Source organism: Odontesthes bonariensis, chromosome 23, assembly GCF_027942865.1.
Source record: "Odontesthes bonariensis isolate fOdoBon6 chromosome 23, fOdoBon6.hap1, whole genome shotgun sequence".
Lineage (NCBI taxonomy): Eukaryota > Metazoa > Chordata > Actinopteri > Atheriniformes > Atherinopsidae > Odontesthes > Odontesthes bonariensis.
In genome coordinates, this window is record NC_134528.1 from 12829338 (window position 1) to 12967317 (window position 137980).

Below are 137980 nucleotides of genomic sequence, written 5' to 3' on the forward strand. Positions count from 1 at the left end.
AAAGGAATACACCTAATAATGAACATATTGTCTAGGGCACTTTAAGAAATTTGTTAAAAATAAACTTCTTATCCCATGCAGTAAAGCAAAAATTGCTCAATGTTAAAAGTCAAGACTTAGCTTAGATACAAGCCTTTTGAGCATTAACCTAGAGAGACTGTGTGAGTGGATTAGGAACTACATGAAAAATACAGCAGTGTGAGGTAGGGGCACATCTGCTCAGTATGTCACACAAGCACATGCACATATAGTGTACATGTAGAAAGATGACTCAAAGTGCAGGAGCATTTAGGGGAAAAAACGTGTTTTATTGAACTAAGAGCACGTGTCTTGCTTTACTGACATCTAAAAAGGAGAAGAAAGTCACTTGCACCTCAGCATTGTTTTGTGAATATTCTCCTACTACCAACAAGTAAATAAGGCCCAGTTAGTTGAACAGAAGCGGATGAGTATATAAACTCATAAACCTTCAGGGGGCCTCAGTTTTTTTTTTTTTTTTTCCATTTTCACCTTCTCATTCTCTGCTTTGTGTTAAAAAGTCAATTTTCTCAATCACTGATCTAAATTATTGCACAGATTAATTTGCCAACCTAATTTGTTTCACAGTAATTTAATAAATCCCCCAAAATTTCATCAGTGTTTCATTCACCTCTGAGAAAAACCTCTAATTAGAAACGCTAATGCGTGATTATTCTTTTATTTCCGGCTTGACGTAGCCAGCACGAACAAAATGCAACAAGGGAACAAGGGGATGACAGCAGATTTCAGCTTTAGAAAATTAATTTCTTATCGGTATGATTACATGAATATGAGCGTGTAATTTGTTTTTTCCTTGCTTGCATCGAGGCACCCTTTCTGGCTCGCATGAGACTGCAATTAACCTCTGGTGTTTCCTCTCAAACATGCAACACACTCTGATGTAACTATTTCTGACACATATGACGGATGGAAACCTGATCTGAACCCTGAGGGATGAGCTTTTTCAAGTCTCTGAGGGAATGCAAGGAAGCCTGTAAACGTTACACAAACACATACTGGAGCTCTATTACCTGTTAATATGAAGCCATGTTATTTATAGGAACCTCCTTTGCAGGTTAGTGATTTCTGTTGGCCAGACTGCAAAACAAAAGATGTGGCTCCTCTGTTTGTTTAGGTGGGTGGCTTATAAAAGAGATTATCATGGAAGTTCATTGTTATGATGACAGAAGCTGTGCATTCGTGCCATCTAGTGAAATCCTGCAGTATAACACACAAACTCGAGGCCATCAGCAGCAAAATTTAATCAGTAGTTCCTCCTTGTGGAAAATAAAGGTCAGTGCTGCTTTTTTGTGTGTTATTTTTCATGATTTTTTTCCCTGCCTTGATGAGCACCATTTGTAAATTTCTTGTCCCTCTTCACACACATGTATGAATCCTTTAACATATTTAAAAAATAAGCCAAAGGGGACCTTGGAGATTTAGCAATCAGCCAAGAGGCTATTTGACAAGCTGAATCAGCCTTACCAAGTTATTCTCTTCGTAGTATAATATTATTAAGTTCACAAGACAGTTTTCTGTCCAAAGATTTGCACTTACATGAAACACAAATTCCTTTATAGTACTGTCATCCAAAGAAGCCGCTTATGATAAAAAGTTATTTCAAGGAGAGTAGCAGTCCTCATTTTATGCACAAAAATAATGGAGAGTGAAATTAAGCAGGCTGCTGGAGCCTGTTTTAATGTCAGAGGTCGAAATGAAGGGCCCAAGACTAAACTCCATCTAATTTCTGCAGCGCTTTCGAAGCATTGCGCTGCTCCTGCAGCTGCGACAAAGCCACTCCACTCCTTGTTGAGATTAATAGCAGGCGCACACAGGAGGCGCACACAGGGGCCATTAATGTTCAAAAGCCACTGCCCCACCTCTTTCCCAGTAGCTACTACCCTGGGAGCCACAACTTCCATAATAGCTCCATTCTCCGAACTAATGGTGCTCACCGGCCACATGAAAAAAAACAACTTCATTTTAATTATAGGCCTTACAAGAGAGAAGAAGTGAAAGAGGGCAGCAAGGAGGCCTTTTGTGTCTTCAGGGGCAGCAAAGCACCGCTAATTCATGTCTGTGGGTGCCATTCAAGGGGGCAAGGTGTATTACAAACACATAAAATAATCAAATGCGATTAATATGTCTCAATTTGATTTGTTTTTCACTGATAAGATAATTATTGTCCTCATTCTTGAATTCTTAAGAGGTTATAAATCTGAACAAAAGTAACTGAATTCAATTGTCATCAAAAAGACATAACCTGAATTACCCCTGCATAGAAATATTAAGGTGGCCTTGAAATATGTAATAATAAGAGCAACAATACAATAACAAAATAAAAAACACAGCAATATAAAAAAGCAGCATCTCAGAAAACAACAGAATACATAGTACTGGACAAGCAACACATCATTTAACAAAGCATTTTCCAAAATGCAATGAAAAACTTCAAGAAATGTTTTTTGTTTGTTTGTTTGTTTTCCTTGTATTTTGTGTTTTTGCTGTATGTTGCCATGGTGTAACCGTACTTCATCCACTAGTGACACGTAGAAGATCATTTTAAATAAAATCTGTAATTCTAATTTTGTCATTGCTTAAGATGAACATGTTTGATTTCTTTCTGACATAAAAGGCAAAAGGACAGTTTCATCCAAAAAAACCCAGATTCAAATTTTTTTGTTGTTGTAAAACTTACTTGTTTGTTGCTATACGTCCGACTCTACTGACAGACTGCTGCTGTAGACCCCCAAGCCTGCCTCAGGAGTTGCATCGGCCTGTTCTGTAACAGAATCTGAGCAGAGATAGACGGCTAGAGTCAGCACCAACAATAGACCTCCATGATCAATTGTCAGCTGTCAGCAGATAATCTTTTTTTTTACTTTGAAGCGCTGGAAATAACAATTCAGCTCAACTTTAAACAAACCATCATTCACGTGATGATTCAAACAGCAGAGATATCTGACTACTGAGATGCTGGTACTCCTTAAACTGTACTGAACTATACGTACGATATTGTTGATAGTGATTTGCCTCAACCTTACTGATATTTGTCTTTCTTTTGGTCATTTGGTGACTGGACGAATCAGCTTGAATGCAGATTAGATGGACAAATAATAACTCATACTATATATAGTGGTAACAAACTGAAAGGTAAATAGAAAATAAATGTATCAAATTAAAAGCACACCTATAGCACTACTGCTTAAAATTTTTGTGCCATCTGACACCTACAGAGGGCTAGTTGAGACAGTTAGACCACTGAGCATCCCTTAAACCTGAAACCGGAGAAGCACCTCTTAAAGAGAGTCACTTGCAATCAAAACGCCTCCATTTAATTACAACACACAGGAAATTACCGAGTGAATGGGTCAGGTGCTGATAAGAGGCTGAGCCCCGGGGCTGATGGCTCCTGAAACCCGAGGAGCCCCAATCTCAAAGCTGAATTATCACAAAAGGCCAAGTCTGGAAGTCTGACAATCTGATTGTACTGTCATCCAGATTCATAATTAATATATTTATCGAATTAATCGCTGAAAAGAACCCTGGCCTCCTTAACAGTAGGCAGATTCATTTGCCCATGGCTCGGCTTACCCCTAATAACAGTGTTGTCAGTGAAATAGGCCCAGAAAGAGCCAATGCCCCAGACCTCATGACAGACAAATTGCTCATCTGTGTAGAGATGATATGAGGAATTCAGGGAGTAGAGTAAAGAAAAATGTCATTGTTTGGTGACAACCACAATTGTACCCTTGTTTCAGATTGTGAGCCCCAAGTTGGAGGGACATGAAAGAGGCAATAACTGTTTTGGAGAGGGCTTAAAAATACCCAGTGTTATAGCTCTGGTTTAACAAATCACTCGTCAAAGGGGCTGTAGCTGTCACATGTTGTTCAAGAGAAGAAGATTGTTCACAGTGTGGTGTTTGGCTACCTAAATGAAAATGCACCAGTATTATATACAGTGAATTGTAACAAGAAAATATATTCACCTCCACAGGCTTTAAAATCTACAAAACAAATCTTTTAGTAATAAATAAAATGTTTATTATCATTATTATTATTAGTTTATTATTATTGTTTATTATCATTATTCACCTGGATCCATGAGCTGACACAGATATGTATCTTGCAGCGAGTGAGAAAATATAGGGTTGTGTTTGATCCTGGAGAAAATGTTCTTTATTATCTCTTCCTTTGTATGTGTGGTTATTTCGTGTAGGTCTCCTAAAAAGTTAAATAATCTGAAATAATTTGTGCCTACTTGTTAAAACATTACACCAAATATTCTTTAAAGAAAACTGTTCAAATACTTTGATGGTAGTATATTTTGAATTGAAACCACATTCTTGTCTCGACCACATTTCACTTAGTGATACAAAAATTGCTTTGACATTCAAAACTTCTACATTTTGGATCAGTCTTTGTTTTATGATGTGCTGTTTTTCTTCTGAGGTTATTTTTGCCTTGTTCTAAGAGTTGAAGAAGACCAGATGATTTTTTTTCTTTTTCTTTTTATATTAATTTATTATTTCCTTTTAACAATGTCCAGACACATGACTGTAAACATTTTTTTTGTGGGGTCTCATAAAACAACAAATTGCTGGTGGCACAGATGTTTGTTTGTGTATTTTTGCAACTGCTAACAGTCTGCAGTGTACTGTGAATGTTAAAATGGAATGTCCTAAAATCATTCTACAGAACATTGGTTCTGTTCTCATTCATGCACCTGCTCAGTTCCAGAACCATGGACCTGTTATTAACTGATGCATTTCAGCAATTCCACCAGTTCCCCCATTCCAGTCGTACAAGTTGCTTGCATCAAATTGTTACTTTGAATACTTATAATTCAAAGTAATCAGCAGGTAAGTATAAAAATACTTACTCTCATAACTCATTCTTACCTGAAAAAGAAAGATGTATAAAAGTTTATTGTATATTACAGGGTTCAGGTTATTAAAAGCCTTTTTATATTCGCAGGCCAGACTGACAAAAGTGTCTTAGACCTCATAGGATAAAATATACAGTACCTATTTTAAAAAAAATCTCTGAGATCAGGTTGGCTGAAGGCAGTAGCTCCCAAATAATTAAAGTTTGTAGTTTTAACCACAACAAAAGCTATTACCAAACCATTTTGGGGAACAATACATTATTTTCCATGTACTCAACCATCGCTTCTCTTCCTCCTTTTACTGTATTAAGCCTGCTCAACTTTGTTGAACCCAAACTTAAACCTAGCTGTTGTGTCAGGTTTTGAGGGTTCCGAGGCTCCTACAAACTCAAGAGGTGTTGTAAGACTATGACCCACTAAGGGCTTATGCTGCACAACTGTTTACCTGTAATGGCTGACCTTTTCATCATCAGGCCTTCTCTTATTGGTCCAGTTATAATGGAACCCAATCTGAACATTTTTTTGTGTTACATTCTACTTCATCCACAATTACTTATTCATGGCATCATGATTACAGTATTACTGTTTTCAAAAATTTTTGTTATATATTATTTAGTTTTAGATATGAACAAGTCACATCAAAAGTCATTTTGTATGTTTTCATATTCATTGAATATTGATGTTTTAATTTAACAACATATTTTGACTAAATTTGACTAAACAAATCCATTTGTCATTGACTGTCCAATCACTTTTTTGCAAGAGTTTAATTTGCTGTAGCTCAGAATGCTCTCTTTGATGTCATCGTATAGTGATGTCACCAAGAAGTGATGTCACCAAGAAGTGATGTCACCAAGAAGTGATGTCATCCAAAATTATGTCAGTAGCTTTATGATGTCATCAAAGAGAATTCTAGGTTCTGTAAGTAAAGCCATTTGTTAGCCTAGAAATCTAGATTTGGCTTTGGCAGCGACTCTAGAAAATTTAGATATACAGTTTTCTTTGCGAGACAAACAGATAACTGCACTTAAGTTTTTTCCTATTATAACCACATTTTGGATTTATTGATGACAAGAAAGTATACAGTAGATATACCAAACTACTCGCGAGGAAGATTATAATTCACATTATATACAACACAAACAAACACTTTTGCTAGTTAGTAGAGTTATATTGTATCCACAATGACTCAACAACCAAAGAAGCGTACTGCCCCCATCACACTCTCTAGTGTCTGGTTTGAGAACAGGGGCCTTCGAAAAGAGATGGATGCTCTCAACAACAGCAAAAGTTGTACTGAGAAAGAAAACAATGACCTTAAAAAGACAATTGTGGACCTTCACGGACAAATTGAGAAATTAGGTAAAAAGAAAGTTCAGATACAAAACAAGGTGCTGTCAAGCGAGATTGAGGTCCTTAACCATGACCTTGAGTTTCTGCAAAATAAAAATCAAGCCCAGTCCAAAGACATTGAGACCTTCAACTTCATGACCAAACAATCTCTGAGGAAATACAAAGAATTGGAAAATGAGAAAATGACCCTGGAACAACACCTAAGACAAGTGATCCTGACAAGCAAGGCAGAGAAAGAGGCAATGCATCGTCAGAATGAAGCTCTGCAAAGGCAAGTGATCCAGCCTAACGAAAACCTACAAGATCAAAAAATATTTCTTGATACCTACAATGAAGTTCAACAGAAAAACCGGGATTTAAAACAGTCCATGAGTAAGCTAGAGGTTAAGTTTAAAGAAGAAAAAGACTTCATGACGCAGCAAATTGAAACTCTGCAAAACGACTTTGATCACACAAACAAGATCCTGCAAGAGTTCAAAGTACTTGAGCAGAACTATCATGAAATTAAGCAGGAAAATGTGAAGCTAAAGTTAAAGTTGGATGATGAAGAAAGAAAAGTGAGAGAACAGAACAAAGCTCTGGAAGAACAAGCACAAAAACTACAAAATGCTTCAGGAAAATCCAGGGACTTGGAAAACGAACATACTATTATGATTAAAAAATATGAGTCGTTGCACCAACAAAAAGACTCCCTGTGTGAACAACTTGACCAGGTCAACAAGCAACTATGTGACAGCAGAGAAGACATTGCCAAACAAGATGAACTCCTTCAACAATTTCACAATGGCAATAAACAGTTGCCTGATAGGAAAGGAGACATTGGTAAAAAACATGAACTCATTGAAAACAAAGCTCAAGATCTTGAAAAAGTTTTGAAAGAGAAAGAGAAAGAAAACAATGACCTTAAAAAGACAATTGTGGACCTTCACGGACAAATTGAGAAATTGAGTAAAAAGAAAGTTCAGATACAAAACAAGGTGCTGTCAAGCGAGAATGAGGTCCTTAACCATGACCTTGAGGTCCTTAACCATGACCTTGAGGTCCTTAACCATGACCTTGAGTTTCTGCAAAATAAAAATCAAGCCCAGTCCAAAGACATTGAGACCTTCAACTTCATGACCAAACAATCTCTGAGGAAATACAAAGAATTGGAAAATGAGAAAATGACCCTGGAACAACACCTAAGACAAGTGATCCTGACAAGCGAGGCAGAGAAAGAGGCAATGCATCGTCAGAATGAAGCTCTGCAAAGGCAAGTGATCCAGCTTAACGAAAACCTTCAAGATCAAAAAAAATTTCTTGATACCTACAATGAAGTTCAACAGAAAAACCGGGATTTAAAACAGTCCATGAGTAAGCTAGAGGTTAAGTTTAAAGAAGAAAAAGACTTCATGACGCAGCAAATTGAAACTCTGCAAAACGACTTTGATCACACAAACAAGATCCTGCAAGAGCTCAAAGTACTTGAGCAGAACTATCATGAAATTAAGCAGGAAAATGTGAAGCTAAAGTTAAAGTTGGATGATGAAGAAAGAAAAGTGAGAGAACAGAACAAAGCTCTGGAAGAACAAGCACAAAAACTACAAAATGCTTCAGGAAAATCCAGGGACTTGGAAAACGAACATATTATTATGACTAAAGAATATGAGTCGTTGCACCAACAAAAAAACTCCCTGTGTGAACAACTTGACCAGGTCAACAAGCAACTATGTGACAGCAGAGAAGACATTGCCAAACAAGATGAACTCCTTCAACAATTTCACAATGGCAATAAACAGTTGCCTGATAGGAAAAGAGACATTGGTAAAAAACATGAACTCATTGAAAACAAAGCTGAAGATCTTGAAAAAGTTTTGAAAGAGATGAAAGCACTGGAGGATAAATACGGTATGATATATATAAAAAACAAGTCACTGCAACAAGAAATTCTGAGCCTGGAGATTCAAAGCAAAGAAGCCATTGCGAAAAAAGACGAGCTTCTTCAACACAAAGCTCAAGAGCTCCAGCGTATTTCAGAAAATTTGAAAAGCTTTGAAGATAAATATGGTATGGTGAATTTAAAAAACGAGTCTCTGAACCACCAAATTGAGTTCCTTGAGAAAAAATCGGACATTCAGCTGCGAGCCAGTGAAATGGCCATGAGAGAAAAGGCTGAGGCCCTGAAGGAAAGAAGTCAAAGGCTCCAGTGTGTTTTGGTGGAGCTAAAAGACATTCAGCAAGTTCGGACATCCTTGGAACAACAAATCAAAGTCTTGGAGCAAGATAAACAGGGGCTCAGCAAAAATTTGGATGAAGCCCTGACCACCATTAAAAATACTGATGAGGCCCACCAACAAGCAATACTGAAGCTCCAAGTTTTTAATACCAAGCTCGAAAGCACTGGACAAAACAACGATGAAGTGCAAAGTGAAAAGGAGTCTTTGCAACAGCAAAATAGAGCATTACAAAGCCAGCTTGAAGAGGTAAACGAAAGGTTGCTCATCTTCGAAGAAGCTAAGGAAAGAAAGAAGAATTCACTACCAAAGCGGATTAGAAGATTTTTCAAGGTCTAACATCAATGATATTAAAGGCCAAGACAAAAAAAGGAACAAATTTAAACCAATGCACATTGTAAAAATTTTTAAATAAAAATATTAAACTCAAAACTATATTCTATTCCTGTTTTTGTTTATCTATAATCTGTCTTCATGTTTTTTCAAGGTCTAACATCAATGATATTACAGGCCAAGACAAAAAAAGGAACAAGTTTAAACCAATGCACATTGTAAAAAAATTTAAATAAAAATATTAAACTCAAAACTATATTCTATTCATGTTTTTGTTTACCTATAATCTGTCTTCATGTTTTTTCAAGGTCTAACATCAATGATATTACAGGCCAAGACAAAAAAAGGAACAAATTTAAACCAATGCACATTGTAAAAAAATTTAAATAAAAATATTAAACTCAAAACTATATTCTATTCATGTTTTTGTTTATCTATAATCTGTCTTCATGTTTTTTCAAGGTCTAACATCAATGATATTACAGGCCAAGGCAAAAAAAGGAACAAATTTAAACCAATGCACATTGTAAACATTTTTAAATAAAAATATTAAACTCAAAACTATATTCTATTCATGTTTTTGTTTATCTATAATCTGTCTTCATGTTTTATATATAATCGTCTTCAATGTTTGGCTGTAGATCATTTAGAAAGAGAAAAAACAACCATGTACCCTTTAGTGGCTGTGGCTCAGTGGTGAGAGTAGGTCTACCAATAACCTAAAGTTTGGTGGTTCAATTCCCAATCTCAACAGTCAAAGATTGGTGAACTGACATCTGGAGGGGTGGCGGTTCACCATATCCTCCTTGCCATGGCCAAGATGCCCATGAGCAAGGCACTATATCCCCCCAACATCTGCTCCCCGGGCTGTGAATGGCTGCCCACCGCTCCAGTGAATATGACATCTGTCTCCATGAGTGTGTGACATGTGCGTGTTCAACAGGGTGAAATGCAAAGGAGTAATTTCATGTATCTCTCGACATGACAACAAAGTTTTAACTTACAACTTAAAGATCAGTGAATTTGGTTATTACTGAAGCATTTCCAGCCTTTAACTTGCAAGCAAAGTTGTTTGGACGAATGACATAATGACGAGAAGGGACAAAAGCTTTGCACGAGTTGGATCTTTACATTTCTGGAACACTTAATATTTTGTACATCATGTCGATAAGGATTATCCCAGAACCTGAGTCTAGACAGATACCAAATGACTGATTACTTGTGGCCAGATCTATTCTTTTCTCTGAAAATGAGTGGATAACTGATTTGTAGAAAATTCAACAAGCTTTAGTGAGACTGAGCAATGCAATTGTCCTTTGAATGAGCAAAATAGGTTTAAACAAAAAATCCTTGCTGAGGACAGAACCTTGCCACGTAAGTCCAAAATACAATAGATTTCCAGAAATAATTATAGTTCTATCTGGAAATTTGCCTGTTAAAGCACTTTTAGCTCCACTCATAGCGGGCTCTAAAAAGGTTAAAAATGTGTATCTCAAAAACATAAAACACAAACACACACATATTATTAGTTCTGTTATGGGTATATGAGAGCATATGGAAACCGAGATCCTAACCAGGTTTGGGATTTAACTATCTACAATGAATTTCATATGACACACTGAAAACCTAAACTACATAGCTATACTACACAAAGGAGACTGTCCTTCTTTCAAATCCAGCCCCATAGGTCATGGCCAAAAATACCTATATTTATGTTACAAAAATATCTGAGATCTTGTGGTTGTGAGAGCTGCTGCATGGGAATTGTAAGAATGACGTATATGAAGGAAATGGTTGTGTTGTAAAATGCATTTTTTCAACCCTAAACACAACTAGACTTAACCAAAAGATGTTATTGCCAAAATCCAACCGAGTAGTGACAAAAGAGTTTCAATGAAGTGTTGTTGTGTTTTTGACTGAACGTAACTCAGAGGGGAAAAAATATTTGTCATAATACTGGTCTTCAATGCACTTATTGAACACATGAGTGGTTAACAGCCTGCTTGCAGGTCTATTCATCTCTTTCATTTATTATTTTAATGAAGACAGCTTTTTTGCTCTCCGATTGTATGAGCTGAAATGAGAGAAATAAATAAAACTCAAACCTGTTCACATCCTTATTTTAAAATTCCAAAATGACTGATTTTGTGTTAGAAGAATAGAATATTTTTAATAGACTAGGCGTCTATATACATTGTGTTGCTGCATGTTCTGTAGGAACCAATAACAAATTGGACACATGGCAATTGGGGCCCCTTTTGTTTCAAGTATTCCCATCTGGGCCCCTGAAAAACATTAAAAAAGGACATAATAATTCGTCAACAGCTTGAGTCATTCAAAAATGACTGGGGAGCTGTAATCATACAATAAATGTCTAAGACATTTACAGGGCAAACACATTCATTGTTTATATTGCAAACTGATCAAATGCAGCTCCGTGTCTTATAAGTCAAATCTAGTCTCTCTTTAACCCCCACTTACCTAAGGGATATACCAAATATCACACATATAATTCTGGAAAGAGCCCATTTATCTGTACAGATCTAAATCCTAAAGAAGAGCTGATAGATGCATTTTAGGTTAACACCACTTTCCTCACAACACATTTAGTCTCTACAATGAAAGGTAGATGCAGGATCCTGAACATCAAACATACATCGCAAAGGTTCTTCTCATGGGCAAACTGAAGTACCTTGGTAAAACATCAAACAGGGAGCCACAACAGTTTCTACTGGAGATTAAACAGTCCAATAGCACTTTGCTAGATTCGTAACATAAACCCAGCAAATGAACATGCTTCAAAATGAAATTAAGTCTTCTTTTACTGGGATTGTGGTGTACACACAAGTTTTTGACACAAAATTTCCAGCTTTGAGTGATGTTTAGGACACAGCTTGTTCTAATTTTGCATCCAGTTAAAGACTTCCACGTGTTTGTGGAGAGACGGACACAGTCCAGGTCATTCATGACCATAAATAAATTCAAACAAAAACACCAGCAGAACAGGTAAAGAATGATGGACCAATGGAGTTGACTAATTACAGCAGAGTGGACATTTTGTGTGTGTGTGTGTGCGTGTGTGTGTCCCTTGATTCTGTTTTTAAAGGATAAAAATAAACATAATGCAATAAATAGCATTTTGTTAGCTGTTTTATAGGGACTTTAATAGGTAAAAGGTCTTGTGTCTATTTAGTAGCTGTGATATAGCAGTTTGTGTTTTTTAGCCAATTACTACTTTCAATTTTTTTGGCCTAGTTAGAAATCAGTAATACTCCCCAAACTTGGCACAAGATACACTAATAGTCATGAAAATAAAAGCTGCATTCCTGATGGAACTCGCAAAGTCCAGAATGCTGTAGAAAAGATTTTATTTGAAACCGAATCAGTTTGGATTCATTTCATCCTGTAAGGCCCGAGGAAACAAGTGTGAGCAGTTTCTCTTCAGTCCTCTCTTGTTTATTCTGTGATAATGTTGTTTTAACATGTTGTCCTCAGTACCACTTATGGAGTTGGTATTTATGCTGTCCATCAGCAGAGAGTTGAGGTACTTTTCCACAACAAGAGTCTGGCTGGTTTAGCTCGGCACGCTAAATGGACTTACTCCTCAGTGCAAACAACTGCACCAGGTAGGTGGCACGTTTCAGTAAAGCTTCCCTGCATCAATTAACTTCCATAGAGGGCTCTTTCTATAATTGCGAGCTATTAAAATATGCAGCACGAGGGGTTCGATGCTATTTTCAAACATGATGAAATGGCAGCAAGGTCTCCTCTCACATCCAGTGATAATTGAACAATTAAACTTTAGCGGTCTAACTACCCCTTCATATGGCAAAACTAATTACAGAAGCAGACCAGTCACAAAAATGGCTGATGGGGTCAATCCCAGAACTGTTTTTCCAGAACATAACACATATATTTGTCTATTTTTAGCACAGATTTAATCTGGTTTATTCTATTAGGGAAATTACTAATTGTCTGCATTGTAAGTCATTTTGCTTGCAGCACTCCAGCAAAAAAAGAAAAAAACACTTTCAAATGGGTTATTTCACCTCATCCACACATGTAAATTTTGAAAGGATATTTTTAGTTCCCACAACTTTTCAGGTGAAACTGTCCTAATTATACAGCCTATGAATATTTTCAGACAATTTAAATCAGGTCATCAAGTTGAAACCCTCATTTATCATCTTGATTAGACAAGTTTTAAATCACTCCGTTTGATTGGGGCAGTTAAGCTCTTTATACTCTTCACTGTAAAATGCTCATTTTCTCTGAAAGGAATGGGCATGAATCCTCAGAGAGCATATGGAGAATCTCTCATATTAATAATTCAGAGGAAATGAGCAAAAATTAGTGAGCAGAGCATCAGTGATGTCATGTGGCCATTACTTCTGCAGATGAGTTATTTGATTTGATAGATTAAAAATGCAAATATCATTGGCATGAATATTCTTCTTTTTTACAGTATCATCTACTGGTACATGGCAGCATAATTATGACAAAGAAATTCATATTTCCATCATTCTCCAGTTCATGGGGTTTTTCTCTTTGTATGCTGTGAATGACCCATGCAATAAGCCCCCAAGTATGAACTCTGATGTCTAATTACACTTAAGAGGTGACCTGACCACACTCCTCACACTCTCTGGAGCTCTTCAGGTGCATTAGGTGAAAATGACATTAACTCAGACAATGGACACAAGGCTTCAGGGGCCACTTGAAGGATACAGTAGATGTGAAGAGGGTTCAGATTTTAGCCCATAACAAATGACTGAAGATAACAGCATGTGTTTTCTGGCAATATGCATAATAACTGTAATCAAAGGCCAATTTTTGTGCAAAATACTTTGGTATTTGGTGTGACAAATTCTTAAAGGAACATTAAATATGAAAGGGAAAGGTTTGTGCAAGACTGACGATCCTCGCATGGCAGTGTTTGACACCATAAGCTCCTCCTTTGGACAGTCAGAGATGAGATAGATCATGAATTTGATATCAATACTGACTGAAAACCAAATTATTGGAGCACAGAGCACATCTAATATATAAACATGGCTGCTCACACACATAAGTCATTTGCAAGTTCCAATACAAGTTGATTATATGTGTTGATACATCAAGGCAAGATGAAAATGATTGGAAATGTATCACGAGGTGGTGATTGTAGACAATATTAAACTGCACAAAGACACTTTTGTTCTCAAATTCCTGCTGCAGTTCAGCCAGTATTGCCTCTGCTTTAATTTAATATCTACTTATTTTACTCCATTGTGTGGGTTTTATTGAGGTTGTGCCTGCTTTATCACCCCAATCTAAACCAGAAGTGAAGGTCAGGACAAGCAGAGTGCCTTTGTTTATTGGCTTCCATTGAGCCCATATGAGCTGATTTGGATATCTGCTCTTGATACTAAGCTCTTTCATAGTATTTTGTGCTGTCCGGATATTGTTTATCACCACACGGAGATATTCACCGTGTATTTACTGCTACATTAAATATTCTTCATCATTTTTGTAATATCCTCTTAGTAGGCTCATGCAGGATGTGAGAATCCTGTAAGATGTGCCAGAAAACCCTTTATGACTATCTGTGAGTTTGGATCAAAAACACACACCACAGTACATAACTCATCTCCATCCTCTCACATGCTAGAGCAAGTAAAATATATTTTTTAAAAAGTTACATTTCGAAAAAGATTTAACTCTATGTATAGATAAAAACAGAATGCAATTTGAAAATCTTATAAAAACAATTAAAAAAAAGTTTTTTTTAAAATTTAACATTTTGCTATTTCATGACCATATGAGCTAATCTTGAATTTGATGACAGCAGCACCTCCCAAAAAAAAGGTGGGATGGGGGCAATGAAAGGACTAAAAAGTAACAGTTATGTTACATAAATATGTTTCCACTATTTATGTTAATTGTCACCAGATGAGTAACAGGCAAAGTCCCTGAAGTATAGATGGGCCGAGGATCAGCGATCTGCAAAAAAACTGCATCTAACAATTGTGGCGCAGTCAGAACATTGCTCCTCAATGTACAATTGCACACTCTGAATATTCAATCTTTCATGATACATAATATCATCAATAGACTCTGCAAGGGACAGCAAAAAGTCAATACTGAAACCCCAGCCATAGTCTTCAGGCCTTCAGATGACAAGTGTGCAGCACTTGTTTTCTGTCTCTGGGTTACATATTTCACCCAAATTATATTGGTAATCCTTTAACTGCATTACTTCTTATATTCTAAATGTTGCTGAATGCAGTTGAATCTTTGATTTATTTTTTTAATGTGACTCATAATGCCTGTGTGGCTCATTTTAGGTAATATTTGCTATTATTCGGGTTGTTTACACATGTAACCTGCATGAACTCCATGAAACTGTGAGGTACCAGTATCCATTGTTGGCTTGTTATTTTCCATACAAAGAAGATTTTGCAGCTAAAAATTCTAAGCTGTTATGAATTTCAAAATCAATGTTCTGCTTTTTCTGGAGCTTTTCATCACACCACACAATATTAATGTGCAATTCTAGATCTCAAAATTGACATTCATTTTTTTTCCAAGGATTATTTTACAACTCAACAACTGGACCAAGGTCGTGTGATACAAGATTTTTATGATGTAGAAAAACTAGACTCTTCAATCATTTCAGACTGTACCACATTTCACTGAAAACAGGCCTACTTGTTTACATAAAATACAAATGACAACCTGCTTGTGCCAACTCTGTGTTTGTCCTCACAGTTGCTGCGTTTAAAGCATTTGCTTCAGCACATTGTCAGGCAGATAAAAAGCATCGCCCTAACAAAACTTGAAAATCCAGTAAATCGTTCCCTAAATGTATAACTGCGTGACTGACTGACGTCTTCATACGTCACGTCTCCGTGGGAGAAATATGATGCTGCTTATGATGCACGTGGTCTGTTGTTTACTTCTTCTAGTAACGTTGGAGGTGCAGCCGGACAGAAGGGGGGCGCTGAAATTGTGAAACAGCTTTCCTAGATAGAGTTACTCAGCCCTTGGAACAAGACCCCCCCTAGACCGACATAAACACAGGGAAATGTCGAACTGAAATTTTTTCCCTCTTCTAAACCTCTTTTGCTCCCACGAGACCTGAACAGTATGTACAGTTTTTTTTTTTTTTGACAGCTCCTGCGAGTCCAGCGCGCGATCTTGTTCTTGCTCTTTGTTCTCTTCGCAGGAGTCGAGTTCGAGTCTTCTAGTATCGTCAACAAGGCTGTTAACCCTGCAATTTGTAGTGAGCATAGTTTTCGAAGGACAACAACAATGGTTAAACTAAAAAAAAAACTAACATGGGACTCATCTGGAAAATTAGCGTTATATTTTGTTCATAGCTCACTTGGAAATGTTGGAGAAGACATGCTTAAAGTGGCTTATGTCTTTTGCTCTAGTTTTTGACTGCTGGTTCCTCTATTTGCATTGCCTTGACAGCACATGCTATATGTAGCTGGAATGCAAAGCTGGCGTAGTTTATTTTTTCTCTTTTGTTTTCCAGATAAATGCTGCAATGATTCAGCTTGGGAACCTGTTCACCCACTTTCACCTGAGCTCCAAAGCCTCAGAAAGCGCACAAAGCCAGAGCAAAAGGCAAATGGCCACACTGCCTGGCTTTTTACAACATGTCATGTAAGTGTTGGTTTGAAAGAAACAATCACTTTGTAAAATCTGTTTTTCAGTTGAGCTGACTTGAATGCCTGTGACTACAGGGGTTACAGGTTGGATAATTAAACTGAAACAAGGGCTCACTATGACACTATGTCTTAAAAATTCCCCGTCAGAGAAAGGCTTGTTGTGTCTAGCGAGCTTAGCCCACTCTGTACCAATTCATGGATGGTTGACTGTTCTATTTGAAATTTAAAAAATGTTTTTTTTGTTTTTTTTCCAGTTAATGACAAGGTTGTAGCATAGTTTGCATGCATAGTCAAAAAAAAATCCCTTCATGGTGTAATCTTTGAATTCTGTAATATTCTCTTGGCATATCAAATGTTCTGCCTTTGCGTTGACACTTGTGACTAAAAATTTCTAAAATTTAGAAAAATTTAGAAATTTATTCTGATTCTGCTGTGACAGCAGCAGATTTTAATATTTCATTTTTGTGGAAATATTTTTTAGCTTGTTGCTAGCTGGATAGAGATGGTTCACGGGCCAGAAAATGAAAAATAAGTTCCAGGCAATCTGGGAGATATTCATAGGAAAATACAGGACTTAATTCTTAAAATACAAATGTGTCATAAGTTGTGCATATTACTGAAGGCTCGTGGTTTTTTCTCATTGTTTTGTTTCACACTCTGCTCACAACCTGCCCATCATAATAAACTCTATGACTACGGTGGTGTGTTAAGTAGCTAAAGAGACAGATATTTTCCTTTATTGGAGCAAGCTAAAATATGGCTGAAAGTAGTGAATGCTACAGCGGGCAGCATACATAGTAGCTTTATGAACTGATAATCCATCACCTTCAGGTTTGATGCTTATTCAACTGCTATGGCCAAAAATAAATAGCTAATGCAAGTTTTAAATTAGGATTTTACCCATACAATTTACATTTTGAAAAAAATGTGCATTGTTATGTTGTTTCTATTTCATTCTTCTATGCATTTTCACTGTAGGAAACTCACTGGTCTGAGGAAGGAAGACGTTTACTGCAGTCTTCGTATCCCTGACCAGTTTCAGACAGCCAGGAATGACATCGACATTGTTATCCTTGCAGGTTTGAATACACAATGAAATGACATTGCGGTATAATGTGGATTGCAGTCAAAAAGATCCAAGACGCTGTCTGTAAGAAACCATTAAACAAAGCCGATTTAGATTTGGATATATTCCCTATGAATTAGTAACCTTGTGTTCTCCTGCCATGCTTGAAGAGTCTTTCAGAGTAATGTTCTGACCACCGCATGGGTGTGTTTGAGATTTCTCCTCAAACTTGTGCAGATTCAAATTGGCCCAACAAGAGGCCTTGGGAGTACAACCAAGAGTCTAAACTACAGTCAGTATCTAAGGAAAAACATTTGGCACAAACAACCTGAGCTGAGGCATGTCATTGTCCCAACATCCACCTGCATACAGTGACAAAAACATTATTTTTCTTGTTGTACACCACAAATGCTACTTGCCAGGTTTGTCTCTCTGGGACTTCTTCCCAGCTATCAAAATTCAAGTTGATGGGTTACTGTTTTTGCTCAGTGATGGGATTCAACATGAGTCATGAGTGTGCAGCGGTCAGAGTAGGTCGTTCAGGGAGTTTTACCATTTTTGGCAGCTTTGTTTTTTGTTTATAGATAAGTCTGAATTTTTGATCATCCCTTTTGATCTAGTATTAACCTTCTGCAGATGTTTAAGGCCATGTACTGTTGGGTCAGCAGGGAGTTTTCTGAAAGGGCGTTTTTTTTAGGGCAGAGCCTAACAACAGTGAAAGAATTATGCACACTTATGTTTAATGCTGTCTTTTTCCTAAGGCCAAGGGATCTTCTGCATAGATGTAAAACCCTGGAGAGGGACAGTGTCCGCTCACAACAAAAACTGGCATGTGCAAGTGAAAGAAGAGGACCAAAACTTTGTCAACACCTGTATTGAGCAGATTGAAGATCCCCTTAAAGCTATCATGGTAAGAAGACTCAATTAGCTGATGATATTGTGGAAAAAAAATCCTAAAAATGTCAAACTGTCTGGCACACTTTAGTTCAAGGTCTAACCAATTGTCCAGTTCAGTTTCCATACAAACTGCAGCACGGTTAAGAGACTCTGAGTCACTGTAACAATTTATATGTAAATTTCAAACACTACAGCAGGGCTTCCTAAACTTCACAAGTGGGCACTCCAGTAATTATATTTATGGGGCGAATGGATGAGGTTGAAAGCAGACAGGTGCCTAAAAACAGCTGTCACCCTATGTCCCTGAGTTTGTTGGTCATTCATTTCCATTTCTATAGGTACTTCATTTGAGCCTGAAGCTTGACAGAGGAGAATAACGATAAAAACAAGCTGCACTATTGAAATAGCTGAAATAGATCTATTAACTTCATTAACTACACACAGCATATGAAGCTCAACTCTTTGTGCTAATTTGAGGGTACATCATTTTTAAACATTGGTTCCTATGTCATTGAGGTCATCATGTAATAAGAACGCAACCCATAATACCACCTTGCTTGGTTGAACTAATATTGAAACAGTTAGTAGGTTCCTCTATTATCAGACAGCTGCTGGAAAACAATTAAATGTTTTCACTTTTATATATTTTGCATAAATTAGTGGGATTAAACTTATGTCTTAAAGTCCATCAAAAGTGTCATTTTAAAATATAACAAACTAATCAAAAGTTTTCATATGTTTAAAATTTTCCAAATGAAGCCGCCATACAACAACTTTACCCCCCAAGAATATTAGTTACATTCTGGAAAATTTATCAAAAAGAAAAATGTAACCATAATAGATGTTCTATTACGGCATTCAGTGTTTTTTTTTGTTTTTTTTTTGATGGTGCAGACACCAAAGATATTGATAAATACACTATAGAAATTTACTGTCTCCACTAGACCAAAACAGCCAACTTATGTAGCCATTTGAAGAGGAGTGGAGTGCCTGTGCGCCACAGTCTCTTCTTCCCCAGAGTCGTCTTCCTCTCCCCAGACTGCAAACTGGATGATGAGCTGATGAAGAGGAAAGAGCTCGTCTCCCACAGCCAGATAGATGACTTCCTCAGATCTTTCAAGGAGGGCTATATGGCCTGGATATCAGATGCTTTTACTCCCTCCTGGGTCTCAGGTGAGTGGATCCCAAGAAGATGTACTTAAAATTGAACTGATATTCTTATACTGCAAAGATCTTTAAAAAAAAAAAAAAAAAAAAAGATCCATATTATTGTGTTTTTGTTTTCCAGTGTAATGCATTCCAGTGGCGGTTAGGATTAAATGAAAGCGGCTTCTGACAGGAACACTACCAGCTCAGCTTGTGTATTCTGTCCTGCAGGTCATCTGTCGTACAGGCAGATGGAGTCAGTGCGGGAGGTCCTTAGGAGGGTGGGAACGTGGGATCTGGTGCGGCTGCACTGTGGCGAGCAGCTGAAAGGAGACTTTCAGGGCTGCCAGTACATCGCGCCCAACCGCCAGGACACGGATACACTGGAGTTTTCCAGAGTCAAGACCCTGTCTGCTGACTCGCTGTGGGCTCTGCTGGGACATGCTCCTCAGGTTAGTCTTCCAACCTTGCTCTGACAACTGTAAGTGCCGTCTGTAGCTGAATGTGATGTCAGTGGCTCTGGTTCATGTTCAGCATAAAACCCAACATGAACCAGCAGGTGGCAGTAGTACTGTATGATTGCCTCATTCAACTTGCAGTTGTAATCCTCCTAATAGAGTCAAAGGGAAAAACACACATTTTATTTGTACTAAAGGCAACTGAACATGACACCAATTTAATGTTTGTTTGATTACATTTTGAATAAATTCTTTTAGAATTTAAGAATCCTGCTTGAACATAAGGTTTGGTGCCATTTAGAGTAATTTAGATAAATAAAATTTCAGGCTTCAGGCTGTGTTCAACTAATATATTTATAAATGTAGTAAGTAACCTATTTTCTTAAGAGATGTTTGTTTCATCGTAAACAAAAAGCTGAATTTGGCTTTTTTTAAAATCTGTTTACCTTCTCCCACTTTAATGGTCACTCAGGTCATTTCTGTTAACACTCCAAGTGTTGATAAGTACCTCAACTCTTCAGTGTCTCATTGTTTCGTTAATTAATTCTGCCCACCTGCAAGCTGCTCAGTACTGTAGCTGTCTTGATTCAGTAGGGAAAAAACAAGATATTTACTCACTGAAATCATTTCAGTATATCCACATTCCCGGATCAGTTTATGTTTTCATGATTATTAATCCAATTGCATTGCGTGGGAATGAATAGATCTGGAACTGAGTTGGTTATAAGTTAACACTTTCAGATGACCTCGTATTGTCAAGTGTGACCACGGCGGATAATGTCAAGGTTGCTCATGTTGTAGTTTGATTTCACTGTTTGGAAAAATAAACAGATAACTATGGCATGTTTGTAAACATTTATGCCTGGAAATCTTTCCCAAAAAACTTAATTTGGTTGACTGCCGATGGTCCCACTTGTCAGTTAATTTGCTGAACAAAGTAAATGTTACCTCTTCAAGACCAAGGAGTATGACCTCGGCTCAGCATCCATTACCGATTCACACCCGCCCTCAGCACCCAAACACTCATCCTTGGCTTCCCGTACAAGCCCACTCAGGCTTCAGTTTGCCCACCCCCCAACACCCAGACTGTATGCACTTTCCCCACTCGCCTCCAGCTGCTGTGTATTTGATACATGACCCAGCAGTCATTAGACAGTCTCCAGCGGGCTCTTTTCTAGCCTAAGGGGACACGCACACAGCGACGGCAAAATATATTATTTTCAAAGAAATATTTGTAGACGGAGGCACTGCAGGGAGAACTCTCAAAACATGTGGCTTTGAGAGTATCTGTTAAATAAGCAGCTAATGAGTCGGTTTTACAAAACCAAGTGTCGCGCTCCATTCATTTCAGTGCTGAGACCACAGAAAAAGTAGATATTTGTCCAGTAAACTGAAACAATTTAATCTCAATGGCTGTGTTACCTACTCTCTCCGTAGAGAAGAATGCACTTTACTCATGTGCAGCAGCTGCAAGGGGAAGCTGGGGGGTGACAGAGAAACCTAATAGCTCCCCCAGGCATATTTTCAGGGCTAAGAAATAATGCATGCTTTTGATTTGTTACTTGTAAACACACTGGCAAGAAGATCTGCGATATGACCTACGGTTTCACTCGAGCATCTGTTTGCTTGTAAGAAGTGGCATCAAATGCATTCACAAAGCCGCTGTTTGTGAGGTGCGTGGTGTGTGTTCTGTGAACTCTGACAATTACTCTGCAGCGAATGGGATGTCTACATGCCCCAAAGTGGAGAATGATTGAGTAGAGTGCCTGTAATTTATTAATTATGGTCTATATTCTTAGACCACGGCTCTGGCTTTATTCAGTTTGTATGGATTGAGGGGTAATTACAGTGTGTGTGTGTGTGTGTGTGTCTCTGTGTGTGTGTTAAGGAGACATAGAAGGTCTATTCATGTCACGATTTTGCAGGTTACTTATGTTGTTCATCTTCATGTCATCTCCTATTCGGATATTTGACTGTTTCTCGAGGCCTGGTGTCAGTTAATATAATCCAGTTTAAGGAGCACCTGAATTTCAAAAAGTTCCTAATTGCAGAGCTGAGAAGAATTAAGTTCCTTTAATTGTAACCGTGTCAGATGATTGATGGAAGCAAAGCTACCAGGTGAAAAGCTAGAAAGTCCCAAAAATATCTCATCTGAGCTAATAGAGAATGGTAAAATAAATCCAATCTCCGTTGCCAGAGCTACACCTTGTTTCCCTGACAGGCTGCAGATTCCACATAATTGTAGCTTGTTAATTTAACTCCACCCTGACATTCCTGTCCTTTTGGCCATCTCCCAGGCTGCACGTGTCACAGGCCTGTAATGGACAGCCTGGTGCGTGTCGCGCTTAGCACAAAAAAGCCAGAGAGGAGAGGGGAGACATCAACTGCTTTGTGGTGATAATGAATGGAGGCACACAAAAGGCCAGGGGCAGGCCATTTACAAAGTCTGTGAATTCTGCTGGCCTAATAGATCTTATCAGCCGCCACTGTGGCTTTTTGGTCTTTTTTTTTTATGAAGGGAAAAAAAACCAAAACATTATTAAACCATTTCAAGTAAATTCATGCAGTGTTACTCTTTACTTATAAATAATTTCTTATAATCATTCCCAAATACGTCCATCTCATATGTATATATGTACCTCAATCAAAAGAATCTGTATGAACATGTATGTGTAATCTTTCAGAGCACATGCAAAAAAAAAAAAAAAGATATAATCTCATGAAAAGGGTACTTTAAAGTCATGGCACTGATCTTGCATTTTGATTGCTAATTTCAGGTCATCACTCCCACAAAGTTCACTGTTCACTGCCTTCATCAAGTGCTCAACCGAACCTCATGGAAGGATAATTTCTGTGCTAAAGTTTCGCAGAAAAGTTTTCTGCGTGCCCCAGAAAGAAAGCGCTTTCAACGGCATTTTACAACACAGATGAAAATTCTGTGGAAAATTAGTACCAGGATGTTCGTGTAATTGCAGGATCGCTCTTGAAAGAAGACTGGAATTGGAAATAATTTGCACCAGAGTGTGTGTAGGAAGCTACAGAGGAAAACTAAGCATGCAATTACACAAGAGAAGAGTGGTGCTGTATCATAAGTGTCTATTATGAACTAGTGAAGACACGAGCACTCATACAGTGGAAGGCAATGATAAAAGCGCCTTGTAATAGCGTGTGATTAAACTTGGTAAAATCAATTTCTTTTACTCCAGCACTGAGCCACAGTGAAGAGTCCCATGGAGAGATTCTGCATCTGTCAGTCTGAAGATGACTCGATGTGTTTTCTCCAAATTCCTCTCCCAGCATGCAATACCAGTCATTCTGGAGGGTCCTTCAAGTACTCTTTTGTTAATTTAGTTATACATCAAACACTAGAGTTCATGTTTTACACATTCCTACTTAACTCAGGTGGAGCTCGAGTTTTAGTTAATTTGAATACATGTTTAAAACAAGGCTTCTAAACATTACTATTCATCAGAAAATAATTTCACTGAATGTGAAATGAGCTGGGTTCACAAGACAGAAGTTGTTTCAAGCCGTTTATCTTTGTGGCAAGAATGTCTACAAAGTGCAAAAACTAAAATATAACAGTAAAAATGCACCAGCAGGGTGTGTGACGTAGTTAAGATAGATATTATTTATTTTGAGAAATATCCATTGAGTATAAAAATGAAAGGAAACATAAGATCATCATTGAATTGAATGAATGTGACACTTTAAATCAGACTGCTCAGAAATTAAAAGAAACAAACTTAGCAATCAGGTCATTTTTCATTTCCCTTGCTTTAAATAGCTCATTTTGTCAAGAGATGTTTTTTAATGAACATATTTTATGTTGCCACTGAAACAATTACTATATCGACAGAAAATCAAGCTGCAACTCTTTATACCTGAAAAATACCACGTTTTTTTCAGTTTCTTGGGAGAAACAAATTATTTCTTTGTTAGACGTGATAATGCGTGTTTTGAAATGTTAGACACATCAAACAAGCCATTCTGTCACTTAAGTTTGGGCTCTGAAACACTACTGTTCACAATTCTTTACCATATTATAGACAAAACGGTCAAAATGGAAAATCCAGGCTGATAGTGAAAATACTAATAGTTGCAGGCTTATTGATAACATCATACAATTGCAATTGAAAGGCAATGCTCTATGCTATATTATATTTATTAAGATTCAGGATTTTTTGTAGTTAATGACTCTCTGCCATCATCAAATGTGACATTAAACGGTGGCTTTGGTATCTGACTGGAACCTTTGCTTGGTCAGTGGCCAAGATTTTAATTTAATCTCTGCAAGCTCAGTTACTTGTTTTGTGGATTCAGGATATTACAGTGATCCCCACAGTACAGGCTCTAAGATATGATCAATAGGGATTCATGAATAATGAAGAGGACCGCGTGGAGCAGAGGCACTTAATTACAGCTTCAAAAGCCATTCTCGTTAATTGAGGGGAATAAAGGTGGTGAAGAGGAATGAGCAGCGACTTTCGGTTTTTTGTTTAATCGGACTTTCTTTTTTTACAACAGCTAAACCTGACATCAAGAGCCCACTGCCTGAGGTCACCATCTTCTCAAACCGGTGCAGTTCGATTTGACATATGATAACAAAGTTTGCTTTGTGTGCCGTACTTTCCCCTTGACCACATTGTGAGCAGACTATCGTTCATTTAATGTAAAGGCTAATATGCTGCATAACCAGACGGTGTGTAGCTGCTGTGTGCAACAGATACAGTATATAATTGACAGCCCTGCCATCTGTTACAGTTATGCGAAATTATGGATAAACTAGTTAACAGACACTTTGGCCCATTGTCTGTTGTTTTGATAATCACCCTTAATAACGGACGGCATCAATATGGTCTTTAAACCTGATTTGGGGGTTAATGGAGTCAGATGGGGACAGTCAGTGTATGCTCTGGGGGTAATTTTGTTAGAGATGTTCGTAAAGAGCAAATTAAATCAGTCATAGATTGTGCCCTCTCAAGTCAGCCAGACAACCAGACCCATTGAGGAAAAAAGGAGGGGATTCATATTTTAACCTCTCACAGAAAATGCACTTATGTGGATGGAAATAAAGTCAGACCTGGGTGACTGGATGTAAATGGTTATTGCCGAGAGTCTAATGGCTTCCTGTTACCTCAGACTGGCTGTTTGGAAGCATGTATTCAGAATTTAACCATCAATTTATTTTTGCATTCATGGCTTTAGACAAATGCAATTATTGACATGGGCGGTAATCATCACCAAATCAGAGTTTAGGCATCTTAATGGATGGCCTATATATATATAGAGCAAGCAAGTTCTGATATTTGAGTATTTCATTTAGGAAGTATTGAAGAGATGCTTCTGACATGTTGTTGGACCTCTGTAGTCCTGAGACAATTCTAACATTACTTGATTAGGAAATCCTTTTATTTTTCCAGTTTTACTCACATCTTAATATCAGTGAATTATTTTTATTCTATTATTGCTAAACAGTCATTAGATCCAGATTCTCAAACTTTGGAAATTACAGGTTTTCACCGACTTGTGTTGTAGCAGATATTATATCTGTAAGTTTCATTTACTTGATCGATCAAAATTTGCTATCTGAAGACGTCAAATTTGTCTTAGAAAAAATTGTTGTTTTTTGTTTTTTTTTAATTAATTATTTTTTTATGTTAATGTATGACTTTTAAGTTGCAATGTGTAAATTTAGAGATGTCTACTGGCAGAAACACAAAATAGAATTTATATATATGTGTCCATTGGAGTGAAATATCATAGAAATCGAAAAACAGCTGTGAATTTATTACCTTAGGCATTTTGAATTCATAGAGAAGCCAAAGGCTCTCCTCCTTTTATTCAGTCGTGTTTATATAGTTGCATAGAGCAGACAAACCACACACAGGCCTTTTGCTTTTTTCATGTACAATGTAGATTCTACTCCATGCTTGGAGACAGAAGATGAGGCAGGAGGTATTTAGTTGGTTGCGATGTATGACTTTGCCACTATCGCATTGAGTTCATTGAGCTCTTTAATAATTCGTCCTCTAAAAGCATGAGACGGCAGTGGAGAAGAATTCTTGCTTTAAACAGCAAGAAACCTAAAGGAGAATCAAACTCTGGAAGACCGGCCATCTGCTTTGACCACTTGGGATCGAGAGGACAGGAAAGAGGGATCCAAAGACACCATAAGAGCAGGTCAGGGATACTTGCTGAAAAGCGAAAAAAGAGAAACACAAGTTAATGAGAACAATAATTTCATATTATATACATGGAGATTAAAGAAAGCAGAGTAAGGAAAGGTGTTTCCTGTATCAGCAGATGGGCAGTATGGGTCTACAGCAGCAGAACTAAGGAATGATTCGGAGTCACCTGAGCCATTCCTAACTATAACCTTTATCAAAATGGAACATTTTTAGCCTAATCTTAAAACTAGAGAGGGTGTCTGCTACCCAAACCCATAATGGCAGCTTCTTCCACAAGAGACGGGCCTGATAACTGAAGGCTCTGCCTCCCATTTTACTTTTAGAAACTCTAGAAACCACAAGTAAACCAGCAGTCTGACAACAGAGGGATCTTTAGGAAAAAAACAAACTGTGAGATAACGCTAAGATGTAATGGAGCTTGGCCAATAAGAGCTTTGTATGTGAGGAGAAGTTTCAATTCTGTTCATCATTTAAAGGGGATAAAGATAAAGATCCCCTTCTCTGCAAGTTCTCATCAGAACTGGTTCTGCAGCAATTTCAGAGTAGCTGGAGGCTTTTCAGAGACTTCTTGAGCCAGCCCAATGATCAGGAATTACAGAAGTCCAATGCAGAAGTGACAAATGCACGGACTAGTTTTTCTGCACCACTCTGAGACAGGATGTTCCTAATTTCAGTGAGATTTGTTGGTAAAAGGAGGCAGTCCTAAAAGGTGGTTCCTCAGAATACTACAAAGCCAGACAGTGTCTTCTTCTCGGGGCAAAACGTCAATTTGAGTTTTGTCTGAATGCAGAGGCAGAAAATTCAGTTGTCCCGGCACAGAACCCTGTGGAACTCTATAACTCACTCTGGTGTGTGAGGAAGATTCTTTGTTTGTATGAACAAACTGAAATCTATCAATTGAATACGATTTAAAGATTTAATTAAAGCAACCTTAAAAGTATGTGGTACATAGCCTGTCAACAAAGTAAGACCGATCAAAACCAATACAGAAGTGTTAATTGTATATATGTGTAAGATGTATGGAATTGCCCTACTGCAGTCATACTAATGGCTATTTTCCACAAGTTTTTAAAGAAATGCATCGGGTAATTTAGGAAATACTGTAGAGAATCAGATTGTAAAAAAAAAAAAATCATTATTTCAGCAGGTGGGGATGCAGAGACTTATTCTCAAAAATGATGAGAAATAATTCAATATGTCTGCTAAATGTAATTATTGAACCAAATTGCTCCAGTTAAAAAAACCACAGTGTTTACCTAATTGCCTCGCAAAACCATTTTAGGTATATCTCCCTAATATTTTGTCTCTTCAACAAAGATGCTTGGTGCGCCCTATTTGTGTTACTCAGTGTTCCTCCCCACCTGTGTCTGGTGAAACGCGGCGTTCAACAAAGAGTCCGTCGTCTGAAGCTGGTGTGGCGTTACGCTCACTCAGAGTTCAGCTGAAACACGGCACCAATGGCTCCAGGTAAAATTGCCCCGCTGACTGATTCCCCGCTGGGATTCTTTGACTTTATCAGGGGAAGAATCTGAACTTCGTGAATGGCAATACATGCAGGTGGTGACGCATCCCTACCCAATTACACAGTTCTTCTCATTAATCACATTCATGGAAGTTGTCAGGGCCATAATTGACAATGATTCCTTTTAAAAACAAACAGGTAGGTCTAAAATGTGTTGTCACAATAAAAAATCCACAATGTGTGTTTGCTTTATTTTATTATTATAAGAAGTAATTTCTTAAACTGTCATTCCACTAACTGGCTCTGAATCTGTGCCATAAACAGGCCAACAGGGGATCATTGGCAGCTTTTTGAAAGGAGATGTTTCTTTTTGGATGCAAAATGAGCTGTCGTCTTGTGTTTAAGAGGGTAAAAGGTGAACAGTGAACCAGAGGCAGGGTTTCTGACTATTAGCAGATGGTAAATAAGAAGAGGGAGTTTGTCTTGCTGAAACGTGAGGAGTGATGTCATTCACATGACTCCCTCAACACTGAAAGTGAGAGGCAGATCAGCGCAGACACCTTTAGGTGAGCTCTCAGCCCTTTGTGTGACACCCAGCCTTAGCCCCAAGGGTCCTGTCCTCAACATGAAGTGTTACATGCGCACACAATCGCACCAACACTGAGGCCTGTTAGTGCTTGAAATAGTACTGATTCTCGTGTACTTGTGGACAGTTCACAGGAAGAGGTGATATATTATTTTAGTAGCTATTGATCTGTCCATCTTATCTTGTTGGAGATAGTGAAGCTGTGAGAAACTGCATTTCATTTGAAGGATAGCATTGCTGTCTGGAAATGTTTTGATTGGGTGTAACTGCCTCTTTTTGACCTGTGATGAATTATGAAATGTCAGATGTTTCCTTAGTTTTGACATTCATATTTCTCATGTAGCTATGATTTATTCTTTACACATGTGTCCTGAATTTGTGTGTATCACCATATGTCTACTGTTGGTTATCTATTGCTGTTTTAGCCACTGCTTGTCTTGGCCGGAACACTCTTGCAAAATTAAATCTCAAGAGTTGTGTTTGAATTGAGATTAAAATAGAAATTGAATAAGCTTTAGATTGATATTACTCTTTGATGACCTCTTCTGTGTCAGCAATTCATTTACACTTGGTTCTTCTGCTTAGTTAGGTACACTATTGTCTTGTTGTCTTGTCTTCAAGCACTCGCCTGAAGTGGCTGAGAGGGTGACGTGCATTGACAGTTCCTTTATGTGATATACTCTCTCTGCTGAGGAACACCTGGCAGACATTATCCAGGCTGCACAGAAATCCTCTTTTTGAGTTCATGTCAAAGATGGCAGCATTCTTCCTTTGTTTTTTTTTGTTTTTTTTAAATACAACATATTTAAGTGTTTTTAATAAATCTAGATCATAAAAACGCTGCTGTGTACCTTATCTGCTTGATAAATGTAATTAGCAGTGAAAGAACATAAACTTTCTCAAACTGGATTTAGGTCATTTAAGCATAAAAAAAAACTGCGGCCTTCCAGCAGCCAATAAGCATGACTGTTGCTATTTATCATTAACGCAACATTGTGAGGATTCTGAAGCCTTGATGGCACCATGTGTGTTTCACAACCTCTCATTCTGTTTGAACTAAATGAAACAAGTAGTTTTTGTCCTTCTGGTCAGGTTTTAAAGATCCAACAGAAGCTGTATTGTGTCTGTCTCTTCGCAGTGTCACAGAGATAGAAGTACTCAACTTCAGTTCCATTAAATTAGTTAATTGCTGATTACCAGTGATTACGCTTGCCTGTAATTTGTTAGAATAATTCCTCTCTGATGTTTTTGTCTTGATTTATATGCTTCTGAGCAACCAGCTGTCATGAAGCAATTTTTTTCATGCATCCCAAATTAATAGACACTCACTGACACTGAAGTGTCTGATGCCATTGTAGTACAAGGCATGTGGCATTCGGCCAAGGCTGCAATATAAGACAACAATTGTTTAGTTTCCCCACCCCCATCTTTCTCTCCCTTTTAATGCACACTAATAAGTAAGTAAATGGTAGAAAGATGTGTGTCTGAAATCGCAGTGGCCTTTGTTGTAGATAATTAGGTTAGCAGCAAGAGCGTGCAGGTGCTGAGTGTGTGCTGTGTGCTTGTGATGTGTTATCGACTTGCTCGTATTCGTAGGCTGTCAGGGGTGTCGCACTTCCCATCAGCCCCTAGCTCAGCAACCTCTTCACTATTAAAATGATCACTTTCAATAGCAGACAAAGGAAAGAGGGAACATATCTAGTGCAGGGTATTTTCCCCACCTCTAATGCTTATCTGCCTTTTGATGTTGGCGTAATAAAAGGCCTATTGGGCTTCCACAATGACCTGCAAAATGGACAAGGGCCGATATACTGGGCTCTGACTGTCACTAGCATTAACTAAAAGGCCCAGACATTATGGAGAGCCTGGGATGAAAGTACATAAAAAAAAAATAATAATTGAAAAATTGCCTAATGCTAAAGTGAAAGAAAATGGAACTGTGAAAAGGCACTGTAATATTCTGTTATCCCCGTAAATGCAGCCAAACAAGAGATGCAGCATGGCATTCTTTTTGAAATGGATGTGGTTCAATTACCTGCATGTCTAAATCTAGTTAAGGCTTCCATTGTCAGACTTGAAACATAACAGGCAGTTTTGATGTAGTGTTAAAGCGTATTATGCCCTACAACCTACATAAAATCCCGAGAGGTATGACTCCATTCAAGATGTGGAAGGGAATTAAAGCTCACGCTGAAAACAAGGTTAATTTAATGTTTATTCTGTTTCAGACTTCTGTTGAATAACTGTTGCGGCACAGATGCTCAATATTTTAGCAAGCTGATGATAAAGGTTACATATTTTAAGTAGTTCCTTGTGAGTCTTAAAGCTTCACTGTGCATTGCAGGGGGACATTGTTTTTTCTTCTACCTGGAACATATCGTACCAGATGAAGGATCACTTTCTTATGCCTCACTGGAATGGACCTCATGAGGAGGCATGAAAATTTGGCAACTATTTTGCTAACTGATTAATTATTATAGACAGTTTAAAAGCAGACATTTTACATTTTGATATTGTCAGATTTTCAACTGTTAGCCAGAAGAAACAAAAGCTTTGAGAAATTTAGGTTACATACAGTGATCAACCACAAGATCACAACCATGAGCCCAACAATGTGGAGAGTCTTCTGGTGCCTCACACGCTGTTCTGATCCGTCAGAGCGTATTCACAGGACGTCCACTGCTGTGCTGTGATGTCTTAATTCAAAATTCTTTGATTCTGGTGCTCAGTGAGAGTTGGCAGCTGTGTGCGTTTTTTATTGCTTTATTGCTAAGAGGCAAAAAAGTCAGTGGGGCTCATTAGCATATTCTTAGAGCCCCACTCGTTGGGTCAGGAAGAAGTTTGAGTCATGACCCATGCAGTATGAAAGGCTTGGAGGATTTTTTTTGTGGAAAAATCTTAAAATTATACAATTTTCAAGACATCAGGTAAGTTGTTGGGGGATATGCTAGAGTCTAGTGCACTTCCTATGCAAGTAGAACAGAGACTTATGTCAAAGAAACATTTAGAAACTATTTTTATTGTAATCTAAATGCCTCCAAAAGCTTTCACATCATCATCAAAAGTAGCTCTATTTTGACTTGGATACCAAATGACGAGAAGGTGCTCTAAAAGATCAAGATTTTTATCGTTTTTCTTTTTAAAGTATGTCTTCCTTTCAACAAGCCAGAATGAGTAGGTTTACTATTGTTGCTCTAACGGCCCTGCAACTAAGCAACAGCTTGGACATGTTGTGGTTAGAGGTGAAAGGCGTGCGCGTTTCCTTGGCTCTAACCAAAGGTCAGGAGGTTGCAGACTGGGTCACGAACCCTGGAAATATCCTTTTTTTTCTGAATTTAATTGTCACCTTTCTCTGTTCTACTCTGCAGGTAACAGTTAAAATGTTTAAGCGTGGCTCTCACGGATGGCTGGGTAAATCCCTGAATGCCACCACAACCATACCTTCAAACACCTTTGTGCTCTTCAGGATCAGCGGCGAGGACGCAGATGCCAAAATCCCAGCGAACACCATTCGCAGCATCACACTCAGCATATGACAGGATGGTGTGGATTACGTAATTGAATGAGTCGTCACACCGTGGCTTTCTGAATAACTAATGTGCAAATTCAAAGTCTTATCTAGCAGCATTTCCTTGTAATGTGTTGAAGTTTTGTTGTTTTGTACTAATGTCTTTGTGAGAAGCTTTCTTGGGAAAAAAAGTCCTATTTGTCTTTTTTTTTGGAATTCTACAGTCCTTGGTGGCGACATTATGCTAATGATGATGATTTCAGACAATTGGTCTGATTAACTTTCTCTTGTTTAGAATTTCCAGGGCTGGCCCACACTCTCTACTAGCCATTAATGAATCATTATGCATCTAAACGTGTCATGTCAGTTCAGGCCACAAGTGTTAAATGTGTTAATTGTGGCAGTTAAAAAGGGGTGGCCTCTGGTGTGACGAGGACTGAGCACGTTACTCCTTCACTGGGTTTAATGGGAAGCTATTTACAGTCTGTTTACAGAGTGTAACTGTAAGATGTTTTATTAATATGCTCCACGGTTTAGAGGAGATGATAACGTATTCAAGAGCACACAGGCGCAGCCACCAGCACCATTCATATCTGCGTCTGAGCCACTTTCCATCAGTTACCAGGCTTACACAGCTGCGCTAACAGCTAGCAATTATATTTACAAGGCCTGGTAGTGGCCAAAATGAAGTTATTTCCATCAAGATATCAGTGCCTTTAGCTAATACGATAAAAGGAGCTCTGTCTGTTGATAGTATCCCTTTGCATGGCATCTCTACCTGAAACATCATTACACTTTACTGAGGCTCTTCAATGTTCGAAATTTCTGTGTACTGTTTTACCTAAAGGAAAGATCAGTGGTGGATAGACAACAGCGCAGACTCACTTCCCTTGGTGCAGGCAGCCTTGTAAGAGGTGTCAACCTTGCTTGAATTTCTAAGCTTTTTTATGAATGTATTATATTTGCATTTTAAAACTAAAGCAGCTCTCAGGAACTTCCCACAGCACTTGACAAATAAAGACACTATCAGATCAAAATGATTTAGATCAAATTAATGTCAATTTAATAAGTGGTGGTTGCATTTGAGTCTTATTTTAATTTCATTAAACCATTATATCGTTTTTCTTTTCTTTTCTTTTCTTTAAACTTAAAGCACTTTCCCGCTTAAAGCCAAAATAAGAAGCATGATTTTTTTGACAACACTCTTTAAGCATGGTCTTGTTTGTTTCTTTGGAGTAATTGTGTGTTTTCATGTTTGTACCATCTGATTGTAAAATAAAAGATTAGATGATTTACACTGCTTGGAATGATGGGGCGTCCGCCATGTTTCTTTCTCTTTATAGTAAAGTCTGGAATTATCTCACAGTCACACGATCCCAATGAATTTGTCTCTTTTTGTCACCACCACAGATGTGAATATAAACAACCAAACATAGATTTTCAGATTTCAGAAATCAGATTTTAACAAAGGTGAAAGAAGCTATTGCATTAACCAGTGTGCAAAGTTGCAGTGTAACATTTGGGGCAATATAGTAAATGTTGCATTAGTGCCTTATTGCGACAAAATACACGTTTTATTTAGCTTACACTAAAGGATTTATATCCAAGGATATACCACTGGGTCCCCACCCTCACCCTCCACTGTGTCGCACCAACATGTAAGGTTTAAGTACTTTGTTTGGAAAGGACTCAGGACAAAGATTGCCTGAAGTTTGGAACCCATAGACATCGCCAAAGAATTGGTTTCCACCATTGTGATGCTTTGCCAGGCCTTTGATACGGGTGTCTTGTGATTTGTTTGTGGGTCTTCACAAAGAGAAATGCTATTCAATCAGGTTGAGAATAACAAAGTTAACACAAAATATTTAATTTTGCTTACCTAAAAAGCTCCTTGGCTGCATTTGCTGAATGCTTTGATTGTTTGCCATCTGTCTTGTAGAGCTCTATCTATATGAAGCTTTGCTGTCTGAGCAGACAGTATATCCCAAGACACTCCAAAAGTCTCCATCATCATTGTGGAGGAATTTCGGCCCACTCTTCTTTACAACGTTACCTCAGTTCTCTGAGGTCTTCGTTTGTGTATGCACAGCTGTTGAGAGATTCCTCCACCGTGCATTTCAATCATGTTGAGGTCTCAACTTTGACTTGACCATTGCAAAACCTTGATTCTTCCCTATTTAATTCAGTTGTAGATTTGCTGCTGTGCTGAAATCATCATCCAGTTTCATCCGAACTATTAGCTATGACTTTGGTATACAGGAGGAGTTCACAGTCGACTCAATAACTGCAAGGTACCCAAATCATCCCTCTTCCATCACCATGCTAGAGGGTTAGTATGAGGTGTTTTTGCTGATATGCACTGTGCATATGGCACTGCGCATTATTGCCAAACATCTCCACTTTGGTCTCATCTGTCCACAGCACTTTGTGCCAGAAGTCTTGTGGTATGTTCAGATTTAACTTTGCCCACTCAAGCCGTGCCACTGTTTTTCTGGGAAACCTTCCAAATAAGTCATACATGTTTAGTCTTTTTCTTGTTGTACTGTCATAAACTTAAACACTAACCCTAACCCCCCAAGATGCTAGCTGACACCTATAGAGTCATGTCGCTCTTTAGTTTTTCAGTTTCTCTGAGCTTTGCCTGTTCTGACCTGAGTCCACTCCTGGGAAGATAACCAAAACGCTCTATGGAATGACCTCCACTTGTACCAAATCATTTTCACTGTCAAATGATGGACTCCAAATTGCTTGAAATGGATTTAAAAACCCTTCCCAAGTTAATTGGCAGCAACATGTGTTTCTCTAAGATCACTGCCGATGTTCTTCCTCCTTGACATTGTGTTATCACAGACCTGAACGCTCCAGACCAGCAAACTGTTAAAACTTCTGCTTGTCTGGAGGTCCTCACACTTAATCAAGTGCTTTTGATTAGCAGCACCTGGCTACTACTTGCCCTTCATATTCCAAGCTGTAAGGGTGGATTTAGTTTGGCATGACATGGTGTAACATACCGTGTATTGTTATTAAATTTAGGTTGTATTTATCCAATTTTAAGATCTGGGTAAGGACCAGATTTTTTTTCTAATCATGTCCTGTTGCATAAATACTTAAAAGTATTGAAAGACATGACTGTATGCATTTGTTAGCAGCCTTATATGGATAGAACTATACATAGTATTTGACTGTTTCCCAAGAGCTATAGATTTCTCCTCGCATCCAAGGAGACCGGTGGAGGATTTGTATTCGTGAACCTCATATACAGTCATTTGTCACTAGTGGGCCACAAGGTTTCTTCAAAGCCTTATTAAGGAGATGGAGGGCATCCATCAACAGCTCACTGTGCTCTTTGAAAGCATGCAGCATGTCTCCAGCATGGTAAAAGACTGGAGATTAAGGATGGATGACTGGCCACAGGGACAAAGAAAACCCTGTACAGCAGCATGGTGGTGACTGGGAGGGGAAGCTGAGCGGAAATGGACATGGAGATCAGACCAGAACACACTGTGACAAGGTAACAAGGTAAACTGATCCAGGCTGCAATTCCTCTGGATACTGAATCAATGAGGGTTCTGTTGAAATGGAAATCCAGCTAGATATCAAGTTGAGGTGAATCCATGGTAGAATAGAATCAGCAGTAAACATACACTTGTCCTCTGCAGAACACACATATATAGTAAGTAACCTAAAGCTGAGGGCTCTTATCATCTGTAAGGTGCATGCTTTGTTGGTAAACAGTATGTCCAGGAAGTAAAGTGAAAAAGACTATCAATTGCAGGAACAACAGGTGTTAAACTCCGACCTCTGGCCATTCAGCACAATCCCCAGCGTTGCCAGGTCAGCTGACTTATTTGACCCTTTCTCTGTAAGAACACAGCACCCTGGCCACAAAGGACAGATCTCTGTCAGATGTCATTTGTAGGAACAGCAACTCATTGCACCACAGCACTGTACGTATGCTTATGCAGAACATGGCCGTTTCCTGTCCAAAATGTTGCAGCTGAAACTCCTTTCAGCTGCTTAAACACAATTATAATTTGTCAGCCAAATTTCAGCATTGAACATGTTCTACAGTTTGACCCCATTATGCAAACACTCCTTCCTTTGTGACTTTGCTGCTTCAACTCGACTAGCTCAAAGGTTGTGACCAGGCTGATGTCAAAACGCTCTTTTTAAGCGTAATATTTTCTGAGATGCAAACCTGTTTCATCTGTAAAGGGCTCTAGAGATGAAATTGTGCTGCACTGAGAGTCTAACCCTACAGGAAAAGCTAAATTTACTGTAAGTGGGGAAAACAGTCAGGAATGACTCTGACTGTGCCCCAGCATGAACACTAAAATGTCTGAAACTACCTGTGATTTTTTATTCAGCCATTAATTCTACACATCCCTCTGCATCTCTTATCTGACTGTAATAACAACCTCTTTCAATTTCACAAATGTGCTTTTCCTGAATAGCTAAGGCTGAACCATAAAAGCCAACATTTTGAAAAAGCTGATTTTCTCACTTAAATGAGATATGTTATCTTTCTTTGCCCAAGTTTTTGAGATATTCACCATAGAGATTTTCATTTTAACCACAAATATAGACTATTTCTGCACTTCTCACATTACTGACAAACACATTTTTTGAGAGTCTACAACCACGCTTGCCATTTAGAAACCGACTTGAGCTGAATGCTACAATGCAGGTTTTTAGCGGGTGTAATGTTTACCATATTCAACACTTCAGTTTAGCATATCAGAATCCTAAAATGTAAATAAGACAAACCCAAAGTACAGTAAAGACGATGGGAATGCTATCATTTTGCTTAAGTATTTGCTCAGAAATCCCAGGACAAACCAGGGAGAATTTTAGAATTCGTCTTTCAAGGGTTGTGAATATCTGTATCAAAGTAAATGGCAGTTCATCCAAAGCTGACAACACGAAAACAAACAACTGTCAAACCTTGTTGTGCTTGAGAGAAGTCAGAGGTCATCACAAGCATAAAGATACATTGTCTGGAAAACATAATTGTCTTGTGGAATAAATATTGAATGAATAGTTAAATACGATTTCCACTTGATACAGAGGACATTTACAGTGTGGTGTACTTGATATTAACTAAAAAAAAAAAATTCAATTATGGGCATTTTTTTATGTAGTTGGTGAGAGTGGAGCCCATTAAAATTGTGTAAAAGATTATCAAAATAATCTCCTATTTTTGATCAACTATATTTTTACAGTGCTTTTCCAAAGAAATCTTTATTTTATCAGGTCCTAATCAGCTAAATTTCAGAGGATTGCTTCCCTCTGAAATTTGGAATGGGAGCAGAAAGTGTCATGAAATGAAAATAACCAAGTGGTTAAAGTTAAACTGATATGTAACTGTACTTAGATCAATTCTATCACTTTATCACATATTATGTGAAGCCACCCAGTAGCTTTTAAACAAATAGTGGAACCCATGAAACCCCGCCGTGAACATTTTTCATTCAGGAAATGCAACTGCTGATTCCACTTCTTAGGGTGAATGGAGTTCTCAAACCATGGGGCCAGGATTCCTTATAGGGTGAAAAGATGATCAGTGAAAAATCTGCAACAGTCCTAAAGAAAAAAAAATACTCATTGATTAAACAGTCTGTCAGAGGAATTTGCATAAAGCAAAAACAGTTGGAAGCTACTGCCATACAACAGTAATACAGCGGTAAAGGCTTAGCTTAGTTTTCATGGTGCAGTCAAAGAAACATAAGAGGAGAAATAATCCTGAATAAAATCTACAGTGGCTGAATTTCAAAAGCAAATAGTAGTTAAACAGCTGTGTTTAACCCATTAAGACCTGATAAAACATATGGGTATACCAGCTCCATTTTCAGAGGACGCCTGAGCTCTTAATGGGTTAATACAGAACTCATGTGTGAGAGGGTTAAGAGGGCTCACAAGAATAATGGACCAATGAAACACAGTCAAAAATCTCTGAATGCATTTTACAATAGGATAAAGTGTAATTGTGGCTAAAATACAACTACACCCTACATTCTGCAGGCTTTTATACAACCACTAGAATGTGATGATGAAAGGAGACAAGCAATCCCTTTTATGCCCACCGACCTCTGTCCTGTCACCACTACAGCGGTGAACGGCCGTAAAGCTCTCAGAGTGTGAAAGCAGCAGAATTAAGATGAGTTAAAATTTTTTCCACCTCATGCAGACGTTCAATATTTAGCATCATCAGAACTCTATTTAATGCTATATCAGTTTTTCATGCGGAAAGAAAGAAAAAATTGTACCATTGTGTAATTAAAATAAAGAAATAGGCAGAATGGCAACTGCAGGCTGCAGAAATTAGCCAGGTTGTGAAGCAACCCTCAAAGGCACTGCACTTGTAAAAACCTACAGACCAACAAAAGATACACAAGGGCGAATGAAATGAAGCTTTCTTGCCAATTACTGTTGGAAACGTGGCCACGGTGGGGCTTTCTGTGCTTCACACAAGCAGTCTTTTCTCCTCTCGTACCCAGCTATTGAGAGGGATACATTAGTCGGGCGGGATGGATGTATAGTGGAGAGGTAGCGGAGCAGAGAGTACGCAGTTATACAGCTCACTTTACGCCTGGTGTTTCAGACCTCTCTCATGATTTTGCTCAGAGTGCATGGACACAGTGTGATTTTTATCATGTAGTTTTGCTTCTTTATTCTTTTAAGATGCCACAAAAATCGAGACAAAAAAAAGAAAAAGAAATCTGCTGTTCTCTGCCAGACATGAAAATGAAACTCGTGTGTGTGGTTAATTTCCTTTTTTTTTTTTTTTTGAAGATTCCAATCTATTTAATTTTAATTTAATCTGAACATATTGTTCTTACTGATTTAAGAAGAATACAGTTACATTAACTATATGTGACAACTAAAGCAACCTGCAAAATGCTCGTTGCGCTGCAACTCTAATATAATGTCACTTGCATGCTTTTGGACCACCTCAAATGAATGGTCAGGTCTTTATTTGTAGAGCAATCCCAGCAGGCTCTGTAGGGGTTGCAGTTATGCGCACATAAATGGCGGGTTAATGCTGGGAATAACAACATCCATCACGCTGTTTCATTAGCACTGTCCTCTGACCTGTTCCACATAATGTTGTGAAATGTGTCAGGTGCCAGATTATTGAGAGGCACGATGATCAATACATAAGTAAAAAGGGTTCTGCGTGTGATGCTGCTGGCAGAGCTGCAGAGTAAAGCTCCATCCAGCATTCTGCTGCCCGTCACAAAACTGAAAAACAAATGGAATTGCCCAAGGCAAGAGCCATCAATAATAATATAATGTGTGGACGATGATGAATTAGTACCGGACTTCTCATTACCCTGCTGCAGTACATACAGAAACATTATTAGATGTGCAAATTGATCTCTGCGTTCACATTAGTTGGCCTAATCTCCATCTGAGTCGATGGGCGAAACACTTTTTCACTTTACCGAATTCAGAATAGTTAATAATGTCCAATAATCAAAAGCTGTTTATGAAAGCACCTCTTTTTTGTGTCATTGATTTGGCTCCATAATGCACCGCAATCACTGATCACTCAGACGGAACGCACTTAGGAAATGTATTTTATATTCAATACCATAGATTTTTCCTTGCTTAGCCACAGGTTGGAGTTCAAGCACATGGTCAAAAAAATACTTTGCCACATCCATAATGAGTGGAGACATTAAATCTGAGCAATCGAAATTGTTATAAAATGAGTTGCTTCTGTTTTACCCAAAAACACTGGTCATATGTACAGTATGTGAGGATGGGATTGTGTCATTGGTTGGTTTTAAATCTAATCACAATAATTTTCCAGCCATACAACCAACCTGATCTTTATAAATGTAGACATATAAATGGTTATTCTCTCAAGCTGTACTTTACTCTGTGATTCTGCTATATCTATATGTCAGTGCATTCTATATTTATTTTTATTCTATGGTATATCTAATTCAAATCAAATAGAAAAATTTGTAATTTGAATGAGATCATTTTTTTTATTTGAATACACTTTAATCGTTTATCAGTTTTTGAATATACCTCTGACGTTACCATTTTCTTCCACTAATGTAAAGGATGAAGTCACTCACTGAGAGTCCCACAGTCCACATTGCAGCCTACATACTTTCTGTAGTTCTCCAACAAAATAATACAGTCAACCTGCATGAACCGTGAATTCATGAGTACAATGCAATATTACTCAACACAAAGAAAGATAAATGGCAGAATACAGCTCAAAGCTGCTTCATTTTAATAGCAGTGTCACTTCAGACTCATGAGATCCCTTTGGCTCACAACTGTTACCACAATAGCTTTGGTGTTAATGTTCCTGTCTGTTGAACACCTCCATGAGTTCATGGTGTCTTGACCCAAATGCCCAGATGTGACAGGGCAAATTACACATGAAAAAAATTACTTAACTTTGATATGACGCAATATGTGAGAATTATTCGAGGAGCAAATACGGACTGACAAAGAAGTGGAAATGAGGCATACTGATCTGGTTATGCAGCTCTTCCATCCATTCTGTTAATAGTCTTGTAGCTGCATAACCCTCGGCTTCATCGCCACGTTGTATGCAAGAGTTTATCCGTCTCCTCTTACTTTCCTAAGAGTAACAGCGTGACACCAACACTTAATTGGGTGATAATAGTTTTCTTGAACCGGTATTCTTCAGGGGATTTTGCCAATAACATCCACTAAGGCAGGTTGAAATAGATACACGCAGTCCGTTAAATCTTGCCCGCAGTCACTCAGAGGTGCAGAGGAAACCTGAGCCTCAAAGATGTGGTGCATTAGTTCTGCTAAGCTAACCGTGAATGCTAATTGCAGGAAGGACAAACTGTAACCCTTGCCCTGTGGCTATGAACCCATTAAACAACACAGGGAGTTTCATAGTCACAGAGAGCGTACACAGAGGCTGGCCTCAAAAAGCCTGCAATCTGATTTCAGTTTAAATAGGGATAACAACATACTGTTTTCCAAAGTACCCCCTGGGATGTGCCCTCCCTTTATTTTTGGACACCTAAAAAAACTGCCTGTCACTCTAAAGCTGACCGCAAAATCGTCCGTACAATGCAACAGGTTCTATGTTTTCAAATGGAGCATGCTTTGTGATGCGCTGAACTTTCTAGAGGATATGGATCAGTTATGCCTAAGTGCTTGTGGTTTCATCCCTTGAGGAAATGAACAACCCAGTCTTGGTCCATGACACCCTATACATGGGAAAGGTGTTCTTCATCAATAGAAACCATCTGTTTTTTGCTGGCAACACCTTAAACACTTAATTGAAACAAAACTTGAAAACTTGAACATCTCAATCGGCGTAACAAAAAACCCAACTTGTGTTCTTTGATGGCCAAACAAAGCTCATAGACATTTTATGTGTATGTTCACCTTTAGATCTGGTAGCTCTGGGCCGTACATTTTCAAACATGACTCGGCTGCCCTGACTGGCCTCGTCTTCTTTATACGTACATTAATCACTTTGACAGGTGACACGAAAGCGCATCTGAGTGTTGCCCTTCTTATCCTCTGAAGCACTAACTTCCACAATTTACCTTTCTGAGTGAGCGATTCATGGTTATCTTGACATGTAACTTTCAGGACAGCGCAGACATAATTAATTGTTGAAGTGCCTTGAAGTTAGTTCAGTTCATCTTGAGGGAGACATGAGTTTCCACATGTAATTTCCCATTAATCAATCCAAAATTGATGAGATATTTCAGTGAAAACCCAAAACACAAACTATATGGTTTCATTCAATAAACAGTAGTACGATTCTTCACCTAGGAACCATGAACAAAATATCATCATAAGCTGTACACTCAGATATTTTCACATGATTTTTTTAAAATATATTTTACTGATGTAATCCAGCATACCACATGTTTCATTGACAGAATGCAGTAAATGATCAAATTTATCTGGTTTAATGATTCTAGAGGCCTGATTTTAAAAACACCAATGCCACGCTTTTCATCTATAGAATGAAAAATCTCCATAAAATGAAACCTCAAACCCAAAAATCCTTGACCCTCTTGTCATGCCTGGAGATTTTCGGATTTGGGAGAGAGCCCCCTTCACCATACAGCCTTGTGCTCTCTGCCTGACGGGCCTGGACAGAGATGGATGTCTGTGAGTGTGACACCTAGCAGTGGGTTTCATGGCCTTGAGCTTCGTCGTCTAATTAGGCTCTAATGTAACTACAAGGCTCTTGTGAAGATATTTTCTTGCCCACCAAAGCTCTTTAAAAGCCTCCCTGGGGCAGGGGCAACTTGGAATGAGGTGCTGTGGAAGGCCACAGCCATGTCCAAGTGACAGGGTCAGATTTATATTCCCCTGCTTGGATTTACTGGAAAAAAAAAAGCATTTAGTGAAGACAAGACCAGGATTTTGGCCCATCTTCATCATGTAACCACCTTAAATGAAAGAAGAACAGAGGTTTGTTCCAAATTATGAGGAAACCACCATTATCTTTGCCTAAAAACCCTTGTGCTATGGAACAAAGGTAATCAAATGTGCAGATGTAGACTTGACGGTTTATAACACAAATGATAAACTTATGGTGGGGCTTCCACTGAGACATTGTTTAGCAGAGATAAAGGCACTCACAGCCTCGGGATCTCCACAACTCAGTAGATGATGTAGACAATAAATCCATAGGTAGAATGTAACATTTCTTCAACTACAGGGCTACAGGTATATTTTCTGTTAACTGTACAGGCATATTTTCTACTGTTTTACTCTACTGTTTCCTAAGTTTCCTTGCAGAGTATCATTATGAAATATAATCAACAAATAGATATTGTGTATTGTTATACCAGGGAAGATTATTTTGTATATTCTATTATTATGTTATACAAACTTTTCAGTGATGTGTGGCATGAATAATCAGCAATAATTAATTCACTAAAAACCAGTTCAACACGGATGTCTGAATTTCTAAGTTCCCAGTGAGGCAACAGAAATCTTGATGAGCTCTCCTGGTCAGATTTCCAATTTGGATAGTTGATACCTCACCAGCCCCCTGCTTCTTTATACTTTATGGAATTATAAATGCATACTGTTAAAGCAAGAAGAAACAGCAATATAGCATTGTGTCAATCATCTGCAGTGAGTTGCAATGAAATAAAAGACAAACCAGAACACGTATCGTTGTCAATTTTTTTCCTGACACATCATGTGATTTCCCCCATTTCTCCGCAGCCCGTAAAGGACGGTATCATCAGCTTCATATAATATTGGACATTAGTCTTGAGAGATAAGGTGTCTGGTTGAAGGTCATCCATGCCCTCTTGAGTGAACATAAGAGCCCTTTGTGGTTGGGTTAAATGCACCTGACAGGCTGTTGCAGCACAATCACCCATTTTAATTGTCATGTAACGGTTTCATGTAGAGCCAAACTGTCTGCAGAGCTTCAGCGGTTGGAAACCAGAGCTCAGTCACACGACCACAGATGTGGTTATCTGGATGTTTTCTTACAGGAGCAAAAAAAAAAAAAAAAAAAAACCCAGAGTTCTTCTGAGACTGGTTTGGAGGAAGATGTGGATACTTCATGCAACACAGTTATCTGCAGCTATTACTTAAATTAATTCATTCTTAATTGTACTAAATAAAAGGAGGCCACACTCGTGGCTCTTTGTAAACTGAATAGAAAATACTAATTGCTCTAATGCACCTGTCAAAGTAGCTCCTTAATTACCTGTTTTTTTTTTTATGAAAAAGCTACACAACAGACAAGAAAAAAACAACAGGTTTAATGCACACTCAAAGAATTCCATAATGAAATTTATTTGAAGACAAAGATGACTCCGAATTCACTCAAGCCCCAGCAACAAACCTCTGGCCATCCCGTCTGCCTCATTGCTAGTAATTATGTTCTAAAATGAATGCCATTTCATATTAACCTCCTGTCAGAGTCCAACTTCAAAGGCAGACTCATTATCAACAATCATGGGAATTAGTTGCATCATTTCACCAAGCTGAACTAATCATTTCCAGGATGCAGCAGAGGCAAATAGACATTAAAGAGTGAGCAGGGGGAGAAAAAAAAACCAAGCTCCTAAACAGAATCGACGTCTGAATCTGTGCTGCTTTGGTTAAAGGGGCATCTGAATGTATAAGTTGCTTCTGAAAATCTGAAAGAGGGGAGTAAAAATGTTTTTGCAAGGCACTATTTTCACTGCTCTCCTACAAATAACGCGGAACACTTGGGCACGCCGAGGTCTGCGTTTCTGTTTAGCCGTCACCAAATTAACAACTTGCTCAACTATGGCAGATAAATTGAGATATTTAAAAAAAAATAAAACCAATAATCCCACTCAAACTTCATCTTAACAAAATGATGGGCTAGTTGTAAATAAATATGAACCTATTACCAGTATATTCAATACATGATGGCTAACCAAACCTAACAGATCTTGGAGTGAGCCTTGAAATGCTTTGTGTGGATCTCTTTGTCTTCTCTGGTCTGCAAAGTGCAGCGAGGTCATACGCTTTACTGGTTTTCTACCAGTTTCCACAGTGAAAAAGCTGGTTTATACCACAGTCCTCGGATGTCTGTCAGCACAGGTCACTGTCTGGGGGCAAGTGGAGCCCTCAGCAAGACCAGTGGATCATCACTTTCCCTCAACACATCAGGGAAACCTCTCCTGCCCTGACACATTCCTTACATTTCTCAAGTTTTCCCTCTCTCGGGTAGCGCATGTGACAAATGGTAGAGAATGAACCAATTTCATGCTACAGGTCAAAATTTGAGAAAACTTTTTTTTTTTTTATTATTCTCAAGTGTCAACTTAAGCAATCTGTCAGTAATAAAAGACTGATCCAAGGACAGCTACGGTGTCAAGTTAGAAAAAAATTACAATAAAAAGACTGAGCCAAAAAGAAAAATAATCAGAAAGACTTATTTAAATGAGCTTTACTCAAGGAAGTACAAGACAATACATGAAACAATGAAATATTTAACAAAAAACAGGAAAAAGAAGGAAAGTTAAAACAAACATCACAAGTAACAACTGGTGTACTGGAATGGAAAGACATGAAACAATATGGTGAAGGAACACTGGATGCCAGCAGATAAACTCGACACGAAGAAGGCATCATGCGCAGAGCGAACTGTTCCACTGCACTTAAGTAGACCTGCAAACCAAGAACACAAGAAGATTCAATCAGTCATTGAATCAATGCCTGGATACGAGTTACATCCCATGTATGGATGACAGTCTCATTATCGTTCTGCTTGAGCAAAAACTAAATAATAAATCATCTTTCTACTTTAAAATTTTTTTTTTTTTTTTATAGAATTGCGTATAAAAATGAAAAAAGGTTTTATTTTTGTTAAAAAAAACAAAATCTACCTTCTCGCCCATACAAATGACATTTTATAGGTTAACCACCAAAGGTTGGTTAGAGGATATTTAAATGTGGCTTTTCAAATGAAAACTGGATGCTGACTAAGTAACATGACAAATACTGGAAATACTACAACTAGGTTAAAAAAAAACAAAAAAAAACAAAAAAAAAAACTGCCTTTCATTAAACTCTTAACTTTTGTATTGACTCTTACCAACGGGCAGAGACGTTTCCACCAACTTACTGGTTTAGAGCCACAGCTGAAGATGGAACCATTTTGTTTCAACTGCCAAAATCACAAGCTCCAAATCAGAAATTCGGTGATCGAGTAGCACCAACTGTTTTCCGTACTAAATCTAAGAAGGATTTAAATTGAGGGCTTTGGGCTGGGATTATGTTGATTAACAAACCAATTAAAATTATTTGACCATGTTTAAGAAAAACAGAGCCAGTGTAGTTCTTAGTCTGCCTAATTCAAAAGAGAATATTTTAGAGCCGAGCTTCGGTGTGGACGTGAGGTTAAACCAGCAGTGGAAGAACATGAGAAAAACCCTTTGGCTGCACATCTAATCCGGAATGTTCTCAATACACAAAAGGTTTCATGACCATAAACAAAGAATTCACCACAAAACGCAAAAACCCGGATAAGCACCAAAGAGTAAAAGAGAAGCTCATAAAAACAAACAGACAAAAAAATAAAAGGCCAGTAGAGCCCTGAAAAAAAATTATAAGTAAATCTATCAAATATAAACTCAGATAGTGGGAGAACAATTAAAGCCTAAATAACCCATATCAAACAACTTTTTCAAGTGTAGCGTTTTAGCTTGTATGACTCTCGGTAGAAGCTGCATCAGGAGCATTTCGTGTCAACACAATTATTGGAGATAATCGTGATCATGGTTCCGTAATCGTCTTCATTGGCTGGCTTGAAACAGATGGGTAAAACTTTGTGGGATTTTTTTCCCACCACTGAATAGTTGACTAAGCAATAACGCACTTTTAACAGTATTCATTCGCTGCATCCTCGTCTTCTGCTGTGGACATGTCATAAGTGCCATTTGCAATTTTTTCATCTAAAGCCGGGAAGATTATTTATGCCCTTTTAAACGCTTAGTGAATTATCAAATGATTTATAGGTTTATAGACAATTAATTTGTGAAATGTTAAGATTTCATAACTGTGATCATCCTATATGCAATCACATGCAAAGTAAATGACCTGATCTTAAGCTAAATTTCACTCCATGAATTCAAGACAAAAGGCAGACAAACATTAAATTTTGGCTGAGGCACAAACACACTGGCGTGTAATTGGTCTACAGTGGGAGGCTGATCCTCATCCCGCTCAGCCCACACAGTTAAAAATGTTTGGGCTGCATGTGCTCGTCCTGATGCAGATGATGAAATTTGTCACAGAAGCTTTGTGTAAAGGCGGACACAGAAAACATGAATTGGCTTTAAGTGAATTGCCAGACTGTTTGTCTGGTCACTGAGTGCAAATTTACAACAACCAAAGACAAACTGGAGGGAGGATTTTCAAGGTCTCATCTGTCCATCTTTCAGCTGTCGGATATTGAAAAGTGGACGGAGAGAGATACAGATCGGACAGCTGGTCGCGCTGTCTGTTTACAGAACTCCTCAGATTCCGGGGGGTAGCAAACTGCCATACTATGCAGTGCTGGGCACAAAAGAGGGGAGGTAGACTCACTTGGGCTTCGTCTCAGCATCTGTGACTTGGCGGATGAAGATGGCGTCCTCCGGGTGGCTTATATCTCCTTTCTCATGCATGTAGGAGGAGGCGATTGCAAGCATGGTGCCATCATTATTGAAAGCCAGGGATGCAATGCTGGTCGGATACCGGTGGAACTGACACAGGCGCTTCTTGTTGAATGGGTCCCAGATGTTCACGAAGCCATCTGAGCCACCTGGCACAAAAAGAGGATTAAGGTCAACCTTGAAATTTTTAAGCTAATTTGTATGAATTGAATTCTCTCAAACCTGAGAGTTCAAAAGCAAAGATCACAGGGTGTTTTAGAAAAGAAAAATATACCTAATCTACAAAGAAACAAATGTCTGCCTTTCTCCAGAACTAACCAGCCAAGTACCTGTGGCAAAGGTGTTGTGAACACTGTGAAATGAGATGGCATTGACAGGGTAGACATGCTCAATTCCATCCTCCTTCAGCCTGTGGCACTTGAAGGCATACTTCTTCTTCTGCACCTCCTGGCTTGGGTCCAAATACTCAACAGCTACACGTCCTTCGATTGAACTCAAGACATATCCCTGAAGTCAAAACAGTAAAAATGAGGTTGATGTCAAGCCTCCTCACATTAACAATCTGTATCTGAAACATGACTCTTTATTAAAATGAAATCATCTGTCAAGCTTTAACACTGTCAGCATCTCTTATATGACTCTTTGTCTACCTGTTTGTTGGGGAAGGCTCTAATGCAACGAGTCTGATACTTGAGACTGGACTCTCTTCTTTGCTGTACATAACCCATGTTTCTCAAATCCCACACCAGGACTCGTCTCCCAGCTGTGCCAACAATCAGCCTATCTCCAGCCACAGACAGGGTATACACCTTTAAAGAAAAAAAAAAAAGGAAAAAATTTGGAAGGTAAGACAAGAGAACAGTTTTATCTCTTGAATGATCACAAAATATGTCTTTACCAACTATTTTTCTCCTGTCAGGAAAGCCTCAAATACACAAGTGAAGTAACCAAAAACTGTAATGTTACTGTGGCCTAAAAATTATTATTATTAGCTATTTTTTAATACCTTTTCAGGCTGCGTAAAGGTGCCAGCGTTGCATGGAGTCCGTGGATCCCACAGCCGAACTGACCTGTCCCAGCTACCCGTTACCATGACATTAACTTCTGGGCAGTATTCCACACAACGAATGGGGGCATCATGTGTTCCAACTATTGTATCTGTTATAAATATATAACACATTAAAATTCTATCTAATACAGATTAAGCTGTTAAGATGGTTTCATCTTTAATTTTGAAATATACCTTGGTCTGTGTTTAAATCATGAGTTTTTAATTGAGCATCCAAACCTCCACTCCATGAATGTGTTGGGTCCTGTAAGTGAAAGGCAACATTATTAGTATGCCCTGAACTTACTAAAGCACAATACGGCAATCGGGCACCTAAACAATCTGTGACGTACATAAAAAGCACAGTCAAGAACTGCGGCTGTGTGCTGGTACTTCATCCGCATGGTGTTGCCCCCAACATCAAAGAGACGGACGGTACAGTCCCAGGAAGACACAAGGAGGAACTGGGCAGTGCTGGGGCTGAACTTGACAGCAGAGATGCTGTCCTCTGGTCCCTGGTTCAGCTTGTATTCATTTGAACCCGTCATCTGCAAAAGAGGAAAATAATCTCTAAATATGATTTTGAGAGATAGTAACCCTCCAAGAATGGCAGTCACAATTATCCAAGCTGACTGCAGTTATTTTGCATCATCTTGAAATCGTTTGCATTCCTTCACCAGTGTAGTAATTTATATACACACTAAGACTAGTCATTGCTCAACAAAAAAAACATTGCTTCAGGAATATTTCTTATAAATTGTGTTGTTTTATTCCTTTAATCATTTTAAAATCGTCCGCAAATCTCCATTATCTATTAACACTTCCATTTGGGTTCTAATGGTTTTCTCCATTTCTATTTCTTAATCTCTCATAGCTTGTTCATGTGAATTTAGCAAATAAGCCCTTCTTTGCTAAAGTTAGCACATAGGTTGCTACAAATTCAAGTAAATAACATGTTGCTGACAGCTGGGTGTACAATTACTTCACTTTTGCAGATTCAAGGTCATATAACTTTATTCTACACCGACTACAATACTTATTTCGTTTAATACACCAACTCGCCGTCACTGCTTATAGTATGTGCTAGCACTAGCATGCAACGGTGTTACCTTGACCGGTTATGAGCCTTGATATTCACGGTTTCAATGTACTTACCGCTTCAGTTTGTTGTCGTAGAGTTGCACCTGACTGTGTATGACTTGGCGGAACTGTTTATTATTCTTTACTCTGTGTGAAAATATAAAATATACAACGTGAAAGATGCTAGAACGCAGGGTGGATGCGTGTGGCTATCTAGCTCCTAGCATGGTAAGCGCAGTAGATACTCTTGAAAGACGGTGATTGGTGGAAACGAATATTCAAGTTGGCGCCTGTGATTTTATTGGTCAATTTTACCCTGATGTATATTTCCGTTGTCGCTACGTGCATCACATGACCATGGTCTGTTCGCTCGCCCTTTTCTCTCTCCCTCTCTCACGCTCACATAGGTTTATGCATATATGCATTTATATGTGCGTTTGTATATGTATATATACATATATATAGTATACACATCACATGGATTTTAGGTTATCTTGAAATATACAGTTGTACAACTGTTTAATGAAATGTAGGCTTTAAGATTATTGCATTTTATGAATCTCTGTACCGGTAGGTCTATTTCATTTTTTGCTTGTTTGTTTTTTAATTTCAGCTTCTTTTTTTTTAAGCAAACAGGTCCACTTGTAAATCATTGAAGTTCATTTGAGTTGCCAAACGCAAACCAAAAAAGATTTCAACCATCTAAACCTATGGTTAAACGTATAAAAAAGAAATACAACATTAATAATAAGAGGATTGACTGCTATAATAAATAATTTGAATTTGTGTCCAGTTGAAACTATTATTTATGTGAGATTCTATTGTTATATCATGTCACACTGTTTTCTGTGTAATTAGCCTGTGGTCAGGTAAATTAATCAACTAATACTGTAAGATATGTCAGTATAATCAAATGTGTTGAAGAGAAATCCAACAATTGGTTTCTCAAATGCTGTCCGAAATGTAGCCATTTCTTTAATAGAAAATATCCGTCATTATCGGCTGCATTCTTATAAATTAAACTATAATTTTGCTACTTGTTATATTTGAGTAATCGTTGGCCCTTGACTCTGTCTGCCTTGTCTCAAACATACAGATCACCAAAGCACATCAATGACAACACTTGATTGAAAGATTCGGATAGAATGATTGGAAAAATCTCTTTTTGGAACGTATCTTTACTGAGTAAGAGCATAGAATATACAGAATTTCAATATCAATATCAGAAAAGAAAAAGAAAAAAGAAAAAAACCCACATAAACAGATGCTATTTTGTTTTGGCTCTTTCATGGCTTTAAAACTATGCGTCATAAAATGAAAATTGCCTGTATTCCTGCAACTTTATCTTTCAATTATCACATGATTGTCCTCACTATAAAAAGCAAACAAACAAAAAAAACAACAACTGAGCAATGGGTGACAAAGGCCTGTAGCCTATGTGAAGCCAACAGTAGGCCTATTGCACGAATTTGAAGATATCAAAATAATAAATTCCACATTTTCAGGTACAAACACTGACACAGATTTCTGTAAAATACATATAGACAGCCAACCCTGTTTGAAACAAGTCAATTCTTGACAACTGAATACATTAAAATATGTGAAATATTTTTTTCAGATTGATCATTATAATAGCAATAATAAGAATAATATCAATACATTTTCGTTATCCCTGTGCAGTAGGCTAAGAGGGACTTGCGTGGACACTTAATAATGAACTGTCACATATAACAATTATAATAATAATAATAACAATAATAATACTAACACCTGTGTCCGTTGAATCTACAAAATCTACAAAATTTGATTTTGAATTGCTCTCATTTAGAAACATATGTACAGTAAATTACGACACAATCGTAGTTAAACCGGCCTCAGCAGTGGCACTTGATGGGAATAGTACATGTGGTGGGGAAAAGCCAGCAGTGACTGGTTGCCCGGCGAGTTTGTAGCGGGGCCCCCAGTCGTTTCTGAGGCCCCGCTTTCGTGGTAAAGTATGGGAACCCGCACAATCCTCTGCGCCGCTGCATGGCTCAAATTGGCCGCCTCAAGCTCCGCGGCCAGCTGCCTTTTCCACTTATTCCTCCGGTTCTGGAACCAGATTTTCACCTGCGTCTCGGTCAGGTGCAGCGACGCGGCCAGGCCGGCTCTCTCCGAGCTGCTCAGGTAGCGCTTGATGTCGAAAGTGGACTCCAGCTGGAAGACCTGGCTTCTGGAAAACACCGTGCGCGTCTTTTTCTTCCGACAGGTCTTCTTGTCGGAGTCCAGTTCGTCCGTTTTCCTCCTCCAATCATCCTCCTGGTCTGGTTCCTTCTTTGGCTCTTCTGCGTCACTTTCATCCAGGGCGATGTCGTCGTCGGCGCTTTCCTCTTTGACATCTTGGTCACTTTTTTGGAGATCTGGGGAGCGCCTGTCCGGTGCTGGTGATGCTTCTCTCGGGTTGACCTTCTCAGATCCTGTAGGAAAAATATTCAAAGTCAGTGCATTGAGCCATTTAACCACGCCACTGTATTTTTTTAAACTTCTTTTTAAGCTCAATATGCGTTTTTCCTTTAGTCAAAATGTTGATATTTGATTTAGATACCTTAAAATAGATTATAGTTACTCGTGGTGTCCCTTCATGATGAAATGAAATAAGCTAGAGCCAAAAGGCCCCCTTTTTTTGCTGTCAAGTGAAAATAGAAGAATTCCCCAAAACTAAACACTAAAATTCCCTAATCTCTAGTGCCACAATAATTTACCTCCAGTCTTGAAATGCGCTCCGAGCGTGTATGGGTACCACCAGGCAGACGCTCTTTCCAAATACTGCGCCGATAGTCCGATTCTCTGTGCGGGCAGCTCAAATCGAGGCAGAGACAAGTCACCGAGCCGAGAAAAGAAGCTGCCCTCGAAAACTCCTCTGGTTGAACCAATGGTGTTTTTTGGCTTCGCTGGTTTTTCTTCAATATTCAGCAGGTTCTTAATGGAGAACGGTGAGTCCTTGGCGGGTTGGCGAGCCTCTTGCGTATCAGAGTCTGCCATCACCGTTTACTGTCCGAAATGGCTCAACATCCAAAAAAATTGTCGAAGAAAACAACTTAAAAATATATTTGCCTCTGTGTAAAGAATACGTGAGAGTAAGAGGGGGGGAAATAGACAGAAAGTCTGCAAGACGCTGCGCCCCAGCTTCTCCGTAAGCGCAGAGATCACTGCGTCAAACTTCCGCTGGTTTGGAATGATGACTTAGAAATGCCATCCGAGTTAAAACCCGCTCGGTCTCTGCTATTGGGTAGGTACAATAGCAAATGGGATTTGAGATGAAACCGCGAGGGGCTGTGACGAGAACAGACAAGGAAAAAGGCCGCGCAAGCGTTTTGGCTCTGAGCTCAACAGTAACGGACCCACTTATCATCCAATTAAATTAAAGAGGTAAATGTCTCAGGTTTTTTTTTTTTTTTTTTTTTTGGTGAGGGGGTTAACGTGCACGAGCCACAATCACCTGCCAGTAAATTGAATAAATGGCTCACAGACGATTACACAAACGCGACTCAAAGCTGCTTGGCCTTATTATGCTAATTGTTCTTAGATTTGATCAATTTTACGCACGATTATGAACTCCGAAAGGTACATGGACAATCATGAAAATGAACGTGTTTAAGTATTATTCTTAAAGAAGAAGAAACTGAAAATGTATTGATGTAGGATATCTTTATGTGACCTGTTGGGATGCAGCCTGTTATTGATCTGTTCTACCTCTGCTCAGCAGGACAGCAACATGGACTGTGCATTTCACCTGCACCCTCACCTCACTGACTTCAGTGTAATTTAGTTAGCCAGGAAATGCCTCAGGCAAACTACAAACTGAATGCTTACCGTCCTGATAAAACCTTTTCACATCAGCTTTGTACAAAAAAAAAAATCTAATGCATGAGGATGACAACAGTATTGTTTCTGTCAAATATAACAGTAACTCTGGTACTTGGATGAAGCAAATTACATTTGTATGTGTAATGAGACATCACATGAGATTAGATTAGATGGCAAATTGAAGTCCATAAGATAGAAAAGATCAGGAAGGAGGCTGAGGTAACATTTATGGCTTTACTGATAGACCGTATTTCAATCAAACAACTAAGGATGCTAGAATGTTGAACCAGAGATAGAAACATACCCCAATATTTTATGTACAGCATTTAGCGAGAGATGTACTTTCGTCTCAGGCTTATATAAAACAGTATATAAAAAGACATTATCTGGACATTCACTATTTAAATGAACGTGAAGCAGATGCAGAGCACTAATCAAACAAATTGAATTTGCTCAACCTACAAGCACACATCCTGTCCTTTTAGCTCGTGGAGCGCTCTCCAGCTCTAAAGGACAACACTGTGTTTTGTGAAAAGCTACTTGAATCCTTGCATAATTAGAGGTCTCATAGCCATGTTAAAGATGGGGGAGGAGAAAGAGGCTTGATGAGCTGCTTTTGCAGAGGCAAAGTGAAAAGCATGATAGCTGTGTGTTGTCACCAGAGTATGCTTATTAAACAGACAACTGAGAGTGGACCAAAGAGGGAAACAAAGTATACTCAGTCTGTGATAGAAATGCAGGCCTGAGCCTCCCTTCTCAATTTTGTTGAGAGACCTCAGAAATATATTGGAGCTGATTGTATTAATAGCATTTTGCTTTCTGTCTGAGCTTCATTTTCAACCTGTCATTCACTTAATAGCGGGACTAAAGCACCGACATTATCTTGAGGTTAACCAGATGTCTGATTGAGGATTGATATCTAGTTACATCACACATTACAGACATCCTCACAGGGTCTGTCAACCATTAGCTCTATGTGGACACCCAGGGCTGAATTATACTTCACACTTTAAGCTCCATGTTGCACTTCAGTTCAGACTGATTTCTTCTACAGGAAAATCACCCGGTATCTCGGAAATAAATTGGTCTTTTTAAAAGAAATTATTTTACACGACATTGAGATTTTTAAGCCCAACTCTCGCATTTCAAAGGTGGAGAAAATAGTTGTCCAGTTAACCGCTGTCTGATCTGGTTCAAACATGTGATATATTGCATATTATGGAAATGATCAGAGATAAAGATGATAGAAATCAGCAGGTTTGACGTTTCTTTTTTTTGTCATTCACAGATCAGTTTAATGAGAGATTTCATCTATATAAATATGTAGACAGTATTATATGTATGGGTATAGCTTTTGTAGTTACGTGTCACAGGAATGTAGACGCACACATATTTGGCATCTACACTGTAAATCCCCAGGATTGTATTTTCTAATTTTTTTTTTCCATCTGCTAACCAATGTTATTAAGAATCCATCATGATTTAACAGCTTTATTTTTCTTATACAGACATCACACAGAAACACGTTATTCTTAATAAGGGGATGCGGCGAATAGCTGGACCTGAATACTTGGACACAGCTTGTCTCTTAAACAATGGGCCTTTTTTTTTTAATTTTACACAGTGGAGGCTGTGGAAATTTAATTAGCCTCAACTAGAAAATTATCAATGAGTGAATTATGCAAGGCAGGCTCTTTTCATCTAAAGCACTGGCATAATTAAACTGATATAAAATAGTCATTAGAGGTGACAGGCTGTTAAAAGACATGATAATTGACTGCCCTTTCGGTGAAGTGCTGTCCTCGCTCAAGAAAGTGCTGCCATCTAGTGAGTCAACCTGGTAATAACCTGCAATAACAGCAATGATTATAAGTCAACTGCACTGCAGCTGCATTTTTCACTTTTAATACTATTGACAGATCATTCTTTACAGAGAATTTCTTGCCATGATGTCAGATTAGTCACTGTACAGAATGTGGAGGAGATAAGTGGGTGGACTTTTACAACCCCGCTGTTGTAGAGCATCGTGTGAAGACAACACACTTGTAAAATAGCTCAAGAAAAGCAGGTCCTTTGAAGGCACTGAAACATCTAAAAGCTATCCCAACTGAAATCTTTCAAACATTCATTCTCATATTGCAACACATGGATCAGCTAGCCTGACATTAATTGATATAGTAACACAACAAATATGGAGGAGACAAAAATGGCAAACATGGTCTGTTAAGAAGATTTCAGAGCAAGTAGTGGACAGAAAATGTGATATAAAAGAAAACATACCACCGGAGCAACTTTAACCGCAATTGTGGGGAAATAAAGTCCAATCACTAACATCAGTGAGGAAAACTACTTTACAAAAGCACAAAGTGCAACAAAACTCTTTAAACAGTAACTGTGCAGCCATACGATACTGCAGGACTGATCCCACTGGAGTCATCTGAGGAAGAAACATAACACAGCAAAGTGGTTACATGGTTTCAGTAGTCGTATTCCTTATCAATGAACTTGGCCATAGTGGATAGCTGGACATTTGTTGTGCCCTCGTAAATGGTACCTGCACAAGAAGACAAAACAGATGCATTAGATTGAAATCCTGTACTATAAAATAAGGTACAGTCTGTCATTCTAAATCTGCAGCTTTCACTTTCAGGAGACAAGAGGGCTTATTATGCAGCTCGACCTGCCGCTGCCCCAGCTGGAGAACTGGGGAGCTGAAATGTTGGTGATGAAAGCGAAAGTGATAATGTGCCCTGACAGCTTCCTTGGCTGTGTGCTGGCATAATGGCACGCCGATGGGGTCAGGCAGGGAAATTCCTGAAGAGTCCAATTACAGCTGCTGACATCAGGCCTTCAACCCACCCCACTCTGCTCCAATCACAAACAGCTACACCTGACCTTCCTGCAGCAGCTGCGTCCTCAACACAGGGCAGCTTCAGCCACGGCTGCATAAACTGCGTTTTATCTCATGAACAGTGAACAAAAACATTCACTTTTGTACAGTGATATGGAACCTCAGGCTGTCTCACCAATTTTACAGTCTCGGTAGTATTTCTCTATGGGGTAGTCTTTGGTGAAGCCTACTCCTCCCATCCATTCGATGCATTTTGACGTGGTTAGGCTTGCAACCTGATGAAGATAATAAAAGGGAATATTTCAAACTGATGTTACAATTTTTCTCCTGGAGATTCCGGGAAAGTGTAGCAGTGGCTAACGGCAGCGATAGCAAAGCAATCACAAAAAAGATCGACTGGAGAGAGAGCAGGCAAGGTTAAGCAAAACAGTTGAGATCAGAGGCAACTTAACTCGGATTTAAAAAACAAATAGAAAAATGTGTTAATCATTCTAAAAATAAAGAAAATCCACAAAAAGGTTAAATTATATAATTTTCAAATAATCAAGAGGTTCACCTCAGCAGTGAAGTATTTGGCCATGCAGGCTTCCTTAATGAAGGGTCTGCCAGCTTCTTTCAGGCGAGCAGCGTTGTAGGTGAGCAGACGCGCAGCTTCGATCTGCGTCGCGACGTGGGCTATTTGGTGCTGCATGCCCTGGAGTAGAAGGAATTAAACGACAGAAGAACTCACAGATAAATACAGTGCCCTCTAGAGTCATGTTTGCAATCACCAACATGTCATGCAGAAGAAAAACGCGTCTGCTGAGGATCGGAACCTGGAAATCAAAGATGCGCTTTCCGAACTGCACCCTCTGTCTGGTGTAAGGAATCGTTTGGTCAAAGCAACCCTGCGCCAGTCCGACCATCTGAAACACACGGAGACAAAGTTTGGACACGCAAGCGTCTCCGTGTTTAATTTCACGTTTCGTTGAAAAATTATTCAAACAAAGATGTGTCACTACCTGTGCTGCAATTCCAATCCTGCCCTCGTTCAGCATTCCGATGGCATACTTGTACCCCTGACCGATCTCCCCCAAAATGTTCTTCTCTGGTACCTACAACAGAGAACATGAGGTCAGTAAAAGTCACATTAAAGCTCTTGGCTGACGGTTGTCCAGTGACAGTGTTTTTACCTTGACGTTGTCAAAGTTGAGCGGGCAGGTGGAGGACGCACGTAAGCCAAGCTTGTTTTCCTTCTTGCAAATCTCAAGCCCCTCAGTGTCCTGGTCCACAATGAAGCAGGTAATGCCTTTGTATCCCTGCCAATCAGACATATCTCTTTAATTTGCTCATCACAGGGGGTACACATTTAAGCCTAAGATGTGTGACCAAAAAAACACCAAAGGGTGGACATTATCCAAAATGAAATATATTCAGACGTGTGTGTTACTCACAGCCGAGGGATCCACATTGGCCATCACCAGGAAAACACCGGCATGCTCTGCATTACTGATCCACATCTTGGATCCATTGATTATGTAATAGTCCTTGTGTTTTTCAGCGCGGGTCCTCAGAGCAAACGCGTCGCTGCCCGACTCGGCTTCAGAGAGGCAGAAGCTTCCAATCTGTAACAACAGATCTCAATTAGGAAAGCTCCACAGCACACGCAGTGCCACACAACACGTCAAACTTTTATGGCATTTTATGCATGTTGGATTCTGTCTTCATCTTTAAAAAAAAACGTTGGGATAATGTGGAAAACGAGGAATTTAAAATAGAATAACACGTGTTTGGGAACCGAATGTGGCCTTTTCAGACCTGATGCAACATATCTGTGCTTTTACCTTTCAAGTCCAATGTTGCAAGACGCACAAACAATTCTATTCATTCATGAAAAAAACTTAACCCAGAGACATAGATAAAAACTCAAACTCATTCGATAAAAGCTGCAGGTTTAATCAAAATTGCTTTTATTTGAGGTTTTTGACTTCTTTAGACAGTGGGAAATACGAATTTAAGTTTTCCAGAAAACACCGAGATTTTAGAAAGCTTATTAACCATAGGTTATGCGAGGTTATGATTAATGTGGAGTCGTGCTGCTGTAATGTGTACTTTATTATGTGCTATTTTTATTTTCTGCTGGCAAAAAGTGGAAAATGAGAATATATTTGTCAAAATACAACATTAAAAGGAGATTTTTCTACACCTGTTTGTGCTAACTTTACTTAAGCACAGGGTTTAAATCATTTGAAACCATAGCATTCTCTTTTAATGGTACAGTCAGGGTACAGATTGTTTGGAAATGATGCAGTACATACTGGGAAGTTCATAGTTAGAATGCAAAATAACTCACCATGTCCGTTGACAGTCGGCTGAGGTAATTCTCCTTCTGAGCTGGGGTACCAAGTTTAACAAACAGTGTGTTGATGAGTGTATTTTGGATGTCACAGAGCACAGCCACAGAGGGATCCACCTTTGCCAGCTCTTCAATGACCAGAATGGAGGAAAAAAAGGTGGAGCCAGTCCCTCCATACTCTGGGTCAATCTCAATTCCCATGAGCTGTCAAAATAAAAAGAGTTAACAGATAGAAAAAGGAAAGACTGCCACACGATATGTCTGCTCGGTTATATCCAAATTAATTACATACACCCTGCTCAAAGAGGGATTTGATCACTTCTTCATCCATAACAGAAATTTCATCCATCTTTGACACAAACGGGGCGATGCGCTCCTGGGCAAATTTCTTCACTGCCAAAAAACCCCCCCAAAAACAAGACAGGTGTTTAGTGTTTGAAGGCAGTTCTGTCTCCAGCTGTGTGAAGCAGCATGAATCAGTTTCCTTCTTTACCTGCTTCCTTCATCATGCTCTCCTCTTCTGAATATGTCTGAAGGGGAGGAAACGAGACCACCCCAGATGCCTGGTCTGAATCCACAGCTGGGGCAGATTTGGTGGACCTGCACCTCAATCCAAACTGGCATGGCCCCCATGGTCGAGAGATCTGTCTGAAGGGCTGAAAACAACGACAGGACATCTGTCGTATTTAGATTCCATCCAAATAGAGTATAAAGTTTTACAAAGAGCTAGACACAGATGTCGGACGTAATTCTCCAACAAGTTGTAAGCAGAGAGGCTTCTTTGCAGTGGAGCAAGTAAGTTTGTTCTTTAGCAAACGTTAGCATCTGCTAGGTTATAACGTCACGCCAGCAAGAGACAGCTAGGTTACGTATTTCAACGATAAAATACACGATAATTGGAAAACGTGTCGATATCAATATAAGGTCCCCTAAAATGTCAATATCACAGATCATAATACACATCTCACCTTTGAGAAAATTCTGACCAACGGGGCAGCCATGGTTTGTTATGAAACGTTTAGCGCGTGCAACCGCTAGAGGGCTGATGCTGCCTTCACATACCTCTTGCAAGCGTAAATCTCCTCCTGAATCTGATGCTTTATACAGATACATCAACATGCTTTATAATACAATGTAAAACAAAAGTTTTATCTTTAAATAATAGCACACACAGATTGTGAAAATTATGAATGTCACCAAGTTGCAAACATTACACAGAAAAACTGTTTGAAAAGCGTTCTACACTATTTTGGGTTTGTGTAATTACCTATTGTCTATTTTCCGACATAATGGGAAGGCAGCAGTTGCGTTTGTGTGAACACTGACATATCAGAAAAAGAAAAACGGAAGCTGTCAGACGTACACAAGACAACCGCCGTGCTGTCATTTGTACCATTTGCATGGTATTGATGTCGACTGCGAGGGTAGGATGTGAACCATAGGGAAGATGTTATTGAAAATAATCCAGAGTGGATGAAAAAGCTAAGTAACGTTGGAACTGCTGCTAATACTGTCCATTAACAGGCTATTAAAACAGCTACGGTAGCTAACGCTAGCTAATACCGAGTCATCATTTGTGTAATATTCAAATCAGATCAGAGTAGTGCCACGGCTCACCGTCACCCCTGGGTGCTCTCAGGCATAACGGAGAGGTAACATGGAAGCGATAAAGACCGAACCTGTGGATTTTGTGAAAGAATTTCAAGAATACCTGACCCAGCAAACCCAGCATGTCAATATGATCTCAGGCTCTATATGTGGAGAAAAAGAGGCAGCGGAGCATTTTCAAGCCGGTGGGGAAAAAGTGCAAAACAGAAAAAAAAAAAAAAGCAATGACTCAGAGAACATATAATCAGATGGTGAAGTTATGTTATGTGTTTTGTAGTTGCTCCAAGATGTGAGCAAAATGGCCTGGACCCCCCCTCTGTGGAGGATGGGTCAGATGTGCATATGGACGGCCTGGAGAGGACCTGCGATGGAAAATATAAGTGCAGCTACTGCAGCTATGCCAACAAGGGCATGGCTCGTTTAATAGAGCACATACGTATCCACACAGGTAAGTAGTCCCATTGCATCTTAAACACTGCAGGAAATCCAGACTTATCGTTGACAAGTACGTTTATCAGTAACTCTCATGATTATTATTACTAAATTAATAAGGTTAGATTATAATGTAGCCTACAGTACATATCACTTACATTTCAGATGTCTCGCATATTCATATTTGTCTATATCACCCAGACCAATCAGTTACATAGTGCATGTAAAGCATTGTATTTACATCCTTATCTTAGTTTACTTTTTACAGTAGGCTAAAGTAGGCTTGGTAAGAAAAAGCATTTCATTTCCTCACTTAGGAGAAAAGCCTCACCGCTGCCAGCTGTGCCCATTTGCTTCTGCATACGAGCGCCACTTGGAGGCCCACATGCGCTCGCACACAGGAGAGAAGCCATATAAGTGTGACCTCTGCGCCTTCCGATGCAGCGACCGCAGCAACCTGTCGCACCACCGCCGCCGCCGCCACAAGCTTCTGCCCACGAGGGTGGTCCGCTCTCCTTTCTCCAACAAGAGAATATTAAGCGCCTTGCAGAAGAGAACAGGCTCGCTGGGCTTCAGTCGGCGGCTTCTTATCAATTTCAACCCTCCCTCCATGGTGGTGCCAAAGTCTGATTATCTGAATGACTTGTCCCACAGAATCCACCATCTGAATAGCGGTGAGTATAAGAACCCTCCCAAACTGGATGAGATTGAAAGCCACAGCAGGGGGGCTAATGGTTTGACGTTTAAAAACCCACTGGATCAGCTGTCTACTCTTGCTGGCCAGTTGGCCGGCCTTCACCCTGAGTCTCAGACTGCTGCGTCCCCTGGCAAGGAGTCCTTAAAAGATGAGAAACCAATCCTCATACAGCATGTCTCCACTGTGCCGGTTGCAGTGTGTTCAAACGAAGTGCAGACATCACCCCCTAAAGAAGAGTCTCCCTCCTCAGGCCAGGAGAGTTGCAGCCCTGTTCCCGGCTTCGGCCTGGAGAGCAACATGAACACTTTGAGTGGTAGTGTTAGCAATAGCCAGCCAAGCACGCCCACCCTCGCCACGACTGCACCGGACCAACAGCACTTGCATAAATGCCAGCATTGTGATATTCACTTCTCTGACAATATACTGTATACTATTCACATGGGCTGCCATGGCTACGAACATCCATTCCAGTGCAACATCTGTGGACACATGTGCAAGGACAAATATGATTTTGCATGCCACTTTGCCCGTGGCCAACATAAAACGTGATTCCTTGCAACATATTTGTTACTCTTGCCTTTCTGTACAGGAGTCCTGATCAGCCCTCCGGTAAAATGGACAGAATTAGCTTGTCTGAATAGAACTAGAGATTTCTAGCTAATCCTGAGGACACGACGTAATAATTCTGGATAACGACAACTCCCTTCTTAAAAGTAACAGTTGTCAAGGTTGCTTGGTGTCATATTAGCAACAAGTATACTTGTACAGCTAAGGAAGGAGATGCAATCTGTGACTTTAAGGAGAACCTTTAAAGGAGCAGTCAGTAGGATTTAGTGACATCTAGTGATAAAGTTGCAGATCGTAACCAATTAAATAGCTGCGTCTGTACCTTCCCTTTCTAAGCTTGTTGGTTCAACTATGGTGGTGGCTAAAATTGCAAAGAAAAAAAAAATGTTTAAAAAGTCAGGGATGCAATTAGTTTGTCAAATCTAGGGAAGGGTATGGCAGGGCAACATGACAGACCGCTTATGAGATGACCCACGCCGTCCATAACTATTAAAATCTCGTTCTAAAGTAACAAAAGTAGAGCAATTGTCATTTTAATGGAATTTTTACTCGTTAGGAAGCATAGTTTTAGATATTGTGTAGCATTCTTGCCAAAAGACTTAAAGACTTCGGGCCGGCGTCACACCAGGAGCATAATGTGTGTGGCGAGTGTCATGGCTTTTAGGTTGTTGGTGTGAATGCAAACATGCAGCAGGTTCGCAAAGCACACGCCACGCGTGAAGCCGTCTTAGCACCAGAGAGCTTCTTAGCTGCAACTAATGAACTTTTATTTTGCATTTTTGGAACTGGTAGCATAAGCAAAACATATCATATATCAATAGCCGCATTCGCACTGTAGGAACCTTTGGCAGTTACTATAACCTTTTCAGGAACGGGGACGTTTTTTTTTTTCTGCATTCGCACATACAGGAACTCTGGACCATGGTCCTCAGTTCCTATAACCATTTTAGCTGCTTCTCCGAGGCTGGGTCTGTTCTGGGTTCTATAGGAACTCATCTGACGTAGGTGGTTGGTAGCTACGCCCCTTGTCATGTTGTCACGGCTGAAATGTTTACTCGTGCGACACGGACACAACCTGCGCGTGTTTAAGAAGTTAAACTTACACGTCGTCTCCTTTGTCTGCGGCGCTCTGCTCTCCTTCCTTCATGAAACGAAGAAGTATCCGCCTGCGCTCGATCCTGACTCTCTCTGTGAGATCTTCCAGCCCCGATGTTAGACGCCCGATGTGACCGTCCATGATTAATACAACAGTACCACTGGGGAAGGACAGTTATAAGAATGAAATTCGAGGAGGACCGTTCTTAGAACTGCTCTGTCCGAATGCGGCTATGGTCTTTGGCATAATTTGCAAAATCTCACTGTCGGTGTTCCCCTCCCTGCCACTATTTTTTTTAGAGCTTAAGCAGCTTGTTGTATTTGGAATGTCGATGTGATTTCTCCGTTTCTTTTCAATGTCATGTCTCATTTTGGATGGAGTCCTCAGGATTTCACTCACATTCATATAGGCATGTCCATGCCATAACAGTATTGAGAACCCAACATCTCAAGACCAACCCACATCGTATAGGTTATAAACTGCTATTATGACCACTCTATTAGTACCCTCTCTTGCTTGTTGGTAAGATGCACTAAAGTTTCTATCCTAGTTAAATTAGCCTAGCTGACAGCCATTTTCTCCATATTTTGTTGATATGGAGACCTGCTTGCTGTTCTGATATGCATCTAAACCTCTATATTTTATCTAATCTAATTTGTTTTCTATTTGTGTTACTGAATAATAAGCTGAAAAATGAAATTTTAACCAATATGTCTTGTCCTAAGGCTCACTTTGTAAGACAGAATTAAAATTCATCATAGCCACTTACTGTTAGGTAGTTCATGTTGAGACATTTTAAAAGATGTGGTGTAACCCTCACACTGTCATGTTTGTAGCTTTTTATGTGTGAATTAGGAAGTTGGTTCATTTGTTTGGACAGGACTACGTCAGGAAATGGAGCATTGAGATGGATGGGTTTTTCCTGACGTTGTTTCATATTTGCAGAAAACATGTAGATGTTTGAAATGAATTTTGATAAAGTGCTTTTTCCAAAACGTTTTTAATAGGTAAATAAATTAATTCCAGTTTGTTTCATTCAGTGTCACATGGTCCACGGACAGGAGATTTAAAGACATAATAGTGCATCAGTTATTCACTTGAAAGCAACAAAAAGTAACTAATCTTAATAAAAACTCGAGTCATTTATGCTCCTTAATAAATCTTAACAGGATTTCCTTCTTGCTGTCATCAAAAAAGTCAACGGCTCTTTTCACCACGTGCTCCACATCGACGTCCTCTTCGCGAATGAAAGAAGCCTCCTGAAGGAACTGTTTCCGCAGGTTGTGAAGAAACGTTGCTTTGGATTCATTCAGCTCAGCAGCCAAAGACCTCATTTGTTCAGAGGGGACTTGGCTTTCTAAAATTTCAGTTGCATAAGTCATCCTTACGATCGGCGTTAAATAGTAAAATGCTACACAATGATGAATGAAGCTAATGACCAACCTCTAGCGGTCTTCATGGCTTCAGATATCAGGCGTCGGCAGGCTTGGTCAGCTCGGTGAACCACGCTAGTGGCACATTTCAGACGATCAGCTTCCTGCAACACATGAAACAAGAAATTGTCTACTACTTTGGCTCTGCGTTTAAAGTCCATCATGTGCCGCGGATTTGAGCTACGGTGACACCTTTTGTTCAGTGTCGTCTTCAGCTGGGCTCAGCGGGTTTGTAAGAGCCCAGGAGATCAATTCCATCACTCTCTGGCTGAGGATAAGTCACACAGAAAGAGAAGCACAGAAGAAAACAAAACACGATTTACACACTTTAATTTGAGAAATGAGTGTTAAAGAAACTGTTTCTCAGCCATCTTACATGTCGCATTTGGAAACATTGTCTGTGGTGTTGAGTGTGACGCTTTGCATCTCCCAAGAGTTCTTCTGTGGATTTGGAGACTCCAAACGCTTCACCATCTCCAATATCACCTCAGCGGGAATGGGCCGAGTCCTGCCTCGGTTTCTGCTGATGCAGGACTCCAAATCACATTGCAGATACACCTGGCAGAAACCCAGCGAATCTACAACAGCAATCGACAACTTTAAAACTGCATTTCAACACAGCATCATCGACGAGTAAGATATTCGGATGACAGAGATCTTACACTTTCTTGCAAGTTGAAAAACTTCATATCTCATGCTGGGATAATAGAAGTTGTCATCTAGTAGAAAGAGAAGCGGTGTCCTGTCAGGCTTCAAACCTTCTGGATGCCGCAGCGCTTGAATGCATCGTTCCCATGCGGCTCCGTTGATCAAAGAGCTGCTCGGAAACTCCGCAAACACCTCAGGCCTCTTCAGAAACTGCTCAACGCACTGCAGCACAGCTTGTCTGTGAGACTTCCATTCTGTGTGCTGGAAAGGAATCTCAATCGGTGAAAAAAAATCAGCACACTGAAAACTACTTTGAAGAGCCTCTTTTCTTAATGTATACTGAAAATAGAACACATTTTCATAGTAGCTACAAAAGACACGATAATGAAATCAAATTGAAAATTAGAATGAAAACTTATTACCATCATATATCACTGAAAACTAAAGGAGGAAAAAGGACTCAACACTGTTTCCAATACTGTGGCTTGTATTATAGATTGCTTAGTTGTCGCCAGCATTCCAACTTCTTGTTATAATATCTTAAGTATAAGACCGTCATCATTTTATACATTAACAGTATTTCAGGAACACTATCTGATCCCCCAAACACAGTCACACATATTACATGATATCAGGAGACAGAAAAAGTCCACCCAAAATCTCCTTAAAAACAAGCAGGGACAATAAACTATTAAAAACTCTCACCATATATTGCAGTTTGACACCATCCTCCTCCACTCTTGTCAGAAAAGCATCCTCGGGTATCAGATCATCATAAGGCACCACAACTGCTCTCCACTCCTGCTCTGCGGCGGCACTCAGGATCCCCCGGGCCAGAGTGGACTTCCCGGCGGCAGGGAGTCCGCAGAGGACGCACAGACACGCCGGAGTCCTGCCGCCTCCCCCGGCCTCCGCTGCTGCCATGTGCTACCAGATAACCGCTACAAAATTCAGCTCTTTTCATGCCATACTAATTTTCTTTCATATTTTTAAAAGGTACTACTAGCACACTTCCGCGTTGTTCCGCGTCAACACAGTGGTAACACGTGTTTCCGCTTCGGAGACTGTCCTTTCAAGATAAAACGCCACAACGCAAGAGAGCGATAAGAGTTCATTTTGAATCAACAAGGTGACCCGTGTACAGTTTTGCTATTTTATGGTTAATCATATTTGGAGGATAGACTAAACTAAAAAAATGATGAAGATTTTTGGATAAATAAAATTTTGGCTCGATACATAGAAGAAAAGAAAGAAAGAAGAAAATCAAAATTAAACTTTGGTCAACGCACCTTAGATTATAACAGCCCATTCGCACAAATGGTGACAAATGCCTGTTATTCCTTTTGAAAAGGGCAGTGATACGTCTACACATTTCTAATGTGGCCAATAAAATGGAGAAGTCCGCTAGAACATTTCCCCAAAGGCCTAATTCAATGATTCTTTGCACAACCAGTATAGCCAATTCCACCCTTCCGTATTATGACTGCAGAAATGGGAAAAGCTTTAAACTAATTATAAACTTTATTGACATTTTTACAACATTATTATGACATCAACCAAAAGTCAAAATGGACAAGTTTTAAAATACTTTGGAACAAAAAAAAAAACAAATACAAAAAAAATGTCTTCTTTTTAACAGTTAATGTGCATGAATTTCTGAAGAGTGATAATAATAGAATAATTAAAACACACATACCATACTCTGATAAAAACTGACCAGCCACATCCACCACCACAATATCACAATCAACCTTGAGGTGCTCAAGGTTCCAAGAAGTGTCTAGTTACTGTATCGCAGTGCTTTAAAATACAATTTTGAACTGGAGTTACAAAATATGCCGCGTAAAAAGGGATTCAACTTGGTAGCTGATTTCCTGGGATCGGTCTGGGCACTCCTGGACCCTGCATGGGAGCAGGAGGTCGTGCAGGAGCAGTGTTTGTCTCTAAATTCCAATAATCCAGTTCTCCATACCTGAAACTGACAGGAAATGCAAATACAGTCAAAAGTAGTTCCACAGTTTTAAGTGTAAAGTGAAGTTAAAAGAATTATTAGTTCATACCTAGAAATTGGAGCCGAGGTAGAGGGCGGAGGAGGCTAGAGTAAAAAGAAAACACCACATGGTGAGCATGACGTTGAAAATATAAACACACCTTCTTACATTGATTTCTGGGTGACAGTTTTTTTTTTTTTCAACAAAAAAAAAAAAAAACTTACTTCCCTCTGCAAATCAAACATTAAACCACTTCCCCTGTTGTGATTGATGATAATCATGAAAAATAAATTTACCCTCTCAGGTGGAACTTGTGTCGAAGGCTGGGCTGTGGTACTTGTTTGAACATTGCCGTTTGTAGCATTACTTGATCTGAAAAGGAAGAAAAATGTTTTTTTTTTTTTACAACAACATGTAAAACAACCTTTATACATCTATCAGCACATGGAAGTAAATGTTTACTTAGGTTTTCGTTTAAGGCAGACGTCCAAGGAGTCCCTCTTAAAGTTGTAGAGGACCACCAGAATAAGAAGGACAAGGAGAGGAAGCACCAACAGGAAGAAGATCAACAGGCCGTTTCTGAGGGAATAGTCTGAGGTGCAAAGGGTCTGATGTCAATAATTATCTAATAAAATTTAGTTACAATTAAGTAATATGTCGGCTGTCGGCAGCGCGCAGTGATACGAAGGTAGAGAGAAAATAGCGCCAAGTGATCATGAGGTCTGACTTTTTCCTGGACAACGGTTTTGGGATGCAAATGTATTACTCTTTTGAACGCATATTGTTTTGAGGAGCAAAACGCTTTATTTTTGTAACCCCAGCCAACTAGCCGGACTACTTTCGTCAACACCAAAACGAGGCCGGAACTCTGCACACAGTACGCAGCAGGAGTTAATTCAATGTTCATAAACGATATTGCTAGTATGGGATGTCATACAGCTTCATGTCAAAAGAGGCGAACTATCCCTTTAAGCCTCACACTTCTATATTTCATTACTGATTAGTAATTATCCTCGTGATTGAGAGGAGCTGAACAGCAAAGTGTTTATGGTTTTCAATGTAAATTGACAGAGTGTGTTTAAGCGTACCTATCTGAGCAGGGCCACTGTCAATGCTGCCACCTTTCCCTGATTTATCACAGCGGGGTGGGGCCCAACCATTTTCACAGTGGCAGTGCCCTTGATCATTACATACCTGAAGAAGACAACAAAATATTCAGACTTGTCCTAACTAGCTATTAAATGACTTCAGGACGAAAACCAAATCTTTATTCACCCCTCGGCCATTGCAGGTGGTCTGAGCATCACAGTCCAAGTCGGGCAGTAGAGCAGAAGCATTCACACACTGAAAGTCCAGACAAGTCTACAGGAGATGACATAACTTATTGATACAGTCAAAATGAGTCACCCGCTCCACTTTCCTGTTAGACAATCCCTCTCTTTGGCATTAACACTCCTTAAAATAGTTTCCACCTAAAGAATAGGCTCACCTTTCCTTTATCACAAGGGCTGCCGGGGTTGACGTAGGCAGGATCGAGCACATCCGTGCCCATGTTGAAGTCTGCGTTTACACAGCGTGACCCCTGAACGTCCTGGATACTGACTTGGGCACCAGACGGGGGGTTATTTACATCCACATTGGTGCACTGCACCTTTCCACACAAAGCGTTTCTGCAACACAGCCAGTTCCCACATTCATTTTGAGTTCCGTAATGATGGAGAAGTTGTAATCTGACCTTTAAGTTGCATTGATCACTTTTTTTTTTCATTAAAAAGAACATTAACAAGCTAATCGAGGGACCATATGTTAATCGATTACTTTTTGCAGTTTTATCCACATTAGTCCAGGTCCAGTTCAACAGACCGAATAGAAAACCTTCATGTTCAGGTAGCAAGAAAATATGTTTATGACTTGGACTTTGTGTTGATGTGGCTTGCAGTAAAGTTTCAAACGTGAAACGTCTTCCTAAATTTAAATTGGACTACTTGTAGACACACATTTCCTCCTGAGTTACAAACTTTACATTAAACCCAGTGATAAATTAATTCATAACGGGAGCACTTACGCCACAGTACATTTGATGTAGTTTCCACTGCTGGTGATTCCACAGTTTCCAAATAAGTTTCCCTTTGTGTTTGCATGTTCAAAACAAACATCTGCTGCCTTCACTGCAGGATCTGCCCAAGAGAAAAGGGATATCCAACATCAAATAATAATGACAGAAAAGGTGAATCAGAATATTAACCGGTGTTTATTAGATTCTGAAAGATGTTTGGCAGAATCTACGCTATTATCCATAGGGTTGTACTTACACAGACTCAAGTTCTAAATCTGAATGTAGTAAGAAGTAACACCCACACAGAAATAACTAAAGGTGGTCGAGTGATCAAGCACGGAACATTGTTGGCGGATATATTTTCCTTTTCCTCAAGTAAAGCTTATTAGAGGGCAATGTGAGAACATCAGAACTGGAGTTAAATAACAAAACATATATTTTGAGGCTTCAGGCTTCATATCAGGTGAGATCACACACAAAACGAGTAAATGTGAGAAAAAAAACAAGCTGATAATGTGAGCAGCAGGTAATGATAACAGCAAAGCAAAGTTTTACTGTGCGGCAAAGACAACGTCACTGGAAACGGCTACATGTCCTTGAGCCACCACGAGTTCAATAAACATTTCCAAACGAGTGCCAATTCTCCTGAGATGAGTGATGAGTAGATGTGGAGTCTACATCAGACAGTCAGGATGAATTTTTTGCATGATTTTCCAAAAATGTGTTTATTTACATTTTCTTTTTCTTTAAAAAAAACTCACCTATATCACCAACTCTGTGCAACACAGCACTATCAAGACGTGACAAGTGACAACTAGTGTTTCTTAAGGTCAAGAATGCTTCCTTTTAATTACAGGTCCTTCTAATTACTTCTTTCTTGAGTTAGGAAAGAGTTGTTGCTTGTATTAAAAAAAAAAAAAAAACCTGTAACTGAACAGTCCGGACAAGTGGGGCCAGTTACACCCGAAACACAGCAGCTGAAAAACATGACTCTTAAACGGCCTTCTAATTCTTATTTATTGAAATACAACTAATTTCATTCCATGAGAAAACTAAAAATAAAAAAAAGTTAAAAGCTGTTCTCTATAACCAACAACAGGCTGCTGTGATTTAAAGGGCTCACTGCAAAGACCTCAAGTTCCTCAAATCTTTCTATCAATTATTATCTGGCGTACCTGGAGCAAACAGATGTTTGCACTGGGAATCATACGTCTGGCAGCGTCCTTCAAAGCAGTATGCGGCGTAGTTTTGACAGGGCAGGCCATCCATGATATAGAAGTCACTGGGACAAAATGCATTTTTACCATCGCAATATTCTGGAAGATCGCAGGTGTCAGCAGACCCTCTGCATGGTGTTCCAGCAACTCTGATCTAAAACACAAAACAGCAAATAACTCACATTACAGAATATTTTCATTGGTACGAGTCGTTGCTTTTGTTTAATGCGGACATTAAAGTGCTGACCTGACACCTGTCGCAGCAGGCTCCCTGAGCACAAGAAGATCCACGTGTAAATTTACAAGTGGCAGCATCACAGCATTCATTGTTGCATTCCTTTGAGAAATGAAAGGAAAAATGTGCTTACTAACACATTCAAAACATAAAATTTAAAAATGAATAAATAAATAAAATCGCCTGCAAATGCCATTTTTAAAACCCGTTACACATAATGGACTCTTCTGAACAAAAATAAATCAAATCCACTGTATTATATTATATTTCCCTTTTTGCTAATTCTAATACTTGTCTTTGCTATCCATTGTATATTCTGTTTATTTCCACAAGGAGTGTGATAACTGTAAAAGTATTCACATCTACTTTGCTATCATGCATTTGTCTGAAAGAATTTTTTTTTTACCTCTGGTGTGCCACAGTCACATTGCTCTCCGTCCTCCAAACGGCCATTGCCACATTGAGCAACGCCAATCACATCTAATGAAGAGGGTTGATTTCTCAGACAGACGCCTCCGCCACGGATAATCAGCGTCTCAAAGTCTTGTGCACTACACTGGCTGAACATGGGGGAACCCCTATAGAGGGATGAAATATATATATGATTTATTGAAATAATCATTTTGGCAGACCTAAAAAAAACAACAAACAAAAAAAACTGTAGTAGAAAGCTTCTGTTGTCAAATGGTATTTTTTTTTTACATTTATACAATATATAGCATTTCTCTGTTAGTCCACCAAGGGTATAATCATATATACATATAAAAATGCAACAAAAAAATATATGGAGCTTTCTCATACAACTCCAGTCCAAAAATATTGGGATGTGTTGTAAAACGTTTTTGTGTTTTTGCCACAATAGAAAACATCAAACGTTAAAAAATTAAACATTTTACAATTTTATGAAAAATATTAGCTCATCTTTATTGCTGTGAAGCATCCCCCTTTTTTAAAAAAAAAAAAAACAACAGTCTATGGAGGCCCGAGAACTGAGGAGACCATTTGGTGAACCTTTGGGAGAGGAATGTTGTCCCATTCTTGTCTGATTGCATGCAGTGTTGTTTTTTTTGCAGATTGCTGAACTTCTGCCCATCTTTACTTCTGAGAGACTTTGCACCTCCAAAGTGCTTTAAAAAAAAAAAAAAAAAAAAAAACCTATCCCAATAATTAACCCTAATAAATTGCAACTTGTTCTTCCAGTTATTTTTAGTACCACTTATTTTTTCTGCCCACAGTCGCAATTCCAGAGATGAGCAAATATTTTTCTTGAAATAGTCTCTTTCTGGAAAAGTTTACATTGCATTGTATTGTATTTTTCATTTACATTTTAGACAGTGTCCCAACTTTTTATTTTTGGAATTGGGGTTATAATCAATTATCAAAGTATAAATGCATAATTCTTTTACCCAGCAGCTGCCGCCATGATGCATGCTTTTCCATCACAGTTGCAGAGGCTACCATCATGTTTCATACCCAGGTTATGGCCCATCTCATGGGCCACCACAGTGGACACAAAAGGCAAGTTGTTGTCACTGTACTGTAAAAACATGCCCAATTCTTTAGGTGCTAGCATTCACAATAGCTTTTTTTTTTATCTAAATATTTTACTCTGAGTTGGATGTATAATATTCAATATTACAAAATAAACTAAATAGAATTGTACACAAATATTTATGCATGTGTAGCCAGAATGGAAAGGATTGAAAATTAAACTATCTAACTACTAAGGAAAATGACACAACTTCAATAATATCATTTAAATAAAAATGTCTAATTTATAGTTTATTGTGGATCAATATCAATGTCTCATGTCAATATAAATTGTCAGACTAATTAATGCACAGTCCTTTCTAATAGATCACAGTGTAAAAATATTTAAGGACTGTAAGAGTGTAAAGAAAGAAGCCTAGTCATGGAGCTCAGTAACACGGTATTCCAGGCTAACCTGTTTGACTAGTGAGCTGTCCAGAACCTGTGACAATGAGCTGCACTTATTAAACCACCCATGAATAATGCAGACAGTATCAGTTTCTATGTAAAAGCTCATACTGCCTAAGCGACATTGTGTCTGCTGGTGTTAGAAGTTAAAAATAAGAGTTGAACTAACCACGTTGATTCCTCCAGAAGTTGTTACAGAGCAGGCCGTACCCACAAAGGCCATACCTAGTACACCTCCATATGGCGTGGGCTGACCACTGACAAGCAAGTAGCAAAATATGACTTTACATTTCAAAACAATGGAGACTGTGAAGCTTGTAACAAACATACTTTGATGAAACATACTGCTATTAAGTGACAAACGACACACATTACTTACATGATGAGCTGACCGATGTCATGTCTGATTCTTGGTACCAAACTGCTCTTTCTCCATCTAACAAATCGATCCAAAACCTCTCCTGGGGAGCCGTCCACACTAAAAGGATTACTGTCCTTAAAAATCTCCAGGCCAACCAGCACAACTCGGATATTCAGCTGCTTGTAATACTAGAAAATAAGAGAAAAAAAATAAAGCATACTGCAGCATCAGCACAACAATAGCATTATAGTAAAGCTTGTCCTTATTTGCACTATAGATAACAGAGAGATGATAACAGATACCACAGCTCAGATAGAACAACGCGATTAGAATAAAGCACATTTTCTTTTGCAAACGACTTAAAATCTCACCCTGTCCAGTAGATTTGCCATTTCCACCATCTCCTCTCGTACTGCAGTCTCATTTTGTTTCTTAAATGTATACTGTTAAGAAAATGTACACAATCACAAGAGAGGATATTGATATTGTGAAAGAACATGAATGTTTGATACATTTGGGATACATTCCAAAAAATACAATAATCTACAATGCTGCAATAAAAGCGCTTCAGTATTTTAAACTATCTATTAGAAAGTTAATTATTCATCTATTCTCTACTTTACCTTTATTTAACAACAGGAAAAATCTATTTCAAAGGGGAGATGTGAACAAGATAAAAGCTCAACAGGAAAATCTATGAAACATTTCATGAAAGAAAAATACAAAATACGAAATATCAGTGACAGAGGAGGAACCAGCTGAACGTCTGCAACCAGTCAATCACGTCACACTCGCCAAGTCATAAAGAATGCACTGATTAGTGATGAAACAATGCATTTAGAATAAAACAAAAACAAATTCACGAAACACTACGGAGTCAAAGCTCTGAAAGCAGGAGGAAACTGCAGGCATGTTCAAAACATTGCCGTATTCAATCAAAGGCAGTAAGAGTAACTTCAGTAGCTTATTGCGATTAAAAGTAAAGCAGAACTTATTTTGAAGGCAGAAATGATTAGATAAGATCAGAGATGGAGTAAGGTGAAAGTATTTGCACCTAGTCTAAAGAAAAGCTTATCTCTTGCAGCCAAATCACAGTTTACACAAGAGAATTCATCAACAAGCACTCACCCTGAGATTGTCGACAACCAGCACCAACTCCACATAACTAGTCTGAGGTAAATTGCGCTTTATCTGTTGGAACAGTAAACAGTTAAGATAGAAAAGCTGTCAGTTGGAGCGGCACCCGCTTCCCATTTGAAACCCTGTTTAGCTGCATTGATATGTTAAGTTGCGTCTTCACCCTCAGCAGAGAAGTCAGGGATTGGCCAGGCTCAAAGGGTTCATGGCTCGGTGCTGACCCGGCCTCACCAATGACGCCACAGGTGACGGGCTTGGATTGAGTATCTTTCAGGAGGTACAGAATATGCTCATTAGTGGTAGACTGTGGCACCGGCTCAAGTCCAAACGACTCGTTTCCAAGGACGATCACACCCCTGTAAAAAAAACAGTGCACAGGTGATGCACCAAAATATATCTACTTTTTAATTCTGTGTCACAGCATAACTTAATTACTTAGGAATACGGATCAATTTGGTTCAGCATCGTTAGTCATAAAAATATCTGAAATATTTTCAGATAATTTGTAAAGGTATACGACAATATGACAAATGTACAGGAAATGTTGTTATATCAAGTTCCAGCTCCAGTTCAATCTATCGAAGGAGTAATCAAACCAATCGCTACTCCATGAAACTGATTTAAAAGAGAAGTTCGAACCTCAGGCCAGAGCATGTGCTGAGTGCCACCATTGAATCCTCATACCCATCCACCTCACCATGGTAATAGCAATGCACCTGAGAATGGAAAAGTGAAAAAAAAACCAACTTTAAGATTTGAGGTATAAACCGGCCTCATTCATCAAACCGCATTGAGCAATCATCAACTTACACGCTGTCGTGGATACGATGAGTTGTAGTTACCAGTGGACTCACGTGAATGCTGAACAAAATTTGGATGCAAGAAGTCTCTGTAAACAACAGGAAGAACATGTGGTATTAACTGACAACATTTTACAGTACTGTGTCATGCAACGAAATAAGTACCTGTTCTTTTTCAGATGCATAAGGTGTTTTCTGTTGTTGATGTCGACTGCATACCATAGTGAATCATCACTGTATTTCTATGAGTGGAATGTGAAAATAAGACAGCATCCTTAAATGGTGTCATGCTTCAGCAGTGGCAAAAAGTACTTGGGAAAAAAAAGTTTCCGACCTCTTTTGATTGGCGTGGTCTGTTGACGCTCCTTGACCACCTGTGAATCACCTGGGGTTTTACAATAGAGTACGTGGACAGTCTGGATGTAAAATCATTTAAATTTTCTGCCGAAAATGTGAACACACACACACACACACAAAGAAAAAAAAGAAAACAGTAAATACTGTGAAGTAACTCTTTGAAAGCCAATTCCAGCCTGGCTAAATAATAAGGATTAACAAAACGGAGCATAGAAGGCTCCACAAGCAGCACCGTTGATGAAAGGAAACTAGGAGATCGCCGCTAGCTCGAGCAAAACTCCTTCTCGGCTCCAACAACAGCCTAACATAACATGTAACCCAACTATGGTGTACCTCACCTTTGTTTTCAATCACAGAAATACAGCACATCAAGAACACCGGGAGTAAGATGTATTCTCTGATCATGATTCTCGATTAAAAAGATGTCTCGATTGCACGACCATTAGGCTAGAAGAGAGTGCAACTAATGACGAAGGTGCGCCTCTGCACCTACGGACAGGTCAGGTGTGGTGAAAGGAGTGGCAAAGACAGGTACGCCAACTTTAGAAAAAGCAAACGATGCAGCGGAGCGCGTACTAATCAGTACTAGATTTGAGACAAGCAAATGTGTTTGACTTTTTTAAATTCTTGATGTTCCACTGTTTCCTGCGTTTAATAGTGCGAAGGTTGACATAATAAAATTAATTTAAAAAATATATATTTATACTTGTGTTTTTATGGTCTTGATTTCAAGTGTTTAAACCAAAAAAAAAATTTCCTACTGAAAATTCATATTACGTTGAAAATTGATTTTGGAGATATCGCGTTATTTCACAATACGATGACGTCACATACACACACGGAAGTGTTGTTTTGATGTTGGTCAACGTCGCCGGTGAACATTAGCATTTCTTCTTTAATACTGAAAAGATCGGCTGTGTATTTTAACAATAACAAAAGACCAGCAAATGCTATTATACAGTGGTTCTAATCATTTCTGTAATAGACAGGTACCACTCTATACACTGTCTACTTAAATGCTCACGTTTTTCCAGCTCACGATTCTTTTTCGGTAGTTTTTACAGCCAGTTGTAGTATAAAGCTTGTTAGCATTTATGCTAACAATAAGCTTTGGCTGACTGAGTTGCTACTAATTCTGTCAGCCTGTCTTTTGGCAGTGATTCAAGGCTGAATAGGAAAGAATAGAAACTGTGATTTTCTTTTATTATTTTTTTAGCAACCCTTGACTAGTTAGACTGGAAACTATGTCTATAACTTAGGAGCTATTGTGTGCTCTCCTGAGATACATTGTCATGTATGGCTTCATTCGGTATTTTAAGTTTTGCTAGACAACTGAAAAAAGAATTGTCATTGAACCGAGTCTGGACAATACCAAAGTCCCCGTTGTTTTTGGTGTCTGCTCAAGCTGTGTTGTGAGTTCACATGTACTATTTCTCATGTTTAATTTGCTCGTCTGATCCACATTAGTTGGACAAGTCTTATTTGCTGCTTGGTTGTTTTGTAGAATGACTGCATTGACAGATTTTGAACCATCAGCAAAGAGACATAGAGTTGGGACATATATTCCAACATCACATTCGTATTCCCATAAAGGTACTTTGTTTGATAATATCAATATCATACAAGCAGATTGTGTGACAAACAATTTTTAAAAAATGTATTTTTTGTTTTTTAGGGCCATCTTTATATAGTCACAATACAGGTAATGTGATTATACCTCAAGAAGGAAGGGAAAATAGAACAGAGACCAAGATGGATACACCACCAAAGACTGGAGCGGGTGGTTTGCGAGGTGTAAAGACAAAAGGTTCCCTTCAAAGAACCGGACCCAAGCAACAGCAGAAGTTGAGAAATACTCTTGAGCGGTGGTTAGTCAAGCCCTCTAAAAGTCAAAGGACAACTGAGGATTGCCAAAACCACGATAATGTAGATATGACCGATGATGATGGCTTTCAAAGCACTTCAGCTCAGTCTTTAGATAGCAGAGATGCTGAAAAATCTGTTGTCTCTGATACGGATGGAGAAACCCAACCCTTAACCCCACAAAGCTTGAATCAAGACTGTCCTGTGTCACCAGCTTCTGTGGATTCTGCAGGGAGTGGGCTTATACAGGCCCTCTCCCGCACTGAAGATGGATTAGAAAAGCAAGAAATGGAAAGATGCTCAATAAACTCTGAGGGCTCTGCCAAACACAGTACCAAAATAACAGACTTCTTCTCAGGTTCTTCATCTCAGAATTTACCTGTAAGACGGAGCGTGCCTGATAAGTCTTCAGAGCAACAAGATGCAGACAAAGAAACATCATCAGCTGACGTCAAATGGCTGGGGACGCCAATCAGTGAGCTAAAGAGAATGCCAGAATGCGGAGGGGTTCTTCCTCCTCTAAAGAATATACCTTACCAGCACACTGTGTTGATAAGGGTAGGAGCACTATTTTCTTTTATATACTGTACAAATCACAGCAAAGACACAGTGAAAGTGTCTGATCCTGTCACAATTTTAGAATTTTGAATAGATTGTCAGAAGCAAAATTAAGTCTTGTGTATTTCAAATGAATAATTTCAAGAAGTTTATCAATGTTTTCATGCTCTTGTGATAATTTCATTGCATGTACAGAAGATTTAATGCTTAATTCAATAGATCATTTAAAATATTGATGATATTACAAAGCTTTTAACATTATGAAGGTTACTGAAAAGTGTTACTTTTTATTGTTATGTGTGAATCCAGTTTGTAGTTTGAAACAAGATCCTATGACAAAAAGAACACAGATTTATCTTGATAATCAAAATTCTGACTTGAACTTCTTTGAGTTTCTGATATATTTTACTGGCGACATGGCTCATTTGTGTGCATATGTGTACTGCATGTGCTAATGTAATTTATTTTGGCTCACATTCACAGACAGACCTTCTTCAGAGAGGTAACATTCCTGTTCCATATCCTACTAAGTTTATGGATACCTGGGACGATGTCCATGTCAAGATGCCCTGCTCCAGCAGCAACTTGTTTCCTGTAGAAGATGAGGTAAGCATTCAGGTGTTTATAGACCTTCCATTATAATAAACGAAAATCAAATACCAAAACCAAAGAAACACCAAAAAAATTAAAAGCATTTTAGTAAACAATTGTGAATATAAAAGTATATAAATGACATGTTAAAGGATGTTATCAACTGCATTTCATCTAACAAACTATACACATCTTCTGTAGTACGTGTCATGTTGTCCTCGCATATGCCTGACTGAACACACACGCCAGTACATATTTGGTTGAAATTAAATTCGAACTGAAATGCTAATTCAAGCTATCACTTAATCTCTTATGGTAAAATGTTAAAAGATACTACAAGTCATGGTGCTCATACTGTATACGATGTGGATTATGTTTTTAAACAGCAGCAACAGTAATGTTAATTTTGTTTATATCTCTTCCTCTGCAAAAACAGCCGTATGGACAGTTGTATAAGGCACAATTAAGATACATGGGTCCAACGGTGTTGTTGTATAGTTGCATGTTAATGGATTAATAATATAAAGCTGAACTGAATTCACACTGCAGAGACCTAACACTGTTTATGCTTCCACAGGAAACACAAGTACTGCAGAATAAGAGTCGGTGGGAGCTGATCAAGGAAACTTTAAACAAGAATTTTGAAAGTGCACTTGAGTTGAGGGCAAGTATATATAATAAATTTAAGTATTTAATATATATGCTCTGTTTTGATGTAAATTTCGTCTGCCATCAATTTTCCATTGCACAAGTTGTCTGGTTAAAGATTTCCTCCTATAAAGATTAGATCAATCATATAAGGATAACTAAAAGCAGCATAGACCCTTTAGGTGTTGTTACTAGACTATGCCATAAGATGGCATCATAGGTCCACAAACAGAGAGCTACACAGCCTCAGAAGTTGAATCTTTGAGATGATTTGTTGTTTTATACACACATATTGTAATTGTGAAATGTTTTTGTTTTGTTTCAGAAAGCAGTATTGAAATATAGTGCCTCACACGCCAAAAAATGGGACTTCACAGCATTGCGTTTGTACAGCACTGAGGTAAACATCATATATTTAAATGTGATTACAGTATATTGAATCCCGCTGATCCCACATGCATTTAAAACATTTTATGTTGATCGGAAAAGTAATCTCTACACTACAGTGGATACTGGCATATAGGCTTGTAAATACAAAATATCTTAAAAGATTATCTGTAGACTAGTTAATCATCAAGTGTCCAATTATGACACTTAATCCTCAAACAGAAGGCATCATAAACTACATTGGTGCTTCTCATTGACCTGGTATATAAACAGCAATAAACTGCTATGTGAATAAGTAGGTTTGTCAACTTCACAGCTTCTTGTGCAAAAAGTAATCTTTACAGCTATGCAGCCATTTTAAAAAATTTGTTCTGCTCTTCTGTAATGTGCAGTCATGTACGGATGCTTTTTGTGCCGTATAAAGGGTCTGACATGTAAAGTGACTGAGAGACAAGCTAGTTGCTTTATGTAAGAAAAAATAAACCACAGCTACTGAAAATACTTGTTTGAGGACAATGCTGCCAGACGAGGTTTGACTAGTTCCATGGTTGGTTGTGCTTTATGAGGACAAAAAGATTAAAATTATAGATGTATTGTGACTGGTTCAATTTGGTCTCACAAATACAGAAAGAGAGAAATTTGATTATAGGGGTTATTTATTTATTTTTTTTGGCCTTTCTTACCAAGATGATGCAACAGCTCGCGAGCCGTATTTCATGCAAGTTGGTGGAGAGTTGGAGTTTTGTTGAAATTGCAATTAAACCATAGTCATTAGTTTCAGATGTGTTCTGACTGCTCTAAATGAGGTATAGTCCAACTTAGAGGTGATTACCTTTTGATGCTGAGGATTTCCTTCACCCCTTGGTGGAGGTATTCAGTCTCTTGCTGCTTTTTATTCACAATTGTTTGTCTACGCTGTGACCTAACATCAAGTAATCATGCAATGTAATTCACAATGCAAACTAATTCCATTGAGACCACATAGTTTTTCATGCTATTACAAATGGAGGGCTAAATTTTAAGGTCTGGTCTTTATATTTAGTCTTTTCTCTCAATCATTTGTTATTTTTGCAACAATAGATTAAATAAATTATGTACAATATTAGAATTAAGTCAATTTGTATGTGTATTGGGTGATGTTTGTGGGATTTTTGTTACTTTTACGCAGTGCTTAGTTATTTTCTTTATAGCCCAAGACCTAAATAAGCAGTAGATGGCCCTGTGCATTGTTGGTTCATTGGTCGTTGCTCAGATTCACCAGTGTCTTCGCCAGTCTTGCCATCCATCATCTGTTGTCTTAATGCACTCTGCGTCATCCTGTTTGGAGATTCAGGCAGGGCTGAATGTCTGGACCATTAAAGGGACAGGAATTTTCCATTTCAGATAGCTGTATTTTGACATGAGTGATATAAGAATTAAACCTGATGTTATTGAAGCACTCAGCTGCACGCTCAATGATACTCGCGTTCCACATGGAAAAGTGCATACAAGGCCTTATTCATGAATGTCAGTATTTCATGTGTTTGTAGTACACAAGAGCAGTAATGGATTTTGCGATGGAGGGGAATATTGCAGCCTTAACAAAGAAAAGTGGAAGTTTAGAGAAATAATTGAATCTTTAAACAAAAGGTCACATTTACCGACTTGTCAGAAATGAAAATAGCTGATATTAGATCCCAGAAAATGCTTTATTCCAGCCATGTATTGTCAAATCAGCTGTGTGTTCCATGTACTGTGTGTCATGAATTATGTTGTTATAGGAACTCTTAGACAGAACCTAGACTCAGTGAGAGGCTGTGGCCACAGGCTAAGTTTTATTTATTGGTGCAAGATTGGGAATGGGATGCATTTACCTGCAAAATATCAAAATTATTAGATAGAGTTTGATTTAAGTGAGGGGCTTTGTTAATTACAGGTAATAACTGTCTAATACGATGGAGGGTAAGAAGCCACTCGGTTCAGTCTCCGTAATATATTATAAATAATCTCTTATACTGTCTAGATTGTAGTGTTTGTTATTTTTGAATAGAAAAAGTAATAATAACAGTAAACTGTATTTTTTAGCACTCTTGATAAATGTTACAAAGTGCTTCACATAGCTATAGATGGAAATAAAATAAAGTGAAATCACCAAAGGCTCTCTGAAAAGCAAATAGTGCATATATAATGCAGATACAATGTTGCACATTTTGTTTCTTTGTGACTTCTTCGCAGTTACTGTGCCAGACTGTAGCAGAACGATTTTCACTGTCAGAGTAAAGTAAGCATGAATAGCAAGGAGTGACAGCCCAGGAACCTTCATTGAATATTCATACCAGCACATATTCCTTTTGAATAACAGAACGGCTGTTCATGGGCGGTTTTGGTCTGTTAATTTTTCTTTCAGCAGCACAACCAGTTCTGTTTTTAAAGTTTTGAGCACAAAATCTTAATTTGATAACGTCACCCATTCCCATACACACTCACACAGACCGCTTTATTGCTCAGACCTTTTGGAATACAAACAGGAGTGTGAGTTGCGTTAAAACTGTGTGGTAGCTTTATTCTTTATTGAAATCCCCGATTGGTGCCACTAGGTCTACTCTTCCTGGGGTCCACGGCTCGGGTTTCTCACCTCTCACATCTTACATCTAACTTGATTGCTTTGTCAGTCTGGTGTGATGTACAGAGCCATATCTAGTCATACAGACAGTTAGCTCAGCTGATTTGATGCACTGTCTTCACGCACTGATTTAAAGAGCTTGCCTTATATTACCTCAACTATATCTGCTGTTTCCCCCTGTCAACTGGCTTCATTTATTACACCCATAAGACCAGTTTATGATGTCAGCCAGGTCGTTACTTACGACAGTGTTTAGTCAGGCTTCCTTTGCCATGATATAAATATCCAAGGCTAAATCGCCAGCCAAGGCTCCTTGTCTCAGGCAAACACTGTCCTTTTTATTTCAAGCATTTGGTCATTTGCATCTCTTCCAGGAAGGCTGCTTAATCAGTTGGCATGGCTGTGCAACCTTGAAACTGCTTTGTGATTGATCATTTTGACATTTTGTAGCCACCACAGCGGGCGATACCAGTAGTATATATTGTCTGTTGACTATAGAATGAGTCACGGATGGTGAATTTGTCGCTTTAATATTTGGTTGTGGTGTTATTATTATAAATGAACTGTCCAGCTGAACTAAACCTCAACTTTAATCAATCCAGATTGTACAAATGAGAGCTTATCTGTTTTCTCGTCTTGTTTTCCGTCTGCATTCACAGGGTTGTAGGTTCGATAGTTCGATGTTGTCCCTTTGATGTTCTGCACTGCTGATATGTCAGCACTATTCTTACTCCATAACATGAAACGCTGTGCATGATTTCAACATTTTCGATTAGACTTAATAAAATGTATGTGTCTCGGACTAATCAACCCAGACAGCTAATGATGTCACAGCTGCATTTTTTGGCAAAACAACAAACATAAACAAATCTGTTGCTCTCTCCAAGGTCTTGGAGCCTGATGCTGCTGAACATCTGTTTGACTCCCTACTGCCAGACATGGTGCAATTAGCACTGAGAGCATCTGAGCTCTGCACAAAGGTAACACCAATATCTAACCAATGGACATAGACACACTGGTGCGTGACATAGTGGGTCACCATTGCAGGCTGATCCCAAAGGTTACGACACGGCAAACAATCTTGTGAAATTAAATAGTAATAATTTCAAATTGCTAAGCAACCAAACGAGCTTTTGGTCATCTGGGTGTTTAATCTTATTTAAAAGGTTTTTGTGTATTCATTTGACCAAGCAGCCTATCATAGATTTTTATTTTAAATTTGTTTTATTTTTTATTTCTAGACTATTTATTTAACACTCAAAGTGGGACATACAAATGCATAAAATATCCAGAGAAATGTATGGAAGGACGTTACTCTGTCAGAAAGTTTTGTTCTGTATTTTATTGTGTTGAAAGTTTTATTTCACCCCTCTACAATTTGACTATAAAATCCACCATTTCCGTTTTATCTATGACCTTTCTGTCTAGTATAATGTTTCCCGTCGGCTTGTTGTCTTGATGTGACATGCTTCTGCGTTGTTATTGCAGCAGAGCTTTTTCATATGTGTTGTTTATTTCTAAACCCACATCTATGTTGGCATTATGTGCACAAGCTTGAAAGTACCCTGTTTATAATCATAGTGGTTGTTTAAAGCAGCACAGAGTGGTTCCAAATTGCTGCATCTATGCAGCACACTTTTATGTCTGTTTTGTAAATTGACGAAATAAATAATTTTGACCTTCTAGCGTTGCACCGCTGTTTCTCCTCTAGCCATTACCCCTCCTGAAAGCAGGCATGAACCACTCCATCACCATGTCTCAGGAGCAGGTGGCATGTCTGCTCGCCAACGCCTTCTTCTGTACCTTCCCTCGACGGAACACTAGAAACACTGAGTACCGCAACTACCCAGACATCAACTTTTTCAGGTAATATGTGGACGTTGGCACTCTAACTCAACGTGTTTAAAGATACGGAATCAGGTTGTAAATTATGCTTCAGTGACAACAAGTTACATCTTCATCAAGGGATGCTATAATAATTTCTCCCTTACCATTTTATCCTCTCGCTGGACAATAAAGTATTCAACAATTTATTCTGTTAATGTGTTAATTAGCTGGTACCGTGTCTCCTGCTTATTCCAGGACAACATCTCTTCATCATCATGTTTTGCTGTAGTAACTGGGAGTTTTTCCAGATTTATAAATATCTTTCTTTTTGTTAACTAGAGCCATTACACTTGACAGACCTTTGGGTATTTTCTTCATCTCTGCAAACTTTCACTGTAGAACTTATCAATGAGGATGGTGCAATGTAAAATCTGCATGTAGATCTCTGCTCAGTCATGTCCCCCTTATCTGATGGCATCGCAGTGTAATTACCTAAATGGACTTGGAAATTAGATTAACATCGAGTCAGATGACTGCTTTTGACAATAGAGACGGCCACTGGCTATTTTGTAGGAGGTACTATTTTCAATCACAACAAAATTTAATTCATGTGAAGGTTTTTTTGTAATTTGAAAGGAAAGTCAGTGTCATCTTTTTCTTTTTTGTTGCCAAAAAGTCCACTAAATCACCAAATAAGTGCAAGCCGGACATCAAGTGCTGAAAGTGCTTTTTTTTTTTTATTGTTTGCTTGTGCTAATGGTACCAGGTGTTATACCAAGTGCAGTTACTCATATAGCTATGGTTATATCATAGCTTTCTACACATCAGCACGAGGTGTTTTGAAGTTATATAATTTTGTAATAATTCTCTTTTTCCCCAAAGACTAGATCGCATTTTGTTACTAAATGGCTCCTGCCGCTAGTGGCTAGCTTATGTCAAAGAGATTTTCCCTACGGACTACAAGAGGCATGATTGCTTCTAGGGGCTACTCTGACAAAAAAAGAGAAATGAAAGCTGGAGTTGAGTTCAATGAATGACTTTCTCAGCCTTGAAGGGCTTTCAGTGCACCAAGCTTTTGTCAGTATTTCAGTTCCTTCCCATGAAATTTTCCTCCTTTTCATTGTGGCATGTGAGGTGGGCTCTGGGGCTCTTTGTAAAGTTAGCTTTAGAGAGAGTTTGTGAGCTTAATGCTTAGAGTGCATTCAAATCTATCCACTGCGCCTCTCTGGCATCAGCTTTGTATGTAAGTATGTGTGTTACAACCTTTTGCCTCCTGAGGACACTTTTGCAAAAGGGACACAGGGCTTCCTAATGTATCCCCAGAGAGGGATCCCTGTTTCCCTCTCTCTTCCTTTTTGTTTGAGTGCTGTGAAATGGCATGAGTGTCGTCTTGTGATGGCCAGCCTGGGGCAACATCGTTGTCGTAACAGCGAAGGAGCTCCTACATAATCGGCTAGTGACTAAAAAGGAAGCTGAGTGAGAGATGAACTAATTCATGTCAAAAGTTAAAGCCTGACTGAACTCACATGGCTAAAATGGAGGTCATGTGTCCCTACAGCACTGGTTATATGCAGGGAGAAATCTTTGCTGGTCCCAGCTTTAGTTTGTTGAGTTGGTGGAAGGCTGAGTTTCCATGTTAAACCATACTGGGTTTTATGTCATAATGTATAGCAGCAATGAATGAATGAATGTTATCCATTATTTCTCGTTGCCTGCAGGCTGTTTGAGGGCTCCTCTTCAAGGAAGATTGAAAAGCTGAAAACCCTGATGTGCTACTTTAAAAGTGTCACAGAGCAAAGTAGGTGGTCAGATCTAATTTTAGTGATTCAAGTGAAATGTAGCAGTATTGCCATCTTATTCTCTTGAAATAAGACACAGAAGAGACTTTTTGACATTTTTTTTGTTTGTCCCACAGCGCCCACTGGACTTGTAACATTCACCCGGAAAAGGTTGGATAAGCCACCAAATTGGAGAAGGTGTGAAAAAATGAAATGTTGAATTATGTTAAATCACATGGCTGTTTTGAGGAAAGCAAAGATCCATCACCTTAGTTATAGATGATAACTGGAAAACAATCTTCATGTTTCAGCTCGCAGACTCAGCTCACAAAACTTCACATTGCATGTGAAGGGACCATTGAAGATGACGGTTATGGCATGCTTCAGGTAAGAAAAGCTACAAGGACTGTACATTTGTAGAGAGACGACATGATAGTGTGCTGCTTAGGGACCTGAATTTGCAGAAACTTCTTTTTCTTAAAGGAAGTGTTGGTCAAGCACATCCTCTTTTCCCCCTGTTGAAGTCAGTCACTGTGTCACCTCATTGTGGAGTCTTCCACCCAGAATGCTTACTCCTGCTGAAAGGGCCTTTGAGGGAGCCTGTGACATGCCAGAGGGAGTGTGTTCTGGGACTGGGGTCGAGGCTTCTGGCCCTCTTCTGCTCTCTTTGTCGGCCGTGCTTCCTCTGCACTGTCAGAATGGCCCGCTCTGGCTTTCACCTTTTGTTTGCCTCCACTTGCCACAAACTGACAGTTGATGTACACACATGGCCAGCTATGGGGCACGCTGTAGCTCCGATTGATGGATGCTCTGCTGGGGTGGGGGTAAGGTTGAGGCACTGACAGCTTGTCAAAGCAGACTTTGGAGGCTGGCTTGCTGTCCCTGTGTTGAGTGACCAGTTTGGGCAGATTTGCTCTCAGGGTGCCCATCCTTTTGTAGCATCTTTCTGAGGTTGTTATGGGGCTGGTTTGGGCTGACTATAAGCCAATGAGTAACAACTGTCAGTCCAGAAAATTTGACATTATATTTTCCACTTGGCTGCTTTCAGACTAGAATAATCAATTGTGTCCAGGCTGAAACAACAAGATGTGAATCATAAACAGTCTGAAATAAAAATGAAAATGAGTTTAGCAGTTTATTATGACTGGAGGAGGATATTTACTTGCACGGTGGCACTGCTCTCTTTGATTTGATATTTCCTACTGGCAGCCGCACACTTAAGTGTTGCTCCCAGGGAGAGCTCAGAGCTCATTTTGGCACGGTGGACAGATTGTCTGAGTAATGCCAGCACCTCAGGCCACCTTCCCAATCAGCTTGTCACAGATTTTGTCACAAATAGAATAAAAGGGGCAGAGATGTGTTTTTCTCTTGTTGTGCAAGATTGGGAGTTTTTTTTTTTTTTTGACTATCTGAGACAATCTTACTTTTAAACTTTTTTTTAAATAGCAATTTGATCACATGACTGAAAATCCTTATGGATGTTCCATAATGTTTCCTTTCTCATCAAACATCTGACTTAATTTGCAGGTCGATTTTGCCAACAAGTTTGTGGGAGGAGGAGTCACCAGTTCTGGCCTTGTTCAAGAGGAAATCCGTTTTCTCGTTAACCCCGAGCTAATTGTTTCTCGTCTCTTCACTGAAGCCTTGGACCATAATGAATGTCTCATCATCACAGGTCGGTGAAAACAAACTCTCCCCCGTCTGGTTAATTACATAATTATTTCCACTAAATGATTCATACTGTTCAATAATTCACAAATTAGTCCTTTGATCCAGATCAGATCTGTAATGCCCTTTTCTCACACTGAACCTATAATTTGACAGAAGAAAAATTGTGCGCCTTTCTAGTCAAACACAGCATGGAGTACACTTTGCACAGCTTCAATTTACCCCATTCGGACTCTGAAAGACACTGAAGGATGTTTATGGCAGTTGTTGTGTCTGTTTTTTCTGTCTGCCCTTGTCACAAGCTTCCTTTTGATTGGCTGCAAACAGTCGAGTAGGCTGATGGAGACTTGGCTGTGCTGATTGCTCTGTTGGGTTTTTGTCTTGAATTATTCCCACTGACTATACTTCACAAGTGAATGTTTACCACAAACAAGGCTGTGAGACGCCTGTAGAGACCCAGTAACAAGAGGTAGACTGGAGGGGTCCCTGCAGGAGGCTGATGGCACCTGTCTGTTTTTCCACCTTTTTAAATCTATCTTGTCAGGACTGTTGTCGCAGTTTGATTAGGTCTGACGAAGAGGCTAGAGAACCAGTTTAATATGGTACAAGCTAGTCAAAACAAAGCTAATACACATCCAGTTGTAATTTTTGCAGCATTTGGTTGCGTTAATATATATGTCTGCTTCATTGTTTTTACAAAAACATGGCTCTTTGGAGCATGTGCGGAGTGCCTAGGCCTCTAGTCTAGTTGAGTGTTCACATGCAGTAAAGTCGTACAGTTTAGTTCGAACTGACATGTTTACATGCATTTTAAAAGTCCAGTTTTATCATACATTTTTTCTGGTGTCATGTAAACATGCTCACTGGATACACAGGAGCTCTCATAAAGGCTCGTGTTTTACTCGCTTCTATATCATCGCAACCTAAAGTTTGTTTTATGTTTCAAGTAGGGCTGCGCGATATATTGAGAATTTATCTTTTTTTGCATTATCAGTATGCTCAATATCAATATCCCAAAGACATCTTTGCTTGAAATAGCACAATCAGGGTGTATTAATGATTAAAGGTGTTCCACTTAGAAGTTGCTCTGCTTTTGTGCATGTTCTGCAACTAACCAGCATGTACAGCTGCAGAAGTGTAATGCAGCCCTTGTTAAGATACCTAACATTAGCACTATATGTTAAAGTTTTTTTTTACATTATCACAATGATATAAAACATTGTTTTCTAATATTGTGTAGTCTTAGTTTCAAGAAACGTTTCTTCAATTTTCCCCTTAAAATACATTTGTTTTTCCTAATAAAACACAAGGTAGTTCATGGCAAATTTTAGGGTTTATTCAACTTATTGTGTTGGTTTTACAGCTTTTAAAAATATTTTTTACTCTCACCTCTTTGACTTGCACAGATTCGAGCAGAAAAAAAGAAAGAACAATAAAACTGTCTGTACACAATTTGCCTACACACAAAAAGAAATTCATCAGTAAAACAGCTAATTTTATGTTTCAAACGTGAACAATTGGAAATGCACGTTCTTCTATTATACGTATCAAAAATGCAAATATCGCCCAAAAAAAAAAGCCAATAAAAACAGGAAGTGAGACATAAATGACATAACCACCAAACATACCGCAGCTCCCCACTTTTGCAAAGTCACCTTCATATTGCTTGTCGACCATCTCTCCCATGCCTCCACTTACACCACTTAACTTTATTACTTGGGCCCAGAATTAATTATAGGTGGAAGACCGGCCCAAGAGCTGCTCCACTAATGGACTCTACCATTCCATCATCTTTATTAAACCAAGCCTGTATCCCTTGTCCCCTGTTGTAAAAGTCCAAGCCTGAGCTGCATTGTGGTTATGTGGTAAATCATATCCCCCCGTGAGAGGTCTTGGCATACAGAACCGTTTCTAATGGATCGTACCGCTGCACTGAAATTCACAAAAGTGCCCCAGCTAATTGGATTTTCCCTGATTATTAGATATCTGGCTGCCATTGTGGCGGTCAAAAGTATAAATAGCATCAAGGAGAAGTCGTATGATTCACTGATGGCAGTTCTGACCAGAAGAAAACAGCGAATGCTCGATCTAAGCAGGAGACGGGTGCCGGGGGGAGTTTTTTTCTCCACCGTGTCCAGTAAAACAAGTTCTAGCTTTACACTATGAGCATTATTCCTGTTTAAAACCTTGGAGTTTTTATTGTGTGGTTCCTGTAATTATAGACAAATACACTTTCTGTATTTTACTGTTTTCTATTTCTTAGATGAAAAACTGTTGTGTTACTGTTCGCTCGCATTAAAAAAAAAAAAAAGAAGGAAATAAAGCATTAAAACTCTCATTGTCTTGCCCAGTTGAGATATTCTCCTGACCTTTCAGTGTCTGGTCCACCACAAACACGAGCCTCTTCGTTTTCATGCATTTACACATGAATGGAACAACCTTTGGCATATTGCAAATCGTACTTCCTGATTTTTATTGTTTGTTATTTAGAAATAATTCCGGCAGCCAGACAGGTCTTTTTCAGGCCAGGTTTGATCTACTTCCATCTAAACATAATTTTCAAAAGGACATTTAGCTTGCATAAAAACATAAACATAATTCATTGTTTTCCTTAAGAATGTTCCTTTCAAATGCAAAAATGGTTAATTTTAGAGTTTGTTCTTGGAGAACCAATAAATGTCAAGTTTATGCAAAATAAACACCAATAAAAGGCCATCTTTTTTCTTGTCAGTGGTGAATTTTTACATCTGATTAGGAATATAACAACATTATAAAGAGCTTTGTATTCAATGTTTGGAAATGTATGAATGTAAATGTGGGTGTAACCTGAGACTGATCAGAATCATGAACAGTTGTTGCCGCTTCACCTCAGTATGACTGTTTATTTTTGAAGTATCAGGCGTTAATTTTACCAGCCATTAAGCAAAACAATATTTTGACAATCCAAAGTCTGCGCTTTGATGGGACTGAAGCTTCTCAGTTGTATAACTGAGATGTACAATGCATAACATTTCTTTGTCTCTACGTGAGCCAATTGTGTTTTATGATTGGCGGCAGCAGTTTTGTTTCGGAGTCTTTCTCTCTCTTTGCTTTAGAGACACGCTGTTTGACTAGAATAGGTATTTCACTGTCTTATTAAAGTGATTTTGTTGATTACTTATAGAGAAAGGTTGGTTGATTTAGTGGACAGTCCTGTTTAGTGGAGTGAGCTGCTGTTGAAGCCTACACTATGAATAACCTGGGTTATTTATTAGACCTATGCATGAAGCATCTCAGCAATTGCTCTCAACAGCCAGGTACTAATGAATGTCAATGAATTGTTAATGTTAATTTGTGGCATATTTTACCCATAAAAGAAGTTAGTTGATATCGTTGCTTTTACTTTGTGGCTGTTATTACAGTAAAACTGACACAAAATGAATGTGTATATTAATACAAGGCAAGGCATGTCGAGGCGAATTGATTTATTTATGTTCCTGAAGAGTGTTTTCTTGCTCACTGTTCAGTTTTGCATCTCAAGCACAAGAGAAAGCTGTCTTCAGTTCTGATTATGTTAAGAATAAATTCTGATTTATGTGTTTCTTCTCGCTTGGCAAGGAAGCTTGATTGATGTGTCCTTCTATTAGGAACTCAGCAGTACAGTAAATATACAGGCTATGCTCAGACCTACCAGTGGGATGGCAGCTACCAGGACACAACTCCAAGGTATTTAATGCATATGCACTTAACTTTTTAAGATAACCAATAAAACCTATGTTTAAGCCACTCATTTTGATTGGTTGACTGTTTGGTTTCCCACCTCAAATCCGTTAGATGGATGATGTTCACATGGGGTTTCTTCTTGAGCTACAAATAGGTTGAAGTATTTGTAATATCTCACCAGCTACGGATAGATTATCTGCCTATTACCACTAACATTTCATCATAATGTTAAACATGAAATCTGTCTAGTATTCTGGTTTAAGTTTAGATTCTAATAAACGTTTTGCCTGCTCAACATCAGCATGCTAGCCTGCCATTTTTACTCACCATTCTAGTCTATACGTGTTTTATTATATCCTGTAAAGCTTTTTATTTCTCTCGTAGAGAACTTGCAGGAAATGATGCATTGACTTGAATCTACTCATTGTGTTGTGCTAAAACAGTTCAAAACCATTCTTTTCAGTGATGCCTGGCAGAGAAGGTGCACGGAGATAGTTGCCATGGATGCTCTACACTTCAGGAACTTTCTCGAACAGTTTCAACCAGAGAGAATCAACAGAGAACTTAACAAGGTTATCTTTTTTCTATTTTTTTCCCCCTTTTCTTGTGTCTCTCAGTTTCCCTGCTTGGCATGTCATAAAACATGGATACTATATTCTGCACTTGATATTAGTTTGGATGAAAATAACAAAAGGAAACTTTATATCTTCATAAAGTTTCATATATTAGTTTCATGTGGCGAAAGCTCTCAGATGTTGTGTTTTGATCCCCTATACTAATGACTCCATATCATTTTATGGCAGCCGTGAATGCTCTTTTTATGTACATTTCATTTTGTGTTTAGTTTGCGCTGAGTTCGTTTTGACTCATTTTTACTGTTATTAGGATTATTATATGAATTATGGTTTAATGTCACACTGAGAAATGTCTTTTGTTGAGAATTAACATGATCTAAATCATTATGCTGTTCATAATGCCCAGAACAGACTGGAATGAACATCTTTTTAAACAGGAGTTTTTCCATATATGTCATCTTCCTGGAGGATAATGCCTATTTGTAATGAAAAAATCAAGATGTTGATGTTGTCAGGTCAGCTGTCAAAAAGCATGGAGGAGTTTGACAGTTCTGACAAGGGTGTGAAGAATGCACCAACACGAAGATCAATCCCCTTTTGAGTATTGTTCAGTGAACTGTCATATTTGCCCTTTCACAAGAAGAATTTATGGCTGGTCAGGATGGGCACGTACAGTTCATTTTCACTATGCATTTTATTCCAATGGGAGAACGAATAATTAGAGACCACTCAGGTCTTTCATTTGACCAGCTTTTGACATAATTTTTAATTCTGCTTATAACCCCCCTGATCTGTCATGTCAAATGCAGTGGGCTGCATATGTGGGTATTTTTCAATTATTAATACATACAAGCCACACCCATTTAATACCAACACAATTGAGTGAATAGGTGTGAAATGGCACAATGATAGAAATGCATGTGCTCCCAAGCCAACCACCACATTTATTGTTTATTATTTATTATGCGAACAATCCATGTGTGAAAAGGATGAGGTGTGCTCCCTGAACCACTCTTTCACAGTTTGAGCCTTTACCTTTGCCTACATGTAACGTAGCAAATGTTAGTTAATGCTCACAGGGTGGAGACTGCTTTCGGCAGTACACTGCATAATGCTAATGATTCATATGAGTACAGTGTCAATGTACAGCTCAACCATTCATTGGTTTTACATTTGCCTTTCTTTTTTTTTTTATGATTCACTGTTTTTTATTTATGAACAAAATCCCAAGATGGGAAACAGGAGCATTACAAATCAATGATCAACACCCACCCACCCCACCCCAACCTTAGATACACATCACATGACCCATTAGGTCATAAGCGAAATAAAAGAAAAGAAAAAGTTAAGTTACAATTAACAGTAGTCAAGGCATGTATTTTTTACCTAATGCTATAATGACATCAAGTATCAAAATGTAGAAAGAGAAAAAATAAATAAATAAATAAATAAAAAATAAATAAATAAATCAAAATAAATTTTAAAAAAAACACACACAAAAGAAAGCATGTGAGACATCTCATTGTGCATGATTCGCCAGCAAGTCTGTAACCCCCTCTGCAGTTCTTTCCCACATTTGTATTGTTGAAACTCTTGCCCCATGGATTCTTGCAGTAGAGAGTTCCATCATTATAACATCTTGAAAGTACAACAACCATTTTTTAACATGAAGCTTGTGTGGAGGGATCCACCTCTGAACAATTAGTTTTTTTGCTGCTGTTAGGCCTGCAAGCCACACTTTTTGCTGTTTCTCTGTACATTCAAACTGTGAGTCATCATTCAGTAACAACAAACTTGGTTGTAATGGAATCTCTATTTCTAATAATTCAGATAGGATTAAAGTTACCTTTTTCCAAAAAGACTTAACCTCTTCACAATCCCATACCATATGTTTATAGGTACCTGGAATATCTTTGTTACATAGACTACAGCATAGGCTGTTTGTGTGCTTCGCATGAAACCTATCAATGGGCGTCCAGTACGCCCTGTGACAAAACTTGAAATGGATCAACTGGTGATTAGGGTTCTTTGATGCACTGAAAACATTATCCCATACCCCTTCCCAGTCTATAGAGTCTGTCTCAAGATCGCTTTCCCACTTAGCTGCTACAGAGAGGGTAGAGTAAGAAGATTCTAAGAGCCATCGATATGAAAAGGTGACAAATCCTCTGCAGGGAGAAATTCGTAATTTATAAATAACAGGGTGGATTTGCACATTTGAGTCCCATGGTACTCCATAAGCACGTAGTGCTGACCGCAACTGGAGATAGAGAAAAAATGAGGATTTAGGAATATCAAAAAGTTGACAAAGATTTTGGAAGCTCATCAGTCCATTCCTGTTGTATATATCACCCAGCGTATGAAGACCACAAGAAGCCCATGAATGAGATTGAAAAGGCATCTTACCAGAAGTCAGACCATAATTATTCCAGAGAGGAGTGTGCGTGTGTGCTTTCTTGTCACATCTAACCTGCTTTTCTATTCCTCTGAAATTTCTAATTGTATACTGTATTATGGGACCAAAGTCAATATGTTTAGTTTTAGACAAAGTGGAGAATAATACATCTTGGAGCCTTATAGGATGCACCAGGCCTTCTTCAATCTCCCTCCAGGAGGTTGGTGATGTGTCTAACCAAATTTTCAAAGGACGTAATTGGAAAGCTTGATGGTACAATTTGAAATTTGGCAGTGAGAGTCCTCCATCATCCTTGGCACGTTGTAAAGTGGAGAAGCGAATTCTAGGGTGTTTCCCATCCCATATAAACTTACGTAAAAGAACATCTACTCTTTTCCAATAATCAGTTGGAGGTGGCAGTGGAAGCATCATGCTAATAAAATTTATTCGGGGGAGGACATTCATTTTTATTACAGATATTCTAGTTTGTAAGGAACCTGGCATTTTGCTCCACGTAGCAAGGTTCTGTTGTACATCTTTGAGTATTTTTTCATAATTACACTTAATAATTTCAGAGAGTGACGTCTTAACATGTATACCTAAATAAGTTAACTCTGATTTTACAGGGATCACGGAGGGTATTACAACCTTCCTGGCCATGTTATTGAGTGGCATTAATGCAGACTTGTCCCAGTTAATTTTATAACCAGACATAGCCTCAAATTCATCAAATATGGGTAGTAAACCGTGGAGGGATTTCTGCAAGTCTGACATATACAAGATAATATCATCCGCGAACAAAGATATCACATGCCTCGACCCTTTGATTTGGATAGGTGTAATATCCTGATATTGTCTGAAAAACTGTGCGAACGGTTCAATGGACAGAAGGAACAAGGCAGGAGAAAGAGGTGAACCCTGACGTGTTCCTCTATGAACTGAAAATGGATCAGAGTGTAAGCCATTAGTGCATACCATCGCTGAGGGGTTTCCGTATAGAACTTTAACCATATCAATAAACTTGGGTCCCAAACCAAATTTATCCATAGCCACCCATAAATAATCCCAGCTGACTGTGTCAAACGCCTTGGCCGTGTCTAGTGATAGAGCTGCAGCCGGGGAATCTGCCTCATGAGAATGATGAATAATATGGAGCAAGCGGCGTATATTATCTGCAGCTAAGCGTCCTTTCATAAACCCTGTCTGATCAAAATGTATGAGTTTCCCCATATAATTATCCAATCTTGAGGCCAGAACTTTTGAGTATAACTTTAGATCAGAGTTTATTAAAGAAATAGGCCTATAGTTGCCACATTCAGTCTGATCTTTGCCTTTCTTTGGTATCAGAGATATGAGTGCGGTATTCATATGGTCATGAAAATGACCCTGGTCCACCGCCGCATGTATGGCCTCCAACAATACTGGGCCTAGGCTGTCCCAAAACTGTATTAACAGCTCTGGAGGGATACCATCGGGTCCAGGTGTTTTCCCCCTGGTCAGACTTCTCACAGCTTTAAGGAGTTCTTCCAGAGAGATAGGCTTACCCAATTCCTCAGATTCTGTTTGTTCTAAACGGGGCATATTTAAGGCATCCAAAAACGTATGGCATCTGCCCAGTTCAAATGATCCAGTAGGAGAATACAAGTCTTGGTAAAAAGACTTAAATAATTTATTTATTTCTTTTGGATCAAAAACTAGTTCCTTTCCTGGTGACCTAATAGAATTTATGGATGCATATTTCTCACTCTGTTTTAATTTCAATGCAAGAAGTTTGCTAGGCCTACTGCCATGGAAGTAGTATTTCTGTCTAACTCTGTGTATGAGGAATTCTGCTTTTCTTTTTAATATATCATTCAGTTCACGTTTGGTTGCTGTTAAACTATTTTCTACTGACCGACTATAGCATTTCTTAAGTTGAACTTCAAGTATATTGCATCGTTGCTCCAATATTTTTACTCTCTGAGTTCTGACTTTATTTAAATTAGATGAAAAGGACATACAAAAACTCCTTATAAATCCCTTTGTAGCCATCCAAACAAATATAGGATCAGAGACAGAGTCCCTGTTAATGGATAAAAAGTCAAGTAGTCCTGTTTTAAATGCAGTAAGAAATGTTTCATTTTGCAAAAGGGTAGTATTAAATCTCCACCTCTGTGATTTTGTAATTTTGATCCCCACATCAATTTCGACTTGAACAGGATTATGATCAGATATTGTCATTGGTAGAATAGAGCAAGAATGTACGGCTGGGTTAAGAGAATGTGATAGGAAAACATGGTCAATTCTGGAAAAGGTTTTGTGACTAGAGGAGAAGAATGTGTAATCTCTGACATCTGGATGGCGTGAACGCCATGCGTCAAAAAGATTAAGGTTGGTTAAGAATGCATTTAGGCCACTAGATGCCTGATGTTGTGCAGCAGACACTACATGAGAGGACCTGTCTAATTTGACATCAAGCACTGCATTCATGTCGCCTGCAATAATCAACTCATATTCTGAAAATGATAACAGACTGGCTGAGAGCCAGGGGAAAAATGAGGCATCATACACGGAGGGCGCGTATATTGATGCAAAGGCGATTTTCTTCCCTTGGATTGAAGTACAAATTAAGGACAGACGACCCAGGCCAAAGTCACTTTGATATGTCATTGTTTTCTCAATAACCAGATCTAGATTCCGTTTAACTATAATCATTGAACCTTTCGTTTTAGATAGAGCACTGGAGGAAACAGCGATTTTGTATGTTTTATCCTGCATGCGCGAAACGTCCTCTATCTTCAGGTGAGACTCAGTAATGCACGCGATGTCTACATTGTGGCGTCGCAGGAAGCCCAAACACTTCACACGCTTTGTTTTGGTATTAAGACCTTTAACGTTCCAACATAATAATGATAACTTAACCATTGTCGTCCGATATTAATCTTGTGTCCGGTACAAGAAAGTATTTTGAGTCATTGATCCTGTATCTAAGGTTACCTCCCCCCAGTACCCTCCCACCCCCCCATCCCCCCATCCCCCCCACAACTGTCTAGCACAGACCCGTGTAAACCACATCACGTAGTCAAAATCCTCATCTCACTTTCCCCATAAACACAAGAAACATTAAAATAAGCCCCATTATTAAGTAGTAGCCGTCGTATAAAAAAAAAAGAAAAAAAAGCTTATCATGCGAATGAGTAAGAAACAAGACAAAAAAAAAAACAACAACCTCAATGTAGGTTCTTTTTTAAAAAAAAGAGCTGATTTAACGTGAACCTGAATAGCCTTCTGAACTGAAAGCTCCCATATAAAAGGGTGAATATGTCATGCATGCATTATGATATGCTTACGAATACTTGCAGAAATGTTCAACCTTCGCCATCCTCGTCTAGAACTGGCATGCAACACAGTCCAAGTTCAAATCAGTCAGTGGCAGCCGATGCGCCTTCCTCCATGTTAGCATTCATATCCATGCCATCCCCGCTCAGTGCAGGGAACGTTAGCATCCTTCTCGGGGAGCTGGTCGCTCGTCTGGGTAGCTCACTGCTGAACTTCTCCGCTTCTTGTACTGTCCCAAACGACAACTCCTGGCCTCGATAGGAAACTCGTAGGATAGCAGGGTAGATCAGGAATGTAGATAAACCTTTCGCCCATAGGTCCTTCCGCACAGCTTTGAACGCTGCCCTCTTGTCGCTGGTGTACTTGCTGTAGTCGGCGAAGAACAGCAGCTCCCTGCCCTCGTCCACGATTGGAGTGTTGTCTTTCCTGGCCCGTCTGGCACCCTGTAGAATGGCCTGCCGATCCTGGTAGTTTAGGACTTTGAATATGAGGGTTTGAAGACTATTGGGCTTTTTGGTGGAGTAGATTCGATGTGCCCTTTCAATTTGTACGACTTTTGTTCCAAGAGAAGGGATCCATTTAGGCAGCATTTCCTGCAGGAATCTGATGGCGTCTCCTCCCTCTCTGTTAGCTGCTAAATTCACTAGCCTCACATTGTTACTTCTTCCCCGATCATCCAATTCTGCCAGCTTTTCTTCAAGCCGTTCCACGTCAGTTTTGACAGTAACAAAATCACGCTTCAGCCCCCTAGTTTCTGCTTGAATGCGATCCACTTTCTCACCAAGGCCTTTCATCGCTGTCATATGTTCCACCAAGTCCTTTTGTAGTGCATTGACTGAGTCTTTCACACCACGAAGTTCGGTATGAAGAACCCTCTCCACCATAGCCTCCATTCTGGCTTGTTGTTGCTCAAGTGCTAGCAGGATAGTGTCACTGCTATTAGCATCCATGCTCGGCTTCAGACGTTTCCCATTGGGAGAAGTATTTGGAGATGGTGGCTTAATTTTGTTTTTCGACATATTTTAGACTGTTACTCCTCCGCCGTCGATTAATGTTAAATTTTAAATTAAAGGAGCCCGTAAAATTGGTTAAATTTGGGGATTTGTGAAGAGCTCAGAATTTTCTGACCATCGTGCTTGTCGGTCCCACGTGACCCCCTACATTTGCCTTTCTAATATACTGCCCTCAATATTCTCTTTGCTTACCTTCATTTAGGCTTACTGTGGCTTTGCTCGCCCTAAGGAGGAAAGTCAAAATCTCTTTGCAGTGGCAACAGGAAACTGGGGCTGTGGGGTCTTTGGAGGCGACACGCATCTCAAAGGTAAGCGCAGATGTAACATTGACGAGAAAATGTCTCAGATCATCCTGGCGCACTTGGCCATATAATTGGACTCTTCTCCTCAAAAATAGCTAAATGAATTTCACATTGAAAAGCTTCAGCAGAGCAGTATCGGTATCCATTTGTCTTCTGGGAATGCTTTCATTTACTTAAGGCCTATTCGTTGCCTTCCTTCTATTGATCAAATGACAAAGTTAATATGTTGCATTAATAGTGAAATTGATCGCCTACTTTAGTTCATCAATCTATTACAGCTTTCTGTCTGCGCCTTGTGTCAGTGTCCCTGAGCAGGGAGCTTAAGGATTTTTTTTTTCCATGGTAGCTCTGCTTCTCGCTCTCTGTGACTTAGATCTCTCGGTCTCAGAAAGAAACTGCACATGCATCAGTGCATATTTATTAAGTAGCCACAGCAAGATACTGCCCTCTAATAGGCACAATCACCTACTGTCTGCTTAATGACATGCCTCTGGGGAAGAGCCTTATAATTCAGATGCTGTTCTCTGGATTTACTTTCTGTGCCCCCTGATAACCACCAGGTTTTTTTTTTTTTGTTGTTGTTTTTTTATTAACAGGAAAACTGTTGAAACTGAGCAGGCGAGAAAAACTGCTATAATGTAGATGTAGATTCAGCTTAGCCCTGTTTTTAGAAGTGTTGATTCAGTTTTCCTCATTACCTTCGCAGTGTTCCAACTTTAATTAATTAGCAGACATATTTCCAGTCTCTTAAAATATTCACAGCTCTCTGGGGCCAGTCCTGGCTTTTCTTTGTAACTGATCCAGGGTTCTCTGTGGGGGTGAGACCTATTCCCCTGATTATGTACCTTCTACTGTACACGCTATAGAGACCTATCCAGCTCAGCCTTCAACAAGACACAAGCAACTGGATGGCCTTTGTTGCATTTTTACAAGCAAAGAAAATGTGAGGAAAAAAAATGGAAAAAGAGATGTTAATTCAATTTGTATCTTTTTTAACAAACTTTACTGTATCATTTTATCTTTTTAATAATTAGTCATTCATGTTTGTTAACCTTCTTAAGGATGAGAATCATCAGTATAAAATCCTGGCCGGCCCATGTAGTGCAGTGAAACTGTCTTCTCTTTCTTCAGCTCTGCTACAGATGTTGGCAGCTGCAGAGGCGGGCCGAGATGTAGCTTACTTCACCTTTGGTGACAGCCAACTCATGACAGATGTCCACCACATGCACTCTTTCCTCTCTCAGAGGAACATCAGTGTTGGTAAGGCGAACAGATATCCTGTCTGCTTCTTGTTCCATTTTTTCATATTTTTTCCCCCACTTTTTAAATGCTTTTTCAAGGATGTGATTCTCATTAAGTTTTATTCATAATGACATGATCTCAGGAAACAGTTTAGAACCAATTATTAATCCTCTAAACTGTTTTTTTTTTTTTTTTTTGCCGGAGCATCAGCCCACGATATAGACTAGACAATTTAAACAATCTTCTCGTCTCCTTCACAGGGGAGGTGTATGATCTTCTGGGGCAGTACTACAGCTCAGTGTGCAGAAGCTGCCTCGGTCGTCGCCCCGACATCAGCCTCTACTCCTTCATTTACCAACAGCTCAGACCATCCTTGGCGCCTAGTGACTCCAAAAGAGGTTCAGCCAGACAGCACGTACCCACAGGCTGCCATTAAGGTCATGTGGCTGATGAGTCTCCATGCCTTAATTTCCGAAAATAAAACATTTGATTAAATAAAATAGTCTCACTCTGCCTATGAATTTATTTTTTGATTTGTTGTTTTACTATATGGCGCAGTGTATTAACCAAAATGAGTCTTGACCGCCAGTTGCAGAAAATTAAAAATCTAGCATCCAGATCCGCTTTGAACAGCTGAACTGTTCCATAGAGGGTGTTTAGTTATGACCCTGTGCTGCTGTGTTCATTTTGCTACAGCTTGTAATATGGCAATAGATTGAGCTCCAATGCGACCCAATTGTGATTGTAATGGTGAGGCAAAGGTTGCCATCCATCTTCTCAGTTTGTCATGTTGCCTGTTTTTACACCCACAGATATCCAGCCTAATTGAATTGGCTGTCAGAAATGAAGCTAAAAGAAAAGAATAACAAGAATAGTGTTTGGAAAGCTTGAAGCTCCAGAAAGCGGTTGTAACTTAGCAACAATAATGAGCTGTTTTCTTAATTTTTGGGAACATTTTTTAATTCTTTCCTGAATTTGTTTGCACTTTATTGACTTGATTTTGTATTTTGATGCGGATCCCAATGTAAAACTGCTGTTTGTTAGCCTGCCTCATTGTTTTATAGCAAGAAATTTTTGTTTTTTGTTCTAAATAAAAGCAAATGTTTTAAGCAAATGTATATGTTTCATTAAGCAGCCCCATACAAATGGAGCCATAAATCTCACTGATGTGTCTCAGAAAAAATCAGAATGAGGACTTAATTTGGATGTTACGGACAAAATGAGTTTCCCCATTTGCATTTCTCCAGCTTCTATATCACCCTTTCACTTGCAATTTAATAAGGTCACACCTTTTATATGAAGTGAAAATGACACCTCATTAACTAAAGAGTAGATCAAACATCCAGTCAGATGTGAGAATCGGGTCGCAAAGCTCTGATGTGATTCTTCTGTTGGGCTGAACAGCTTCTGCATCAAGAAGAGGCTGGCTTACAAAAGTCTGAGGCTTTTTGACTTTGGTGCACAACCATTTTAAGCAATAATCTGTACTCTACCATTATCATTTAAGAAAACACAGTTTAACCAGTTTGTTTTAAATGAAAGTGAGGTAAAGCCTCAAAATTTGACACTGATGTTTGCCTATTATGGTAACTAATGAAGCCAGTACTTCCTATTTCACTTGTACATTTTTTGTGCACCCCCCAATTGTTTCTTTATTGCTTTTATCTTTCACTTAACAAATGCTCCTGTCAGCAATAATTTAACAAAATATGTTTAACCAAGTGTTAAATTAGTTTTATTCTCTGAATGGACTTCTGGAAGCCTGAAAATGAATGAATGAGGTGTAGGCCTCTGAGCTTGGCGCTGTCTGCTTTCATGGAATCAGGACCTAAAGAAGGGGGTCTCTCTTTGTAGCTTGCTGAGTTCAAAAAAAGCCTTTGGAGGCATCTCTCCCAAGGGGATCCACCATAGACACACAAGGGTATCCTACTGTACTGATCCCTCTACAGTGAACGTCATGTGTGTTTTTGACCTTTCAGCTGCCATCTGCCATAAAGTCACGAACATGCAGTGTTTTGTTTTTGGAACACGATCTTTGTAGTGTAGGTTGGCACTGAAATAGTTGACTAAATAATACACTTTGCAGGGAGCTATTTAAAACCTGTATGTAGGTAGGATGATCCAATTCATGATGGCAGTAATGCTCCTTTATTTTCAGTGATTACGCATTTGTTAAATCTCCAGTAGGCCTACTGAGTAAGAGCTCTGTTTACTTACAGAATATAAACTCACTACTGTTGTAAGTTTTATGATATTGATTTGTGTTTTATTTTGAGTGCTGTTGCTTTTTACAGAGTGCTTTTCTTTTTTTTTTGCCATTCTATGTGACATTTATTGCTGTTTTTCAACTTTGGTCCAGACACTTCTGATACAAGAGTTTCACAAGCTTTGCAGTCACGTACATTCATGGTTGTTCATAGAACACCGCAGTCCCAGTCTCCCCCCTGAAGCCAAATGACTTAACCCTTTGATTTTACTGATATCAAGGAGGTCATGCTCCATGGTGAGACTTCATGAGAACCCCAAACAGGAGGAACGGGACCCGCTATTGTGACCACACATAGTGCTTGGACTTGCTGTTACAATCAAAAAAGAGAAATACTTCTAGAAATATTAAATAATACTAGAGAGGATGATTTGTAATTATTTGCCAGACCCTTAAGCTTAACTTTAAAGGGACACTGTGTAATTTCTTCCCCCATCTAGTGGTGCAATTTTATTTTGCAAAGTCGAATGAATTTGCTCTCTAGCGCCTCGCGTTTTCAAATGTGCTTGCAACTTATTGAACTACGGCAGGCGGTATGTGTCAAGATTCTCTTTTTTGCTTTTTTGGCAGCGAGGATCCCTTCTCCTGTGGCGTGGCATAACTATGGTCTCCCATTGCGAACAAAAGTGCAGGCCGTTCAGGCTGGTTTATACCAGAGAATGTCTAATGGCGTAGACTGGCTCTGTTTATACCTGCGTGCAAACATGACGTCAAAATGACGTCATTTCCGCTTGCAGGCCTGGCGTTGGGGAAAACGCGATTCGAAGTGCTTTATGTCCCTCTCTGCACTTTGTCGTTTTTCATAGACCGGAAGGACATGGCAGCCTCCATAGAGCTTGCCCGCTCTATGTAGATACAGACAAGTTATTCTTCGCTCAGTAGGATAAGTGAGATTGTTGACAGAGATAATTTTACACCAATGAGGACTAATTTATGAATGAATATGTTGATTTGAGCTAATAAATGACTTAATATATTACACAGTGTCCCTTTAAGGTTAGTTTTTTTTTTATGTTGCCTAAACAGCCAACATAAAAGTCTTTGGGAGGCTGTTACTGGCTCTACCAACTCACACCTTTCAGGACCCAAGTTTGTTTATCATCCTGGGCTTGGGTTTGAACTTGCCATCATCTACCTTTCTCAGTGTGCTTCCTTTTATCTGGACAAAACGTGCAGCACTGCGAGGATCCTGTTCTTTGATTTCTCCAGTGCTTTTAATAAAATTCAGCCTGCATGTAAGAATTCTCCTTATGTAAGAAGCTTCAGAAAATAGCGGCCAATGCCCCCCTGACACCCACCCAGTTTATGTGACTGCAGAGGTTTTGTCTAAAAAGCTGTCTAGTAGCACAGGAGGATCACAGGGGACTGTATCCTCACCATTTCTCTTAACTCTGCACACCTCAAGCCTTCCAAGTACACCTCAGGGTAATGTCATCTTCAGAAATGCTCAGATAATTCTGCAGTTTTTGGGTGTATCAGTGATGGACAAGAGGCTCATCTCATCTTGAACACACACAAAAAAAAACCCAGAAGAGATCATCGTTGATTTTAGGAAGACTGGAAATAAGCCAGACACTATTTCCATCCTGGGAAAAGAGGTGGAGTTGGTGGAGGACTACAAAAATGTCGGTTTTCACTTGGACAACAGACTGAATTGGAAATGCAACACTGAGGCTGTCTACAAGAAGGAACAGAGCAGCCTGTACTTCTGGAGGAAGCCTTCTATATTTCAGCAAGGTGTTGCCTATATTCTATAACTCTGGTGGAGAGTACAATCTGCTTTGCAGCCATATGCTTGGGCAGCAGCATCAGAGCCTACACATTACAAACATTTTACATCCAATTCGAAGAATCGAACAATTGGATAAAGGGAGCTGGCTCTGTGCTGAGAATTGTCTGGATCCTCTAGAGCTGATTATGCAAAGAGGCATGTTGAAAAAGTTACTAAACATAACATTACAGTGCACACCCTTAACATAACAATGTGATTAAATAATAAAGTTTGTTCAGTCAGAGGCTTCTTCTGCCACGTTCATGGGGTTTTCCCCATGTTTTTAGTTTTGTGTTTCATCATGTGTTAGTCATGTCTTAGTTTTTAAATCCATGTTTAGTTAAGTTTTGCCATGTTTTCGTTTTGCCATTGTTTTTTCCTCAGTCCCCATGTTCTGGTCATTAGTTTCATTCACTTCACCTGTCCATTGTTTCCAGTTTTCCCCATTCAGTTTGTGAAATCCTTTCTCTGTTTTTCACCCTTCATGCCACACCTCGCCTAACCGAGCTAAGTGCTTTCATGTCATGGCAAGTCTTTTGTTTCCTTGCCACAGTCATATTCATGTTTAGTTTCATCATCCGGCTCAGCCGGGCCTTGTTTTGACTTTTGTTTTTTGATAAATAAACCAAGTTTGCTTTTACACCTCTGAAGTCTGCATCCGTGTCCTGCCAACCCCAACCTGACATCTTCAGCTCTGCTGCAAAAAAGAACGTTACAGGAGGTCATTCCTGCCCAAACCAGTAACTACAAAACGACTGGTGCATAATTGCTTGATTCTTGATGCTGCAAAAATTACTTCTCTTGTAGGGATTAATGAACTCCATTCGATTCAACTTTTTGTGCAGCAGCATCAAAAGGTTGTAACAGCTAAAGTGAGTTAAGAGGACATGAAGTCACTGTCAGGTAACAAAAAATAAAAAGATTAATTTCTTAATAGAATATTTAATAAAACTACAGATACTACCATTTTTTTTAACAATATTGGACACGTTTTGGATAGTGCAAGTATGCAAGTCAACAGAAGATGTAATGTTCTTGTCATTTTAGGATTTTTTTTTTTTTCTAAATCTTGAAATGTCAGATATTACATCTTTGTAGGGGGACAGAAAATCCAGCTAATTCCCTCTGAAGAGTGATTATGATTGATTGAAGTGCAAACATTAACACAGTTGATAAATGCTCCAGCAGCTTTTGTTGCTAAAATGTGTTTCTGGCTTCTATGAAGATTGGTCACTGTGTTTTAATGTGTTGAAAGTTGACTGATAAAATGGCAAATTTCGATTTAAGGTGCAGTTTGATTTGTATAATAACGTTGACTGAGCAATGTCTTTCGGTGAATGGTGATACATATACTGCCCCTATTCCTCTGTGCTCTTTTTAAGCTTGCTTATTTGTTAGCAACAGAGGAGAAAGTACATCTGGCGACCAGACATCGAGCTACAGAGCCACCAGGTGAGGTAATTATGAAGGCTAGAAATTTAGTTGGTTTAAACCTACAGCCTAGTTACGCACCATTTCATGACTGACTGGTCCATGGATAGCAGTACACAGTCAGCTTCTGGAAGGTATTTATTTTCAATCACTGTTCAACTGCTGTTAGTTGATTCATTCCAAATTCAGATGTCAGAAAAAACGAAGTGTACTTTTCCCCTTTCTGTAAGTAATTTGGTAAAGTTTGCTGCAAACTAACAGCTAGCTATTTTTCGTTGGAAAAATGTTACTCAACCAAACCAAACCAGTTTTTCCATCAATGGCTTCATTATCCCTCTAGCTGCTAAATGATTTTTTTTCAGTTGGACATCTGGTTTAATCCTTGTTGAGTGGCAAAAAAAACACATCACTACCAATGCAACAGGGCAGGATTATGTACCTACACATGAAATGTAAAAATAAATAAAGTTGTAATGCTTAATTAGCCAACTCCTTTTGCAAGGGCTTGAATGTAAAAAATTTTCATTTCAATGCAAAAGTCTGTCACTCTACTTAAAAGTAGAAATTAAATGATGGCTTACATACATGGCAGTTCAGGTGTAATATGTTCTGTACAACCTGCTTTGGTTTGCACTTTTGGGTTAGCTCTGCAGGGTTTTTCATGTGCACAAAAAGCTATATAACCCATTGAGGATCAGGGAAAAACACAAAGGCATACTTGACCTTTTTAAACAGCATGTCATTTGATTCTTTTTGAAGGTGGAAAAGCATCCACTTTTGTTTTGTTTCCATCCAAAAAGGTCAGCTCTGAACATGTAGGGTACTTTATTATAGATAGGAAGGCCTAATTAAATTAATTATGAGGTGCTTACTTCATGTTTTCTTACCATTTTTGATCATTAGTGGAAACTCCCTGTAGTGTTTAAAGGGGTGATACAAGGTTCTCTTGGCTAGAGATTAGAGGTATTATCAACTGAATATTGATATGTTTACTGAGACCCTGGAAGATGTGGCTTAGATTTGTTTAGACTGAAGACATAGGAGACAAATGAGATTTGTTGTTACGACCCCTCGTTTGCTTATTTAATGTTAATTATTCCTATATTTCCCTTTCTGTGAAAAAAATCTTGTGGAAAAGGATGAATGTTGCAAATTGACTGGAGGCATTGCCGTTCTTGTGGGAGGCAACTCATTTGCAAATGATTCTAATCTTAGAACATTCTTCATGCACTATCATTATTAACACTACTGATACTAGCTGTGATGTTTAAGAGTGAGTTCTGCTTGCATCAAAATAGACAAAAGCTAAGCTAACTTAACCATAAGTTAATTACGTCCAACAATTTACCATCAGAGAAGCAGAATCTTTCTTCATTATACAGCACTCTGTGACAGTCTTGAGCCACCCCTCATTTCATATTGTATTTCCAGGAAAGCAAGAAATGTGCAAAAATGAATAAAGATATGTTATAAAAGGCAAAAAATAATAATAGTTTTGTGCAATTCTAACTAGTTAGAAAGTCAATATTTGGTTTTATTCTTTAACACAGTCTGAACCCTCTTAGACAAGCTTTCTTGAAATTTCCTTCAGGAATAGTTCTCCAGGTTTCTTGAAGGACATTCCAAAGCTCTTTGAATGTTGCTGGCCTTTGTTCTGTTCTCTGTCAAGATGATCCCACACAGCTTTTGGACACACTCAGAAATATGACTGTTTGGGAATAACAGTCCCCCAGTAGTTTCTGAATAATACTTTTTTTGTGTCTGTCAAACTGTTATCTTGCATCTTTTGTAAATGCAACTAAAGAAGTGCAGTAACAAAGGGCCTAAAATTGTTTCCCTGACAAGTTTTCTGTTATATGTAGACACAGCACTGGTTTATCCCTTAATTTTGGAGTATTTTTTTGTATGTTTCATAGTTAAGCGGCTTAGCAAACAAAAAAAAATCTCTTAAATTTGTCAATGTACTGTACATGAAAATGAGTGAAAAAGTAGCCATTGTCCAAAGAAAAACCTGAAAAGACCTTCAGAAAGCCTGGAGAGTTATTGCCCAGGTCCACTTTAAAAGATTACATGGGAAATGTAAAGAAATGAAGGGTTGCTCTAAACTTTTGCACACTACTGTATTGCTCCAGGTGCTGTCGAAACATTTGCTGTATGAACACACTATCATGGAAGTCACCTGTTTAAAATTAAATTTTAGACATCAAAGAGTTCATTCTCATGTGATTAGATCCCTTGCCTTCTCCAATTAATCTGTACACTGAAGTTTTCAGAGTGATTTATCAAGAGATGCTTTTTGGCAAAACCCTCAGCACAGATGCAGCTTGTCACAGCAGCTACCTCACAGGAGCAGGACTCAGCTGATTGAAGGTAAATTTGTCATTATTTGCAGTGACATAAAAAAAAAAAGAAAGAAAATAGCTGGGCTTAAAAAAAGAGTCAAAAAACTACTTTCGTATGTAATTACAGCCACTAGGAACGATGCACAATATTCTGTCACAAACCCATTCATGTTTTTACTCAATCATTACTTTTATCAAAAACATCTGAGAACCATCAGAATCCTTTCCACACGTTTGCCTTGTCACACTCTCGAATTTAGCTCTTCTATTTAGCAAAATTTGTTTTGTCATGATTTTCATACACACTGCTGTGTCTGCGTTTGAACTCGGCACGACTTAAATGTTTCACCACTTCCTCTGTGTCCTGCGTGGCGCCTCAGCAGAAGCATAGCCACAGCCTTTTGATGGTAATTGTGTCTCTCCTCCGGCTCTACACATCCTGAGATGGTTCCTCCTCCAAAGGCAGTTCCTTAACTGCTCCACAAACCCGCTTACATTGTCTTTTTATTTGGACAAAATAGCCTGCAGTCAAAAACACTCTTTAAAGACGGCTACTCCAGAGGAGGTGGAGGCGATGTATAAATCCAGGACAACAGCGATTATTTATTTGTGTCAGCTTTCTGTGGCCGTTTTACTTCAAATGTTTCCGCTGCAAATGATTCAAAAGAAAAATCCATTTTATGTGAAAGCTGAAGCTTTTAACCAAACTGACTGCTCGCTCTGTAAGGTCAAGGATTGAGTGAGTGGTTATTTTGCTCCTAGTGTTATTAGATTGCCTATCTATTACTGGTGTGTCATGTGATTGATACTGACTCAGCTTGAATGAATGATGACACAGGACCATCTTCCTACACAGCACAGAATGGCCTGATTACTGAGGCAGGTTGTGTGAAAAAAGCTTGTGAAGGATTTAAGAGGGGAAAAAAATCTACCCACAGCAAAATGCAAATGTGGAACACCTGTATTTCTGATTTCTGATAAATGGTAGATATACTGATCTTCTAAAGGCTTACAATTAAAGTTTGAATTAAACTTTAAAGCTGAAAATGTATTTTTGCACAAATTTGAGGTCTCAGATAACTTTTACAAAGGTTTCTGCCCACAATCCTCTGTTGTTTTAATTACACTTTTGAATCATTTGGGAAACGAGGATCATGATTTTTGCAGTTTTTGAGGAATAGATCCACCTTCTTACTGAATACCGAATTTCAGTTTGTGGTCACATCACTGTCTGAATCTCCTCCTCAAGACAAGTCATACACTTTGAGCAGGAGAGAGATCTGGACCTTAGCCAGACCAGTCAAGCATACACACTCTGTGTTTGTTAAGCTGCACTGTAGTAGGTCATGTGAAATGAGGTCTGGTATTGTCCTGCTGGAATAACCTCAGACCTCCTGGTAAAAGATGTAGCCTTGATGGTTGTGTGTGTCTCTCCAAAACTCCAGTATATGTCTCTGCATCAATGGTACCTTCCGAATCATCCAGGACATCCAGGACATGGACACTCATGCACCAGAATACTAGAAGACATGGTATTAAGGTGACTTTTGTTTTGATGGCATCGCATACTAACTTAATTTAAAATTCCTAAATCACAATGAAAATAGTTTCCTTTGTACTTTGTTTCTGTTTAAGGAAAAAGTTGAAACTAATTAACAAATAAAATATTTAGGCTTTTGTTGCATTTTAGAAAACTCCTCAACTTCTAGATTGTAGAGAATAGCTTGAAAAGCAAACTTAAGGCAAATATTCCGGGATTGCCTTGCATTGTGTGTTGGGTCATTGTTCATCAGAATTGTGAAGTGCTGTCCAATAAACCTTGTTGCATTTGTGTTCTGTCATATCCTCAATAAACACCAGTGGCTTATTGCCATTGGAAAATACGTATGTCCATGCCATCACATTGTCCCCATGACCATGGTTAATGATTTGAGTCGTAAGATGTTCCAAGCCTTCTCAGCAGTTCTTTTTCTTCCTGTCCTTCTGCTAAACATTGATATTTCTCATCAATAGAATGCTGTGCAAATAGACTCTTAAAAAGTGGCAAACTCAAATAAATGGATTGGATAGACCTCAAAAGAGTAGTGCATGAAAGATGACCCAGTAATCTAACAGAACTAAAGCCTTTCAGCAGGAAACTTAGGTGAAAGTCCCCCAAACAAGAACTGAAAGACCATTTGCTGTCTGCAACATAGATCCATCCTTCCATCCATCCATTTTCTATACCCATTTTATCCAATTAAGGGGTGCTGGAGTCTATCTCAGCTACCATCAGGCAAGTGGTGGGATACAACATTATAACATAGACAGGTCACCAGTCTATTGCAGGGCTGCAACATAGATTTGGTCCCTGCAAATGCTTACTTTTTTAATTGCATAATTTCCCACTCATTTGTACAGTATTTGGGGTCTAATGTGAGAGATCTAACATTCACAAAATCTTTTAAAACTTCAGCAACATCAGCATGTTTATTGAAGAAAACTGCTGGACTGGTAGCTGGGGAAGGATGAGTACCTCAAAGTTTGTTTCTGCAAATACTGAGTCAAAGGTAGCCTATATGCTGCTAACCACAGGTATTGCCACAAACAGGTAATTAAGGTGATTTCATTCTATCATGCAATAGAATTTGCATATTTAATTCTCAAAATGTACCAGGTAGGTGTTGTTTATTTTGTATAGCAGAACTGGTTCATATTTGAATGTTTGTCTGTCATAGTTTATCAACCTCTCCAGGTTGACTTCTCCAGACTTTAATTGCACACTTGTTGCTCCTTTCCTGCACAAGACAGATAGCACCATCTGTTCCATGTCCACACAAGACCAATCAGAATTTCAAAAAAGAGAAAAATATATTCCGATGCCTTTAGCAGGAAGCTTATAAGTGAACCTGAAACACCACATATATTTGCCCTAAAGTATTTTAAATGATAGCATAATTTGCTATGTATGTGATGTATGCATATATGTTGAGCTAAGGGCACTTTGGTCATGTTACCTCATCAAACAGATGTTTCTGCCTGAGACAGATGTTTCCCAGACATTTCAAAGGAGACAGTTTACAGACTTTTGGCCCTGATCATTTTCAGGAAATCATTAGATTGCAACACATGGTAGCAGTTGTTAAATCCAAGGAAAACAGGGTGGAGATAGAAGTTGGAATATATCTTACTTTGGTAGTTGTTCTGTAGAAACCAGCAACAGAATCAATGATTAGTTAGTCCAAACTTAGCTAACATTCAAATACTCACGCAATGTTGACTAAATTTGATGCTTTCTCTGTTGTAGATTTTTATATAACAGTTCTGACATTCCAAGAACAGCTCTGAGTGCTTGATATGTTGTTCAGTGCATGGGGAATGTATGGGGAATGGGGAATAGCACAGCTGAGTGACTTGAGGCATGGGCCTGTCGCATGTCACAGGTTGACTGTATGTTTATGTAGCTGTCCATAAAGGGGAGGAGCTGTCTGCATGTGCTTTCTGGGCTTTTCAGAGCAGCAGTGACAGAGTGAACCTCAGGGCTCTGCCATGAACTGGGCTTGTTATGGAGCTGTCAGTGTTGGAGAGCAGTACAAACCCTTTTTGGTTGGTGGACCAGAAAGCCACAGTTGATTATTAATCACAGATAAAAAATAAGACTGCATTTTTAGCACAACAAAGCTGTCAACATATTGTTATTAAAAAGCACGGTGGGGATTTCCTTGTTAAATAAATAAATTCTCCACTGGGCTTTCTTACCCAGAATTAATTGGATTTCACCTGAAAGCCCACCAGTTCACATAAATAAAAACATAAACGAGACATGCTAACAGGATTGCAGCTATCATAACTCATTGGGAGCAGAGGTGCATAGATTATTTCATTTTTGCACCATGCGTAGCATCTTATTTATGATCAAGCTCTTAACTTGGAATTGATACAATATATTCAAGTAGTCCAATAAGGAAAATGAGGGATTAGGTGTATTTACAGGTAGCCAGTTATTTTTTGCATCTCTTTCTTTCCTTTTTTTAAACATAGATAAAATGTTAATAGAATTTTTGTTTCTTTGACCACCAAACAATATTTCTGCTTGATTTGGGAAGTAAAACTCTGACTTTGTAGTTGTTTTTATTTCATGAAGTGATGTTTGCTCTCTTAGTTCAGAGGCTGAAAATGCTTTATGGTTTGTCACTGTGTTGAGTAATTGTAAACCACACAAACAAAGGCTATTTGTTGTGGGCATCTGCGCTGTCTTGTCACGCTAGTTTCTTTGACAAGTGTGGCTGTAGGGGCTGTAAAGCAGTTCTGCCATCATCCCTCAGCCCTGTCCTCTGTTACATATGAACTAGTGACTAAACTGACAGGCTTATTTACACCGGGACATATGTAGCCAAAATAATTCCATCGCTCCTGTGCCAAACACTGCTGGTTCACAGACATATCTCACTGGCAAATTGCAATGAGTTAAAGGCAGCAGAGAATGATCAAAGAGGAATCGTTGTATCAATTCACCAGTCATTTGGTTTAAATGCACTTCTTCAATGGATAAGTGGAATAGACCTTTTTCCTCTTCTACTGTTCAATTATCCGGGCAGCCATAAAAATCCAAAGTCAGTCTTCAGAGTGAGATATTGTTGCGCTGCTCGTAGCAATAACAGAAAGATTTAGGGTGAGCCCTTCCCCTGTGACAGAGACCAGGCAGAAGGGTTCTCTCTGTCACCAGATATTGCGGTCCCCAGCTGCATTTAAACACGGGACCATCATTTTACAGCTCCGACTCAGCTCTTTCTGCATCTCCCTCATCTGCCTTCACAGCCCCCTGGTTGTATATAAATGCAAATGAGACCAGAAAGGTAGGAAAAAAACAAACAAAAAAACAGGCAAGACATAAAGCAGATTTGTGAAAGTGGCCATACAGAATTAAGCCGTAGCGGTCTGGCCCATTAAATTCCCTAATGCCTTTTTATCTTATTTCTCATAACACCTCTTAGTGGTTGTATTAACTTTCGGTCACAGGAAGCTCCCCTGTGAACTATGCAGACAAATGTGTTCATTGATCACAGTGTGTGCATCCCCTGTTGTGCTGTTTGTGTTTCAGCTGTGTTGTTTGCTTCAGCAGTAGGGGATGGGTTCATCAGCAAGTGAAGGTAGATGTGTAATTATCTAAAAGTTGGATTTATCCAAAAGTAGTTTGATATAGACTGCATGGTATTCCCCTATTCTACTCCTTGCATGTTTAGTTGCAAATTGTGTAGCCACATCTTTATTGAATCTTTAGTTTGAAAAATTATGATGCATGAATCTAAACCCAAATCTAAAAGAGTGACTTAATTAATTGCACTTACAATTTAAGGTAATTCAGAAGTGAAAATGCATTGCATACATACCATACCTCAAAAACATCATCCATTTTCTATACTCTCTTTCTATACTTTATCCCATTCAAGGTTGTGAGATACCATCAGGCGAAAGGCAGGCTACATCCTGGACTCAGTACCACATGAGAAACATGCAAATTCCCCAGAGAAAAGGCCCATGCTGAAATTTGAAACAGAGACCTTCCTGCAGAAAGTGTCAATCATCTCAATGCTGCTCAGCCTCCCCTTCCCCCCAAAAAATTCTGTCCCCTTTAGGGAATGTGAAATTGACGTAACAATTTGGTGTGCTTCAACCCTTTTATTTGTTTCTTAAATTTCTCTTTTTTCCCCCATTTAACTATGAAATAGGAACTCTGGACATTTAGAATCTCTATTCCAATAGTGTTCTGGCAAACAATACACACACTCACACAGATACCAACACACCATACACAAAATAGCATCTCCATGTATATATATATACATATATATATATATATATATATATATATATATATATATATATATATATATATATATATATATATATATATATTTTTTTTTTTTTTTTAAAGCACACAAGAATCTAAACCTGATATGCTCAGAATATTTTAATCACATCACTGCAGGCCACAGCATTTACAACCAGACATATATATCTCTAATATGTTGATGTTGGTGTACTTTTTCAAAATAATTTCAGACTTTAATTGAATTTAGTACTTAAATCTTTGCATTTTTGTGATACTGGTTCTCAAGATCCACCCTTTTGTTTAAGTATGATTGATTCAGGCTCCAAAAAGACTAAAGCTCACTATACACTGTGGGATGCCAGGCCATCCCAGATAAAAGACGACCAGCGTGAAAGAATGATGGAGAAATCTTTGATTGTGGTTAAGAATTTTAGTATTACCATGGACAGCGAGAGAGGTCCATTGTCAGAAACTTGCTTTCAAAGATAACCAGGGATGAATTTCTGCCAGTATCAGAAATTTAGGGTTATCATCTTACAGTGAGTCCACTGCTATGACCTACATCTCCTAATCCACCAATAGGAGTGGAGTATGGACTGACACACTGGTCATTGCAAAGCTGGCGCTGTTGTGTGAGGATCAAACGACCTGAACACTGTAAATCAAAGCCAAATGAGCTAAACTTAACTTGTGGAATTCAATCGAAGAAGTAAATCTGGCTGAGTTGTAGCTTCAGAAGCCTTCCGTAAGATGTGTCCTCCAACTCTTACTGTGACTCCGCAAAGAACGTAAGGAAATACAGGAGGAATTACAAATTCTAATCACAGTGTGTAGCTGACTTAAGACGGCAATCACCAAATGCCGAATATGAGGCTTCAAAATTCCAACGTTTACACTAATGAGTGATGTCAGGATGGTTATGTCCTCTGCCTAAATAAAATGTCAAACATTTCTTTACAATGTGAGTTGAATATGAACACATGTAAGAGTTGTTCTTTTATCACCGCTTTCATATATAGAGTTCAGTTATTTTAAATAGTTTGTGTTATAATGTCGTGTCAAAAAAAGCTTCGAGACTTTTACTCCATCCTTAAAGTACACTCAGGCAAAATAACTATTGCCACATGAAAATAGGAAGTAAAATAAAACATCTAATTTTCTCCCATAGGATGAGACAGAAAAAAAAGCTCATCAGCATAAAGCTTTGCCTCTTCTGTCTCTAAGCAAGTGAATGAACACACCTCCAATTGCCCATCTGCCGAAGCAGCATTTGTTCTTCTTAATGGGTCACTGTAATTGGCAGGAGTCAGGACGCGAGTGCTGCTCTATGGTGTGTGGTTTTGGTTACTGGAGTCTTGAGAGTGATGGAGCCTCTGGCAGCTGTGGACTTGAATATGCTGCTACTGCTCATATGGGCCTCTGTTCATCTTCTCTTCGCCCCACGGTGGTCTGCTCGGCAGGGACAACGCTACTGGGACAAATGGCCACCTGGGAGCTGAGTACCTAATGAAGCGCTTTTTTTTGCTCCTCAGTCAACCACTTTCCCCAACACCAACAATCCCTCCATCTCACATCTGGCCTGGCAGCAGAGCAGATCTGCTGGGGAACTTGGGAAGTGAGAATATTGCATTTTGCAAACCGTGTTTCACATGACCAGATCCACAAAGCCTACATGCATGCAAACTCAAGCTTTTTTATTTTTCCTTGTGACAGCGAAGCCATTAGCTGTCTGGTGGCGGTTTTCACTTGTCAAGTGTTATGAGAGGCCTCTCAGAACTCATGGCCAGTTCACAAATTTCTCTGCATTACTGAGATGGGTTTGAGAGGAGGGTGCAGCTCTCCTAATGAGTTCTTTCCATCTAACTTTTTTCCTTCCTGTCACCCTGGATCCATTCATATTTGGCTCTTATGCAACCAGCTCTCAAGCTGAATAGGGAGGCCATGCAAACGGACGAACGGTTGTTAGTCCGATATGAGGAGAGCATTTAAGCGTTTGTCTCTTTGCATGGCTTTTGTGGATGATTGATTCTGGTCTTAAGATGTCAGCCTGGCACAACCATTTACCTTCTAGAGTCTTAATTTCTCCTATCATGGACTTCATTCCAGTCTTTTGGCTTATATTTTTTGGTAAGTGTGAGTGCTTCAGAGAAATAGAAAAGTGGTGTGCACATAATAATGATTACAGCTCATGATCAATGAATCCTGAGGTTTTTCTCTCCTCCTGACCAATCATAGCTTTCTGTACTTTCTCTAACTGTAACACCCTGACTCTTTCGCTTACCAGCCCACCATTCATTGAGAAACCTCTTTCACCGAGGCCACTGAAATTAGCTGCGGCTGTTTGATGAAAGCCCAACCACTACTGGACCTGTCGCAGAGTCGAGGCATAAATCATTCCCCTGCGCGGGAGCTGTGGCAGGCCCAGACACACATCCAACAACTGAGATTTACGCCGCATATCAAAGCACTGCCTCACAATCTGGATCCTCTCCACCAGGTCATCTTTAAATTGGTTATTGATCTTCCAATCCCAAAATGAATCATATGTTGCCAACACTGTTTAGGTTCTAGATGTACAGTTGTGTGGCTAATATGCAGCCTGGGGATGGATTATCGTTCAGAAACCAGGAGAAAACAAGTACCCGGGCCAATCACGGAGTCAATTACCTTCAGAACAATAGATGTCCCGTTATCATGCAGCAGAACCTCATTATTACACATCACAACAGCTAAAGATGAAGCAGACAGCTGGTGAAGTGAAGAGGCTGAAGTAGCCATTTTACTGCGATGATTGTGACCCCAGTCGTTGGGAATAATTACAGTAACTATTGTTATTATGTGCAGATATTGTCATGTGCAACATTTTTTAAGTTGTTCAGAAATTTATTATATTCTGCAGCTAAAAATTCCTCACTTTCCTCTTCATTCTTACTTGTTACTTGTTCAAATAGCTACTCTGTGTGAGTGTATGAAGGTGAAATGCACAGGATTTTAATTTTACTGTGAAGGATTCTGTCAAAGCCGAATCAGTGCCCTTTTTTCCTACATCTAACTTAAATGAGACTGGTTCTGTGGAAGTAGCTCATTTCTGCTCTTGGCACATAATATATTCTGGCATATTATTTAATGGGCCCTCACTTCTCGCCCAATTAGGCTTCCAGATAGTGTGTAAACGTAGCTCCTGCCCTTGGAACAGTTTCCTAATAAATGCCAGAGTGCCCATTACGAAAATCACTTTGTGAGTGAAAACAGACAGCTAAAATATAGACTCAGCTTTCACTGAAAACTGGTAAGAATGACTGTGATTCTCTTTCTTTGGGGTTCCCCTTAAATGTCAATATCCAAGACTGTGGATATTTCTTTCATGTTGCATTCTATTGGGAAAATGTCATGCTCATTTTCATTGTCAAAGATGTCTGCGTAATTGCTCAGGTTTCTGATTTAGTCAATAATGAGTGGCTCAGTGTAACTAATTGGATACTAAGTGGAATCAGTTTGTGATCTTGTAGCTGTCGAGTTTTTAGATTCATGTGCCCATGTTAAGTTGTAGATGCTCATCCAGTACATGATGATTAATGATAACAGAGCTGATGTGCTCATAGGTTTTGACCACTGGGGAAGTTAACTTTTTGTCACATGCTGTGCATACGAGGGTCTAAAGTTAATGGACTCTAAAGCTGCTTTGCTTTTGTCATTTAACAGCCTTCATGATCCTATATTTCTCTTGTACTCTGGCAAGGCGATGAGCAGGGGGGGAGGGGTTTTGGATGGACAGCTCTGGTTCTCTCTGCTCCACTTTCCAGTCAATAGCAGCCAGCAGGTAAGACTCCGACTCTCTCTGCAGCATGGCAGTCACTTATTAGTGGTAATGTTCTCCTATCATCCATCTCCAGGTGGGCTTCCTCCATTGATCTCAATGTCAAGTCTTGTCACAAGCTGCTCCTCATGCAGTGCACTAGTTGCCGCCAGCAACGGCTTTCAATGACCCAGCTTAATGTTCTGTCAATAGACCCATGGCAGGACATCCTGAATTCGACCTGTGAGATGACTTACATGCAGCGAGGGGTGTTTTTCATGCAACTGTATTAACTTCAGCCCGGATAAACAAAATTAATCACAGAGGCTCAAAATATACAAGATGCCTTACTCTTCTAAGCATACTCTCCAGCAGTTTGGTTAGATGTTACATCAATATTCTTGAGTTGATTAGCTTGGACTTTCCTGCAATAAGAATGAAATTCAGGCCTTTTTGTTTATTTGAATGAAACCAGTTGTCTGTTTGAGTGTGGGTGCAAGTGAATTCAGTTGATTCAAAACTATGGGCAGTCATCCTGCACCTAGCTCAACTTTTTGCTGTAAATCATATGCAGTACATGCCATTTCACATTCTGGCAAAATTGGCAAACACATTTCTAATGTTGTAAAGACTTTCCACAGTTTAGAGGTTTTATTTGTGACTTTTAGGACAAATTGTGATTGATTATTTTAAATGAGTATTTTACTTCCTGTATTTAATGTATTATCACCTTAACATTCAACAATTGGAAAGTTTATGGAAGCTTGACTAAACATTTCATATTTTTTTGGGCTCTTGGTAAAATTGATTCAACTAATGCAGTTTCTCCCTATGGACCTTATCGGATGCCAGGGAAATGAGGCCATCTGTTGGAAGGCAGTTAGTAAATTGGCCATGCTGCAAAGAGACAACCTCATGCAAATGAGTTTAGTTACAAGTTTAAGTGAGACTGATCATTAATGTAGTGATTTAATTAACAGCAACAGGACATAGCCTATAGTTACGGTCAATAGTATTGACACTACTGAATTAAAAGCAAAGGATTTGGAATATCTTATGAAATAAATGCTATCGAAGCAATTTCAGAATTCTGTATTTGAACACAAAAAGAGCATATTTCAATAAAAAACAAACAAATTAGAGCTATTAGGGAACTATGTGTATTAGTTAGTCTATGCTACACATAGTAAAACATGGTAGAGGTTCTATCATGCCTTGTGGTTGCTTCACATTGAGTGTATCAATAGCATGATGAAATCAGAGGACTACTAAAACATCTTATAGTGAAATATTTAAAAAGGATAGGTTTAAAGCTAAGCTCTTTGGTCTTAAAGGGGAACTCCGGGGCATTTGAAGCGCGTTTCCATTGCTAGAGGTTGTCAAATACTGATAGTAGGACACAGAGAGGTGCAAATCTGCGCTCCCTGTGTGGAGATCGCGCTGTTCGCACAGCGTGTCATGCGAGGCTAATACGTGGTGGCTAAGGAGCAAGAGCTAACCCTTCCACGTAAAACAACAACTTGCACACTGCAGAAACGTCACACCACTTTATAAACCATCCGACAATAAAGTCACAAGCCTTACCATCAAAACCATATGCATGGTTCTCACATTACTGGCATGGGGACGTTACAAAACAACTTTTTAACAGCATGTAACTCACCGGCTGGTTGTAGGCTCGCGCATGTGTTTCTGCAGTGTGCAAGTTGTTGTTTTACGTGGAAGGGTTAGCAGTTGCTCCTTAGCCACCACGTATTAGCCTCGCATGACCCGCTGTGCGAACAGCGCGATCTCCACACAGGGAGCGCAGATTTGCACCTCTCTGTGTCCTACTATCAGTATTTGACAACCTCTAGCAATGGAAACGCGCTTCAAATGCCCCGGAGTTCCCCTTTAAACTGTTTTAGACGAACCAACAACTGCTGTCTGGACCTAAACCTCATTTAAAACCCTCCGAGATCTTGAGCTGAAATTTGCTACTGCAAACAAAACTCCTCTGTTTTTGTGCACACTTAAAAGAGCTTCACTACCTGGGGAAGATGCAAGTAGCTTCTAGACTGTTACAAGAAAAGTTTTAGATATGGTCATTGTTGTCAAAGGGACTGCAACTAGGATTGTCAATAATTGTGTCCAAGGAACACAGTTATCGGCACAGTTGCATGTGTTGCCTTTTTACTTCTATGAAATTTATTGATGTCTATAACTTTGTTTGTTTTTTTCATTATTGGATATATCAGATCATAATTGGTTCTTTGGCATTTGGTGCTGAATACTGTATTTACAATGAAGAATTATGTTAGCCGAGCTTTTTGTTTGGAGACTAAGCAAAATATGACTAACGGTGTAACCTTTCACAGTGTCATGGAACATTGGTAACAATAGCTTTTGGGTAGTTGTTTTGTATTGAAACGGAAATTGCATAGCATTCAGAGTATTAATTGAACAAAGACCTAACACCTCATTTCCACATACAATAGCTCTGTGTGCATATGCAAGTCAGTTGGCAATTCGATGGATCACTACCTAATTAGTGCATTTTCAAGAGAAGGTCAGGCAACCTATAATTCACAGGTTGTCCCTTCCTAAGAAAGCCTCAAATCTTCAAATATTAGAGTGCATACTTACTGATTCGTGTATCTTATGACAACGTTTTTTCAAAAATGGACGACATGTTTGGCAGGACAACCTTCTACTTCATTAGAAACATGGTCTGTGTCTTACCGTGTTTTTTTTTGGTCTTTTTTTTTTTATTGAGATACTCTGCATGACTGATACAGCTACAGTCAATCTTTGAATGTCGCCACATATTTTATTGGTTATTGTTGCAATGGAGACATCCATTCATTATCTATACCGCTGAATCCGTCGGTCGGGTCGCGGGGGGGCTGGAGCCTATCCCAGCAGTCAATGGGCGAGAGGCAGGGTACACCCTGGACAGGCCGCCAGTCCATCGCAGGGCCACATAGAGACAAACAAGACAAACAACCATGCACGCTCACACTCACTCCTAAGGACAATTTAGAGATGCCAATTAACCTAACATGCATGATTTTTTTGGACAGTGGGAGGAAGCCAGAGTACCTGGAGAGAACCCACGCATACACGGGGAGAACATGCAAACTCCACACAGAAAGGCCCCAGCTCGGTGTTGAACCTGGAACCTTCTTGCTGTGAGGTGACGGTGCTAACCACCACACCACCGTGCGCAATGGAGACAAAGTCTCAAAATCTAGGATTTAATTCGAATCGTTTCAGGTTTAATGTTTGTTAGAAAAATGGTTATACTATAAGAAAAGAAGTAATGTGTGCAACCATGTTTTACGGTGTTGGAAGATTAAGAAGTACTGTGTGCTGGGGGAGTCCTCCTCCTATCTTCTTAGTTTAACCTTGGATGGTGAAGAAGGCCTCCTATCTATACTAGTTGTATCTTCTGTATGAACTTTGATTTACTGACCAAAGAAGTCTTATATGACGTTATGATATTAACTACACTGTACTCATCTAACAAAGACAGTGAAAGGAGGGAACTACAGGAATGTCTCATGACCATGTGTGGCTAACGATTTTGTAGTAGAAAGCATAAATAGCAGAAGTATCATTTTAGAACTCAGACAACCCTGTGTCAGCTTTGCGATATGTTGTGCAGACTTGTCTCCTTGCTGCAAGATTAAACCTTTGTGTTAACAAACTCCGGCGACTCTAAGCCTCATTGGCAGAATTTTCTTAACAATTTGGTCCTTCGACCTGGATCTCAACACCCTTTCCGCCGTCCAGGGTTGGAGCTGAAACCGTGCACGGGGTAGTCCAGGACTCCTAACGAAAGACCTCCAGCTGAATGGTTGTTATTCAGAGGCCAGCTTCCACTGGAAGGGGGAAAGGTGACGAGATCGTATTTTTGAATTAATGGCCAGACTCGCTGGATTCGTGGTCAGGAAATAACTTTGAGTTACTATTTTTGCAAAAAATATTGTGTATTTAACTAAGACCTGTAAAGCCAGTGAAGTTAAATAAAACTGTAATTAACTAAACATTTGTGTTAACTGAAATTCAGCCACTCTGAGTCTCATTGGGAGAATTTTCTTACCATTGTTATTATCATTTAAACTCAAAATGTTGTAGCTGCACAAACTGAATAAACAAACGACACAAAAACTGAAATATTTCACTGTAATGGTCTATTTTTTCCCTGTGCCACCAAACTAATTGGAAGATTTTGTATGATGGAAAACTAAATATATGTTTTTTTCAAAGATATGACAAAAAAACTAACACTGCAAGATAAAGATAAGTTTCTGTTCTTTTTATTCATGGAACTGCAGTTCCATTTTTAATAAATGATTGTTTCATTACAGTTTTAGTTGGTTTTGTTGATATTTCCCTTTTCAAAATAATGATGACATGAGTTTTCATTTCACTAAATATAATAATTCAATAAAACTACATTCATTTTCTCAATACAGTGTTACTCATTAGTTGCCTATCATGGATGTGTTTGATAATAATGAATCAGGCCACATCAATAATATTGTGTGCCCTTAATATTAGTCTTTTGAAATGGATGAAACAAATGGGAAACCCACTGAACAACAGCTGACAAATATTATAGTCTTGTACATGTTTCACTTGTTAGACAACAAAGAGCAAATAGAAACACATTTAGTCAACATGAGAGGTAAATCACTGATTACGTCTAACAGAAAGTTGGTGTTTAAGGCATTTTGTATTCCCTTTAACAATATTCTATCATATTATGTTACATTTTCACATGAATATACAAAAATACAGCTATTGTTTAAGAATGGACATGCACACACATAACTCATAGACTTTACCCTATATGGATGTTCAAATTATCTACAAGGTTCACACTCGCTCAGGCTGATAGATACATAACACACGTGTCATCTGAACTCAGGACAACAAATACTTTCACATCTTTACCACAAATTAACACTGATTTGATCTGCTGCAACTCAAGCCACCACAGATTAAACAAGACCCACAATATACATTTATAAGGGTAATTTACACAGCACTCTTTGTACATTTTCGACTAGAACGACCACATCATATAAAGTGCCACAACTTATTTTAGTGTCCTATATATCTGATTCTCAAAATGAGCAACTGCTGTTAATCTAAGCTGATATAAGGTCCATGCATTTTATGAGCTGATCTGGTAAATTGCACATAGACCCTCACTGCACATTATTGTGTTATTGCACAAAGAACATTCACTGAAACAAGACAGCACCAGCCTTAGTCTACCTCTAAGTGTATTTGAAAATGACTTACAGGACATACACATGTACAGAGAGGTATGCCTCAGTCACCATAGGACTGTAAATAGCTCGTACAGTAGCACTGTTTACAACATTTTACACCTATTAACTATTGCTGTAATATAGAATGCATCCGACAAGAGGACTTCAGATGTGCCACTGAAACCACATCACATATATCACTTTATCTTTACAGACATTTCTCAAAAGCAGTGGTCTACATTTAAAGTTATTTGTTCACATCTTAATATAGATATCTTAAAGTGCCTCATCAGACATACTTCACAAATGCATAACCTCTTTGGCAACCTCACAGTGTCAATACAATAGAATAGATTATTTGAAAATATAAATATAATTAAGCACATTTAAATGGATCTCACAGTGTTGACAAAATGGCACAAGGAGTGAGGTTGGCAGAGTCACATTTATAGGAAGTCACAATTGCTATAAGTCACTCAAATATATTATATATTTTTTTCTTTCATGTATAGTACGTCCCTACTCTACGTATATATTGGGATCATTCAGTTGAATCACTTTCTGACTGAGGAATTGACCCTCAGATCAGTGCTACAAATAGGACATGGCTTCAGTTTCCTAAAGGCAGCAGACCATTTAACGTCAGTCTACCAGGGTCAATGTTGGACCTAAAATCATTCTGTTGTCCGCACAGAAGAAAACTTATTTTCCTGTTTTCATTTATATCTCTTCATATTTACATACTACATATACTTACACATTAACTTTAAGGCTTTGTATTTTGTTGTTAAAGTAATACTATTGCACAAGCAAGACATAAAGGCATCTCAACTGAGTCTAAATCTAGTCATATTGAGCGGAGCAGCGTTAGTGTGTTCTCTCAGTATGGCTTATTTCCCTGATCTGAGAGGCTGGCTGGCTCCCTGGCCGCTGCCGGCCGGTTTGGTAGCCGCAGCGCCACTTCTATTGCACAGGTCCCTGATTTCCAGCAGGCCCTCGTTCAGGGCTTTGACGAAAACGGCCGAGCTCGTCTCTGTGTTCTCCCAAAAACTCGACACACAGAAGATGATGTGGTCTGACTGGGGGTTGTAACAGGCGCCGTAGCCGTTGGGCACCACTGGCCCGTAGCAGCAGAACATTTCCACTGTAGTAGGAACCTGGAGACAAAGCCACATAGACTAGATTAGAACAGCAATAGAGCTGTCCAGAATTTGAGTAAGATGATCTGATTAACTTCCCTTTTGTATTTCAAGAAATATATGAGTTCTTGTAGCTGCTGTTTCAGTATCACCGATGTAAAGTGTGTCATTTGTGGGGAAGTGCGTGCTGACAGATAGTGTTATGATAGAGTACTCGATGCTCTTTGCTCTTTTCCAAGAAAACTAAAGGAAAACTGAAAGTCATTCTGAAGCTACACCATTGCTTCTTCGACAAACAATTGCAACTGTCAGGTCCTGTGATAGTATAGTGTAGTAAGCCCTCTTCATTACGCTTATGTATGTGGCTGCTTGAAAAGGAAATAAAGAAAAAAAACAGCAATTAGTTTGAGTGTGTGTGCTGCCAAGAAAGAGACAGACGATACAGGTCTGTACTGGATAAAATTATTGCTGAGGCAGTTGATTCTGGCTGAGTCTCAAATTAAAAAGACTGTTGCAACAAACACTGAGCCCTCAGATAGAATCCCAAACACCAGCAAAAACTAAGTATCTTTAATTGGTTGTGTGCATTTTCTCAACTTTTCTTTTAGATTGTTGCACTTTTAAAAACTGACCTGTTGTTAAAACCGTTACAGCTAAGTTTAGTGACTCTCTGTTCTTCTGTTTCTATATTGACTACACTCCTCAGTCCTTAATATAACTGTGCTGTCAATAAACTGCTAATTGGTTTGAGCTCAATGATGAACACAAAAAAGTAAAAATAGCACAAATCACAATATTAGCAGGCTTTCTTTCAGGTGCTTTCAGATGAGTTGATGTTTTTTATGATGATCTGAATGATATTCACCTATTGTTATTTCCATTGTCAACCATGACCACTAAATTTAAAACAACAGTTTAAAATGAGAATATGATTTAAATAGAGTAAGAGCTCATGGTACCTGACTGGTAGAGAGGATGAAATGGTTACTGGACACATATGTCTCATCACAGAAGATCTCTGGCTTCTCCATTTTGAGCTCCTTAGAAATCCTTAGAAGCCCAAGGAGGTGATTGTCTATTGCCATTCCTGTAATAGCCTGAAGAACAAACTTTTAGTTAATAATCAATATTCTTTCATTTAGTCAGAAAAATGAACAAGATAAAACGAAAACTCATCAATGAGTATGTCATATTGCATCTTAGGAGTGAGCAAGAATTTACCAGACTAGTCCTAACATGATGCAGCCTGATCTCTGACAAGCTTTTTATTGTCAGGTATCACTGTGGATAATGTAGGCGCCAGCTTTTAACAAGAAGAAATTCCGTAATTCTGCTTTCTTAGGTTTTTCTGGACCCATTTTGGGATCTAAGTCGATTAAGTATTCTTAAATTTACATCTACAAATTCTTTCTATAAAATGAACATGTCTCTAAAAATAGTTTGAAATACTTACTGCGATTGTGTAATTAGTCTGGGCATTAATGGCATCTCTCAGTCGTTTCATTTTTTCTGAATCCTGTTGGAGAGGTAGAAATGATATAAAGAAAAAGCAAAAAGAATGCATTTATAGTGTTGTAGACAAAGACACGTTCTTCATAGATCCATTAGATCTGCAGGGAGATCATCTCTTTGAACTGAGAGACTAGGTTTGGCAAGTCAAGCTGGCTTGTTGCACCTGTTTCATTTAGGGATAAACAGCTATGTGGGAGGTTAGTAATTGGGTGAAAGTGAGAAAAATGACTCACACTGAAAGCTGCTCTCTCATCCGCCATGGACTTCGCAAAGGCCAAGCTCTCGGCAGTGGCTGAGCGAATGTTATCTACCCGACCCTCTTGGAAACGACGTATTGACGCACTCTCGTAAGTGGACACAAGCCTCCCTCTGCATCTGACAGGCACGATTTGAAAGGATGTATGAACGGCATGACATTTCGGTGAAAGAAATATTTGATTTTAATATATGCTGTACACATAATTTACTTGTAAAATGCAAGTTGTAACGCGACTTGTATAAAAGCATCTGGACTCATCTTCTGTTTTTTGATAAATTCTTTCCCATAAGCTGTAAATCTGCATACATCCATGTCAAGATTATTCACCAGTCTGAAGGAGAAAACAGAAAAGTTATGTGAAATATCTTTGTGCATACTTGTAATTATTTGTAAACATAGTTGGATTTATGGATTTGTTTGTGTTGGTCTTGCCTCTGGAGTCTTTCTCCAGATGCCTCTAAGAGTCCTTGGATATGAGGGTTACATTTCCAGAGCAGCCTTCTTGGATGAGGAAGATCCCTCATGCTGGAGGACCTAACTGCCTTGGAGGGACTCCCTGTTCTGTTCACAATAACAACCCTTTTGTTTCCTGCACTTCAAAGCCTCCGAGGCATTCATTAAGATGACAATATTCTTGCTGCAATGCGCCAACTTACACGTATTTGATCAGGTATTCAGAGCACTGCACCAAAACTATTCCCTCGAATGGTGAATGGTCACACACCACCCCACATATCCCGTCCATCCCTACAACAAACTGAGCAAAAATGGATGAGGTAATTACTCAAACTTTACATTCATGGACAACTGAAGAGCCTGGAATAAGATCCTACCTGCATTGACTTGTCATACCAGCGATTTGCTCCATTCTTCTCACGGCCTCCACCATGTAGCATCATCAGGGCCCTGTTGGTATCACTGGGCTGCAAGCCGCAGGGCTCATCCAGACACACCACACAAACACAATTCTCAATCAGTGCCAAAGAGTCCCGGTTGGTCGAATCTTGGATAGAAGAAGGGAGGAAAATTCACTTGTCCGAAAATTGCTTATAAAATCTATTTTTTTATTGATTTGTAATAAAGTTGTGCTGAGAAACCTTTTGTTAATGCCTCTCTAGCTTGAGCCCATTCTGTTCTCCCGTCTGATGTCAAGTTACCAAAAGGAGGGTGTCTTTCTTTAGTGTTTTCTGACATTTTCATGATTTTCTCCAGTTGGTGGAAAATCTCCATCTCATTGAGTTGCTTGCTGTTTGCGACTACATCCAACACGAAAAACTAGTGAGAAAAATAGGTTTCAGTGATCACGTCACCTGAAAGACATATGACATGACCTTTGTAGGCGATATGTTGAATTGTATCCTCAGCATTAGTGCTTGTTAACTGAGCCCATGTTGTTCAGTATTTAATCAGCTGACATGATAAGAACATTAGCAATAATGACAAGGACCAAATACAGCCTATTTATGCCAACAATATGGCTTCTCTTCTGCTTGTAGTTAAACATGCGTCTCAAGGAAAGCTCATATACAAAGTTCCACATTTAATTAGAAGTAATTAAGTTAACTCCTTCCATCTCCATGGGGATGGACCCACATGTGCAGCAGACTGATAGCTCCCAGAATTCTTTCCAGATGAGAGCTCCTGCAGATGTTGGCGGTATAGGTTTAATGCATTTGTCTGAATGATGAAAATCATAACTTGGGTACTTTGGGAGAAATGAGACATAAATGGGCACAGACTACAGATTAGAGTTAGGTTGGCTCTGTGCTGTGGAGTCAGATGCAGGTGCAGTATTTAACCAAAAACTAAAGAAAACCAAAGAAAACCAAACAAAAAAACTCACAAAAAGTTCCAGAAAACTGTAACTGAACAAGGTCAGTAGATCAATTTTGCCTTCCCCTCCTTGTTGACATTATGGTTTTTTGCTTTAAAATTCTGTTTGAAGACTTCTATTATGTTCATGAGACCATGCGAAATCTTCAAGCTCCATTCCAAATACTTCTTAGATAAGATCTTTTGAAATTTGACCTTTGGAGCTAAGCATAGTCATATATGTGATTCTATCAAGGTATTTTATTTGAATGATCAAATGATAAAAGAGGTAATGTAGCATCTTCCAAATATTCATACAATTGAAAAAAAGTTTCAGCAAATTCTACAGAAAAAAGTTGCATATGCAACAAGAACCAACATTTCTATTCAGGACCGTGAATACACATGAAGATATCCTCTGATAATGTAAGATTTTTCATCCTGATAGAAAATATTTCATATTAACATGCCTGTCATCCAAAATTCAGCAACAAATGAGTAAATTATATTTAGGGTTTAGTAACTTCAATACATTTTTTTTCTTAATGAATGAATAACAGTGACTATAATCATTATTGAGGCTTGAAGTGATGGATTTTGCACGGTCCCGTGACTTTATTGGATTTTTTACACAAAATTTTGTTTTCCTTTGTTTCATTACATTTTATCTATGTATTTATTTATTCATTTGAGGGTCAGTGGAGTTGCTGTTTAGGGATTCCTCCAGAATCAAATCAATGAGGGTGTAGCTCATATATATACAGTATATATATATATATATATATATATATATATATATATATATATATATATATATATATATATATATATATATGTGGTCACCAGTTACATAATATTCTTGTTATAGCAGAGCTTCAACTCTCTAAAATGTCCCACATAAAGTCATTCCAGTGAAAACTCACGAAGTAGCTGTGAGAGAGTTAGCTTGGAAATATGAGTGATGAGAACTCTATATCTCCTAGCTCCTGCTAGATGAGATACAACGTGGCCATTAAACAATATCTCTTCTGACATTTTCTGGTAGGTACTTCCTGGTAAGCCAGTCCATCTTTGATATTCTGGCCATTTAAATATTCAAATAAACACTTAAACATCTTGAGATAACACTACTCTAGGCAGTTTCATAAAGGCACAGTGTTTTAGCCTTCAACTTATTACTTGCAGTCTATATCTCTTATCCCACCAGGACGTAAAATGATGCAGTTAACGACACTGTCAAATGATCTACCACTAATAGTTCTAATAGGAGTCGTATTGTTTAGTCTGCCCCATGAACAAAATGGGACCGTGATACAGGTGTTCTTTCTCAAAGTACAGACAGTGACATGTTTTCAAGCCATGTTTGGTGTTTAGAATAGTAATTTTCTTTATAATCTAAGGAATAAATATGATTAAAAAAAAAGCTAACTAGTTTATCAGCATCATCGGATAAACTAAACGTAATATGAAAATATCTGTTCATCCTCTCATAGATTCTCTGGACAGAGCACACTCTTCAGATAGAGGCATGAAGGCCTGTGAAAAGTTTCATCAAAGACCAGTGTGCTGACCTGGTTTTTGCACGCCACTATTATGTGCTCCGGCGCTGAGGAGGCTGCATCCATTTGGACCTTCAGTATGTCTGTCTTTAAACCTGGATAGCGGTAGGAGGTGAAGAGGTGGTAGTACTGCTCCATGCACAGTGGAGTCCCTGCTAGCTGGCCACGAGCGAAATCCACTGGCAGTGCTCGCCTGAGAGACATTACACACGTTTTATCTGACTCATTATCAGAGTTTTAAAGGTGAATTCACAGTCGTTGCAGGGAGACAGGTAATCCATTACGAACTGAACTTACTCATCAACGAGAGCCTTATACTCCAACACCCCTCTGATGAGACGAGCTGCAAATCTTAAAAGAGTGAGAAGGATGAAATTTCAAAAACATGGTGGAGAGTTTGCTGCGAGACACTGAACATACAAAGCAGACTGGCCGATGACCATAATTAGATATGCTCCCATCCCTCAAAAGACTAACAGTAATCAAATCACGGTGAATTACTAGGATACAGTGAGCGAGCTGTGTGTGTTTATCTTGGTGAGAGAGAGCCGGTCCGTATGTGTGAGTGGGCAGTGTGAGCAAATAGGGAAAACACAGCGCCCTGTCAGGTCGAATGTTGTATGTCATTTGTCTTGGCGTTATTACGTCCAAAGTCAGATCAATACAAAGGAGGCAGCCGCAGAGCACCGCACCCACAAATGAGGCTTGACTAGCAGTCTCTGCGGAGAGTTTGGCCCTGTCACTCCCAATCTAATAAGTGGCCGTGTCAGTAGATTACCAGCTGCTTGGGGTGCTCTGGAAATATTCAGTTTGTGCGCCCGAGCTGACAAAAGCTAATGCTGAGTTACAGAGCTGGACGGACCGGTATAATGTCTAGTGACTCATTTAATAATAGGAATGACTGTAATTCAGATCTTAATCTGCGCCTCTGTCTGCTGAGAAGCATAAACCCTGTCAGCAGCTGAAGAGATGTATGCTTTATGTTGTTACTGATACTGTGAATTTTATTTTCAGTTAGTGCATATCAGCTTCACGAAATTGCTCCCCTGCAGCAGTTTGCATTTCACAAGCTGAACTTTTGAGATTTTGAATCTTTCTGTGAAATGTGCTGCATGTGTAGTTGTTTTATTCTACAGCAGTTATAGAGATCCTACAACTCCCTTGTGGTACTTGTAATTTGTTAACTGTGTGTTAAAGTGAGCACTTTTAATCAAGTAAAAAAGACAAAAAATAATTTCCATAGGCTCCTGTTTCAACAACTGTGAGAGAGATTTTTAAAGCCTTAAGTGTTAAAAAAAAGTTTATTTTAGGCAAAACTAGAAGGTGGATTCTTAGAAAGGGATGCGACTTTTTTATGATTATCTGACAGTTTTGAGGAGAAATATAAATCATGTTAATTAGGAAAGCACAGTAAACGAGGTGTATGTACATAAGGAATAATACTTGCTTAATTTGTATTCCATTCTATTTATGCTATATATGCTTCCACGAGATGAATGTGCCCCTTTATCTGTAAATATAATCACAGCAAAACTGTATTTTTTTTACAACTTCAAACTTTTCATGCTAATGTTATGTCCTGCAAATGGATTTCAGCAGATCATGTTTTTTTATAATGTTTAACATGTTGCTCTTTTTTTCAGGATGAAAGGATATGGCACAAGCTTCTCCTATGATTTGTTTTTTTCACCCGACACAGCTTTATCGGGGACTCTGGTGCTTCGCAGCCACTGACCGGTGGAGGGAAAAGTCAAAAACTCAACTTTTAACAATTTTAAATTTGAACACCACCGAAAACCACAAGTCCAGCACATACCCGAGGGCATCTTTTTGATCCCTGAATGCCTGCTTTGGGAACACCATGGCGGGACTCGAGTTGACAGGTAGGGCCAACCTATTGTTCAGGTACATGTCCTCCAGCCAGTAGTCATAGACCTGAATGTAAACATACTTTGTGAGAGGACTCAATGTTATTACTTTCAGAGTTGAGACCTGTGGAAAACTGAGTAAAAATGTGTTTTTTTTTACAATGTATCATCTGCCAAGTGAAAAAAGAGGTGAGGGAGAGGCAATGTGGGAGTGGGAGTGTGATAGACTTCACTGAGCAAGATGAGCTTTGGACTGACCAATCACCCAGACATTGGAGGGCACATTGAAGCAGTCAAGACTCAATAAATCTTCATCATCAAGTGTAACACATTTTTCGACTATTGTCAATGTTATACTTTTTTTTGGTAAATTTTTATCTTCTATAACATACAAACTAAGACAATGTTAATTTTCAGACCCAGATTAGCATACATATGTATATATATATTTGAACAAATGTTTATAGTTTATAGGTAATGACAGAGATCTTTATTGATGAAGTAAAAACTGTGTAGGACATACTCTATTTCCTGTCTTTTTCCAGTTCATGCACACACAATAAGGAGCACCAGTGCTGTTTATCTGTTCCATAAGATTACCCAGTTAGTTGTCTTGTCTCTCCGCTCTAAAAGCTTCTGCTGCAGAACTTCTCCAACACCTCCGGGAGACCCAAACTTCTCCACAATGGCCTTAGTCTTCTTAAACTGCTCCTCCTTCACCAGGTGCTGGATGCACCTCAAGTAAGTGTCGAGGGTTTGTTTCAGTGGTGGCACAGGGACCTTTGGCAACACCTAATAAAAAAAACAACAAACTGGGATTAATGCTCAAAAGGATAAATGGAAGGACAGCAGCTGCTCAACATTTTTATGTATTTCCCCTGATTCAGTGTTAATTTGAAGTAATTCCTTCACATGTTTTTTTTTTTAGTTCTTTTATCGTGAGAGACCAAGTTAATATTTAATCTTAAACGCTTCAAGGCCTATTCTAGAATAATTTCCACCTCCTTGTGGATATTGTTGGAAAATGCAAATTGATAATCTTTTCTGTATGATGTTGGATGATTTGCATAATGAGCGCTGTTGATAAGCCAATATGTTAATATTGATAAGTTCAATGCAGTTGCGGAAGTAGTTGGTTTGTCGAACTTTTCATACGGTGTTAACTAAACAAATTGAATTATTCAGCAATCAAACTACAGTCATCACAATCCAGTAACAATCATAAGCTGGGTGGACGTATTAAATGACTGCACAGGGAAGCGTACACCATGATTTTACAACGTTAAAGATGAACGGCCTACGGTGCAATATTCCCCTGGCGGTCAGTTAGGTCAGTGAAGCTGGCGCTGTCCGCAGTGCTGAAATAAAGCTGTGCTACTTTATCAATTTCAGTCCCACGGACAGAGACACCGGTCGGTGTTTGCAGTAAACAATTTGAACGTGATAAAGTAATATGTTTTCATACTTGGCTGCCTTGGTCGTTTGCCGCGGCTTTCTCCAAGATTGGCATGTTTGCAGTCCAGTCCGGTGAAGGGGAAATAATGTGGAGACTGTCTCAGTTCAGCCGCTCCTGCTAAAGCATTGCCAGACATTTAAAAGAGGACAGCAAAGAAAAAAAACGTAGTAAATACAATTAGACCCATTGAGAAATGCAGCTACAGTCTGAAAGTCAGCCAGCGCGCATCTATTCTTCATCACTTTGTAGCCTAATGCAATTTGCTGCTTTTCCTTGAATTCCAGCTGTGCCCTATCACTCACCACTGCAAAAAGATATATATATATATATCTTTAAAAAAACTCATTTAATTTCTCTCATTTATGTATTCCTAAACTATCTGAAACTGTTTGCCCTCAAAAATAAATAAAAAAAGTACTTAAAAAGATGTATTTTGATTTGAAAAAAAAAAAATCATGATTGAATGGAAGTTGTTTTAAAGAAAAGTGGACTTAAAAGTAGTAAGCTCAGAGTCAATTTTCGATCCACGGCCAAGAAGCACATTTGATGATAACTTTTCAAATTCGCACAAAATCTTATTTGTTACTTTCTGAGAAAGAATTTAAAAAGCCTCACCTGATTGATGCAGAACTGTAGAGGTCAGAGAAGTGTGTCGAAATTTCTCTCCACGTCCACGCCGTGATAACCCATTAGAGTAAGGCTCCGTTTGGGCGCTGGACTGCTCCCCGGTCCTCACGCCTCGCCATAAGGCTGCAGCTCCACATTTAAAGTGCGTCTTGGAAAAGATACCGAAGGTGTTTGCGTTTACCTACCCCCTTGAGGCAAGAAACTCCTCCCATCGAAATCCATTCGCGGAACATATTATCTGACAGCTTACTTCCCCCCTCCCGCCCACTTCCGAAAGTAATTTGTTATATATAAAAAAGGGCTGAGCGTGGGTTTTCGGTGTGTAATTCAGGTTCCAGTGGGTTAACAGAGATTCAAAATGTGGTGCTAGACTGTTTATCTCCCCACAAAGTGTTTCAATCAGTTTTTTGACAACATGGGATGCCCCTGTGTGAGCAATGAATCATTTCCCCCCGCTGCTTTCTAAACTATGTCGGCTTACTTGGACTTGTTTTTTAGTTTTCATAATGTGACTAATGTTCCCGACTGTGAAACACTTGTAACCTGTAATTATTTTTTATTTATGTTTCTTGTCGTTCATACACAAGGAAATACACTGGGGTGTATGTGTTGCTTCTTGAAGCCAAATGCGTAACTTGAATCTCTTTACCGTCTCAAAGAAATAACTTCCGTTCTACTTTTTTCCTCATTTCTTTGGAATGAAAACAAAGTCACTACTGTCACACAGATCCAAAGACATTTATTAAAACCACCACTGTTAAAATGAATACATATTTGTTCATTTTAAGGAGACTGACTTGAATGGCGACGTCTTGACAAAAAGTTCCCCTGCACGCAAACAGGCGCTCGCGCACACACACGTTTAGAGATCCACGTAAACAATTTACATTGTGCTATATCCACATATGTACAATTTCATTTATTATGATACAGTTACTTTCAAACTACGAAAAATGATACCAAGCAGGCCCACACAGTTAAAAAATAAATAAATTCACGATATTTCAGACAACCCGTAAAAAGAGTGAAAGAAACAGAGGCCTTTGATGTGCAAGTTAAAAAGAAAATTTCCTCAGAGACTAAAAATATAGGCTATTTTGTGTAAGGGGGGATGTGCTGCTTATAGTTGGTCCCACATAATCTTGTACGCACATTGATCTATTTATATATTTCCATAACACTCAGTAATACACACATAAATTCAAGAGTTGCTTATAAATCTCTCACAAAAACTCCAGTTATACGTCCATAATAAACGCCAAATAGATTTGTTAGACACAATGAAATCACAGTGAATAAAAAAAAGACAAAAATCAACCTTGGAAAACGGGTCACACAATCATGATTTTGGTGACTGGGTCTTTATATTGCGCATCAGTACATACATAAAAGTTTAAATCACTATTTAGTACTTGCCTGCCTCATCCAGGCTATAAAACTCCACGCGGTTCCGGATGGCGCTCAGACCGGTCTAAGTGAACTCCGGACCGGACGACTCCTCTGACACGGACCTTTGTGCTTTGAAAGGGTCGAACCCATTTTCATCAACTGACAGGCAATTCCCTGCCGAACTGTAGCCCTTCTTTTTAGCTCTCCTCTCCTCCATCTTAATCGTGTCGTAAAGTCCCTGCGGTGCTTCGTCTAACAGGTTATCTCTCTCTGAGTGGGACGGTTTCATTTGCCACACGTTGCGCAGCAGCAGCAGGGCTGGTGCGTAAAGCACATTGACGAGACCCATACCCAGATTAAGTTGTACAAAACCGCTAGTGTGCACTATATGCCCGGCAACTATAGGACCCATAGCGTAAGCAACAGAATAGGAAATATCTGCTATCGCATAAACGCTGCCGTACACAGATACATGACGCATGTCAACTAAAAAGGCAAGTGTCGGCAGCAGGGCGGTGTCTACCAGAGCAATCCCAAAACAAATGCCACACAACGGGGCGATAAGCTGGCCAAAAGTTTTGCATGCAGGAACCGTGCAGGAGCTCGCGCCTATTATAACCATACCTAAAGCTCCGTAGAACCACTGCAAATGTGGATTCTGTGCTGCCAATTTAACAGTTATATACACACCGAGAACATGAGGGAAGAAAGCAGGCAGCCAGGTGATTCCCATTTCCCACTGAGAGGAGTGCATGGTGGTCTCCATCCAGTTGGCTATGGTGGGCTCTAGAAAGGCAAGTGGGATGTTGGCCACTGTCAGCGCCCCGGCCACGACAGCTATGTAGGGGTCGATCATGAGTTTGTATATGGGGGTACCAACTGGCATGTTCTCTCTAGTCCTGTTGGAGAAGGGCTTTATCACCGTCAGCAGCAGAAAGCCGTCCGCCAGGCAAATGCAGGCGAGCACGATGAAGGGCACTTTTTTGCCCACAAACTCGTACAGGACGCCCCCGAAGGGAGGCGCTACCAGACTCCCGAAAGAGATAAACGCCAGAGCGATGCCGAGCGCCCGGCTCCTCTCTGCCTCCTCCGTGTATTTGTCGGCTATCATCGCGATCCCAGATGTGTCCGCGAAAGCAGACCCCAGACCTTGCAAACTTCTGGCCGCGAAGAGGGTCGCGTAGTTCTCCCCAAAGGCAAATATGCAGGTGGATACGAACATGACAGTGAGTCCAATTAAAAGAGGGATATCATATCCGACCCGGTCAATGAAAGTTCCCGACAGCGGGTTAACTAAGAGCTGGAGGATGGCTTTGGATGCAAAAAGTACTCCTATCTGAACATCTAAATCGTCTTTGTTGATTTTGTTTTGACTTGTGCTGTTTGCTGAAGTGTTGGGGTGCATCACTACGTGGACGTGCTCCGACTGCTCATTCTCCAGATCAGCAAGATAGTCTGGAATAATTGGCACGATTACCATGTAGAGCATATTGTCCAGCAGGAGAGCCACGCAAACAATCACTAATATGATCCGTCTTTGCTGGTGAGGATCCCTCATCGCGGTGCCTAGCTGCTTGGTTCTTTCGCCCATCTCGGACAGTTTTAAGGCGGCTGATTTGGCCAGCCCGGACGACCCTCCTTCTCCATCCATGGTGTGCTTTTTCTTTAAATGAATTTCGGTTCAAATTGGAAGTTGTGCTTCTCTCGTCTTCTGTCGATCTTTCAACACCTCGGATGAGTCATTGCTGTTTTTTCTACATTGATGTGATGCTCTCCGTCCTCACCTCGCCTGTGCGTAAAGGAAGAGGCGCAGATGAACTTGGCTGCTTCATCGGCGAAGATGTCTTTCTTCAGCTTCCTAAACTTGTCGTCGGCTCAGCCGCATCCAATGCTGTTTCATGATCTCCTTAGAAGTGACGTGGTGAAAGCGTAGAATTTCTGCACCTTGCAGAGGTTTCTGTCACTGTCCTTACATGGCAAAGTTTTTGCTTGCAGAGATTATTGTCACTTATTAGCGACACATACTCTTGGACGCTCAAACTCTCGTGTCCCTGTGTTCATGCCTTCTGTCACCTGTGGCACTTTCCAGCACTGCTCTGAGACCACGGGTGACTTTGTGGCCATTGGTGCACATTAACCCGCTGGTTCGACGCTATTTTCGTCCCTTTTTTGTCTCCCCTTTTCACCCAGGGCTGTGACGCATTACTAGTTTGCCCCCAAGTGGATCCCTTCGCCACATGCCTCTTTTATGCTAATTTCCAACAGTGGCAGGAATCACTTCGACCAATGGCAGCCTGTGAGCACAACGAGAGCGAAAAAGGGGACCAAGGCTCTCTCGTGTCCAAGGTATTGTTTTTGAAATAGGTGTAATGGAAAAAGTACCCTATTATCACATTCATTCATTTACAATTTCACTCACTCAACATAAGTTGAGAAACGTTTTCTTGAAAAAAAAGATAGATAGATAGATAGATAGATAGATAGATAGATAGATAGATAGATAGATAGATAGATAGATAGATAGATAGATAGATAGATAGATAGATAGATAGATAGATAGATAGACCCAAATTATAAAATGCATTTAAGGTCCGTTTACCGTTAGAATATTAATCTAAAGAAAACTTTCAACAGTCATATAACAGGCTACAGCCATAATCAGTGTATTGGCCACTGAGTTAGTTTCTACAGACATTACGGCACATTTCTGACACACTGTTAAAGAAAACAATCAAAGCCAAAATACTCAAGACAATAAGCGTTGTAGGAAACGTTGTAGTTCAGCATATTAACTGTCGGAGTCTTCAATCACTGTTCACCGAACACGAACTTTCGGACCCGCTGTTTGTTGCTCAGGATATTTCAGAAGCACAAAGCTGTGGACAGTTCGCATCACCAAAGAAACACAAAGCGGATTTTTTGTCTTCCTCTTTTCGTCTTCCTTTCACACGATTTACAAGAGAGGGAAAAAAAAATATTTCCATTAAATAGTAGCCCTAAATTCTCATGACAGTGATCATTATCATTGTAAAATTTGTATATTAACATACAGGACTGGTAAGTATGAAGCTTTTATCTTGTCGAACATGGACACTGCGAAGTACAGATCCGTATTAATTTAGACATCAGCGACACCTAGTGGAGAAAATTGTCAGGTACATAAAACAACAACAGAATCATTGTTGCACCTTCTTTATACACGATTTTTTTTTTTACTTCAACAGTTTCATTGCATCTTGTTTAAGTTTGTTTGTTTTTGTTTTATCGTGCCGTAAAGAAAACATAAATTCCTTTTTCAATTTCAAGTATCTAGTTATAACTATGAATATACATAGATGAGCAATAACCGTACGGCCATCCACCTAATAGGTACTGAGTAGGTCATCCTCGTGCAACCAAAAGAGTTCTGATTACTCAGGGTCTGGACTGAGAACATCTGAGGGTGTTTTGCAGTGTCAAGTAACATGATGCCAGCAATAGATCCTCTCTGGCCCTAAATGTTGTTGGGTAAGGTTAAATGTCATCACATCCCATCAATTTGGTATCGTAAGAGTTTGGGGTCCAGATGAACACTTTAGATTCTATGCCATGCTCTTCAAGCTATTCTTCCGCAGTCCTGGTCAGGGAGGCTGCTACTGTATGGAGCTGCTGTTGAGGTGAGAGCCATGTGAGGGGTCGTGTGTGTGTGTTGACTGTTTTGCAGAAATTCTAGGTAGATGGTAAGTCTCAATAACATCCAAGTGTACACCAGGATGCAGTTTTTTTCCTCGCAGAAAATTGCTGGGAAATGAATTGTATTTCCAAAGAAAATCTTTTGCATTTTGCCAGCAGAGGGTGGTGATGACTTGCAAATAAATGCACACAGTCTGAAGGTATACTGTAACCCACTTTAAAACATGGGAATTAGACACTGTTGACTCCAAGCAACAATTAAGCAATTGAAAAAAAATCATTGAAATTTGGATTAAATGTCAGTTTATCAGGTATGTTTTTCAGGTCAACTCTGGAAAAATGTATTATTTAATACTTGTGTGCTATAGGGTCATGTTCAAATAGGTCCCAATGTTAACTATTTGAGCTTGCGAATGTTACCACTGTTTGATATCAAACAGTGGATCAAAGTACAATTACTACAACTAGCAACAAAAACAGCATTTCAATGCTTCTCTGTGACTTGTTGCAGTAGTTTTGAAGCAGCAGTTTATACCAGAGACTGCTCTCAGTGGACAGTGCGGTCAGTGGATTATCTGAAGCAGAAAAGGCTGCATGACTACACCAATAGGAGGATTAACACGCCACAGGAAATAACTGCCCAATTTCCCTAATGACTTAGTCTTAGCACAGAAGCAGCCGTTACATAAATCCTTTTATACATTTTACTGCTATACTGTGACCACGCTACGGGTTTTTCAAACACATGTCTATTTCTCTATCATGTGTGTGACATTGCAATGATGTGACTGCATGGATAATCTCTGCTAACTCATTATTGTATGTTGGCGGATTCAAGAGTTTCAACTTGATCCTCTGGGTTGAATCATGAGGCAATGACATGAGGACAATGTGA

The 137980-nt window shown here is 39.1% G+C and overlaps 10 protein-coding genes across 13 annotated transcripts; 3 read left to right on the plus strand and 7 right to left on the minus strand.

Annotated features, from left to right (window-relative positions):
- Positions 1-15761: 15761 nt before the first annotated feature.
- On the plus strand, positions 15762-33087 carry LOC142373653 (uncharacterized). 2 transcript variants are annotated; one of them, XM_075457000.1, is made up of 7 exons: positions 15762-15931; positions 16328-16458; positions 17442-17542; positions 18291-18439; positions 19371-19599; positions 19804-20024; positions 31638-33087. In XM_075457000.1, the coding sequence occupies exons 2-7, from the start codon at positions 16340-16342 to the stop codon at positions 31803-31805; spliced, it is 987 nt and encodes a 328-aa protein (XP_075313115.1). In that variant the 5' UTR covers positions 15762-15931; positions 16328-16339; the 3' UTR covers positions 31806-33087. The 2 variants fall into 2 exon arrangements, with proteins under 2 accessions (XP_075313115.1, XP_075313116.1); XM_075457001.1 differs by having other exon boundaries at positions 31736-33087.
- An 11596-nt stretch (positions 33088-44683) lies between these two features.
- On the minus strand, positions 44684-49274 carry bub3 (BUB3 mitotic checkpoint protein). The gene is made up of 8 exons (XM_075457264.1): positions 49112-49274; positions 48310-48504; positions 48152-48221; positions 47915-48066; positions 47559-47717; positions 47238-47415; positions 46841-47057; positions 44684-44920 (listed from the first exon to the last, which is right to left on the minus strand). The coding sequence occupies exons 2-8, from the start codon at positions 48502-48504 to the stop codon at positions 44911-44913; spliced, it is 981 nt and encodes a 326-aa protein (XP_075313379.1). The 5' UTR covers positions 49112-49274; the 3' UTR covers positions 44684-44910.
- A 1018-nt stretch (positions 49275-50292) lies between these two features.
- Positions 50293-52294, minus strand: hmx3b (H6 family homeobox 3b). Its single transcript, XM_075457480.1, has 2 exons — positions 51778-52294; positions 50293-51492 (listed from the first exon to the last, which is right to left on the minus strand). The coding sequence occupies exons 1-2, from the start codon at positions 52055-52057 to the stop codon at positions 50900-50902; spliced, it is 873 nt and encodes a 290-aa protein (XP_075313595.1). The 5' UTR covers positions 52058-52294; the 3' UTR covers positions 50293-50899.
- A 2454-nt stretch (positions 52295-54748) lies between these two features.
- On the minus strand, positions 54749-59124 carry acadsb (acyl-CoA dehydrogenase short/branched chain). The gene is made up of 11 exons (XM_075457740.1): positions 59037-59124; positions 58562-58724; positions 58361-58461; positions 58066-58272; positions 57167-57337; positions 56906-57031; positions 56735-56827; positions 56549-56638; positions 56290-56427; positions 55909-56008; positions 54749-55436 (listed from the first exon to the last, which is right to left on the minus strand). Exons 1-11 carry the CDS (start codon positions 59067-59069, stop codon positions 55360-55362), a joined length of 1299 nt encoding a protein of 432 aa, XP_075313855.1. The 5' UTR covers positions 59070-59124; the 3' UTR covers positions 54749-55359.
- Positions 59125-59415: 291 nt separating this feature from the next.
- Positions 59416-61745, plus strand: LOC142373760 (zinc finger protein Pegasus-like). The gene is made up of 3 exons (XM_075457134.1): positions 59416-59861; positions 59954-60124; positions 60426-61745. The coding sequence occupies exons 1-3, from the start codon at positions 59726-59728 to the stop codon at positions 61352-61354; spliced, it is 1236 nt and encodes a 411-aa protein (XP_075313249.1). The 5' UTR covers positions 59416-59725; the 3' UTR covers positions 61355-61745.
- A 1753-nt stretch (positions 61746-63498) lies between these two features.
- pstk (phosphoseryl-tRNA kinase) lies at positions 63499-65597 on the minus strand. 3 transcript variants are annotated; one of them, XM_075457188.1, is made up of 6 exons: positions 65255-65597; positions 64564-64810; positions 64278-64479; positions 64094-64169; positions 63912-64005; positions 63499-63825 (listed from the first exon to the last, which is right to left on the minus strand). In XM_075457188.1, exons 1-6 carry the CDS (start codon positions 65471-65473, stop codon positions 63608-63610), a joined length of 1056 nt encoding a protein of 351 aa, XP_075313303.1. In that variant the 5' UTR covers positions 65474-65597; the 3' UTR covers positions 63499-63607. The 3 variants fall into 3 exon arrangements, with proteins under 3 accessions (XP_075313303.1, XP_075313304.1, XP_075313302.1); XM_075457189.1 differs by having other exon boundaries at positions 64127-64169; positions 64564-64822; XM_075457187.1 differs by having other exon boundaries at positions 64564-64822.
- Positions 65598-66381: 784 nt separating this feature from the next.
- Positions 66382-75099, minus strand: adam9b (ADAM metallopeptidase domain 9b). The gene is made up of 22 exons (XM_075457894.1): positions 74980-75099; positions 74619-74725; positions 74450-74526; positions 74295-74373; positions 74124-74200; positions 73648-73840; positions 73476-73538; positions 72719-72790; positions 72366-72535; positions 72156-72243; positions 71455-71585; positions 70455-70626; positions 70061-70150; positions 69772-69967; positions 68606-68717; positions 68030-68210; positions 67816-67902; positions 67629-67734; positions 67003-67132; positions 66837-66912; positions 66610-66644; positions 66382-66527 (listed from the first exon to the last, which is right to left on the minus strand). The coding sequence occupies exons 1-22, from the start codon at positions 75044-75046 to the stop codon at positions 66404-66406; spliced, it is 2433 nt and encodes an 810-aa protein (XP_075314009.1). The 5' UTR covers positions 75047-75099; the 3' UTR covers positions 66382-66403.
- Positions 75100-75485: 386 nt separating this feature from the next.
- LOC142374065 (poly(ADP-ribose) glycohydrolase) lies at positions 75486-100173 on the plus strand. The gene is made up of 17 exons (XM_075457572.1): positions 75486-76053; positions 76146-76234; positions 76317-77062; positions 77546-77668; positions 78231-78317; positions 78627-78701; positions 82178-82270; positions 83002-83156; positions 84836-84915; positions 85033-85093; positions 85207-85282; positions 86423-86570; positions 90190-90268; positions 90729-90837; positions 97769-97874; positions 99000-99128; positions 99371-100173. The coding sequence occupies exons 1-17, from the start codon at positions 75938-75940 to the stop codon at positions 99544-99546; spliced, it is 2448 nt and encodes an 815-aa protein (XP_075313687.1). The 5' UTR covers positions 75486-75937; the 3' UTR covers positions 99547-100173.
- A 22509-nt stretch (positions 100174-122682) lies between these two features.
- On the minus strand, positions 122683-131451 carry chatb (choline O-acetyltransferase b). The gene is made up of 14 exons (XM_075457708.1): positions 131407-131451; positions 130542-130733; positions 129890-130008; positions 128371-128424; positions 128086-128266; positions 125800-125977; positions 125536-125705; positions 125359-125459; positions 125135-125263; positions 124911-125033; positions 124677-124818; positions 124385-124447; positions 123891-124028; positions 122683-122949 (listed from the first exon to the last, which is right to left on the minus strand). Exons 1-14 carry the CDS (start codon positions 131449-131451, stop codon positions 122683-122685), a joined length of 1902 nt encoding a protein of 633 aa, XP_075313823.1.
- Positions 131452-132856: 1405 nt separating this feature from the next.
- slc18a3b (solute carrier family 18 member 3b) lies at positions 132857-135200 on the minus strand. Its single transcript, XM_075457825.1, has one exon. The coding sequence runs from the start codon at positions 135062-135064 to the stop codon at positions 133496-133498; it is 1569 nt and encodes a 522-aa protein (XP_075313940.1). The 5' UTR covers positions 135065-135200; the 3' UTR covers positions 132857-133495.
- Positions 135201-137980: the final 2780 nt, after the last annotated feature.

Bases quoted from the DNA above. Each gene is read 5' to 3' on its own strand.
- LOC142373653 (XM_075457000.1), top strand. From the start codon at position 16,340: ATGATTCAGCTTGGGAACCTGTTCACCCACTTTCACCTGAGCTCCAAA. The intron at 18,440-19,370 runs GTAAGAAGACTC...TGTCTCCACTAG, and splicing joins ATCCCCTTAAAGCTATCATG to ACCAAAACAGCCAACTTATG. The intron at 20,025-31,637 runs GTTAGTCTTCCA...TCTACTCTGCAG, and splicing joins TGCTGGGACATGCTCCTCAG to GTAACAGTTAAAATGTTTAA.
- bub3 (XM_075457264.1), bottom strand. From the start codon at position 48,504: ATGACGGGTTCAAATGAATACAAGCTGAACCAGGGACCAGAGGACAGC. The intron at 48,067-48,151 runs GTATATTTCAAA...TATTTATAACAG, and splicing joins TGATTTAAACACAGACCAAG to ATACAATAGTTGGAACACAT. The intron at 47,058-47,237 runs GTACTTGGCTGG...TTTTTGTGCCAG, and splicing joins TCACAACACCTTTGCCACAG to GTGGCTCAGATGGCTTCGTG.
- hmx3b (XM_075457480.1), bottom strand. From the start codon at position 52,057: ATGGCAGACTCTGATACGCAAGAGGCTCGCCAACCCGCCAAGGACTCA. The intron at 51,493-51,777 runs GTAAATTATTGT...TTTTTCCTACAG, and splicing joins AGCGCATTTCAAGACTGGAG to GATCTGAGAAGGTCAACCCG.
- acadsb (XM_075457740.1), bottom strand. From the start codon at position 59,069: ATGGCTGCCCCGTTGGTCAGAATTTTCTCAAAG. The intron at 58,273-58,360 runs GTATGTAATTAA...TTATTTTGACAG, and splicing joins AATCCCTCTTTGAGCAGGGT to CTCATGGGAATTGAGATTGA. The intron at 57,032-57,166 runs GTGAGTAACACA...TCTGATTGGCAG, and splicing joins CCAATGTGGATCCCTCGGCT to GGATACAAAGGCATTACCTG.
- LOC142373760 (XM_075457134.1), top strand. From the start codon at position 59,726: ATGGAAGCGATAAAGACCGAACCTGTGGATTTTGTGAAAGAATTTCAA. The intron at 59,862-59,953 runs GTGGGGAAAAAG...TGTGTTTTGTAG, and splicing joins AGCGGAGCATTTTCAAGCCG to TTGCTCCAAGATGTGAGCAA. The intron at 60,125-60,425 runs GTAAGTAGTCCC...TTCCTCACTTAG, and splicing joins GCACATACGTATCCACACAG to GAGAAAAGCCTCACCGCTGC.
- pstk (XM_075457187.1), bottom strand. From the start codon at position 65,473: ATGGCAGCAGCGGAGGCCGGGGGAGGCGGCAGGACTCCGGCGTGTCTG. The intron at 64,170-64,277 runs GTAAGATGGCTG...ACTTATCCTCAG, and splicing joins AATGTTTCCAAATGCGACAT to CCAGAGAGTGATGGAATTGA. The intron at 63,826-63,911 runs GTTGGTCATTAG...CTGAAATTTTAG, and splicing joins AGCCATGAAGACCGCTAGAG to AAAGCCAAGTCCCCTCTGAA.
- adam9b (XM_075457894.1), bottom strand. From the start codon at position 75,046: ATGATCAGAGAATACATCTTACTCCCGGTGTTCTTGATGTGCTGTATT. The intron at 72,791-73,475 runs GTGAGTGCTTGT...TTTTCTTAACAG, and splicing joins TGGTTGTCGACAATCTCAGG to TATACATTTAAGAAACAAAA. The intron at 70,151-70,454 runs GTAAAAAAAAAA...CATTTCTCAAAG, and splicing joins GTGACTGTGGCACACCAGAG to GAATGCAACAATGAATGCTG.
- LOC142374065 (XM_075457572.1), top strand. From the start codon at position 75,938: ATGGCTTCATTCGGTATTTTAAGTTTTGCTAGACAACTGAAAAAAGAA. The intron at 78,702-82,177 runs GTAAACATCATA...GCTCTCTCCAAG, and splicing joins TGCGTTTGTACAGCACTGAG to GTCTTGGAGCCTGATGCTGC. The intron at 85,283-86,422 runs GTAAGAAAAGCT...CTTAATTTGCAG, and splicing joins ACGGTTATGGCATGCTTCAG to GTCGATTTTGCCAACAAGTT.
- chatb (XM_075457708.1), bottom strand. From the start codon at position 131,451: ATGCCAATCTTGGAGAAAGCCGCGGCAAACGACCAAGGCAGCCAA. The intron at 125,706-125,799 runs GTTTCTCAGCAC...CTTCTATCCAAG, and splicing joins TAGAGAGGCATTAACAAAAG to ATTCGACCAACCGGGACTCT. The intron at 124,448-124,676 runs GTGAGTCATTTT...CCTCTCCAACAG, and splicing joins ATGAGAGAGCAGCTTTCAGT to GATTCAGAAAAAATGAAACG.
- slc18a3b (XM_075457825.1), bottom strand. From the start codon at position 135,064: ATGGATGGAGAAGGAGGGTCGTCCGGGCTGGCCAAATCAGCCGCCTTA.